This window comes from Hippopotamus amphibius, chromosome 8, assembly GCF_030028045.1.
Source record: "Hippopotamus amphibius kiboko isolate mHipAmp2 chromosome 8, mHipAmp2.hap2, whole genome shotgun sequence".
Classification (NCBI taxonomy): Eukaryota; Metazoa; Chordata; class Mammalia; order Artiodactyla; family Hippopotamidae; genus Hippopotamus; species Hippopotamus amphibius.
In genome coordinates, this window is record NC_080193.1 from 85016117 (window position 1) to 85160295 (window position 144179).

General features: G+C 42.2%; 2 protein-coding genes and 1 pseudogene across 6 annotated transcripts; 2 read left to right on the forward strand and 1 right to left on the reverse strand.

The window, feature by feature from the left end:
* The first annotated feature begins 1951 nt into the window (after nt 1-1951).
* Nucleotides 1952-2980, forward strand: LOC130858088 (RING finger protein 223). Its single transcript, XM_057743876.1, has one exon. The coding sequence runs from the start codon at nt 1952-1954 to the stop codon at nt 2978-2980; it is 1029 nt and encodes a 342-aa protein (XP_057599859.1).
* Nucleotides 2981-23366: 20386 nt separating this feature from the next.
* Nucleotides 23367-117876, forward strand: PAX3 (paired box 3). Of its 5 annotated transcripts, XM_057745265.1 has the most exons (10): nt 23367-23877; nt 25171-25406; nt 26736-26865; nt 28007-28141; nt 86905-87110; nt 96704-96869; nt 97747-97961; nt 115580-115826; nt 116321-116351; nt 116507-117870. In XM_057745265.1, exons 1-10 carry the CDS (start codon nt 23793-23795, stop codon nt 116571-116573), a joined length of 1518 nt encoding a protein of 505 aa, XP_057601248.1. In that variant the 5' UTR covers nt 23367-23792; the 3' UTR covers nt 116574-117870. The 5 variants fall into 5 exon arrangements, with proteins under 5 accessions (XP_057601248.1, XP_057601244.1, XP_057601245.1 ...); XM_057745261.1 differs by having other exon boundaries at nt 116321-117876; XM_057745262.1 differs by having other exon boundaries at nt 26739-26865; nt 116321-117870.
* On the reverse strand, nt 85376-85795 carry LOC130858572 (40S ribosomal protein S23-like; annotated as a pseudogene).
* Nucleotides 117877-144179: the final 26303 nt, after the last annotated feature.

Consider the following 144179-nt stretch of genomic DNA (forward strand, 5'->3'; position numbering starts at 1 on the left):
AACCACTTTAAAATTGTGCCTAAAATGCAGTTCCAGGCTCTTCACAATCAAACTGCTAAAGTGGGGAAAGAGAAGGGAGGACAGGAAGAGAAGGACGGGAACTGAACTCCCTCCAGGATGGCTTGGTTTGTGAAACTTTGTAATAATCCAAGGTCAGACGCGGGCTGTCTTCTGATGTGCCATCACCCTGCCCTCCGCTCATCACAGCCTCCGTCACAAAATGACATACTTAAAAAAAAAGTATCACCGTAAAGCACACTTATAAAATGTGCAAATAGGAAATGGAAAGCTCATGGTTTTTAATGAGCTTCACCTAAGGTCTCGCAAACTTAAGACATCACATTCACTATTCACATAGAGTAAAAAGTACATTTATTTTCAATGTCATAGAAACCTAATAGTTATTTATGACAATTCCTCCTCTGGTCTGTACACTGGTGGTTTATTGGTATCTTTCTTTCCTTCTTTCTCTTCTTTCAGCTTGATTCCCATTCATTCCTCCTTTCCACAAATATCCTCTGGGGTATCTTGCTGTCTTCTGCAGAGAACCCAGAGAAAGTGGGAACATTTCCACCTTATGGGAACCCAGAGAGTCATCCTCTTTCCCTTCCTTGTCTGGGTTGGGGAAGCTCTCTCTTCATAGGGTGAGGACCAACCTGGAGAAACAGGAAAACAGAACTTTCTTGCTAAGAATATCTAAATATCACCCCCCGATAGTCCCCAGACCCACCACTCCTGTACCCTACTGAGTGTTCCTTCAAGAAGTGCTGCTTCTTGCTAACCTGCTCAGATGGGCTTCTCTTGGTTTTAATAAAATCAGGAAAATCCGTTTCGTGCTACACATGGAGTTTCCAGCTCTCTACATCTCTGTGTTAAAAGTTTAAGGGGACCAAGGGGGTGAGCGATGCTAGGGGCTAGATTTAAGCTGAACCTTAACCTTCTGTGAACCTCTTTGACAATAGCATTTTCCCTCTCTGGCTCTGTAACCGCATGCGCACCCACGACGTATTGAGAGCTACCACCATCCCCTACGGTCAGCGTGAGGAAATCGGCAAGATCCGGCTATGAGTCTGTGTCTTCATGCCTCCTTACATCTCAGGAAGCAATATTTCAGGGGGGGAAAATGTGCTGTTCAGCTCCCAAATTTCCTCTAGATGGTGAAAGGAAAATACCATCCCTCGGCTTCCACCCTGAGAAGAACGCTGCAGGGCTGCCTGGGCTTTGCTAATAAAAGCGGAAAGTGTAAATGGCTTGGTGATGACTGGCTTTCGCCCTTGGATGGAGAAATGAGATCACGAATTTCACGAAGGACAAGAACCGCCACTGCCGCCACTGCTTCCCCTCCCTGCGCGGGTCCCGCATTACATCACCGGTGAGCTCCTGGGGGTGAGGGGAGAGGAGGCTTTGCCAGGGACTCAGCCCCAGACCAGGGAGGATAAACGCGGAGTAACAAGAATATAAGAGGAGGGGCGAGGGAGAAGGAAAAAGCAGGACTAGGTTTCCCACTATCATCCTGAATGTGTGTATGGGGGAGGGCGTTGCACGGGCGCCAAGTCCTAAAGCAGCCGCACCCCAAATTCCGTTCCCGCATCGCCACCCCATCCCCCGCACACCCCCCCCCCCTCAACTCCCAAGTCCAAGTCCAACAGAAATCGACATCCAAAGCGGCCAGGGAGGTCGCCTTGAGAGGCCCAAGGGGGACGGCAGAGAGGCTCCCGGGGACTGGGAGGGACCGCGACGCCCGCGCCTCACGCCCGCGCCTCCTTGGGGAAGTAGGGGAAAGGCAGTCGCCGCTGCGCCCCCGCCCGGCCCAGCCAGCGGTGCCTCCCCCGCCAGGCGACAGCAGCCAGAGCGGGGAGGCAGAAGCGCCTCCTCCCTGACCCGAGCCGAGACGGCGGCGCAGGGGGAGGAAGGCGCCTCACCTTGCCCCGGATGAGGGGCGGATCATGCCATGGCAGCGCTGGCGAGCGACGGCGGCGGCGAGCGGAGCCCAACCAATATCCCCGGGAGCTCGACAGGAGCCGGGGGCGCCGCGGCGGGAGCCTGGGACGGCGGGGACGGAGGCGACGCGGGAGCCCGGAGCGCAGCGGCGACAGTCCCCGGTCTCCCTCCGCTCGAGGACTACGAGTGCAAAATCTGCTACAACTACTTCGACGCAGACCGGCGCGCGCCCAAGCTGCTGGCGTGCCTGCACACCTTCTGCCAGGAGTGCCTGAGCCAGCTGCAGCTCCGCGCCGCCGCCGCCGCCGCCGCCGCCGCCACCGCCGCCGCGCCTGAGCGCCCGCTGCGCCCGCCGCCCTGGCACGGCCCGCCCGGCGCCATCGCGTGCCCCGTGTGCCGCCACCGCACGCCACTGCCCGACAGCCGCGTGCACGCCCTGCCCAACAATACCAAGCTCGCCGAGGCCTTCCCGCTGGCCCTACGCGCCGCGCACGACCCGCTACCCCAGGACCGCCTTCCGCCGCTGCCCGCGCGCCGCCCAGCGCCAGCCGCGGCCCCGCCGCCCACCCCGGCCCCGCCGCCGCTGCCGCCGCCCGCGTCCGCCGGGGACGCGGCCCAAGGACCACGCGCCCGCGCCGGCCTGCGCGCCCCGGGCGCCTACGAGAGCTGCCAGAACTGCAAGCGCGCCGCGCTCACCGCCGGCTGCGTGTGCGTCGTCTTTTCCTTCCTCTCCATGGTGGTGCTGCTCTTCACCGGCCTCATCTTCGTCAACCACTACGGCGGCGGCGGCGGCGGAGCCCTCCCGGGAGGCGGGGCACCAGCTGGTGCGGCCCCGGCAGCCGGTTCTCCCTCACCTTCGCCCGTGGGGCCCATCTGCCTGTCGGTGGCCAGCATCCTGGCGCTCTTCTCGGTCATCGTCACTTGGATCGTCTGCTGGCTCAAGTACCGGCCCGAGGGCGCGGCCGCGGGCTCGGCGGGGGGCGGCGGCGGCCCAAGGGCGCGGGCGGCGGCGGGCGGCGCGCGGAGGAGCGAAACGTAGAGGGTCCGCAAGCCTGGCCTCCCTCCCGCACCTTCAGCCCCGCGCAGCCCGAGAGAAGGGAGCCTCTGGCCCAGTGCCCTCGAGCTTCTCTGCCCTCTCCTTGCGGCCCCTGGCCGCGCACTCCCTCACGGCTCGGTCACTGCGGAGCTTCGGTTTTCTTCCTCTCTGGCCTTTCAGGTCCACTCTTCCGTGCTGGGCCAGAGAGGGAAACCGAGGAGGCGGGGATGCTGGTGGGGAGTCCCGTCTCCATGGACTGTGCAAGGTCAACTTCCGCTTCATGCATCACCTTCATCCTTGCCAGAGTGCACAGCCATCCCTCCCTGGAGCCCGAGGGTTTGCAAAAAGAGCAGGAAAGAGGAGTGGGACCCCCGATGCCCCGCCTGGAAGCTGGGTTTCTGGCTGCCGTGACTTGAGAATTTCTTTAAGGGTATGGGTGCGCTCGCGCACGTCTGCAGCAGTTGTGAATGGACCTGAATTGTCTAGAGGAAGAATGAATGAGACGTAAATGTGAGAGAAAGGTTTCCCTGCTTCCTGGAGGTCCTGGAGAGTGAGTGAGCCGGAGCGCTGAGAGTGATGTACAACCCCCGGGGGCACCGCACGAGCGTGTGTGGGGAGGCTGGACAGACCAACTGCCCTCATCTGTGGGCGATTGGGCAGGTGCTCAGCGCGCGTGCGCACTCCATCTGCCGCCCGACTCCTCGGAGCAGAGAGGTGGTGGCGAGCACAGGGCGGTGTATCCTTCTGCTAGCGGCCAGAGTCCAGAAGTCCCATCTCCTGGAAACGTGTGATTGCTTTATTCACGGTGTTGCTACCAGGAAGTCATTTCATCTTCTGTAACTGGACTCAGGGAGCTTAAAGTGCCCGTTCTCCCTTCTCCTTTCAAAACTGACTTACTGTTGCCCCCACCTGGAAGATATTGAAAGCTATTCACGCAGAATAGATAGAAACTGTAGGCTTCCCCTGCCTTTTTTCTTAATTTCATTTTAAAAATAATTTATTTTAGAATATATAAATCCGGGAATTTTGTGCATTAAAATTTCTGGAAAAGTTGTTTGATAAGCAGTAATATTTCTCCTGTACCTCTTAGCCAAATACATTTCAAAATTAGGGGCAGACAATAAAGGCGTGTTGGTAATTGATTCAAGATTTTATACTGTGAAACCACTGACTTTCAATTATCTGATAAAATAGAAAATACTGCCCAAAGACGAAAACTGACAAATCAATGACAGGTCTTTCTTCCTTTGATTACAAATATACTTATCAGAAAAATATTATTTTGAATTTAGCTGTTTGATATTGTTAGAAATCACTGAAACGTTCACATCTGATCACATTAGGTGAAAAAAGTACATATTTATCCGATTTTGTAACTAAAAAGATGAATTGGGAGTGTATGTTGCAGATGGATTAGATGCTTTTTTAAAGAAAAAAATTGTTCCAAATGTATTTTATATGAAAACATTCTTTATTCCATCTTTTGAAATTTGGAATAAGACAAAGTTTTCATGCCTAAACATCACAGAAGCTACTGAGGGTATGCTGTTATTCCTCATGTATTTATGCAAGCTGTCTGCATGATATCCTGACATGATATCCTATTCTATTAACTGAACTTGAATGGAGCATTTGTATCTATCACAGAGTGAAGTAATTTATTGGCCATTGATAAGTGGTATGGCTGCAATTTAGGAATTGCAATATGGTTTTATGTCTGTACTGTCAATAAAAACAAGAAGCATTTATAGAAAAAACCTATTTGCATGAAACTTATTTCATGGTGAAATTGCTCCAAGTTATTTCGGTGGCACTTCTTTTCCTGAAATACACATCCTCATCCAAATTCTAATTTCACATTTTGAATAGGGCTGAGAGAGAAATAACTCACATGTGGGTGTGCACTGCAAGGGCATTTCATGGAATCACTTCCTAGGGTTTAACAGAACTCCTGAAGGCCAGGTGAGATCTGTTGTATTTCAAAGACTTACCCATCCACTACTATAACATTCCCCTAAAACTAAACCATGTTGTCAGATTTCCTTCTCAGTTTCTACAAAATGTTTTCAGGTTCTTAATACTAGGACTCACATTTCAGAGACTGGTTTTAATTTACTTTTACCACCAACAAGTAACTTGTGTTATTTTTATTTCTATATTCATTTTAATCTTTTATCTTTTGTTTACCTCCAGTGCTGAGATTCTGCTAGCATTCACAGCTGTTTAGTTGTACAAGTGCAACTACACATACATGTGTGTAGTTACTAGTATGTACAAGCTAGTAACAGAACTTGGCTTTGTGGATGTGTGTACATGTGGATACACACATGTGTTTGTTATTTCATTCCCTTAAATTGGCAACCTAGAAGTCTGTCTAATGTTACTTGGGGACAAGCTTGCTTCTTATAGTGTTTATTTATGTTCCACAGAGGAAGGTACAACAATGACATAAACTGAATTATTCCTCATAAATGAGAAAAAGTTCTTTGAATTGCCTGAGTCACAACACAAGCCACATTTTGCTTCTTTCATAGGTTACACTTGTAAATCTCTTGTAATAAGAAATTTGAATACTTTAAAATCAAATAGATACAATTAGTAGCTCAGTACTTGAACATGGAGAGATTATTTTTTCTTGGCTAACTTTTTTATTGCTAATTTCTGACTTCTTTATCAGGAATTGAGGGGCAAGATGAGGTGATGGAAAACATTTTTCCAATTTCTAGTGGTTTTCTGGGATTCAGGTGTCCCGCCATTTTGCAGATGTGGTTTCATCATTCCTACATCATGTAGAAAGTCCTGATATACCAGCACCTTAGAGCATGAGTTTAGCAGAAATTGTTGAAATGATCAGTGAGTTGTCTGGAGGGTTCCTGTGACAGTGGAGTACTTTTCCTCCTCGTGGAAATTCTCATTTTCTTGGAAGAACTTGACTCAATCCTGGGCAGGTGTCCAGCTCATGAATATGAACCACCAGTAAAATCACTGCAAAAAGCCAGGCCTGGTCTGGCCTGCACATCTGCACAAGAACTTGTGGTTTCCAGGGCTCAGATTCTGCCTCAGTTCTGAGACTGCTGGTTAGAATTATCATGAGGCTTCCATAGAATCTAAATTTCAAGTGAAAGAAACTCATGCTGTGGGTGATAGATTAAATAGTTGGCTTCTGAATGTAAAAGGATTTGGTGAACAGTGTTCACATCCATGAAGAACATTGGCTTGTGTTCTAAAGACCAGTAACCTCACCCAGCAGATGTGAGTCAATACTGGCTCTCTCCTTTCTTGGAAGGAAGGTGGTAAATCATTTAACCTCTTTGAGCCTCAGGCTCCTCATCTGCAAATGGGGACAAAAAGAGTCAGCCCTGCTTTCCTTTTGGGGTTGACATAAGGATTTGTATATATAAGAGGGTATATGGGTGAAATGCTTTGGAAACAAGCCCTACATGGATCTTTAGTTTTATATTCATTCAAGTTTGCTAGCATCTAATATCACCCAGAGAGTTTTGTCCTGACCACTCTATCCCCAAGGGAATATCTTTTGAAGTTTTACTTCTTAACACTACTCTCTGCAGTGGTCTTATTTATATGTTACATGCTTTATCTCAATCTCCTGCAACCAGAATGTAAAAACAAGGGCAGAAACCTTGTCTGGTCACCCACTCTATCCACAAAGCCTTAGCCAGTTCTCAGTATATGGTAAATGGCAGATAACTAGTCTGTTGACTTGACTTCATGGGAAACCCTGGACTGAAAGTTAAGTGACTTGGCTCCCTTTAATCACACTGCCACTCAATAACCCCTGAGACCCTGGCAGACTTAGGTAAACGATTGCTTTCCCCCAACTTCATAAGGATTTTTGAAAGGTGAAAAAATATACCCCCAAAGCACCTCGAGTTTTGAGAAAAATCAGTTATATTACAGCGAAACTCTAACTGCAGTATAGTCAGTGACAGGAGACACTGGAGAGGCTCAAAGACATTTGGCCTCCATTTCTCATCATTTTCTGCACTGTAAGATTTCAAGGTATGATTCCTTTTGGCTTCCTTCTTTGTAACCATATCTGCGCGTCTCCTCCAAAGCTAGCAGCACCTAGGTAGTGCGGATAAGCTCACAATGCAGTTAAATTTCCCCACAACACTGAGATCAAAATCTATTAAATTTCTCATTATGTGTTACTCCCTGTTTTATTAATTCTTCAATCTTTGCCCCTTTACATAAATTATCCTTCATAGACTTGCTAAATTTATCATCTCCGTAACTGAGTAATCCCCTATTAATCTGTGATCCAACTCATCCTCTTTAATCATTTAATTCCCATTAGCTAATATTTGTATTTTAAATTTCTGTTATGATACCAAGATGATTACGTTCATGCCATGGGCATTGAACTGCATCCCTGTTAAAGGTAAACTGCATACGTCTTCCTTTGAAATAATGTATTTTTACTGTATATGTTATAGCGTAAGTTTGTAGACTATCTAATATTTACTACAGTAAATATTTCTGAAATGAGTATTAGAAATGGCTGCAGCCAGATATTAGTTCCAAGTTAAGTGAATGAAGGAATTGTGAGAGAGATTTTATCTTTTGCTAGCTCTCTTTCCATCGTACATTTAAGGAAAAGCTTTGTCATACATACCGTGAGCAGTGTTTCCATCCATCCATCCATCAAACCTGTGGCTGCCCTTCTCTTACACAAAACTAAAATTTGCCAAAGGCAGGCAAGTTTGTTTCTGTGAAAAATCCACCATCATTCTTAATTATAAAATACACTCAAGGAAGTAAGACCGTTCAATTTCCAAGAATATTCCTAGGAGCTCAGGAAGAATGTGTGCACTTCCTTTAGAAAAAATTGTCTTTGCATGTAAAATTGGATTATCTTTGGTTTAGAAATACCACATCTCCATGGGGTGGAAGAGGGGGTAATGCTGAAGAAAGAAGGTGGAGAAGATGTGCAAAAAAGTTCTCCTAACCTCTAATGTTACAAACACACATTCCAAAATAAACGGGAGGGAAAGTGTTTAATCACTGCAAGGACAGAACACTTTTATTTCAACAGTTATTACTTCAGATATTACCATAGTAATATTTGAGTGGCTTAGCTATCTCTTACCACAATGATCGTCCTCTCCATCACATGGAAATGGTACTTTGATAGGATTTATATGTCTACTGAGTGTGCATTTAAAATAGTTTGTAGTCAAACTTGAGAGGCAGAGAGCAATTGCTCCTGACTTGCAGCTTTGGGGGAAGGATTAACTTCAAGTTGTGAAGTAGATAGTTTGTGCTTGGAAGAAAATTTGGGACTGAACTGTGCAAGGAAAAGACTTGTCCCTAGAGCCAATTTCTTAGTAAATTCACACACAGCAAACTTATTTCCTGATTAGAGCCTTAGCAGAGGTTCCCAGCTCCGGCCGCAGGTTAGAATTACTTGGAACGCTTAAGGAAAGAGAAAAAAAAAAAAAATGCAGAAGCACCCGTCCCGCCCCCAGAGACATTCATTTAATTGGTCTGGGAGTAGGGGTGGGGGTGGGGAGTGGAGGCGCATCAGTATTGTCTAAAAGGCGCCCCAGGTGATTCTACCGAGCAGCAAGATTTGAAAGCCATTATACTTCACAACGTTTTTTATTGAAATACGACGCTCTCCCTAATCTCACTTTAATGAACTAAACGCCGCCAGGTTTCTTAGAAACGGGGAGATTGTGGACGAATGCTTGCATTTTGGAAATGGCCATAATTTGAATAACTTTCTGATTGTTGCTCTGGTCTCTGACCGCTCGTTCGCCCTCTCTCTCTCTGTCTGTCTGTCTGTCTGTCTCTCTCTCTCTCTCTCACACACACACACACACACACACACACACACGAGTCACACTCCTGTTGACTTTGTATTCCCAGGAAAGTTGGGTAAATATTTGCACCCCAATCGGGCGCGCTTGCAATCTTTCCTAACGTGGCGGGAACGACGCCTGCGCCTCCCCACATTACAGGGCTTTTCCGTGGGCTCCCCTCGGACCCTCAAAATAGGTGTGTGCTTTCCAAATCCCGTGAGTCATCAACATTCAGTGACGATGTGGGGATCTGAGGGCGGATTATGTGGATAACCAGGAAAGTCTAGAGGTTAAATCAACAAAACCTCGCCAATTGACAGCTGCGGGTGTCATCGCCCGTGACAGCTGAGGGCGAAGCTGCTGGTCGCCAACAGGCGTGGACGTGCGAGCAGAGCCGGCGCAGAGAGTCGTGTTTTAAAATATTCGCTAGAAGGGTTATTAAATTCTTTCAAAGGACCCTTCCGAGTAGCCCTTCACCGTGCGAATTAATTCCACGCTCTTGGATCCAGGTGTAAAGGGATTTGCGCTGAGACCCGGCGGCCGGCGGGCGGTGGGAGGCGGGGGGTAACCTCGATTTCTCTCGGTTTGCATGCGGACGCCCGAGGTGGCTCGTAACTGAGCGCAGGGACTCTCCGGGGAAAAGCGGGGGCACAGGGACCGCCGGGGGCAGCCACCGCCACAGGTTCCGGGGGAGGTTCCTGGGCGGGTGGGGTGGAATCCGCATCCTGGCGCCGCACCTGCGCAGCCTCCTAGGCTGGAAAGAACTCAAGGCCGCCCGCCTGGTCCCCGCACAACTGGGCCAACCACGAGGACTCAAGCGTGTCCCTTTCGCAGCCCCCGACCCCAATCCCCAGCCCAGTAATTCCCACACTTGCGATCCCGAAGGGTAGGCGCGGGCCGGAGAAATCGAAGGCACAAGGACGCTGTCACCAGCCCATTCGTCGCGCCGGGGGGACCAGCTGGCTCGGTATGTTGTCAACCTAGTCACTAGACATCGTCGCTTAGCTTGTTTGTTTATTTGTTTTGTCTTTGTATGGAAACTGGTCTTCAGTCCTAACCCTCCGGATTTTGTGACGCCCCGATTTCAGGGTCTGAAGGTTTATGATCCGGTGGTGTCGTCGGGCCCCTCCCAGCGCCCGCCTCAAGCTCTCTGTTCGCATCTACTCCCCCTCGCCTCCACCCTTGGCCTTGCCGGCTGGCTTGCGGGATCTTAGTTGCCGGACCAGGGATTGAACCCGGACCCCCCGCAGTGAAAGCGCTGAATCCTAACCACTGGATCACCAGGGAATTTTCCCGCATCTATTCTTAAAAATGGCAGAGAAGCCCCAAATATGTAGGTGAAGAAGAAAGAGACACCGAGTGCGGTGGCTGCGGGGAGCGGAGTCGCTCGTCTGTCGTTCATTTCTCTGATGCTTTTGGCCCCAGTCCGGGTTCTCCGCGAATCCCAGCTCCGCGGGCCTCCGAAAACCCGCTCCCGCCGCTCGCGGTCTTCCCAATTTCCCCCACAACTTTCAAAGATGCAAAAGGTGTCCTGAAAAACCCTCCCATTGTCGGGGGAGGGGGTGGGGTCAGCGGGATGTGGACACGAAAGGATGGGAGCTTGGAAATACCTTAGGCGTCTTAGGGTTTCCTTTTGGAAATTCCTCGCAGTTCCCGGCGGGGGCAGCGCCGGCATCCTACCCCAGACCTTCCACCACCAATAGGCTGTCCGTAGGAAGGCGAGGTTCGCCACCCGGCTAGGCGCCTAGGAGGACTTCAAGACGCCCGGCCCATGACACGTTCCAAATATAGCAATGATCCGCAGGGAGGCAGGAAGATTTGGATTCTTTCTGCCAATATTCATCAGCTGCAGGCCACGTATCGGCCCGAATTAGAGGCGGCTGGATGATGCTGTGTCTAGGTTCTTCTCCGCATGGATATATAGGCTAATAAACTCTAACTAGAAGTAAGAAAAAGGGTTGTTTAAAATAAGCAAAAATTTAAAAGTGGTGTTATATCATTTGGATGCGTTTTAAAAGGAAACAGGATAAATTTCCAAATTATTTTCAATCGAGATAAGATAGATCAGTGCCTCCCAGAGGCATTAAAGGTAACTTTTGTTGAAATTTATTTACAACCAGAACAGGGCAAACAACGAGAGGTAAAGTATTTAACCAGCTCCCAGATCCATCCTTTTGGGGTCTGATGCCAGTGTTAGAAACCTGTGGGGCTTTCTTCCTTTTTTTAAAAATAAATTTATTTATTTTATTTGTTGGCTGCGTTGGGTCTGTTGCTGCACGTGGGCTGTAGTTGCTGGGAGTGGGGGCTACTCTTCATTGAGTTGTGCAGGCTCCTCATTGTAGTGGCTTCTCTTGTTGTGGAGCACAGGCTCTAGGCGTGTGGGCTTCAACAGTTGCGGCACACGGGCTCAATAGTTGTGGCTCACGGGCTCCAGAGCACAGGCTCGATAGTTGTGGTGCACGGGCTTAGCTGCTCCGTGGCATGTGGAATCTTCCCAGAGCAGGGCTCGAACCCGTGTCTCCTGCACTGACAGGTGGATTCTCAACCGCTGCGCCACCTAGGAAGTCCAGAAACCTGTAGGGCTTTCTAATTGGAGAAGCAACACCATATTGTTGGGGATTTAAATCCTAGCTTTGTTGCGTCCTAGCTGTGTGACCTAGAGCAAGTTAAGTAAACTCTCTGGTCCTCATTTTTCTCATTTTAACAAGATACAATCTAGTTGTTTTAAACAGTAAGTAAATTAACTTTGTAAAGAGCTGAGGATAATGCCAGTACCTATGAAGTGCTCAATACACATATGCTATTACTCTTATGTAATATTATATTACTATTATATAATGATAATGTGCCAGTATCATTAAGTGCTGTTGTCACCACACAATTTCCCCCGTTCTCCCAAGGTAGCTTATTCAAGATGGGGAACCCAAGCCTCTAAACCAAGGAGTGCCAGACTTTCTGATCACTCACGCTGCCAACCCCAGGACACGAGGCATGTTCTGAGAAGTCTCCTGGAGAGTGTGGTCGGATTCCTGGGAGGGAGGCTGGCACAGGTGATGGAGAGACGGTTTAGCAGCTTGTAGTGGTGGGGAGAGGAATAGTAGCTTCAGAAAAGCCTGATTTCCTTACCCTGGTACTTTGATAACGGGTACCTTAAAAGGCTTTGTTCCAAGTGTTGAATTTATCTATCCTTTCTCCCATCATCCTGCATTTCTGTAATGTGTGAGCTGGCAAAGTCCAATCTCTATTTCTCGTTGTTTTTAACATAAATGAACTCAAAACCCTTGGGAGCAAACTAAATGACTTATTCTTAAGCACATAAAAAGATCATAACTATTGTATTTTTCTTGCTAATGTCCTTTTCTTCCTCTCAACCCTCTGTATCCTGCTAGCCCCTAATCTACAAGTACCTCCCCCATGACCACATATTCTGGACCGGTGAAATGGGGATTCAGATCCCTTCTCCCAGGGCAAATGTGTCCTCCAAGTTAGAAACAGTCACTCCTGTTGTCTGCAATGAACCCTCCTTGACTAACATCAATTAGGATTCTTTCTAAATTGGAAATATCTCAGTCATAAGGTTTCTTCAGTATTTTGGTATTCTCTCGCCCCCTCCCCTTTTCAGCCTTAAAGCAATCCTCTTTTCTTTCAGGACTATTCATTGTCGTCTCTTTTGTCTGTCTCTGACTTCTCTGCTTTTGGAGTTCAGGAATCTTCTTTGATTTCTCCCTCCCAGAGTGACTTGCCAATCTCTCCACGGAGTTCCCACAGTGGCCCAGGATCTAGCTCCTTCCCTCCTGGGTCATCCTGCCCAGTGAAACCACACAATTTGCTCTTCTGAAACTGAGGATTGCTCACCAATCAGAGGAGGAGAGTGTATGCCTCCTCCCCTACTTGGAAATGTGACCTTTTTCTCAGGGACCTATGGTGATGGTTTCTATTACAGGGATGACTCTTATGATTTCATTGTAACAGGACAGCCTGGGCTTTCTGAGAACCTCCTCAGCCTGCTTTGGAGATAGAAAACACAGGTCTGAGATGCTACAGGGATTCCCTTTCCACATGGGCCTTCTTACCTCTGCTGCAGGTACACACTGTTTCTGTTTTTCTCCCCTGCTAAGTAGCTCCAAAATCTAGTAAGACTGCTTTAACAATAGTTTTCTGACAAGTAAGAACTACTACATTTTGTTGAGCAGTATTTCTGCTACTGTTCTGAGAGAGCCATGGCCTCCTTTCAAGCGCCCACTGCAGGGTTGCATGCTGTTGTCTCTACTTCATCTGCTGGTTCCCTTGATCCCAAGACTTTCACAGGGAAAGGTGTTTTCAAAGCCTTCCTATTAATAATGTGTGAAGCCTGGTGAAGACATTCTCTCCTGAATGGTCCTGCTGGTTTCTTTCCCATTTACCTCACAAAGCCATCAGCTGGGGAATGATGACCGGTTCACTAGGGTCTTGGGCTCCTCTGGAGGAGTCCTTCCTTTCCCCTTTCCCTCAGAGTGGTAGCAGCTGCTGTGAATCACTCAAGAGGGACACGCACACCTGCCCCCACCATGTGGAGCAGGGCATTTCTAGCCTGCCCAACCTTTCTCCTGCCTGCAAGGAATTTTCTCCTGTTTGGGGAATGGGAAAGACAGGTCCAGATGACTGGGGGGCCTGGACACCAGGAAGCTGAGCATTCATTTTCTTTCAAATAAAAAGGCAATTTGCAGACAATCGGCACTGAGAAGAAGATGTCCAACTTGTGCTGAATTTTTGAGTCACAGACGCGGGAAGAGAGGTGACAGGGAAATCTCAATCTCCTGACCCCCAACAGTGACATCTGCCTTACTCCCAGAGGTGGGGTGAGGGATGGCTTCAAGGAAGCCTCCGTCTGTTGGTGGGAAGATTCAGTCCCCCTGTCACCCCTTCAGTGGCCTCAATGAAGTGTCCGCAGAAAGAGGAGAGTGGGAAACATCTGGAGGGACTTCGAACCCCAAGAGGACCCAACAGCTACCTCTTTCCAGACAGAGCACCTTTGCAGGTTTGGCTGCCTGGCCCACCCCAAGTTTGCCAGGATTTCAGGATGCTCTGCCCACTGACAGTAGGAACTCCTCAAGGTGTTGTCCACCTACACGGTTTTTTCACTCTCTCCCCTCACCCTTTTCCTTCTTTCAGCAATCACTCCTTCCTGCCCGCTTCTCTGCAGGGACCTACCTCTGCTGAACCTGCCCAGACTTTCTCTGCTGAAATAGCAATGTCCCCACCCCACCCCACCCCACCCCAAGGTTGCATAATCCCCTCCCCCCAAGTCCTTCCAGCTTCTCCAGAGCTGAGCTGCATCCTTACAATCAATCTCCCGACAAGTTGCATTTATACCCATTTTGGTTATTTTCTGCAGCATTAGCTCTGCCAGGATGAGGACTTTGGTTCATTTTCATCATAAGGGTAGCCCCAGCCCTTGGAATAACACGTAGTAGAAGCTCAATGAGTATGTGTGGAATAAATGCAAAGCTCTGGGACTGGCTCTGGGAACACAGCTAGAAGACAAGTCGACCATTCAGTGGGGGAGGCAGGGGTAGAGAAAGATAATCAAAAACTGCCCCAGGGAAAGTCTTCAAAGGCCAGGCTTGCAAGTGTCTCAGGCCCTGGGGGTGACCAGTGAGTAAAGGAGCCTGAACATTTAATGAAAAATTTTGGAAGGGGGAATGAATGATTGAGGGAGTGTCAGACCGGGAGGAAGCAGCAGGAAAGAGGGCGATGCTCCAAGCGTGGCTAAAGCCTGAAGGATGGTGCTAACCGGCCACTGCTTCCCTCACCTCTGGGCTCCGCCAGCAGGGCCCAAAGCCGGATAGCAAGTCCCGCTTCTCTTCAGGCCATTGGGTCCCCAGGGCGTGCGCCAGGGCTGGGCAGCTCCAGGCACTGGGCTCATAAGAGAAGCTCAGATTGCCCGGTAAGACTTTCCGCCTCCTGGGGAGGCTCCGAAAAGCCTGCCGGCCAAGGACGTGGTAGGATGCAAGGGTGGGCAGTCCAGTCCTTTAGGGCACAGTAGCTGACGGCCCAACCTCCGAGGCCAGGCTTGAGGTTGCAAAATCAGAAGAGGCAATTAGGAGTGCACCCTGCCTATGTTCCTCCGGGGCAGATCCTCACTGCCAGAGTTCAGAGAGTCCAAGAAGAGGGCTTGCACAGCATCCACCTCATCCGCTATGGCCTGGGAAATAATTACCCTGTTAGGTGTGTGACCTGAATTGCTTCGCACCACCTTTTTTTTAATCTGGCAGAATCTCTTTAAGGAGCTCGAATGAAAGAATCTCAGCCCCGATGGTCCAGGTTCAAGACTCAGGAAAGGACAGGACCTGCTAGGATGGCGTTAGAGGGGTGGGGGTGGAATGTGTAGAGCTCAGGCCAAGGGACCAATCCTGGCCCGGTTGAGAGGGGTGGCCTCACAGACCCCCTACCCCAGGACCCTTTCCAGAGTGAGCCTGAGGGCCCCTGCCCTCAGCAGACTGAGTGCTGTGGGGCTGCCAGGAAGGAACCTGCATTTGGCGACCCTCATCTTCAGCCAGCTTTCCCACACGGGACCTGGAGACTTGGAGTTTTCCCGGGTTTCTTTCCCAAGAACTAGAGCCTCCTCCCCAGCCGCCCCCCCCCCCACCCCGCCCCTCTCCTGTGTAACGCAAGAGTCCTCTTGTACCCTCCAGGGCCGGGGAGGAATTGGCCTTCTGGACGGCTTCTGTGTTCCCCGCCCCGCCCTCCAGGGCAGCTCTCAGGGGCGTCCTCGGGGCGACAGGACTGGTTTTTCTGCTCTCCACCCCTGCCGCCTCGCCCCAGGAGTAAATGAGAACCCCCCCCCCCCCCAAGAATGCTGCTCAGCCGGGATGTGGGCTCCGCAGAATCGATTTTTGTCCGCCTCCTCCAGGGAGCGTCCGACGGAAGAGGAGGGTGGGGAGCTGTGTGGGGAGCAGGGGGCCAGAAGAAAAGCGCCAAGGGAGTGTGTGCGAACGAGTCTGCTTGAGTTTCAGTGTGCATAAGCGAGCTAGCGCCCAGATGTGGGAGGGACGTGAGTGCAGGGACATCGGGTTCTGCCGGGGCTCCAGGAACCGTCGTGCGTGCGCGCAACGGCTCGGGGAGAGGCCTGGCATAGCCTCGAGGGCCGCGTCTCCTCTGGCCGCCGCTGCAGCGCCAGCCGGCAAAGGTGGACGTGGTGCAGACAACGCCGGCTTCTCGGCTCCTTCCCCAGCGGCGCTCCGGGAAGGGATTAGGCGCCCCTTGTACTTTCGCTTTGGGCCTGATCGATGCGACCCGCGCACTGAGGGCTGCATAATTAATAAAGATTACGCCCGTTTTGTCGAAACGTCCCTCTTAATTAATGGAGAGGAGGACGCGAAGGGTGATTTATTTGCATTTGGAAAATTCCCTCGGTGGCGTGGGCTTTGCGGGGTGGAGGCGGCCGCTGGGACCCAGGCCACCACAGGACTGAGGCGTTCTCGTTCCGGATCGAAGGATCCCCCATCCTGTTCCCCTTGCCACGCTGGCTCGGGGACCTACTCCTTGGGACTCAATACCCCACTCCCCCGAGTCTGCAGCCACTAGCTCGGGGTGGCCCTCCCTTCCCTCAAAGGACGCTGGGGGACCTGGCGGGCACTCCCCTCTCTCGATCCTCCGGGTAGGCTCCCCGCTGCGCCTCCTTACCGCTCCCCCATCCCGTCCAGAGGGGACTTCCAGGAGCCGGGATCGCTGATCCCTGGGCTCGGCCGGGTCTCCGATCTGTGCCCTCAAGGAGGGGGCTGCGGGAAGGAAAGAAGCCACCTCCGCATCCCTAAGGCCAAAGGCGCGCTGAAAATGCTGGGAATTCACCGCCTGCGTGGGAATGTGCGTGTGCGAACGTCTGTCTGTGTGTGAACGCATCTAGGGATGGATGTTTGTGTGTCTGTTTGGCTATGTATGCCTGTGTGTGGATTTCTATGTGCCTGCGCGTGTGTGAACATGTGTCTGAACGTGCGTGACTATGTATGTCCCCGTGTGGGTCTTCTGTGTCTGTTTCTAAGCATCTTAGCGGTGCGTTTTGCTAAAATACCACCCTCTCTCCCGCCTTACTGTCCACCTGCTACAGCCCGGGGCGGGGGCGGGGGGGCGGGAAGTGCTGCCTCTCTCTTGAGCTTCTCTGCATTAAAACATCCCCGCTTTCGCCGGAAACTTATTTCCTCCGGGTGAGGGGAGCGAGTGCTTCCCACCCAGCCGGGGCTGGGGGCGGGCAGGTGGGGGCCTCCGCGAGTGGCCGCGTGGAGGGCCCAGGCGTGGGAAGCTGCTTCAAAGGTTTCGGTAACGACTCTTCCGCCTTTATTTATGCCCCTATTAATACAATATCCATCATGTAGATATTGATCTTTAGCCTTTAAACTGATACGCTGGGAATCAATTAGCCATGCAGATTACATTTCCTACATATCCAAATGTTAATCTTTCAGACTCTGGGCCAGTGATATATATATTTTTGCAGCCAGATAGTATTAGATTTCGTTTAGAAATGAAAAGAAGAAGAAAGGCTTTCTGAAGCTCATTCCTCTTGGGGCTACTTGTCTTAACTCTTGGCCAGGGACTGGGCCTTGGGGGTCTGGGGGCCGGGATGCCTCTCGCGGGGTTTTCCCGGGGGAAAGAAAGGCCAGGAGGGTGACCTGCACACCGGGCCACCGAGGGGACCCGGGACAGCTTTCTGTGACAGGGTTCTGGGCAGCCGTTAGCGCTGGGTCTGCACTTCTGTCCAAGGTTTGCCCCAGCTCAGACTTCGCCTGGCCGACTCCTTTCCATCACTTTCCGAGTTCGAGATGGTCAGTTTTCATCTTTTCAGAGCTTTCCCTTAGGGTTCTCCTTACTCTAAACTTCTAAACTAAAAGTTTTCTTCCATTCCTCGGCCCCAAACCCAAAGCTAGATTAAAGGTTCATCTCCAGAAAGAGAAACTTTGTTTAGAAGAGGAAATAGGTGTTTTCCTGGGGGAAGGGAGATGGAGAAAAAGTTTAAGACCTAGGAAGGAACTTAGTGCAACTTCTATCTAGAGATTGGAAGGGCTGAGGCAACCTATTTTGGTTGTGGTGACTTTTCTTCTTCCTTCCTTCCTTCTTTTTCTTTCTTTCTTTCTCTCTTTCTGTCTTTCTTTTTCTTTCTTTCTTTCTTTCTTTCTTTCTTTCTTTCTTTCTTTCTTTCTTTCTTTCTTTCTTTCTTTCTTTCTTTCTTTCTCTTTCTCTCTTTCTCTTTCTTTTCTTTCTTTTTCTTTCCTTTCTTTCTCCCTCCTCCTTTCCTCCTCTTCGCCCTTCTCCTTCTCCCTTCTTCCTCATCCCCTCCACTTTTGAAAGGGTGGAGGGGGTCAGGAACAGACGTATCCCAGGGAAAGGGGACCCCTCCTCTCCTCCTTGCCAGGTGAGCTACCACGGGCCGCCCCGAAGGGAGTGGGGGTGCGGGGAGGCAGAGTGAGCGCAACACTCTCTCCAATAATCTCCCTCCGTTCCCGCCCCCGCTCTTCAGGGCTTTAGCCTCTCTCGGAGACCTGGCCTCTTCCAGCGCCCCCACCTGTTGCGTTTTCTCTGCCTAGTTGGCTGCGCAGTCCCCGCTCCCGACCCGCTTTTAAAATCTGGGGATCGCAGGTCCGGGACTCACTCACAGCTCTGCTGCCTTAAGCTCCCGGGACCTCACTGTGGCTCAGCTAGAGACCCTGGGTTTGAACAGCCTCCCAGATCTCTCTTGCTCCTTGTGTCACCTGCCTCCCATTTCTCCCTCTGAAATCCACCTGGGAGAGAAAATTCTTGCGGGGATTGAAGGGATTCAGGCCCAGAGGCCATGGCGGCTCATGGCGCTGGCTCAGGCACTCGGGCGGTGCAGAGTCAGAGAGAGACCTGACCTGATCAAAGAGAAAGGCCTATTAGTCCACCCTCCCTCCACTGCTTCCCCTCGAGGCCCCTCCACTTCTCTCTGGCCCCCCCCCCCCCACCCAGCGGAACACACAGCCAGGGCACTTGGTGTCCAGACGCGCCCCCAGCCACCCCAGGAGTTCCTGGAGTGGTCATTTGCCTTTCTTCTCCAGACGTCAAGGAAACCCAGAAGACCTCCCGCTCCCTCCCAGCCTTCACATCCACGTCCCCAGCTCTGCTCCCACCCCACTTCAGATCCCCCGCCAGCACCTGTGCATTTCCTCTCTTCCTCAAGGCCCAGGTTGCCCCCAATACTAGCTAGTACCCTCTTTCCAAGACCCCTCAATCTCCCCCCCCACCCCAGGATTCCTTTATACGCGGTCCTGAGAGCTCGCATCTCATACACACACCAGCAGAGCAGTTACCGAATTTCTCTTCTAAACTTCAACAACGCCCCCCGCCCCCCCCCCCACTTCCGAGTCTGGCGGAACATTTTGTGAAGGTTAGAGAGTATGTATTCTATTTTTTTTGAGACGCTTCTCCCCGCCCCCATCTTGTCTTCCTTATTTGCATAAAAATAATTTTTGCAGAACCAAATGAACGTCTGTAGAAGACAAGTTGCTGTGAGTCACTCTCCCTCCCTCACTCCTTTCAAAAATATATTTTTAAGTCTCTCTTCTTTCTCTCCCTTCTTCCTTCTTTTCTCATAAACCATATGTTCTTTATTGAGAAGCCGCTCACACGTGATGGGGCCGCTCCCCAGCTACAGGGGCACCGCAGGGACAAAACCACTGCGGCCAGCCCAACCCACATTTCAGTGCGACGCCCAGGTCCCCATCCAGTCCCTAAATCCGACCCCATCCCGACAGATTTTCCAACGGGGGAGAATAGCGGCGCCAAAGCTTTTGACAAACAACTGCGGGGGGCCTGATGACGGTCGCTAAGCCAGGCTCTGCGATGGGCCACGGGTTTAACCCGAGCAATCACCAATCCGGTATCCAGCCAAGAAGCTCGTGGTCAGGATCTGGCATTTCGATTTCCTCCGGGTGAACGCGGGAAAGCCTTTCTTCGAAACTGAGGGTTTCCCGTCGCGTTTGCTTAAACCTCGGACAGCATGCTGAAAGTGAGGCCTGGGGCCCCGCAGGCGGCCAGACGCGTCCCCGCGAGGCTACGCCCTCCAGATAAGGCAAAAAAAGTCTGGCTGGAAGACGCCCCACCCCCTCCAGTTCAAGGACATTATTTTACATCGATCATAATTTCCTCTTAAGACCTGTGTGGGGCTAGAATGAGGTCATCTAGCCTCTCTCAGAGGCCCAAGAAGCCTGTGGTCCATGAAACACTTGTGGCCTGGGGCCCACAAGTGTAGAGGCTGTGTTGACGGGTGTCACTTGGCCCAAGCAGACTCCACTCAACCTGACGGGACTGTGGATTTGAGCATCCAAGCCAGCGGGGAGGGAGAGCCTTCCAGTGAACAGGGCATTCTCCTCCCAGGCTTGGAGGGGCAGCCGCTGTCTGTTTCACCTGAAGTGCCTCTGAAACTGGGGGCAGAGGAAGCAGTCGCAAGTTATTTTCCTTTTTTGGTTGAATTATCCTACTGTTGTGTTCAAGGCTCCAGTTTCATCTTGCACGTGCACAGATAGTACGGGTGGACACCACATTCTTTCACAAAACTGTGCTAGAGACTCTTCTGGCTGCTTTCTGGGTAATTTGTCAGTCTGGGGAAATGATGCTCCCTCCCAAACCTGGGCTCAGGGCTGCGGGGCTTGGGCACCCGCCTTCCAAACCCCACTTCGGGATCGATCCTTTGCCAATGAGTGGAATGGGAACTCGGTGGCCCACAGGGTGGGGGAGGGGGCCTGGTAGAGACTCCTTCTTGCTCCAGGGAGTCAGGGGTGGGGGTAGCTTCGGCTTCCAGAGAGACTTTGGAAAGAAGCTAGGGGAGGCCCAAGCTTCCAAGATAGGGAAGGAGGGGCTGGAGTATAGAATCGGGTGCCTTCTATACAGACCAATCTGGGAAACCAGGAACCACCCCGCCCTCCGGTGACCTGTTGCCCAGGAAGTGCCCGACTCCCCCCAATCCCTCTCCTCTCGGCGCCTAGTCTGGCCTGACTGCCAGTGGGCACCGCAGGTCAGGGAGTCTCACCAACATCGCTGTCCTGGCCCTTCTTCGCGGATACCAACTTAAGGGATTTTGGACTCTGGGGAATTCGGAAATGACCCCGCAGCCCTACCGTCCCAGCTGCCAAGAGCCGGAGGATGCCCTCCGACGCGTCTCTGGGTCTCCAGGGTCCTCTGGCTGCTGCTAGGGTGGGGAAGGGCCGGGTTAATCTTCTGGCTGCTTATAAACCTCAGAGCGCTCTGGGAGGAGAGAGGCCGGGAACGAGGGACTCCTGGGCTGCAGGTCCCCACCCCACCCCCTATGGTCTCCATTTGTACATTTTTATAGCAAGTGGCGGTCGGTTTATGGATGCGCGTACTGGATGGGCACCTATGGGCACTCGAAATCCATTTCAACCGGCGGTACCTTCACTCAAAATTCCTCCCGGCTCTACGATTGCGAGGACGCGAAACCCGGGAGAGCGAGTCTGCGGCATGCGCGGCCGGTTACCGGTCCGCGGGCTCTCGGGAGAGAGAACGCCCCGCGGGAAAGCGCTGAGTCCACGAGGAGGGCTTGGAGACGGAGCCCTCCACTCCAAAACAAATGAGACTCAGCCCTGGACATTCTTTTATCTTTTCTTTTCTTTTTTTTTGGCGCACGGGCTTAGTTACTCCTGGACATTCTTTAAGCTCTCGCTGCCGTGGGTCCCCAGGTTCCTTTTAACTGCGAGTTGAAAATGCATTTGCCCTCTTGAAACACACTTTGGGTACCTCCCTCCCCAACAAGGATCGGTGACCCTAGAAAGTGCCCTGGCTGCTCCACTAAACCATTGGAGACAGAAAATTTGGGAAAAGTCTAGTTTTTGAGAAGTAGCTTAGGAAACAGGACACAGGCTTTGGTGGCCCCCACGTGTGCAAAAAGGAAATGAGAAAGTTTTCCCCTTGACAAATTGAATTGTTTTATGTAAAACCAGGTTTAAAAAGGTTGCAGTCTAAGCAGTGTCCCTCCTGTGTACTATGAATGCATGTCCCCCCTTCGGTGGGTGAGGAGAGGTCCAGACATTTTTGGTGTCTCCAGAGGCCTATCTCCCCTTGCTCAGAGGGCCAATCGAACCTTTTGACTTTGGGCAGAGCCGAAAGCTGCCTGTTTTTCCCATTTGTGAGTGGATTTTTAAATAGCCAACTCGCAGTTGTTTGAGCAGCTATGCTCCCCCTCCCCCCCCATCTTGCCTTCTTAGTTTGCTTTAATTAGGGGGTGGGGAGCTGGGGTTGGGGGCCCGAATTCAGGTAAAAACTGTCAAATGAGTTGAGGGAAAGGGGGATGAGAGAGAGGGTGGAGAACTCCAGTACAGAAAAAATTCAAAAATCGTAAAAGGAAAAGGGGGAACTTGAAGCCCAGAAGTCATTGTTTCCTTTATTTCAAAGGGAAAAACCTGCCCGATTCTCATCCTTTTGATTGATTAAGGCCCTGAATACCTCGCAAGCCCGGAGTGACAGTCCCTGAATAGACTCCAGCGAATAAAGCGTGGTGCAGAGCGCAGGGCTGGCACTCGGGGGTGTAAAGGAGGCGAGTTCGCTGGCACTTACCAAGTTATAAATAAAAGGCTATGCACAATAGCACCTTCTCTAAGGACAGACAGTCTTTACAACACTCCTGGCGTCATATCCTGCTGGGGACACTTCAGCTCCTAGCCAAGACTTTACTCCTTTTATTTTTCCAGCAGTTTAGTCTGAATACCATAATAAATTCCTGAGAACAAACGCTGCAGTCGAGCAAAACTTTTAACATATAGATTCATCTCTGCCGAAGCATTGGGGGAGCCATACCTCCAGATTTAGAGCTGGGGCTTCCTAGAGAGGGTTTTTTAATCAAAAAGTGGAGACCAGTTTTGTTTCTCCTCCCTGCCCCAGCCTTCAACTACCCAGTACTGGGGCCCCCAGCCCCGACCTAGGCTTCTCACTACCCCTGCCCCCAGACTGTTAAGACAAAAGAACTTATCAGCACACCCTGGACTCTCCCTGGGAGGAACCCCATAGGGAAGTCTCTCCTAATAAGCCTAGGCCACAGGCCATGGACCAGAGGAAGGAAGACTAAAGATGTCTGGGGGCTCCAGTGCCTTCTTATTGGAATTGCGCCTCCTTCACTGGCAGTAAGCCAAGAAAAATGGGCAAGAGGGAGAGCCACAGGTAGAAAAACAGAGACATAGAGGGACACAGAGAGATAGAATGAGAGGAAGAGTCAGAGACAGAGAAAGACACACAGAGATACACACAGAGAGATAAGGAGACAGAAATAGAAAGTCAAGGAGAGAGACACACACATAGAGGGACAGACAGACAGACAGACATAAGCGGACTCCTCTCTAGCTTCAGCAGCTGCCATCTCCCTCGGACTGTTCTCCCGGTTTCCGTGGGTCTACTCTTCTCTTCCCGGGGAAGGGACCCTCCTCTCCAGGCCGGCCGAGGCTTGGGCACCGCCAGGGATGGGAAGAGAAAGTGGCCGCTGTCGCCCAATCAGCGCGTGTCTCCGCCACCCGGGACGGTTTCCCTGTCGGCCAATCGCAGCTCAGGGCTCCTGACCAAGCTTTGGGTGAAAGAACTAATAAATGCTCCCGAGCCCGGCTCCCCGCACTCGGTGTCACGACGGGAGGAGACTCAGGCCGGCCGCGCTCCCGCCCCCACCCCCCCCTCCCCGGCTGGTCGCGGCGCTCCGAGCCCCCTCCCCAGCGCTCCCAGCCGCAGGGCCGCTCGCCCAGACTCGCACCAAACTTTCCCGCCCTGGGCTCGGGATCTTGGACTCTGGGGCCTCCCTGCTCGCCCCTTTCCCCGGTTCTACCTCGAGCCTCTCTTTGGACTAGGAGAGATCAGCCCCCCACCTCGTGTCCCCCCTCTTTCTCCAGCGTTTTTGGAGAGGGGCTCGCCACGCTCGGGGGAGTTGCCGAGGGTCACCAGCGCCTCTCTCGTCTTTCTGTTTCGCCTTCACCTGGATATAATTTCCAAGCGGAGCTGCCCCCAGGATGACCACACTGGCCGGAGCTGTGCCCAGGATGATGCGTCCGGGCCCAGGGCAGAACTACCCGCGCAGCGGGTTCCCCCTGGAAGGTAAGAAAGGGCCCCAGAGCGGCCCAGATCCCGGGGCGGGAGGGGGGGGGGCCCGAGGCCGGGCTGCTCCACCCAGCCCGGGGTCTCCACAGGCTCCATCGGCGCGTCCAGGAGCCCGTTCCCGGGGTACCGCCACCGCTGGAGGGAACAGTCGGGAGAGATCCCCATTCGATTTTCTCTGAGCAAACGAAGCGCCCTTCCCTCGGCAATTCCTCGCGAAGCTTGGCCGCCAGGCCTGCTCCTGGGCCGATCCGCTTTCTGCTGTTGTTTTGGAAATGCCGTGGTGGGGAAGGGATCAACCGGCTTCTGAGCACCAGAAAGCAACTTCTCAGCATGTTGTCCACCCGCAATCATCTCAAAACTGTCCCAGCTGCTCCCATATCTGCTAAACTTTTGTTGATTCCCGGAAGGATTTTCTCGCCTGTGCAAAGTTGTGGTGGTGCACGCCGCGCAGAATCGTGCTTGGACATTTTAGTATTAATCGATTCATTAATTAGAGTTCCATTCATCTCCAGAGGCATCTCGAAATTCCACAACCCGTTTGGGGAACTTCCTTTCAGTTAGCCTGAAGGTTCTGGAGTCCCAGGGAGGCAGGAGGAGTAGCAAGCCCGAGACTTTCTAGACAGTTTGCTAGGTTGGGGCGCCCGAGCCGGGATGCTGACCGAGTGGCGCCTGGCCTTGGCCCTCCGTCCAGAGTAGGATGTAATAAATACCCCGAGCACCAGCGGAGGCGAGGGAGCCTGCGAACAGACCCGACTGTCGTCTCTGTTCCGAGGTGTAACAGGTGACACGCGCTGACACCTGCGGCTTGCTTCCGGGACCCTCTTTGACCTTTGGTTGCGGCACTCCTAGCCGAAAACCCGAATGGCTGTCAGCTCTTCAGAGTATCTTAGGAAGAAAGCCGCCCCAATTAAACAAGGTTTAGTGCGAGTTGGAGAAGGCCTGGGTGAACGTCTCTCTGCCAGGAGGCTGTTCCTTGACCAGCCTGAGGGTCTCCCCTCACAAATTGTCCCCTTTTCTGGATCCTAAGGGAAGACACTGAAGGGAGTTATTTTGTCCTGGTTGCTCCCTTCACACAAAATTATGTGCCCCCGAATTGCTTAAAAATTTGAACAAGTGTGGTTGAAATAGGGTCTGGGGCTGGGCTGGGACCCCCAGTGGAGCAGTTTCAGTGTTAAGGTGGTAACATGCCAGTCAGCCAGGAGAGTGAGAAATTAGGTGGGCTCACATGTGGGGCTGCTGTCCGCTCTCCCGTAATGACATTGTTTGTCTCTTTTCACCTTCTGCTCCCAGTGTCCACTCCTCTCGGCCAGGGCCGGGTCAACCAGCTTGGCGGTGTATTTATCAATGGCAGGCCGCTACCCAACCACATCCGTCACAAGATCGTGGAGATGGCCCACCACGGCATCCGGCCCTGCGTCATCTCCCGCCAGCTGCGCGTGTCCCACGGCTGTGTCTCTAAGATCCTGTGCAGGTATCAGGAGACGGGCTCCATCCGTCCTGGCGCCATTGGCGGTAGCAAGCCCAAGGTGAGTGTGCGGGCCCGGCCCTGGAAGCCTCCTGCCAGCGGTGTGCGGAGTTAGGGAAGAGAGGGCAGGAGCCAAGGACTGCCATCTGGGGCTTTCCGAGGAGTTTTTCCAAGTCTGAGAAGGGTGTGTGTGTGTGTGTGTGTGTGTGTGTGTGTGTGTGTGTTGGGGGTGAAGGGAAGGGGCTAGGGTGTTGAGTGAGCTGGTGCTCCTTGATAAACACTAAAGAAAAATTCAGCCTTTTTGCAAAAGGAGATAAAGCATTTGTTTTTTATGTCTCAGAATCCTGGAATCCTCATCAAATTGTTTTAAATAGGCGAACACCCAAAGCTGTGTGTGCCCACCTGTTGCTGGTTTCTTCCCCAAGTGTCTTCCCAGCTCCCTGCACCGCCCTTTCCAAAACCAATCCAAGGAGCCACTTTTGGTTTTCTAATGGTTTCCCTCCCAACTCCCATCCCCAATCACCTCCAGTCCAAATTGTCTTCAGGGAGTCAAAAGCTAGGGTGATTTGTTTTCTTTGTAATGAGCGGATGACTTGTTTTAAAAGGTAATTTGGTGCTATCCTCAAATTATTTTGGTTCTCCCTAAAAAAGGAACGGGAATCACACTGGCTATGGCTGAGTGGGAGGGGATTGCATACCGTCTGCCTTTTCTTCTGGATGTGGGGAAAATCCAGTATAATTTTCTAGTTGCCACAGGGCAAAACCAAAAGGAGGGTTCTGGTAAACTCTAGACTTCCAGACAACCACCTCTCCTCCTGCCAGGCCAGCTCCTTTTGCAAGCTCTCTAAGAATCTCTGGAAACTTTTTATTGGGAAAAAAAGAGCTGGTCTCTCAAATTATTCATGTTTGCTATATTTAAAAAACCTGGAGACTCAGCTTTTGCATTTCATTTTGCATTTCACTTTAGCTAAAATCTTGTGCTCTTTTGGAAAGGCCGACGTTACAGATCCGACTTGATTTTTCTGCTCCTCTTTCAAGCATTCCTTTTTAGTTTCGTTTTCACGTTGATTCAATGTAAGGAGTTGCCTTTCTTTATTTCCACGGAAAAGGAAGTACACCTCTTCCAATATGTCATACCTCTTCTTATTTTATCCCTGCTGTGGGAGCTGATCTGGGGAGGAGAACCCCCAGGCTGCTTTGGGGTGGGATGGTCCTCTCTGTCCCTTTCTAAAGTATACTGCCTCAGAGAGTTGGGGTCCTTTTGCTAACCAGGGGGACCTTCCCGGGGGGATGCAAGTAGGCGCATCCCCGCCAGACCCAGAGGCAGTGAGGCTGCCACATCTGGCCCAGAGGACTGGGTACCAACGCCTGCCTGGCTGTTCTCTTAAAGCAGGTGACAACGCCTGACGTGGAGAAGAAAATTGAGGAGTACAAAAGAGAGAACCCGGGCATGTTCAGCTGGGAAATTCGAGACAAATTACTCAAGGATGCGGTCTGTGATCGAAACACTGTACCCTCAGGTACCAGGCTCATTAACATCTTTCTGGGGGCGTAGGCCTATTGTCGGGCGGGCCATCTGAACAATAATCACCCCAGTGATCGACCTGGGCGATCGGAAGGCGGCCCCTCCCAGAGCTCTGAAATATTTAAGAACTGGAAGTTTTCGGCGTTCTATGGAGGGAGTGATGAGCTGTCCTGGGGTTGAGAGACCGCCGCTGAGGGCTCCCCAAAGAGGAGAGGCAGGGCAGGAAACGGGAGACGGAGGCCACGCGTTTATTAATATTGATGTTTCCTTTTAAAGAGAAACAAATGTTTTGGTAACCCTAACCGAAGGGAGATGGGGCCGCGCCAACCGAGATTTCTCCATGTGCGCCAAGGACGGGAGGCTTCAGCAACGGCCTGGATTTTTTCTCCAGAGTCTCAGGGCCCATCCGGCGCCCCCGGCGGCCAGGGGGAGGCGAAGGGAGAAGAGGGGCGAGCGCAGGGCGAGCACGAGGGCGCGCGGGTTTGTTTTTAATTAAAAGGAAACTCCCTTTTCCCCCCTGCGAGAACGAGACATTTCAGAGCATGGATTTGTTTACCAGCCTGGAATCTGGAAAAAATAAATGGGAGAGAATGCATTTTCTTTTGATTTTTACAATAGGAAACGATTCTGCAGTTGAAATTTAAACCCTTTATGGCTTCAAAAAAAAAAAAAAAGTTGAATTGCAGGGGACGGGTCCGCTCTGGTTCTTCCTCCCTTACCGCGAACCGCGGGGGCGCAATGCCTTCAGGTTGAGGGGGTGCAGCGTGAGGTGGCGGGAGAATTCTCTTAGATTGGAGATCTAGAGACCCGTCTGTGGAGTCAAGGAGGGAAACTGCCTACCAGGGAGAAGGGACAGAGACGGCGGTTCCCGGCCCTAACCTGGAGCTGCGAGCCTTCCAGGCTCCCGTCTCCCAGTTCCTAGAAGCCGATTATGCGATGGGGGGTATGCGTGGGAGGGTGAGGCGGGGTGTAGAAGGACGAGGATGCCCAAAGTCTCAGGGGGAGATAGAAGGAAGCTGTGCAGGGCAGGCCTTCTAGGCCACCCACCCCCTACCCTGACTGGGGGCTAAGAGCGCCGTCTAGCGCGGCCCTTCAAGTCTCAGGCGTCTGCGCCCCTTTCCTCCTCCCGCCCCCAGTGAGTTCCATAAGCCGCATCCTAAGGAGTAAATTCGGGAAAGGCGAAGAGGAGGAGGCCGACCTGGAAAGGAAGGAGGCGGAGGAGAGTGAGAAGAAAGCGAAACACAGCATCGACGGTATCCTGAGCGAACGAGGTAAGCTGCGGCGCGCTGGGCGGCGCCCTGGGCGCCTGCGGCTCCCCGGACTCCGCGCTCTGATGTTGCGGGCCTGAGGGTGGCGCAGCCCCGGCTCGTGTCAAGGTCCCTCCTCGCTCACATCCACTGCACCCGGGTAAGAGCATGCAGGTGAAAGATCAGAGACGCACTTGCAATGAGCCCAAAAATCTTTTCTGTTCTGTTTTTTTCTATTTTATAAATTTTTTCTTCGGCACCACTCGCAGCCCCTCGGAATCTAGAACTGAAAATTGCAGTCTCTTCCCCTCAGGCGTGCGGGACTGGGCGGCTCTGAGCGGTTGTGGGGCGAGGGGGCAGTCCTTGAGCCTCCGGAGGTTAAAGGAACTTTTCCCGCTTTTAGGAAAGGTCCGGGTCTCCTTAGAGTTTCCCAGATGGGGGGGTGGGGGGGGGAGGGAGAGAGGGACCGTAACGGGGACAGGGAGAGAGAGAGACTCAAAATTCTTTAAGGCAGTGGGGTCCCAAGGTTGCATTACATTGATTGCCCTATAAATGTATATGTGTAAATTGGCAATTTTTTCTTTGAAATTGGTTTTCAAATGCGGTAGAGTTTAAGCTCTGCGTGTCTGGGAAGTAAAACAAGCCTAAACTCTGGGTTACAAACCGAGGCGGTCTGGGTTCTTGGGCTCATAGTGCCGGCACCCTTTCTCCGCCCAGGGGTGCGGACTACTGTCTTCTTGTTGGCTGCGACCTGTCAGCCTCAAAAGGACGTCTCCCCTGCAGAGTCATAAGTGCAGCCAGAGGGTTGTGCTCAGACTCTTAAGGTACCCCCACTCCCACAAAAGAAAGTCAGCCCCGTGGGAGTGGAACGCGGAAGGGTTCACGGCAGCGGGAGAGTTTCGGCAGTTTTGCGTCTCCGAACTTTTGGCCTTGGGGTTGGTTTCACCTCTTCCAAAGCGCCAAGGGCCGGGAGCTGCCGGGTGCTCCCGCCCACGTGTGGCCTTCCTTCGTCTGGGGCCGGGACTTCTTTGGGCAGAGTTGATTTTTGAGTTCCCCTAGAAGGGCAGGCGGCTCTCCAGGTGGGCTTGGAGCAGTCACCCACTTCTACCAGCTGGATCTGAGCCCTTAGCCGGTGGCATCCAGGGTAGGACTGTGGGTCAGGAAACTGGTCGCTTCTTTTACCTTCACTGCTCTGCCTCCAGGGCAGAACGCTGGCCCTCCGGAGCGGCAGCATTATACATCAATGCAAACTCTGTACACACCCTGGAAGGGACACAGATTTAAATGTTACAAATCCAAACCACAGATTTCAGGGGTAAACAGTTGCCTAGATGCCCTGGCACACACAGGCAATCAAGAAAAGACCCCCAAACCCACAGCAGATTGGGCAAAGGAGGTACATATACTGTTGCTTCCCTTCTTTTAAAGCAGGGGCCTCACATGGACTCAGTTTAAGCCCTTCCTTTTGGAGGGGTGCGTTTCTGCCCTGGTCTTTGAGAAGACACCCCAGCTTTTATTCCAGGTTTAGATGCAGCATGAAGGTGCTGGCGAGGGAGGAAGGTGAGAAAACAGCCAACCCCAAACCCAAGGGGCTCCTGCAGGCAGTGGGGCAATGAGCCCAGAGGGTAGGAGAGATTTGGGAAGCAGGGTGAAGGGTGGCAAGGCTTTGCTACTTGTTGCTGGAGGCGCCTGCGCGGCGGCTCGGCAGCTCCGTCGCAGCACCGGCAACCGAGGCCCAGGAGACAAAACGCCTCAAATGAGCTGGTCAAACATTTGTACAACTTTTCCAGCTTTTACAAAGAAGGCCTTCTCTACACAATCTACACTTGGAGATGAACTTGGGAGACAAAGGCTGGAGAGTCCATTGAAACTCACACTTTAGCTCGGCCCAGACAAAGCTCCAGCTCGCAGCAGCTTGATGTGAACAAAGGAAGGCAACCTTTTTATAATTCAAGGAGAAAAGAAGAGAAAACAGCCCCACAAAGGGCCGAGAATAGACATTATGGGCTTGCAATGAGGGATGAATTATTCAATGAGCCCCAATAGCTGCTGCGCCAGGAAGTTTTATGGACTCTCCAGCGTGGAAAACGTGGCCATTTCACCTACAAAATGTTTCCAGTCTTTTGGGCTGTCTAGCTGGGCCCGCTGCCATTCAAGAGCAATTGCTACCATTTTTAAAATCAGAGTATTCTCCCCAGCGGGGGCCGAACCGTTGAAAACACACACATACACACACCTCGGAAGCTGAAGTCTTCTTTAATTTGGGGTTGTCAAGAAAGGTGCAACGTCAGTCTCTTCACTGCCTCTAGCTCCCTTTCCAGATGAGCCCCGGAAGGCAAGAGGGGCCCAGAGAAAGGACAGAGTGGAGTGTAGTTTGAAGGGAAGAAGTTTAGAAACCTTAAAAAAAAAAACCAAAAACTCTGTAGTTTGGGCCGCAAAAGTCCGAGGCTGCCCTGCTTGGAAAACCGAATGAATGTTGATAAAGGACTCTCAGCTCCCAGGCGGGGCGGGAGGAGTCTGGCTAAGGAGGGACGTTTGGATGTCCCGACCAGGGCGGCGCGCTCTCTCTCTCTCTGGAGGTTCCAGCTTCCTTTCTGGCCTGCCGGAAGTTGCTGAGACTGGCTTTCCCGGGTATATCTTTCTACTTGTCAGACACTAGGACACAGGGAGAGAGGTACTCTGGAAGAGGTCAGAACGGCCCTGGTTTCTCTCTCCAGGGTCTTGTCCTTTTTTCGAGATGGCCCCTTTCACCTTCCCAGCTTTGCCTTGTACCTCGCCCAATCCAAGAGCAGCGCGGCGGGCCGACCCGGTGAGCTCAGCCCCGTGCGCCCAGGCGCGCAGTAGACGCCGTGCGCCTCTCCTGATCTGTACTTCCAGCTCTTTTGCCAAGGTGGAAAGAGCGGGTAAGGCAGTCAGGAACACGCCCCCACCCCAGCACCCTCCTCACCCCTCCCCGCCCCACACACCCTTCGCCTCCCCAGTCTGCACGGAGAGCCGAGCAGGCTCAGCCGGAGGAACCTAGCCCTGGTCGCTGCAACGGGGGCTGTGGGCACGGCCCGCACTGCGGCCAGTCAATGGGCGCCTCTGTTCATCCCCCGGCGCGGCGGAGCGGGCCCGCGGGCGCCGCCACAATGGGCCGGCCCCCACTGCTGCGCTCTGCGCCAAAGCGCCGCGCCGCCCCCTCCCCTGCGCTCCGGCCGGCTCGAAGCTTAGCTCGCCGGGCTGCAGCCGACTCAATTGCCTCCTTTATGTCCTTCTCACTTTCATCTAGACACAGCCCTCCTCCCCCCCTTCTTCTCCTCTTTTTTTCCCCCTTCCTTGCCTGAGGCTCACATTAGTGAAATTTCTGCAACCTCCCCCCATTTTTTTCTTATTTTAAAGAAAGCCCTTAACACAAAAGCAGTGACTAATCAATAGAAACTGCTCCTTCATCAACTCCTCCTCCTCCTCCTCCTCCAGCAGCTGGGTGACGCTTTTCCTGTTTGTGAGTTTTGGGAAACATTTTTGCTTTGTGCAGTAATGGAATTAGAGGACAGATGAGGACTGTAAATGGACACGCGACTGCAAGACTCTCGCTTAAATATTTAGATGCAAAGTTACAATTACTGACTTGTTGCAGCAGCTTTGAAGTGGCAGCTCGGGAGTGCAGGGGGAGAGAGGCCAGATTGCCAAATTGATGTTTTGATTGGGGCTGGAGATACACTTTCATAAGGACTCTACCCCTTTTAAGAACCACCAGTGAGCGTGGGAGGTTTGCAACAATTTCAAAGATTGAGCCAAGAGACCCCAAGCATAGGTCGGTTACAGCTTACCCTCCTTTCATACCGATTCCTTTCAATTTGACATTTATGAAAAACAGTGCCTTCTTTTTTTTTTTTTTTTTGATTTGAGAAAGTAAAAGTGACAAAAGTTTTGCTGGAGTTTGTAAGCTTATGAGCTTCTCTAAAATTAACAAGGACGACATCCACTTTTCAGTGGGGCATAAGATAAAGCAATCAACGTGCAGAAGTTTCAGAGGTCCTGGAACTATTTCATTTCTAGTGGGACCATGAAAAGAACATTTTATCATTAACCGGAGCAATACTGAAATTAAGGGGAAGGGAAGGCCGTTTTGTGTCCCCCACCCCCACCCCCCCTTAGCAGGGAAGGACATTTTGGCGCGAGGCAAAGGGCGGGGGGCAGGCGGGCTCGGAGGGGGGGGGGAGGAACTTTCCCACAGATTAAAGTCCTGGGCTATAAGGTCTTAAATTTGTGGCATCGGAACCTTAATTAAAGTGGACGGCCCACTCTCCACGTCCATCTTTCAGAATCACGAATTTGACCTCAGTGTCGTCTCTTGTCTTTGGGGGTAAATTTCATGTTTTCTGAAGTCCTTACTGTATTCACCAAGGAAATATCATCCATTTAAAAATGTACTGGAAATATCAGAATTTGAATTAAATTAAAACACCACGCTGCGTTCTTTTCAAGGAGGTAACGGTAACGATTTTCCTGTTGGACCGATTTGAAAGGAAACACCCGAGTTCGGATCGTAGTTTTCTTTTTCGCTGCTTTGTTTGGTTGACTGCTATAGGCTTCCTTTCTAGCCTTATTGAAAATATGCAGATTTTCTAATTAATGCTTGAAATTGTATGTTTATTTTGAAGTTTGATTTGCTTGTTGATAGCACCGGAACGGGGACGTAGGGGCTTCAAGTGCGTAATAATTACTGAAGGGTCATTTAAGAGTCCCCAGGGCTGTGCAGTAAAACCCCCCGGCGCGGTGGGGTGGAACCAGCAAGTTCGCCTAGGTTCAGGGAATGGAATATGCGGAAATTAATCAGGTGAATAGCAGCGTTGCCTTCGAACTCAGGTTCAACATTCATGAGTACATGTATTTTGAGGACAAAAAAAAAAAAAATCCTCCCTAACCACGAGGTTAAATGTTTACATTGTACGTAAATAAATAGCCAATAAATATTAAAAGTCTCAACAACAGCAACAAACAAACGGTGAGAGAGTTTGGCCAGGGCTGGGGCAGAGAAGGTTCAGTTCGGTGGGGTTCTATGACAGGTAACTTATTTATGCGGGTAAATAAAGATTAAAGAACCATTAAGAATGTACATATATAACTAACAAGACAGTAAAAGGCAATTAAGCAGTCAGTTTAATGCCTTATCTCACTGGCTACTCTGGGGTTGTTTTACAACTAGGAATTAAAATCTGAAAAGGAAGTTTTCAGCAGCTCTGGCCAAATATTGATTAAGTAGCTGTTTGTTGATACCATTGTTACGCATTAAAAGGCCGGGATCACGGCCTCTCGGTGGCCATCTTCCATTGTGAGGGATTCTTAACCACTGAGATCAAAGAAGGATCATTTCAACTTATCTGTCTTGGAAAATCCTCCTTTTCCTCTGAAACCTCTAAGGAGGATTGACCGAATTCTCTAAGAAATAGGAACCAAAACCAGTTACATGTCCTAGGTTTGTAGAGAAGAGATTCATGGGGTGTTTTTAATTACCCTATGGTGATTTCTTGTTTAGAACTTAGGCTAAGATGGTGAATTTATCATCAAATAGCTCCTCGTTTGGGGGGAGGTGGAGGGAGGCATGGAAGCTAAGATCCTGCATGTCACTCACTTTCTAAATATGGAAGTTTTACTGAAGTTGCCTGCCAAGCTGGAATGATGTAAAGGCAAGATGTCAAGAGTTTTATGTAAAACTAGGTGGGGAATAATTAAATACACAGAAAACTGGGAGCTAGATTGACTGCATTTCTCTACATATGTTTCCACAATTTTTGTGTTTATGGATGGTTAGATGAGTCCTTGTGTATATTTTTAAACCTCCTACAATGTAGAAGCAGATATGTGTTTCTGTGTATAGTTTGTGCATCGTTAAAGTTTATTTATAAGTCGGTCACTATGAATTATGCTGGCAGTAAACTATCCCCAGTTGCGCACACACACACAAAAGGTTTATTTGTCCTGTGGGTTACACTTTCTAGAGTCATCAGAATTTGAGGTACCAGCACAGCTTCCCAATTCATGTTCAGCACTGCTGTTGACTGCTAGGAAAAATATTTCCCTGAATAATTTTATGAGTTTTTTGGCTGTTGATTTTTCGATGAACTGTTAGGCCTTTTTTTTTTTTCGGTTTAAGAATTCAATATATTTGGATAGATTTTTCTTTTATTATGAGAGCTAAAATTCCTGCAGAGGCTCTTTTGGAAATACCATCTCTGTGCTTAATTTGCAAATTCCAACAAATCACTCTAACTGAGGTTGTGAAATTTATGCCAGATTTGGCTTTGAATATTCAACTGAGCATCATGGATCTGCCTGTGTGGGGGATTTTCTGAATCCCTTTCTCTGACTGTGTTCATTTCACTACTAAATAATTGTGCTTAGGGTTTTATCTTATTTCATTTTATTTTACTCCTTCTTATTCACTCTTGAACAGGATGCATTTTGATATACAGAGTCAGAATCATTAGTGGGCATTTTCTAATATTTTCTATTATAATTTCCCTCCAAATTTATCTATCCATGCTCAAATGTCCTTTGAAATAGTCCCAATCATTGCAGTGTGGGACAACTGCCTGAAATAGATTAAGTTGGAAGTGTGAGTCAACGCAGATCCGTTATTATTACCTTGTCCTGGGTCCAGATGCAGTGCTAGAGAGTTCTTTGGGGGCATTTTTCACATATATGCACAATATATTTCATATTTCATATACATGTGGAGTTAAAGTGACTTTCCCCCCTTGGACATCAGGCTATGTGTTCACATACTGCCAGGGGACAGCAGAGTCATACTCTGAGTGGAGCCTGACCTCAGTACCAAGGCAGAATTACTGACTCAATAACAGGTTTATGTCAATTACATCTCAATAAGGCTGGAAAAAAAAATAAATATTTGATGTTATTGTTAAAAGAAAAAAAAAAAAAAAAGCACTGGCTGCCTTAGCTGGGGAACTGCAGAGACAGTGAAAGGGAATTTCAAAAGTTGCTGTCCTCTTGGAAAATGCACACCAAAGTGGCAACAGAGGACCAACCTCTGCTCTGTTGGGAAAGGTATCTCGCCCCATTCGTGCCAGTCTCAGGCAGAGAGTGGCACAGCTCAGCTTTCAGCTCTACTTTGCAGTGTTGGGCCAAACACCGAGCTCCAACAGTGTTGAACTTTTGCTGGAATCGGGACCTTTCTCCTTTAAGAAAGCTTCCCCTCATGTTATCTGTGATGGGATTATGCTCTCAAATGAACAGAATATATGTACTTCCCAGTTTGTAACTGGAACATGCAGAGTTATCAAAATGCCCATGAGTGTTATAAAACGTTTATTTAAGAGGCATGAGTTAGAAACTTCACCGTTGTCAAAGGCGAGCTATGAAAACCATGGGAAATAGTGATTGAAGGCCCTTGAGCAATAAAAAGCTTTATGAATTCATATCTTCAATGTGTGTTTTTCTTCCTGATAAAAACTAAGAAGAGACTAATAGATAATATCTGCCATGGAAATGGCCGCTTTTATTTAAAGAGGTAATTGTATTTTAGTAAAGGAGAATGGTATAAAATTGAGAATTTGATTTGGTGCACATTTCTCCCATAAAAAAGAAATCCTGAGAAAGTTTTACCTTGCACATCGTGTATGACAAAGTTTGTAACATTTAAATTTTAGCTGCAGGATTTTAAGTTAAAACAAAGCAAAAATAACAAAGAACCCCTTCTCTTTGTGGTAAAGCAACTCGATCAAAGTAAGTAGTCTCAGTTTTTATGTCCTCCTTCTTACTGTGATTGGGAAATGAATCTTCCCAGTAAAATGAATTAGAACTCATGACAGGCAATAGCAAACTAGCTGTGTATTTGTCTCCTTACACCCATTTAGTGATTTGATTCTTATATACTTTTATTTGGCCAGCTTTACTATATCTACAGTAGTATATTAATGTTAACTCTTGATTCGAGGAGCCAATTTCCCACTCATTCTGGATCTGATTTCATTGGATTCTATTTTAAAATAGCTGATCAAAATGCTCTGTGACAAGGATGGGAGACTCTTCTTGGCTGACTAACGTAGGATTGAGGGAAAGCAAATACCACTGATTTTTCAGCATTAAAAATTTCCAGGATCGTATTGAGAATTCAAGCAGTAAAGTTTTAAGGAGGCTTAAATGTAAATTTTTTAAAATTTTATAATCAGATGGTAGGCATATTTCTGGAAACAACTGCAGAATTAAATGTACTTGGCCTTGTGTCGTTAGAGGGAAACAATAAGTGAGTTAGGGCGGAATAGCTAAGTAAGGAAAGTTAATGGCTGTATGCAATGTATCTTGCAACATGGAATTGGTTTTTGTATGCTTTCACAGTCAATGCTTGTATGTTCACGTACAAATGTACGTTTTTAACAGAAAGCCTACATTTGTAGGTTTTTGATTTTTACAGTTAAACAGATAAACTAAAAGTACAGCCACTATACCCCTCATATCTTTTTTATTTTTTATTTTTTTGGCAAACCCTAATATAGGCATTAACTTACCCTGTCAACAGGCACTTAGGCATTGTCTGGGAAAAGGAAAAAAGGAAACCATTTTTGTTTCCTTTATAGGGCCTCTGTTTTTTTTTTTTTTTGAAAAAAGATCTTATTTTTAAACAATTAAAGACTCATAGAGTCTATCTTCAAACACATATTTTAAAATTCTTCCAATTTTCAAATATATTATCATGATTAAGAAAATCTTGGCCCCAGGGTGTATGTGTGTGTATGTGTGTCTCCCAGTTACCGTGGTTGAGCTTAATCTGAACTAAAGAAAATTAATTGGCCCAATTCATTTTATTATAAGAAGAGCAACAGGTTTCTTCTTTCTGAATCTGCACTTGGCTGGTTTCCTGACTGAGGTTCACTTAATACAATTGAGTTTTTCTTGTCTGACTTAAACACACCCCAAAGTCCTTTTTCATGTCTTCACTTGCCTTATAAGAGCAAAGCACCCAAGGTGAAAGTAGTCTGTCCTGCATCACTAATTTTGCTCTAAAATTGAGGCCAAGCACATTTCAGGTGTGACCCCTTAAACTTCAGTTTTGACGTCTGGTAAGATGGGGGCACATCATACCAATTTCCCAGGGTGATACGAGAATAAAATGAGAAGATACAAGTTATGTGCAAGTTACCTCTATCTCATAGGAAAGCTTGAAATCTTGTGGGGAAAAAACCCCTCTGAACATGCAGAAAGTGACTAGTCTACTGGCAGATGGGCTCTGCCCAAGGGCAGATAAAAGCTTAATTCAGGCTTAAGAGCAACAGTGAAGACCAACACACATACATGCACGCACGCACACACGCACTCACACATGCACGCACCACAAAATCCACTTTCACTGAGTTAAAAACATTCAGTTTATAAGAAACTCTTTAATATAATAGACTATTGATTTAATAGATATGAAAAATAATACAATTTGAAAACCATTTGCCGAGGTGTCGAAAGATATTTCTTCATTACTTTTTCTCCCGTTCCGTAAAGTTTACTTTTCTCTCTTAGACTAACTTGGCTGTTTAAAACTCTTCCAAATCAAACCTTGTCCTGTTTATGTATTTGCACAAGGTTTTTTTTCCTCCCCACCCCCGCTGGATTGACAAACAGGTTGCTTTTCGAAAATGGGTTGCACACATACGTTCTTACTCCTGAAATCCTGGTGCAATCCTTCCTTTCGCGGCATTGTGTTTGTGTGATTTCTCATTGCGTCCCTTCTGCAGCCTGCTTCCTTGTTCTTAAGTGTCTTTTCAGCTCCGCACGTGAGATTGTGTGCATTCTTCTTTCTTTCTGCATGATTCTTCTTAATCCCTCTCTTTTAAAATTGGAGTTCAGAAATATTAAGGAAACTTTCCAAAATAGCATTCGTTAAGCTGGAGGAGACACTTCAATGACCTCTCTATTCAGTTTCCCTTTATCCAGCCCCCAAAGCTTGGGACTTCTGTATGATTGGGGTGCAATACGGGGGTAAAAAGAGAGTAGCCTGTCTTGTAAGACTTGCGGGGGACTGGCGAGCTCCTGCCCCCTGGTTCTCCCGCTGGAGCAGCTTGCCAGTGCAGCCACTGGAGAGAAGGAAGGTTGTTTTCTTATCCCCGCATGCACTGGGCTGACCTGTCTCTGGAATAGGTCAGGCTGGGGCACCACCAGTTTACGCAGCTGTCACGGCTTAGGCGTCTCAGCGGGCAGCCCAGCTCCTTGGCCGGTTGGCCCCCAGTGAACTGATAAAAAATTCGCTGGCGAGCCCTGGGCCTTCCTTCTGGACTGTGCTGGCCCCCTGAAGGCTTTAAGAGGCGAGGGGACTCCTGGATTATGGGGGCCAACTCTCAGCCTCAAAAGGGAAGCCTTTTATTCCAAGGATAGCCCTCTTGTCCATCCAAACACTCAAGTGAAAAATACATGCCTTGGCAGATTGTATTTTTAAATATTTATTTTTGACTGGGTAAAACCTACAGTCTGTACATCATTCAAAATATAGAAAAGGGTGTATAGTGTCAAGTTTTCTTACCACTTGGGTGCCTCAGTGCCTTGGCTGTCTTTCTAGGTGCATGAACAAGCAATTATGTTTCTTTCTCTCTTAAAAATATTTTCTGCTCTTTTGTTTGTACAAATGGTAGCCCACTGTAGAAATTGTTCTGCATTTTGCTTTTTTTTTTCCCACCTTAGAATATATCTCTGTAATCACTCCACATCACAGGCGGAGGGTTTCCTCAGCCTGTTTGTATAGTTGCATAGTATTCCATCCTATTGGTAAGTGATGATTTATTTAACAGCATTTAGAGTGTTTCCAATCCAAGAGCACCATTTGGCACATGTGTGAGTTTATCTGTAAAATAATTACTCCGTGGTAGAGACAGAGGGAGCAGCATTTGTGATTTTGATAGCTCTGGTGGAATTTGAGTTCTGTATTGAGAACAAATGGTGAAGGAATGCTTAGTAAACATGGAGTGTGTGCATGTTTGCCTGTGGCCACTTGTACAAAAAAAGAGACACTTCCTTCTACCACAGTACATAGGTAGGAGCATAGGTTTTGAAATTTCTGCTTAGAAAATTCCTCCCATATTCTGGTATTTCTCCAAATGGAACAGTCTCTAAATGCAAGGAAAGCTTTTTGCTTTAACTTCCTGATTCCTCTTTTTATTCTTTTTTTTTTCTTATCTGCTGTTTATTTCACTTTGCCTCCGTCAAAAATAGTACATTTATGTTCAGCATTCTTACTTATTTTTCTTTCTGTGCTGGAAAAATTATGGATAGTTTTTAGAACAATTCAGAGACAACTTAACTTATTCTGATTATTTAGTTACAAAAGAGAAATCGTCTTGCAAGTTTATCAAATTAGGTTTGAACTAGCAAGAGAGCAGATTATGAACAATAAAACATGGCCTTATATTTCTAATTTTTGAGAAGTGCTGGCTTGATTCTCTAGGGGTTTCTTGAGTTTGGTAAAGGCTAGTTTTTAATTTTATGAACTTTTAGGGGGGATTGTATCCATTCCCTTCTAGGCACAAAAGACTTTTTATGTTTTTGCACATACCTTGCCTCCTTCAAATCATTTCAGCCTATTTTCCCTTAAATCTGATGCTCAGGAATTCAGTCATTGATGCTGCTGAGTATCTGAGTTACCTAAGCTGGAAGTTTGAGTCTGCAGAATGAGCCAGAAAGAACTGTGCTGCAACTATATGAGAAAAACAACCCTCTTCAAAGCCCCCTGAAAAAACCGGAGATGTGAACTTCAATAAATATTTTAAAGTCAATATTTCAAGTCATTCCTTCTTAGGACTGGGCCATTTGGAAACAGGAGAACAAGTTAGGGGCTAAGGGTTTATTTTTGAAAATCAAAATCTTGATTCGGTTTTTAAAAATAACAGAAAAACAAAAACAAGTCTTCTTTCTTGACTGTTCCTGCAACCAGCCCCACAGCATGTAGCTCTGTTCAACCAGACACGAGGCAGGAAGGTGCATTTTCCTAATGCTAGAACTTGTATTTGTGCTTTGATAGAAACAGCTAGCTGGGAACCCTGGTTCTCCTTCTGTTTCCCCTCTGACTGGCTCATGGAACTCCAAGGGAGTCAGTTGGGGATGAAAACAGCCCTGGCATTTAGAGCATCTGCAGAGAGCTGAGAAGAATCAAAAGCAGCTTTCTCCCCCCTCTCCTGGCTCTGTGCATAATTTGGATTGAATCAGGCCCATAATTTGTGACATCTGATTACTACCTGCGAAAGTATGCAGCTCTCCACGTAGGAAGGAGGGTCTTGGGAAGGTTAATCCCAACGAGGAAAGCTGTGATTTGTTGGTCAGGTTGCTGTGGTGCTCTCAACAGAAATTGAGACTATATTAAGTAGGTGATTTTCAGGTCCACATCAGCAGAGTAACCGCACTTTAGATTCTCAGCGCATCCTCACATTGGTCTCATCACACAGGTGAAAGAGGCAGCAGGCGGAGGCAGTCTCTGGGGGACTGGCTCAACCTCAGGGAACAGGGGTTCCGGTGGGAGAGCTGCCCCTTCTCTTCTGACGTTTAGATTTGTAACTTTTAAAATAAAAAGAGACCCATGAATGCATCTGGGGAAAGGCTTCAACTTTCCATGGCATGATCCCAAGTGACTGGGATCTCAGTGTCTGAAAAGTTATTGGTTATATTCTGGAAATTTTTAGAACTTATAAAATCCTCTCAGACCATTTCTAAAGGAGGCTGGAAGTTCATGTCAGGAGGCCAAGTGAGTAAATGGAGTCTCCTCACAGTGCATCCGAGGAAACTGCAACATGCCAGGGCAGAAAATGATTTAGGAAGCTATCCAGGGTGGAAACTTTCCAGGTGGTAGATTTGCTTGACTTTTACACAAATGGACACATCCGGGGCTTATATGCACGCAACACACATTTATCAGAGGGCAGTAGAAAGGCAACTTCTATAGTTTCTTACTAGAAGCCAATGTCTGCTTGTGGTCACTGGCCCTGCCAAGCTCTGAATATTCGCTGAATTTTTGTCTGAAAGAAGAAGGCAAATGGAAGACTGGGAATTTAGCATCAGGTCAGAAACTGCAAAGAACCTGGCTTAAGAGTGCAGACGTGAGGGGGGTGCCTGGGTAGAGGAACGTCCCCCCTTTGTACAGGGAATCAGCTCCAGGTGGAAGGCCAGGGCGGAAACTCAAAGCCTGGCTTATTTTGGATTCAGCTTCTGGACTTTTGTCAGTGAACTTTCTGGGCCTTGACTTCTGTCCGTCTTCTTCCTGCCTGTGGAAAGTGTCAGCTGGGGTTTCTCGGGGCATCTTGAGCACAAAGCCAGGTCGGAGCTGGGAAGGACATATCTTCTTTTCATCAGAGGCTCAATAAGTGGGTGTGGAAACAAACAAACCTTGCGTAGGGCAAGGACTCATTCCCTGGCACACCTCTGTGTCATGTGGTTTGTCCTTTTTAGAAGAATTGAAACCAACAGCCACTATACAGGTTTTCACTCCCAGTGGAGTACTGGCACATATCTTGGGCAGATAAGGAGAGGAACGATTTCCTTATTACAAAATACAAATGACACAGAGCACCAAATTTGGTCTGAATCTTTGCTGGCTGGCGAACGTTCATCATTTTATTGAATTACTATAATTTAATGTTATTCGTTTAAAGTAACGATTTTTCCCCTGAAGTGAATCCTTTTTATTTATTTATTTTTAAAATGGAAAGCTCACATTAAATTCTGTAGGAAAGACAATGACTATCTTTCACGTTGATATTTCTGGTACTTGGAAAATCCTTCTGGAAAAACTTTAGGAGACGTTCACTCAGACTGTAGTTGATAGGAAATGATGTTACCAGAACAAGTGTGGGTTTTTTTTTACAGGGATGTTTGATAATCTCCCTGCTGCCAATCTTCCATTTGCAAACACTTTGAAAATGTTTTTCTCACTTTCTTTTCACAAAGGGCCCTATGGCCTGACCTTGGGTGAAAAGAGGGGAGTCAGTCTCAGCTGCTGTTCCCTCTCCTTTCCTGCCTCTCCCACCCTTGTCCTGCTTCTACCTGGCTTACCCTCCCCTTGTGTACCCCAGCTTCACATGCACACACACCACATGGCTTCCACCAAGCTCTACCTCTTTCACATTGACTCAAGCAAACCTAAGGATGTTCGCAGTTTCCAAAAGTCCCCTGGGAGCCAATCGCCTATTCTGGAGGAATGAATCCCCAGTGGTGGAATTCTAGGTACCCACGTAAGGAAGCCTTTTTGGTGGGAGCAAGGGATAGGTTTCTGATGCCCCTCAGATCACACCTCAGCAGATCCCAACTTCACTGTGAATAGGCAAGACTAGTTCTGCTACGAGGAAGCTCTTTGCTGTTGAGCACGGCCTTCCAGGACATGGTACTCCATTGAGCTACCCAGGGGGAGGCAGGGCCAGGTAGGGACCAAGAGCATCCTTCCCTGCAGGTGGATTTTCCACACTTCCTAGATGCCAGGGAAGGGACTTGGCTTGTGCCCTTAGGGTTTCTTGGCAAAAAGCATGGCCAGAAGAAGGGCATACATCATCTGTTCTGGCCTAGAGCCATAGACAGGCAGGGCACTTTGGGGCCCATCTTGCCTCTGAACTCAAAACCTTCCTGAGGAGCAGATATCTGATCTGAATATGCATGCTTCTAGTGGTGCCTGGACCAGTCAGAAGTCAGAAGTGAGGGTCTCCTCTTCAGAAGAAGTAGGGCCCAAGGGGCATCCATGATGTATCCACTCGCTAGGACAGCTTCTGGAAAGTGCTCTGAAGCATTTCCAGGAGTCTTCTGGAAGGCCAGAGGCTCCTGGACTCTCAGTGCTGGGGTCTGGGAGAGCCTCAGAAACGCATTGCTTTGGAGGATGTAAGCCACAAGGGTCCCAGAGGAACAGCTGGCATCTCTTCTACCTGAGATATATGGGGTTCAGAAACGGCCTGCTGTGTCTGTGGACCCTGATGATCTTGGATTCCTGCTGAGCCCCCATAGTTGGCACTTAGACTTGATTGATGTCTTGTAAGTTCTACGCAATAACAGTGGATACAAGCATCTAGAAACAGCCCATATCTCCCCCAGACCCTCTTGAGTGGAGGTTGAAGCAGGAGTTCTGGGTAGGGGTGGGTTTACCATAGAGCTGATGACATTTAGTTCCAAGGCCCCTCATCTGTGTGTGTTCCTTCCAGGGGCTTCCTAAATTATAAAAGCTTCAGATCCCACAAAACTGCCTCTACCCTTGCCCTTGTTCAGTTTAGGGCAGGAAAGGTAGTGTCTAGGAGACATAGGTCCCCTGTGCATGGAGTATGCACCTGGCATAGCCGTGTGTGAGATCAAAATTAAAAAAAAAAAATAATAATACTGATACTCAGTTACCCTCTACTTGTATGAACTTTAGAGTTTCCAGGATGCCTCCTCATTTCTTAGGCCTTATCTCATTTACTTATAGAGCCAAAGTCTGGGTCTGGCAATCCAGAGCTGCTGAGAATCTACCCACGTGGCCCTAATACGACACAGCATCCTTAGTCCTTGCAAGGAGCCCCTTAGAGGGATCATGGAAAAACTCCTCACAAGAAGCTGAGGAACCTCCATCCACTCACTGGATATGGGCAGGTTGGCAAGACCCTAATTCTGTGGAGCCTTGGTCCCCTCAGCTGTAAAGGTTGTATTAGGCAATTTTAGGTGTTTCTTGTAGGTCTCTTAAAGTATCATTGTGACCAGCTTGCTTTCCCTCTCTGGACCTCATTCTCCCTTCCTCGGAAAAATGGAAGCGTTGGCCAGGGGAAGGTGATGGTCTCTCCCAGATCTGGCAGGTTGTGGCAGCTGCGGCCACACCCAGCTCTTGGTAGACTTTGGGAAGCCCCAGGCCACTGTTTGAGGAAACAGTGGGGCCTCCAGGCAGTTGGGGAATTGGGACAAGAATGGAGAGGCCTGTGTCCCCTTGATGTCTTAGAAGGTGAGCAGCTCCTACCTGTCTTCTCTCTGGGGGGAAGGATGCCCTTAGGTGCTGGAATAATGAGGGTGGGGACTTGCTGTGCTGTTGAACAGGTGGACACACTGACTTTTCCCCATCCACACGGGGAAGCGCATGCTTTCTTGTACCTCCTGTCATAGCTGTGGCTTCCAGATGAGGCTGGAAAGGCCTGGGGGTGTTGGTTAGAGCATTTCTCCTTAAGTTAGAGTTGCTTAAGCAGGACGGTAACATTCCTTCTTTCAAATCATCTGGGCCTAGACATTTTCCCCTGTGCCTGGAGAGGGACACATGAGATTTCTGGCTGCTGACGAAGTCAAAGCTGGAAACTGTCTGGTCTTAAGGAGAGAGAGAATCAAACAATGCTGCATTCACTTCATCAGAGTCTACTGTCATATCTTAAACTTAAATTAGCTCCCTCACTAGTAATTCTCAAAAACTCAGTCGAATAAACAAGATTTTTTTCTTTTTTGCCTCTGAGTTATAATACACACATATACACTTACAAATAAAAAAATCATATTTGAATCAATTAAAAATTTCCACACAAAGCAGAGTTTGTGAGAAAACTCATAAAGATTAAAAGGGAGATAACTGCAAATGTGAAAACTTTCATTGTTTTTTCAAGGACTTTGCTGTGAAGCATTTTAGAAACTTGGAGAGAATGTAAATAATATTTTTTGTTATGTTGAAAACAACTCAAAGCAAGATGTCACAGCCTAACAAGGGAAGAGTTTAACAAAATTTTCCCCTTGCTTTTTTACTTTTATTTTTGTGGAGGAAAATTATTTCAGAAGTCAACATCTACTACATATCAAATTTTTAATATATATTCTGAAAATAGACAGTGGTTCAAATGCTGTGGTCCTTAATTACAAAGATCAAATGATAAAATTAACAATGTAAAATGCATTGTGAAAAGTCTTTTTGTTTGGGGAATTTTTAGAGCATATAAAATATCTAATCTAATATTTGCACACGTAATTTTTCTTATGTGTCTGATACCTGTGGCTCAAATTTTGTTGGAGTTTTCTTTATCTTAAACAAATAGATTTTGTAAGCAAATACTGCTACAAATTATCTACCAATCTTTAAAAATAGAAGCAGAACATTATAAAATGAGAACATCAGGAAGAGAAACTATACCCCTCATACATTCAGAATAAGTACTACTGTTTACTATATGAAAGAGTTTGTTTCTATTTTCTTAGTGATTATCCTGTACTCAGATCAAATGTATAGCAATTTTGAACTTTGAATCACAAATTAAAATTTTTATTTGATAAGAGAGAAAGTCACTACTTGACCTATAGATTAAAGAAGAAATCTGATCTCAGCTACCTTTAGTCAACTTTGGAATTTTTATTGAGTAACTCCATACAAATCAAAACAATTCAAATTATTGACTCCTCTTTCCGTATCCATAAGCAAATCTCTGACCTATACTGCCACATGAATTGGGTTCCAACAGGTTTGAAGAAGTCAAATTTGTAAGAGTGATGGCATTCATCTGTTTAATATAGTTTGAATAGCAAGATAACCATATAACTTTTAAAACGGCAGGTATTTATAATGCTTTGCCAAGTTTGGGTGGTGAGCAGTACTCGATATGAGTATTTGATTTCCTTTACTTATTTTTTTTCATGTTTTCTTAGGGAAGTGCTAGTTGAGATTCGAAGAAAAGTTGTTATTCTGTTTAACTATATAAAAACATTAAAACATTTTAGGGAATGCAAAAATACATATGCTTCGGGTTAAAATATTGAGACATCTTGGATATCTTAATAACATTTCCACTATAAAGTAGCAAAAACAGACTTTTCAAAACTTTATACCCGAGGTTACATTTGCTGATTAAAGTAATTTGAACACTTGGGAAGGACACTTCAAATTTCTAATGGTAAGACATTTACTGCTTTCCATGCTACTATTAAAAGAAGTGTTTTTTTATTTATAGGCAGAATACCATTATGATTATTTTGCAATTGTTCAGAGAGACAATTTTTAAAAATCAATGTGAATGCAAATTTATATGAATTAAAGAAAATGAAATCAACAAATGCTAAAACTAAACTGTAGAATGACATTCTGTAAAATAAATATACATTCCACTAAAAGTATGTATATTAATAATACTTAAAACTTTGTTGTGCAATTCAGTTTGGATGTTTGAGATTAAAAATATCCCTTTAGAATTTGGAGAAATTGAAACTGTTGCTATTTGCGAGGAGAGGGACCAGCAGAGCAGAATGTGTTCTAGAGAGTACTTATTACAAACATTCTTCAAACACTAAGGATTCTATATATTTTATTTCATAAGCCCTTTGTGACGTTAATTTCTCACATTAAGATTAAAAAGGTAATTTCCCTAGAAACCAAACCAAACCAAACCCCACCAAACTCCAAATTTACTTGCAGGGCAGTTTACAATTTAGACTTGCTTTTATTCGAATGACGGGAATTTTCTAATAAAGGAAGTGAACTGAGGAACAAATTGAAGAAATTATAGCACCTACTTTGTTACATTGTGGTTGAATTTTTATTCTATTATAATCCCAAGAGCTGTCAAATTACCTAAAGGGAACAATGAGTTTCTCAGCAGGAAAAAAAAAGAAAGAAAGAAAAAAGAAAAAGAAATTACCCAGAGATACTGCAACTTACAAAACATTCATTCCTGGTAGGCTTCGTGCAGCATTAAATACAATTGAATATTAATTCTATCAGACCTAGCTGACTTAAAAGCTAGGATGGATCAGGAGCTAATTTTTGGCATTCCTTCATTTTTCCACTCTTTTGTTCACTTGACACACAGCTTTTATACCCTGGCTTTGCGGGAACCACTGGCGTGATCTCCGAACAATCTGTTGGAGGAGGAAAGGGCTCCTCCAACCAGCAGCCAGAGTTTTAATTAAATACTGTGCATCCTGTCTATCTCAAACAGCTGAAGAAATAGCTGTTGGCATAAAGGTACCAATGAACTTATGTTCTCTGGTGTTAATAGGGCAAGGAACCTTCTTGGTGGCTAAAAAAAAAAAAACCAAAACAACCAAAAAACAAAACCCAACAACTCCAAAATTCCCCCAATCATATGATTATTATTTTTTAAGTTAAGAAGAATCACACTGAAGCAGCAGACCTGTTCTGTGGAGCAAGACTCAGTATCATGTTGAAAGGGACATGCAGGTTGAAGAAATTATTTTGTTTATTAATTCAGGTTACATGTCCTGCCAGGCTGGCTGGAGGAGAAAGGAAAGAGAGGTGTAACTTTTAAGCACACACTGATTTGTTCTTATTACATAACAAAAGTCTATTTTTTTATCATGTTATCATTCAGTTAATAAAAATTAGCTACAATAACAGCATCAACTTAAAAACCCCTCAAAGTCCAGGGGATTTTCTTTCACAATGAACATGAATACTGTTCAGAAATACAAACAGTCAAAGGATAACTTTAGGTCTGAAAGAGAAACCTGGCAAGGGTATTTGAATAAGCCTGGGTCCCTTGACTGTGTCATGGTGAGGGCAGTCAACATGTCATAATTAGGTTTACTGAGGGCCATTCCAACAATCTGCTTCTATTCTTCCTGCCTTATTGTCCACAGCTAGGCAAATAGCCAAGGGACAAAAGGAATCAAGTGCTGACAAAACATGAAAGAGGAAAAAGATTTAGCTGCTTTTATCAAAGAAACTGAGAAGGACTTTGTGTAAATAAAATAAGTGACTGGCCATCCTGCATTTAGGCAATGCCGTTTTCATTAGAATTAATTCTTGACATATTGGAAGAGTTCCAAGGGAAGGATTTCTACTTCTGACAAGTTTAATTTGTAAATTAAAAACAGTTGGTTAAACATGAGCCTCGACCAACAAAACTTAACCAAAGCCATACACGGCAAAGGGCTAAGCAGGTGAAAAAGAGAATTACTTTGAAAACAAAGTCTTCCCCAAAATTATGCAAATTCTTATTACTTCATAACAAATGTTTCCCATTGAAGCCTACAGCAGGATGTCTGCTTGGGGAGGTTTGTTTAGATCACATTTTCTTCCCCTTTAAGCCTCCTTAGTTGACATAACACTTACTCCGTGCTTGGGCACTGTGCTGGTTCTTGGGAGAAGTGGCAGCAAGAACAGAAGACATAGACTGACATTTTTAAAGAAGTCAAGCTCATACCGCTTTTGTAAGTGTACAGATTTTAGAACAGCTTGCTCTGCTTTTTCTTCATGGAAGGTGAGAGATTCTTCCAAGTGTGCTTTTGATTTCTAATGGGGATAAACAGTGGAGGCTACTATGCAGTGTTTCCTAAACGAAATAATCATCAGATCCCAGGTCAATGTTGTCTGCTTGGGGGTTGCATGCAACGCCGGCAGCCTTGTTGGTTATGACTTGGTGACACAGAGAACATGGAAACCTTCAGGAGAGAGATTTAGCTGGCATCTGGACAAGGCTTTCTTTTAAGTGTAGAAAGCCCCTTAATAAAACAGCGACTTGTGAAGTTGCAGTACCTTTCCTGTTGCATTTTTTCAGCTTGCAGATTAAGCTTCAGAGAGGGGTCTTTCACATGGACCTGAATTTCATAAGCTGAAAATGAGAAGGTGGCAAGGAAAGAGAATACTATTGTGAATGATTTGTCCCTCGGGAATACAAATTTTACTTGGGTATCAAGTGCCCCTTAGTTTTATTGACAGATACGTAGGCAATAAGAAACCTATTACTTCAGTGACTATGGCTGTTTAGATTTAAAAACTTCACATTGCTTTACCTGACATAAGATAAATTAGAGGCTTACATTGCTGTATTCCTTGGTACTTGAAATTAAAGTGAACAACATTTTTTTTCTCATCTCAAAGAATCATTTAATTCCATCAGATAGTGGGAATGAATAACACTTGGAGAAGAGTAAAGCCCTAGAGAAATGCAAGATATAATCACTGTCATCAGCATTAGTACCAACACGATTGCCATGTTTGAATGGAGCTTATCAATGGTTGTATTTATACGCCTGTAGCATCCTGGGGAAGCATTGAAATATATGGTCCAAACAATTTTCTTGTGGCTCATTAAGCTGGATCTGCTGCGTCTTGAAGTTTATTCCACTTGTGGATTCTGGTAAAACAAAACAAAACAAAACAAAAACCACAGCACATTGGACTGCTGATCTAGATCTGCACCAGATGTAACTGTGGCTTTATGTAGGGTTTTTTGCTTTAAAAGATTTTGCTTTAGGTCCCAGTTCAATCTCTAGCTAGCTATGTGATGAAGGGAAACTCACTAGCCATTCTGAACTGGATTCCTCTGAAGTAGGGGTGACGATAACAAGCTCCACTATCTCAGAGGATTGTTGTGATGTATTAGTGGCCCTGAACACATTTGAAGTTCTGAGCAAATATAAAGTATTATTTACTTACAATCTGCTCTTTGCTTTTGTATTCAGTGAAACAAGATTTGGTAGTTGATTTGCCTTAATGCTTTCTTAGAGTACAGTTTAACAAGAATTAAGTGGATCTTCCTGTGACCAGTATAAAATACCCTGAAATAATTCTGTATCCAGGACATGTGGGACCTGGTTGCTGGGATAACATTGCTTTACTGCAAAGCAGCACACTGGTGCACCTCTAGTGGAAAAGTGGTATGGGAGAAACTGCTTTTAAGGGCTTGGCTTTGTGCAAAATAAGTCTTTTGATTTCCACATTGTTCCAATGCCTGTTGGCTCATGTCACAAAATTGGAAGGCCCAGCAGGCCAGGAAGGAGTTTCTCTGGAAGGAGCTGGAGATTTATGCAGATTGGCTGCCTCTCTGACATTTATTTGCTGCCCTTTTCTCACTCTATTTTGGCAACTCTGAACCAGATGGACAAGCTCATGGAAAATAAGGCCAGTGAAGAGAAGATGCTTTTGATTTCTTCAAAGATAAGGGAGAACACTATCTTTCTCTCTTTCTTTTAACGTAGCAGTGGCAATTTTTTTGTGCACGAATTCAAAACTGGCAAGTCACTTTTGGAGACTGATTGAAACATTTGAACAAGGACTTTCCTTGTTACGTCATTGAGAGTAACATAAACTCTGTTTACCAAGGCATCCACTGAAGAGAAATGTCCAGGCGATGGTCCAAATGTTATGTCTACCAGAAGCCAGCCATCTACTTTGTAGCTGGGCACCAAGAATGTTGTCTGAGCTTGAGCTAAGATGATAATTCACCAGGACTGAAATCTTTCCTTAATCACCAACCTCTCCAAAAGGAGAAGGATTCAGACGGGAAGCATGGCTTACTGTTTCACTCTGCAATCATTTATGATTTGAGCTGTATTTTACCTCAAGATGACCTCTGGTGCTGTTAGGGTATCATTCTATACTTGCAGCTACGGTATTAAGGGGCCACTGCGAAGACATTGGCCACTAAATGGTGATTTCTCTGGGAGAAATGGAAAATATGGCTTTCTTGCATAAAAATATACACAGACATGTTTTAGTATTTTAGATTCAGACAACATTCTCTGTACTGAAAGAGTCAGTGAAGAATCCATTATTTAAGAATCCAAATGTTCATATCAAAAGTAATTATGTCTTGAGCACTGGGACATTTTTTGTGGAAAGTTTCATTTCTTTCCTGCATTTTCAAGTCATAACATTGTCCCTCTGTGTTACCCACGGTGCACAATTTCAGACTGAAAATACTTTATCTCAGGCATGTTACTGAACCCCGTTCTTGGAATTTCAATGTTGAAATATGGGATTAAAAATGGTGAATGGATTTGCTAATTAGGTGCAGCTTTTCCTTTCTTTTTTTTTTAAAAAAGGGGAGTATGGGAGTATGTGGGTGTGGGGATGTGCAGCTCCCGATTTTCATCTTATTTTTTCTTGTACGTTGTCGCTGTCTGTAGACTTTTTCTTTTATTTGTTTACTCTTGTTTGTTTGAACTAATCACTACTTAAGGAAAAGTCCTCTCCGGATGGCCTCCTCTTCCCGAAGCCTGTAGCCGAGGTGACCGTTCAGGCATAAAAACGTGCTTATCTGCAAATGAATGGTAGCTCTTTGCTTCATTAAAGCCCTTTTCTCTTTTGGCACTCGCATTGTGACCCTTTGATATTAATTCAAAGGGCAATTAAAGAATGCGGCCCATCTTTGAAGTAAGGCATTCAGGGCAAGGGTAGGGATGAACCTGGGCCTCTGATGGACTGTGTGTATTCAACAGGCCTTTTCAAGACAGTTTGAAGTGAGTCAAAGAAAATGGGCAGGAGAAGGTCAAAGAGAGAAAAAGGGCTAAAGAAACAGTCTGTATTTGTTCGGAGTATTAGCCAAGCAAACTGCAAATAGCAACAAAATGAAACAGTTAATAGAGCAGCCAGACAGAGCCATGTCAATCACTTAACTTGAACAGCATTAGGCCTAGGAACCTCTCTCCACTGTGTTACCTAATTATCTTGGGAAAGGCAGTAACTGGAAGTAATGGTATTGTATTTCTTTCTGCTCACTGCCCAGAAAAGGTGATAAATACTCACTGCCCCATAATTATGCAACATATATACATAAAGGAGTAGGAGGGGGTGGGAGGGGGCTGGATGGGGGCGGAGGCCGCACTGAAGTTGCGTTCCTAGTAAAAGGACCAAATATGGCACAAAGATGGCATTTTCAAACATTAGCAAGCTGGAGCATCACTTAACTCATTTCATCTGGAGCTGGCCGAAATATGCATGATTTCTCCTTTAACAACCCTTAAAGTCAAACACGTTTAGCCATCCAAGAAAGTTCTTTTTCAGAAAAAAAAAATTAACCTGCAAAAGCCGTGCTCAAGTAATATGAAGAACTGGGCTAGAGTCCCCGCTGCCTCTGTGGAAACGGAGTGAAGCCGGCACTGGGAGCCTAGCTCTCCCCACTGTGCCTGGCTGTTGACACACCCTTGCAGGGAGGCGGCCAGAAAGTCTTCAACAGCAAGGGGCGCTCCAGACCTTACCTAGATGGGTGAGGGGAGGAGGAAGGACTGGGGGACTGATTGGAGGCAGAATGGGTTTCTGTTCTTGCAGTTAGAACGGATATTTTTGGATTCTATTTTTATTGGTCATTATAAAAAACAAAAGAACTGCATCAGCCACACGCCTCTTTGAACCTGTGAGCAAATTGATTTTAAAGATTTCCAACACCCTCAGGGGTGTATGGGTAAGAGAGAAGGAAACCCCAAGCACCCGTTGGAATGTCTGCAGATAGGTCGAACTTGTCTCTGAATTGCAAAACGTGGCGGCCTTTTAAAGGGGTCCCTGAGGACTCTATTCAGATCCTTTGCAACGTGGGCTGTTGCAGATTGTTGTTTGATGTTGGGTTTGTGCATAATGGGTTTTGTTTGGAGGGACAGTAATAGATCTGAAGGATCTGTTTTGCAGCTTTTGGACATACTGTTCCAGAATGTATCTATTAATATAAAAGTTTCTGCCTTTGTAAAAAGTCCATTATTGAACTAAGTACTCAATTGCTCTGCATTTTAACACACCAGTCTGGCACTTGAAAACATTCTTCTTAAATGAAAACTGATTTGAGGGTCACCCAGGGTGAATTGTATACAAAGCTAGGAAAACAAATTATATGGTGGGTTTTTTGTTTTTTTGTTTTTTGTTTTGGCTGCAGGGCTTGCAGGATCTTCATTCCCCAACTAGGGATTGAACTTGGGACCCTGGCAGTGAGAGTGCTGAGTCCTAACCACTCTGCCAGGGAATTCCCTATATGGTTAATTTCTGAACATATTAATAACTTAAGCTACTTAGGAGAGTCAATGCAAAAATTCTTTCCTGTCCTGTTTAATGCTACACAGGGCAGAACAACATCTGGGGGGCTAGGAGGCATTTCCACTTGGAAGCAAAGTTAAACAGAGAGTAGTAACTGCTTAAGGAACTGGAAGTCAGTGAAATTTACAAATTTCCTTAGGTCCTGGGAGAAAAGTACCACAAAATACCCTAAATAATAATAATAAAAATTTAGTTAAATAGTAATTGTCAACTAAGGGGAAACTCAGGCAATAGAAATAGAATAATCTAGGACATTTTCACCAATAATAACCATGGCAACTTTTCCACTTATGGAAAGAAGACATTCTTTTTTCAGACTAATTTTGAAAAATTGTTCTATTTTAGCTTTAAAATTACAAAGCTCATTTTTATGTCTTTTTCAGGATGACTAAAAATCACAGTGTCTGGAAATATTAGTAAATGTCCGTAATCTTAAATACTGAAAATCCACATAGCTTTCAGATCAAAATCAGCTTGAAGTCGAAAGAAAGACTGCGAGCATTTTTGTTATACTTTGGGTTTTTCCTAATCCTGGGTAATTTGCAAATTTCCACCAACTTTTATCCTTTCTAGCCTCTTTTTTCCCACATGAACTCCAAATTTTTATTGCCAGAAGTGAAGGCTGGGGAACAGTGGAGAGGAAGAACAATTTGGGTTCCCTTTTGTCTCCCGTGTTAACTTTGCCCACCTTCCTGAACTCAGAATCATGTGCAGTCTCTGGGTGAGACTGGTTCTGAAGTCAAGATACATTTTATAATGTGCTCTGCCTATACCCTGCAGAATTTGAATAGAAATGGCTGAATCTAGAGCAGCCTTACAGTTATCTTAGTAGCTCCTCCTCTATTCAGGTTCAATGCCATATCCTTTTATAAGTTTACAATGCAAAGGTCCCCATTCTATCATTCCCCTAAGTTGCTTCCTAGAGGTACACAAAGAATTTCTGCAATCTGTATGAAATTTGAGATCTCATGGTTTAAGTGATTTCCCCAAATCAGAATTTATCTTTGGATCAACAATCAGTCCTTCAAGGGCCAGACAGATAACAACAGAATCCAGGTTTGTTGGACTCCAGAACATGCACTTGTAACTGCCACACTATGTAACTGGCTTGTGGCTTCTAGGAAGGCAAGTGACATTAAGAAAGTATTGAGAAGGGGGTCTGTTTTTAGGAAGTGTGCCTGGCAACTCTGCCTCTGCCTATGGTATGCCTCTGAAGTGGGGCCAATAATAGCATTTGCCTTATAAAATTGTGATACAAATTATATGAGAGAATACACAGGGCTCAAGTGACCCTCCATAAGCATCAGGTATCGCCCTTGTTAATCTTGTTTGTGGGGCGTGGCTCAGAGGAGGATTTCCCAGGAAGGTGACAAAGCCTCATCTTTAGGGCTTTCACACGTGCATGAAGCCCTGGGAGTTTGCTGGGTGCTGCAGAGTGCTCTGGGTGGGGAGAGGAAAACAGGATGTATTTCTGTGTAAGCATTCCTGGTGAATTGCCTTGAGAGAGAAACACAGAACGTACCTCCAGTAACTTACTGTAATTTTTTCCCCATTCTAAACAAATATTCACCCCCGGCTTTTGTAATTATACATGTATATTCTTCTTAAGAAGGTCCCCCCAAACCTGGATCAGCTACTGGCTGCTGCCACACTATTGGGTTGGCCCTGCTTTAAAACCCTTGACTGGTGAGCCAGGTTCTGGCATGAGGTAGGAAATGGTTACTTCACTGATTGGTTAAAGAGTTCGATTCACTCATAGGCATTAACTGAGAATTCTATCTGTTCTCTCAGATTCTATGTGTATGCATTAAAGAAGTCAAAACCAGCATCCTGTTCTGGAATTGTTTGAAATCTTGCTTAATGTTCTAATTCCCAGTATCCTGAGAGAGCTGGAGGAAAAATCTTGCTCCGTGTATTAAGAATCCACAGGAGGCTAACTTAAAACAACTGGGAAAGTATATGACCTGGGGAATTGGAATTCACTTAAGAGCAAGGGCAACAGATCCTGTACGAATAAGGAGAGACCAGTGCTTGTTCAGAAACCAATTCAGACTGTTTTATGAGAAACATACAAAAATCAACACAAACCAACTACACTTTTAAAGTCCAGGAGACCGAGGGAATGGGGACGTTCATCGAGCCATCTCCAGGTTCAGAGATGCTTCCTGGAGGACAAGATCTTAGAGCTGAGCGTTAGAGGGTGACTAGGAGTTGATGAGCACAAGAAGGACTAGAGGAAAGGCATCATAGGCAGAAGGAACAGCATGGGCAAAGGCATGGGGTAATCAAACCCACGGAGTACGTGGGGATTGGCAGGCAGCTGAGGGCAACGAGGGGTCCTATCACCAGATTTGCTCAGTCTTAAAAGGCAAAATAAGCTCCCTCCCCCTTCATCTTTCTTCTGTTAAAAATGAACAAGTGACACTCTATAACACAACTGTATTTTCAAAAGGCTAGCTAGGCTGCTTGCCCCCTGCCCCCAGCTTTACTGAGACACAATTCCCATATAACATGCTGTGAGTTTAAGGTTCATAATGTATTGGTTTGATACACTTGATTATTGCAAAATGATCACCACCAAAGTGTTAGCTAACACCTGCATCACATCACATAATAGATATTCCTTTTTTGTTATGAGAACATGGAAGATCTACTCTCTTAGCAACTTTCAGGTATAAAATACAGTATTATTAACTATAATCACTGTGCTGTACATTAGATCTCCAGAACTTATTCTTCTTGTAAATGGAAATTTGTACCCTTTGACCAAGATCCCCCCCTTTCCCCCACCCTACAGACCCATTTGGGTCTCTGTTTCCATGTGCTTGGTTTTTTTAGATTCCACATATGAGTGAGATCATACAGTATTTGTCTTTCTCTATCTCGCTTATTTCACTTAGCATAATGCTTTCAAGCATCCATCCATGTCAAAATAGATCTCTTTAACATTCGTTATTAAGTAAGTGTTGTCTGAAAAGAAATTGGATTTCATACACTGGAATTCTTTTTTTTTTTTTAACGGAACTAAAATTCTCCCACTATGAGTGACCACTTTGAGGAGCTTTTTTTTTTAATGGGACAAAAAAATTCTTCCACTATGAGTGGCCACTTTGCAGAAGCACTTTGGGGAAGAACAGAGCCTGATGCACAGACATGGGAAGCCCTTGGCAATGTAAAACCTAACTCTAACTCTTCCTTTACGCTTTATTTAAGAAGGGGACCTGAGCATGGAGTTACAAACTCTTACTATTTTTTTCTGGATTTAATTTTTTTTGTATTGAGGTGAAGTTCATACAGACCATTTTAAAGTGAACAGTTCAGTAGCATTTAGTACATTCAGAATGTAATGCAACCACCAGCTCTACCTAGTTCTAAACATCTCATTACCCCCCAAAAGAAACCCTGTACCCAGTAAGCAACCACCAATCTATGTTCTGTCTCTATAGATTTAAACATTCTGGCTATTTCATATAGATAGAATCATACACTATGTGAAATTTTGTGTCTGTCTTCTGTCACTCAGCATAATGTTTTAGAGGTTCATTCGTGTTGTAGCATGTGTCAGAACTTCATTCCTTTTTATGGCTGTATAACACTCCATTGTATGCATATACCACTGTTTGTTTGTCTGCTCATCCACTGGTGACCTTTGGGCTGTTTCCATTTGTTGACTCATGAATAGTGCTGCTATGAACATGCATGTACATATATTTGTTCCTTTTTGAAATTTTAACATGTGTGTAAATTCATGTAATGATCATCGCAGTCAGGATACAGTGTAGTTCCATCACCCCTCAAATCCCTTCATGCTGTCCCTTTGAAGTGACACCATCCTCCCACTCCAGTTCCTGGCAACCACTGATATGGTCTCCACTTTTGTTCTTTTAAAAATATCATATAGATTGAATCATAGTGTATGTAACTCTTTGAGACTGGCTTCTTTTACTCAATATAATTATTCTGAGATTTGTCCAAGCCATTGAGTGTGTCAATATTTCATTCATTTAAATTTTTTTTTATTCCTTTTTAAAAATTGATGTATTTATTTATTTTAATTTTTATTTTATATTGGAGCATAGTTGGTTAACAATGTTGTGTTAGTTTCAGGTATACAGCAAAGTGATTCAGTTATATATATATATACACGTATCTATTCTTTTTCATATTCTTTTCCCATTTAGGTTACTACAGAATATTGAGCAGAGTTCCTTGTGCTATACAGTAGATCCTTGTTGGTCATCTATTTTAAATATAGTAGTGTGTGCATGTTAATCTCAAATTCCCAATCTATTCCTCCCCCCCCCATTCCCCCCTACTAGCTATAAATTCATTCTCTAAGTCTGTGAGTCTGTTTCTGTTTTGTAAATAAGTTCATTTGTATCAATTTTTTTTAGATTCCACATATGAGAGATATCATATGATATTTGTCTTTCTCTGTCTGACTTACTTCACTTAGCATGGTAATCTCCAGGTCCATTCATATTGCTGCAAATGGCATTATTTCTTTCTTTTTAATGGCTGAGTAATATTCCATTGTATACATGTACCACATTTTCTTTATCCATTCGTCTGTCAATGGATATTTATGTTGCTTCCATGTTGTGGCTATTGTAAACAGCACTGCAGTGACATTGGGGTGCGTGTATCCCTTTGAACCATATTGATGAATTCTATTCTATTGAATGGATGTGCTACAGTTTGTCTATTTATTCATCTGTTGAGGAACATTTAGGTTATTTCCAATTTTTGTTCATTATGAATAGAGCTGGCATAGACATTTGTGTAAGAGTTTTGTTCGAACACAAAATTTCATTTCTCTAGAGTAAATGCCTGGAAGTAGGATTGATAGTTCCTATGCTGAATTTATGTTTACCTTTATAAGAAACTGCCAAAGTGTTTTCCACAAAGGCTATCCCATTCTGCCCTCCACCAGCAATGGCTGAGAGTTCTGGTTGCTCTGTATTGGTGCCAGCCTTGATATTGTCAGTATTTTAAATTCTACTTATTCTGAATAGATGTGTAGAGATGTCTAATCATGGTTTAATTCTCATTTCCCTAATGACTAATGATATGGAACATCTTTTCATGTGTTATTTATCACCCATATATCCTCTTGGGTGAAATATCTGTTCAATTGTTTTGCTCATTTTAAAATTACTTATATTGTTTTCTTATTGTTGAATTTTGAGAGATCTTTTTATATTCTGAATTCAACTCCTTTGTCAAATATATCATTTGCAAATATTTGTTCTCAAGCATTAGCTTGTCTTTTTGTTCTTCTAACAGTGTCTTTTGCAGAACAGAAGATTTTGATTTCAGTGAAGTCCAATTTGTCAGTTTTTTATTTTATGGTTGTGCTTTTAACTGTCATGTCTAAGAACTTTGTGCCCAGCCCCAGTCATGATTTTCTGGTATAAAACATAGATTATACATTTAGGTCTGTGATCCGTTTTCAGTTAATTTCTGTGTGTGGTCTTATGTTTAGGGCAAGGTTTATTTAGTTTTGCATATGGATGTCCAAGTGTTCCAACACCATTTGTTGAAAGATTATCCTTTCTCTATTGAATTGCATTTGCATTTTTGTCGAAATCAACTGGTGCTATTTGTGTGGGTCTGTTTCTGAACTCTCTATTCTGTTCCATTGATTTATAAGCCTGTTCCTTTGCCAGTACCACAATGTCTTCATCACTGTAGTTTTGTAGTAATTCTTAAAATCCAGTAATGTGATTCTTCCAAACTCCTTCTTTTTCAAAATTGTTTTTAGCTATTCTAATATTTTTCCACATACATTTTAGAATCAGCTTGCCTATATCTACAAAAATTCCTGCTGGGAACAATTTATTTTTTAAAAAGTGTTTTGTTTTGGTTTTGAGGAATTTTGGAAATCAGAGAGTGGTAATAAAATGCATCTATTTCTATTACATGCAAAATTAATGAAACTATCAAATTGGGGATATCATTCTATTGCAAATTCATCCTTTATGTAAGTACTCAGTTTTAGTGAAATGGTTGGCTATAATTCAGAGAGTTTGAGCAAAGTCATGTCTATACTAGAGACAAACTTTGAATCACCACACATGTGTAACCTGCTTTCTGAATTGGTCACGCAACACTCAAAATCAGTCTCAGAGATCAAGGAAGGCATACGTGAAACATTTAATATATGTTCATGAAGAACAGGTCAGCCTGCCCTTGGCTTGTGTATCATTTATTTAATTTATACAGTTTTAGGCCTTTGGGTCCTTTCAAAACGTTTGCAAATGTGAAGTATTTATAGGGTTTCCCGGTCAATGTTCTATCCCATGAATTAAAAACTAGAACATCAGGAACTCAGGGAGAGAAGTAGAAGGTAGGAAGTTTTGCTTTCTTTTTCTGCTTTGAGGGCAGAAATTCACCTCCTGCTCTGCTTCAGAAGGGGATACTTAGAAAGATGCTGCAAGCCTCTTGGCATCTTTTTCCTCTGAGTCTGGAATTTCATTGCAAAGTTCCAATGAACTTTGACTGCCATGTCCTAATGTTTTACGCAAATTGACATGAATGCCAGGTATTTAGCATGTTTTTCCTACCCATTTTCTAACGTTTAGAATAGAATTAACATTTAACACTTACAAAGTCAATGTGAGCATTATGAAAATGAGCTTAAAATATAATTAAGGATTCAGCAAGTAAAATTTCAAATTTGGCAGAAGTTGCCTGTGAAACTCTTGGTTTTTTGAAGGATGCTGTTAAAATCAGTTACCTTGGACCTCTTGGCAGTTCATTCATGTTGCATACCAGGTCTGCCAGAATAGCTCAGTTTGTCGATCTAAAATTTGGAAACTTTGGGTTAAAATCTGCTTATTTCAAGTTATTCCTTAAAAACTGTATATTGAGATGAATACCCAAGGTTACTGTTTAGCGGTTAAGTAATTTTAGAAATTTTGCATTGAGACTGCACTGCACTGAAAGATGTGGTGCTGAATGTTTGAGGCTACTTGAATTCATTTTAATTATACAAGTCTAGGTGGCTCTAGGTAATTCTTCTGTGGTTACAAGGAGAGCATTATTTTTAAAATTGTGTGTTTCCAGAAATACTTTTTCCTTCCTCAACTAAGACCTTATGGTGTTGGAACATAGCCATATGTAAATGAAAGTTAGTTCTTTGGTTTCTTAGTTAAAGACCAGATAGAAATATAGTTCAGTAAAACTAACACAATTCAGCAAATGATAATTATAATGCTATATTTTTCTGCAGTTCTTTTATATGCAGTTTTTGTTTGCTACTTCATATTGTGATGTGCTGCAGAAAGGCATGGCTTTCCCCAGCTCAGAGATGAAAGTGAGCCTCAGAGAAGTTAAGCGGCTGAAACAAGGCCACTGAACTGGTAGTATGTAGTAGAATCAGCATGAGAACCTCATTCTCCTGAGGCCATTTTACCTTAATTAAAATTATTTTTTTATTTTTAAAATTTTCTGGCCGCTCCTTCTGGCACGTGGGAACCACACTCCCTGCAGTGGAAGCTTGGAGTCTTAATCACTGGAATGCCAGGGAAGTCCCCATTTTACTATTAGATAAAACAAATTGCTACCATATATCTGTGAGAAAAGGGAAAGGATGACTCCAAAGTACTGAATTTTGGATTCTATGGCAAAAGTTATTTTTTGATTTTTTCCATTAAAACAAAGAGAAAAAAGACAAAAATGCTGAATTCTGTAGCACCAGCTCTGGCTTTGAAATATTTCAAAAAACATAGGCATTTGCATTTTTCTTTCTCTAAACACAATCAGTGTTATTTCCCAGTGTAATTTCTCTGTTTGAACTAGTAGTTATAAACCCTTGTATTTGGATGTTCTTAATAGATGTTGATTGGTATAATGCTATGCCTAGTGTTTATATTTGATATATCATAGAGTATTTGCAAAGTGCTTATTTGCTTTGTACAATCTTTTGGTCTTACCTTTTGATCTAGATATAAAACAGGCAGAAGCAATGTGACTCCTGCCTTTAATGTAATGTGATTCCAGGAATTAGGAATTTCCATTTCAGAATGTATCAGGAAGTGGGGAATGGGCTTATTCAACAATGATGTTCTGTTGGATACACTGTGTTGGTTGCTTCTCTGTGTGTCTGCATGTGGGTGTTCACTTAGAAGTAGTAAGAGTTGGCTTTTCCTCTCCCAACAAACCACTCCTGGAAGGTAGATCTCAGCAGCTGTAGATAAGGTAAAATGTAAAATAAATTTGGTTTAGAACAATTTAATATTTAAGATCAATTTTTTTTTTAAAGAAGCCATAGAGGTACAAATCTGCAGGGACAAATTTCTTATTCTAGTTCCCTTGTCGAGACCAGTTGAGGGGCTCACTTCACACAATGCCTCAGGGTTTGAGATTTTTACAGTGTGTATAAAATCAGTGCCATGCAGTCAATCCCAGATTTGACCCAAGAGAATAAGACTCAGAAGAAAAAATCTCAGCATTACCCATAAGAGAACTTTTTTTAAAAAAGAACTAAATTTCAGATTCACACTTTAGATATAGTCAGCACCCAATAAACTCAGATTAAAAAGAATCCTCCATCTGCCCCAAATATTCTCTAACTGCAAACAATACGCAAGGGTTAGGAATCAAGTCCAAAGGTTAAAGGTTCTTGCTGGCAAGTGAAAGAGGGAGGAAAGAGGTATATTGATGCATGTCAGTTTCCAGATTCTGGGGTCAAGCTGTTGTGCCCAAAAGGAACAAGGCATCTTCAGAAAAAGTGTGATTATCAAACAACAGGTCAAAGTTTATCTCTAGGTCAATGAAAAGCGTGGGGGGAGGGTTAATATTCAGGTTCTGAATATAAGCTTTGTATTTAAATGAATCTGTGACAAGGTATTCAATTTTTTAAAAAACTACCCTATTAGGTTTATTAAATATTATTGAATAATGAAATCAGAAAATTGTTCTCACTTATAATTAATATGAAGTCATAATAATAATAAAGCCTCACATACATTATGTAATTTAATCCTCAAAACAATGCTCTGAGGTATATATTATATTAATATATAATATATCTTATATTATATATAATATATTATATTAATATTATATAATTGTATAGTTATATTATTATATTATATACTATTATTATATTAATTATATTATATATTATTATTCCCACTTTGCAGATGAAATAATTGAAGCTTAGACACACAGATGCCTTTTCTAAGGTCATAGTAAGGGGCAGATAAATATACTGCTCTTCCCCTCCCCCACATGGTGTAATATGAATTCGTCCTAATTTGATTTGGCATAATATATAACTGTTCGTGAGAGCACTCCAGAAAATCACGTTGGTTTTAGAATGGAAGGATGTCTCTAGAATATTCCTCTTCCTTGAAGCGATTCGTTTTTTTTTTAAGAACTTTTATTGAGATATAACTGACAATAAACTGCACGTATTTAAAGCGTAAAATTTGGTATTTTTTTTCTTATTAGTAATGTAGAAGTGGTCCTTTTCTTCTTCCCTTTTCCCCAGAAGCGTTTTCAGTCCATACCGTTCCAAAGCCCCTTCTGTCCCCAGCCTGGATGTTGCCCGGCGGCCGTGGTGGTGGTGGTGCGGGGACACCAAGCCGGGACCAGACCGGGACGTGGTTAGCCGGGCGAAGCGGGGAGGCCTCGTGGACACAAAAGCCTCAGGAGGCCCCGACGTGTACGCTGCTCTCCGATGCAAACAGCCTTCTCCTCTTCAGCATCCCTCCTTATTTGTTTTAGGAGAATATTGCAGGAGGGCATTTGGACCAGTGATTGTAGGCATTCTGACCAGCATTCAAAAAGATGAACCGAGACAGTTAGCTAATATGGTGATTTTTTTTTCTGCACAGATAGAAGGATGTTTTTGAAACAATGTCTGGAAAATAGGCAGTTTCCTAGTGCAAGTCGTTGAGAACAGAAGTCTCTATAATTAAGGTGTTTTAAAACCTCCAACAATAATTTAAAAAACTCACGAGCTATGATGGTTTTAGTTTTTCCGAGTTAAAACTGCAGTTATAGCCCGAGGGATAACTGCAGAGGCAGAAAAATAATTCTTCTAGCATATTACTAATGCTTAAAACACAAAAGCCTATTATTATTTCGCTGTTTAGCTGTACAAGTTAAAAGCAAAGGAAAACAATGTACACCTTGAATTACCATGACGTCATAACATCAATAGTCAGGCAACGATTGTAAGGAATTAGTATCTGAAGGCCTAAAAATGCTGAGCCCTTTAGTCAAAATCTTTTGGGTCTTTGTTAAGAAAAGGCACATGGAGACATTCAAGCGAAATGCAGGCGGTTTAAAATGTATATGTACATGGGAGTGCCCCCCCCCCCCCCATTTAGTAGTTTTTCCTCACCAAAAAAGAGCCTGTGGCATGGTGTACCAGTGTGTGCTCATTCTGTGAATATTTTCCAGATTTTACCAGCAGGCTATACAGCATATTATAACTGTTAATAGTTATACTTACTGTCTCCCATTTACCTTATTAAACAAAAACGATCTTACAGTTGCAGGGTCCATTTCCCTGACGCAGGCTGAGCTGCAGTTTAGTGCTGGGTGGCTGCATCTGTACCTTTAGAGGTAGAGTCGGTCTAGGGGGTGGGGTAAAATTTCAAAACGGAGAGAGAACCAACCCATCAAATTCGACGCCTGCTTCCCGAGATGGAGTCAGGTTACGTTCCCTGAAACAAGTTGTGTAGTTGAAGCAAACCTTAAGGATATCGTCTTGGTATTCACTTTCAGATTTTTAGGAAAAGGAAATTTAAAGGATGATTCGTTTAAACATCGCCGTTACGTACAGTATTTAATTTTGTATTCATGAGAAAATGAGACTTCCAGGCTACTAGTAAAGAAAAGTTAATTCCTTGCAGTAGAGAAATCAAAGCGCAGTTTCCCAGTCTCCCGGGCTGAGGGCCTGGAGGAGGTTAGGGGGTCTTTGTGCCTGGGGGATTGTCTCGGTGGGAGTGGAGAGGGAGAGGGAAAGATCAGGAAGTGCCTGCCTCGGTGTGAGCCCGAGGGATCAAGGAGGGACCGCAGGGGGCTCGGAGAGGGAGGGGTGGTATTAGCGGACGTGACGAGGTCCTGCTCGGATCAAGGCATCTTCCAGGCGATGGTGAGCACAGTCCTCGGGGCTGGTCGGAGGGAAAGAGTGGTCTTCTGTGAGCAGAGAAAGCCCTTCGTGGAAACTCTGAAAACGCTTAAGAGCCCTGCCTCCAACCAGTTGCCCCCCCTTCCCCCCCGCCCCCCGCCCAATGTGACTGATTCCTGCACACTCCCGATCCCAGAAGAAAGCAAAGAGTCCAGGGGCTCTGAGGCTTCCTAGGACAGGGTCCAGCACAAGCCATAGGGAAAGAGTTGCTCATTCTCAGGCTAGGATCTCACAACTGCGAGAAAAGAACGCGACCGGGCTTCTCCTTACAGCTCCAGGGTGGACCATTCCTTAAGGGCACTTAAGCGCCCCCTGTAAGATCGCACTCCCTGTCTTAGTTCTCTGCGGAATTCTAGTGCGCTTCTCTTGGGTGCTTTATGTGTATCAGAAATTCCATGCAAAATAGGAATTATTACCCCTGTTTTACACAGGACTTTGCTGGGGTTGGCGGAGGTTAAATAACCTGCTGGCAGCCACAGTGCTGGAAAAATGGCAGATGCAGGATTTGACTCCACAGGCATCTTACTCTGAACTCTAGCCCAGTGGTCCAACTTCACAGAAGCTAAGAGTCATACATAGAGAACCTGAGTTAGTATATATAAAATTCTCAGAACTTTGGCATTTTAAGTGCTAGATAAGTGTTAATACTATTACAATTAATTTCTGGGCTTCTTGCATGAAAGAATATTTTTGGGATCATCTTCAAGTGATTTTGATTTTGTAAATCTGGAGTGGAGCTCAGAAAGCATCATTTTTAACAAGATTGTGATGCAGATGCTGGTAGATGATTTGCATGATATTCCCATCTAGTAGTGGTGCTGACTCTATCACCTCCTGAGGACTCTCCAGCTAGGAGGTCCAAATACTTCTCCTCCCATCTCCTTGAGACCTTGAGCATAATTAGGCAGGGCAGACATTTCCTATCACATAACCTCAAGAGTGGGACTACCTCGCTCATTTTCAGTATTAAAATCAGGTCCCATGACTCATGTTTTTGAAGACCATACATTCCCTCTTTCCCCCATTGCAATCTGTAAACGAGTGTGACTTTTGAACAAGATAAAATCTCTTGTTTTTCTTAATGTTGCAACTTGCCCAACTGACTGAATTGAGAATAGAAAGTTTAATAGTAAATCTTAAGTATGTGAGTTTATGATAAATGCATGTTGATATTAACTGAGATGTTTGACATACACTGTAAAGTGATATGAAAATAATATGAAAATAAGATCTCTGAGTGATTGTCAAGTGGTCTCAGCCAACCACAATACTTTCTTGCATCGTAAATAATCACGGCCTTGATGGAGACATCAGTTTAGGGGCAGATTCTGAGGTGGGTCTCAGAGATGCCTTTGTGACAAAATAATACTCAGAGACTCTGGGAAACCCAGATTTCCAAAGGTCTTTCTGGATATCTAAGGGACCCTGACTTTCAGACCTTCAGAGTAACCACATATGTCTGAAGCATTGGATAATGCTTATGGCAGGAGGAAGCATGTCAGAACAGACAAACATTTCAGTACAACAAAGACAATCTAAATCTAAGGTGAGAAAAGACTGACAAAATGTAAAGTGAAAAAAGACTGTCAGCTACCTACTACCCCGCCTCGCTCCCTGGGGCAATAATACATCCACTGAACACAAAATAGGATAAGTCCAACTATTATTTGGTAAACCATCTAATATATCTGATTGAAAACCTAAAGTGAAACACTCCATTAAAAAAGTCATTTGTGATGGGCATTTCCTGGAGGTTGGATGTCAGATTATTTTTAAATTTGATATTTGCTAAACTGTGAGCTCTGTCCTGTTCACCTTTTTTGCATGTACTGCTTTGCACAGACCTGGACATAGACTGGGCCCTAAAGAAACATTTGGTGAATAAATAAATGAGGAATTAGAGAAAAATTTTATGATGAAGTTATTAAAAACTTTGGTCTCTTTTTTTTTTTTTCCGGGAAAAGAAAATGTATGTCTAAACATATGTATGGTGTAGGTTATGTCCTGTTATCTGGATTCTGATTATATCTTTGACAACTTGTTTTATTGCTGTTTCTGTTGGTGCATCATCTAGGGTTCTTTGTATAAATAAGGTTTGGTTAGCATGAAGTTTTGGATTTTGAATCATACCCTAAAATGTCTTTAGTGTTTGAGAAAGTCAGCATACTAATGTCAAATCAGGATACATATTTTATACTTCAAAACTATAACTTACTTTTTTTTTTTAACATTTCTACAGTTCTCTACATTTTTCAAAGTCCACTCATGCTTCTATAAATCTGTTCCTTACAATCACCTATGGATTTTTATCACCCCTTAACAGATGGTGAATCTGAGGGTGATACAGCTTAGGCAATTGTTTGCCCAACTGAAGGTCTGGGTTGAGAATAGAATCCTGGGAGTAGAATACCAGTTCTTTCTTTTGTGCTGCCTCTAGCTTCCTTGTTTACCAAATAGGTAAATTTGCTGTGCCGGTGGTGGCCACTTAGATAAAAAGGATGTGAGTGGTATATGGGGCATCGTGGCACAGGAGTGGGAGTCAGGTGACAACTATGGTTCTAGCATTTCTCAGGATGTAGCCAGTGGCTTGTATCAGAGGTCACTGAGTTTTTGGCATAGAGATCCAAGACAATCCAAGAGTCTGAAGTCAAAGCGAAGGTCAACATTAAGCTAAGGTAACCATAGCAGCAAGACTTCGGACCACAGGGGAAACTGTTGTCCAATGAAAAGAGTTTCCTGATTCTCTATCTCCTTGTGAACTGAGTAATAACTTTGGTTCTTGGGTGTAATTAATTCGTGAATTAGGTTTGGCACTTGCTCTGTAAAGCTGAGTAACATTACAGGGACCCAGGTCCTCATGGAGAAAATTCCCCCACAGCTCTGGCTTCCTTCATGCCTGGAGATGGGGCAATGTGAGCAGCAGGAGACAGGACAAGGCATCCCTGTACCCACACTCTGGAGGTATTGGGACTTGCATCCGGCTATGAGAAAATGAGAGTTTAGGTTTTCTATTTTGCCTACCCCTGGATGATGATAGTGCTGGTGGGCTCTGGTGGTGACAGGGATTGCGAGAATGAAATTTGGCACAGAATTCATAAAGATGAGCATCTACAAAAGAAAGTAATGGTATTAAAGCTACTTCCACTCCACACTAGTTAAGTAACTCCTTCCATGCCTCAGTTTTTTTTTGCCCATAAAATGGGGAATAGTGTTACTTTGAAGATTAGATGAACAGAGCAAGTAAAAATGTTTGACACAGTCCCTGGTGTGTAGTAAGTACCTATAAGATGTTGGTTATTGTATAGAACAGGTACTACTGTATAGACCTTTTTCTATAAAGGACTGTATAGTAAATATTTTTGGTTTTGTGGACCACTGGTCTCTGTCACAACTACTCAGTTTACCTTTGTAGCATGTGGCCATAAAAATACATAAATGAATAAGCATGGCTATGTTCCAGTAAACTTTATGTATGGACACTAATAGTTCATTTAGTTTTCATGCATCGATGTTTTTCTTCTTTTAATTTTTTTCAACTATTTAAGAATGTAAAAACCATCCTTAGATCACAGGACATGCAAAGACAGGCAGAAGGTCGTGTTTAGCTGACCCCTGCTGTAGACCTCATCTTCAGTTTGGAAGTATTATTTTATCTCCAAGTGCCACATCTATGTTTGTGAAGATTCCCATTATTTAAGTTCCACTGGCAACTTCTGGTTCTGTTGCAAAGCATGTGATGAGGTGTCGACCGTCCTTCCTCATTCATCCGAGATTGGTTATACACACAAAGTGGAACACTTCTAGGAGACATTTGACAAATGGGATAAATGGTCCTTTAAATGCCAATGTGCATTTTCAATTTTGTGGAGTCTTGGCAAAATTTCATCTTTAAGAAATCTTTCTCAAATGATAATGTATTAGAACTACTGAGATCAGTGGGAATTAGTGCTTGATTTACTTGAAAGTATGAAGAAATGCAAAGAAATTTAGTCTCAAATGAGTCATTTGGGGTAAAATTGTGTGAGGTCCTATATCAGATTCAGAATTTAAGAAATCTCAGATGAGAATAAAGCCATATCTTCAGATGCAGTTAAAGGAGAAATGCAAGGTAATATTTTGATAAGTGACATTCTAAGGCACTTGTGTGTAAAACAGCCAATCAATTTAAGCAAAAGCATTATTTTTCTTTGTAACTTTGTAATTGCCCCATTTCTTCCACTTCAATTTCCAGGGTATTATATCTGGCCCAAGTCTGGTGCAAGTCCCTCTTTCTTTCTATAATAATTTTTTCAAGTTTCTGTGGTGCTAGTATTTCCTATGCAAGATATGACAAGATAACATGCGTAGAATTTTTATTTGTGTTTATGATTATTATTCCTTTTTTTTCAAGTTTAAGAGGGTGCTAGTAGTGTCAACTTTTAGATACAGAAAGATGCCAGCTAAAATGTTGAATTGACTCAAGGTTTTCTACAAATTCTCGTAAAAATACCCAAGCTTTTGGGGGGTTACTTCTCAATACTGGAACTATTTCCATTACTATGAAAGTAATGCATTTTCATTTCAGAAAAGATTATTTAAATAATCATTCCCAAGTCCTTTGAATTGCATTCCTCAAGGCTAATGAGTGTAAAGAATGTGCACACGGAAGAACCACACTCATGGTGGTGATTTCATGAGGTTCTCACCAGCCTTATGAGATCCCTATCCAGGACATGCCCCAGGTTCCCAAGATGTTTCTTTAAGGTTTGAAAGCAAAGCAATGTGGCTTTCCGTACTTATCATGAGGTGCTCTGCACAGTCCATGACTGTATGACTCTGTTATTATATTTATATTAGAATGGGCTTTACTCACAGGCTGAGGAAGTGGCTGCCCCTAAAGGTTGATTTTACCGAAATTGAGGAAGAAACCCCATGTCCCCATGAAAGACTCTAGGAAGTTTATAATCACTAGTATTGGTTGACTTCACTGTCCCTGCTATATGGGGGGTAAACTGCACTTCATTGCTGCTGTTTAGGGATGTTTACACTATGTTCAGGGCAAGACGTATGGATGTACAATAGAAATAGGGTGTCCTTCTTTTGTGCACTGCAATTAGGGACTCTGGTGTTACCAGAGGTTCACGAGCAAAAGTGGATGTACAGTGAAGCTGACTTCAGAGCCCTTATTGGCAAGGACTCCTTCCAGATCCTTGCAGAGGGCCCCCAAAACATGTCACGTGGCCATGTGATTTGGTAAAATATGCAAAGTCAGCTCGTTTTGTGGGTCGTTTTTTTAAAGAACTCTGTCCCGCCAAATTGTAAAAGCTGCAGACCCCACAAAACATGGACGTGCTTCTGGCTCTGTATTTGCAGGCTGGGACTTAAACTTTTTTGGAAAGGAAGAAGAAAAACACCTTCGTTGGTAGGTATGTAGGATTCTGGGACTTAAGAGTAAATTTTCCCTAAGACTGAAGAAGACATCGTAAAAGGAAAGATTTTTCTCTGGGAAAGGGGCATGAAACTGAGAGGAATGACATTGTTGGTGTCTTCCTGTATTAAAAAAAAAATCAGGATTTTGAGAAAAAGAGGGGCAAGTATCTTAAGTTGATCAGAAAAGAACCCCATACACTCGTATTTTTATTTTCTGTAGAAAGTGAAAGGCTTAATATAGTGCCTCTTTAATTTAATATTGGCTAATAAAGTTTGGTGCTGTGTTACCTACTACAATAATAATAATAAAAATAATGATATGGTGGTAATGGTGAAGATAAGAACACGTATGTTACATGAATGTTACAGTTTACAAAACTCTTTCATATACTTTCTACCATTGGTAACCATTGAAACCAAGAGTTTCTTTATTTATGGCCTTTGGATGCCTCCAAAATTACCTGGAATCTTGTGAAAGATTGCGATAGCATGGTCTCCATGCTCCTCTGAATTATTCTTTCCTTATTTTGTGATAAAGCTGCGACACTATCAGTCAGTTTCTCTTCTTTTGTGAATTCTTCACCATCAGGGCAGTCAAAATAACCATTGAACTTTGACACACAAAGCTATTTTTCTTCAAATGGCCTCTAATTTTTCTCTTGCAAAACTACTCAACTGGCAAGCAAAGAACCAAGTTCCCTCAAAACCTGCTCTTAGTAAGGTGGTGTTTGCATTCATTAGATTTGTCTGTATACACTTACTAGTTGCTTTGCTGATCTCTGACTGTTTGACCCTTTAAATGAAAAAGCACCACTGGGACACACAACTAAATTTATACACATTCAAGGAAATGGTCAGTAAGAGAAATGTGTGGTTGCAAAAGAGTTGGCCTGAAGGTTTAGTCAATAGTTCAAGTAAGAAGGAAAAGTGCTGATGGAATGGAAAAGGTGAAGTGCTCTTGCAGTACAGAGAAAGGAGGAGTATTTAGGATTTGGGGGTTCAGGGAAGGTTTTGTGCAACTGGGTTTTGAGACCTGACATTGTGTAAAGATGGGCAGAAAGAGCATTCCAGGTAGAACAGACAGTGAGTTAAGGTGGTAAAGTCAAGATATGACCAATCCTTGGTCCATTTTGGTAAGCACATGGGATTCTGGGAATTAGGTTTGTTTTAGTCCAATGAAAACTTTAAACTTCACTCAGTGAACTCTGCAGATATTCATGTACATGTTCAGCTTCATGTTAATTAATAGTTTTCTACATTTTGAAGCTGATTTACTCAGGAATATATTAATCATTATTTCTTGTAAAAATTGGGTACTAGTGCTTGGTATTTGCATATACATGTTACTTGAGCAAAGAAATTTGTGAATGATACTAAGAAACAGATAATCTAGAAATAAGTTTTGTGCATTTTTAAAGTGAAGACTGGTGATTATCTTTGTAATTCTGACACCTTATTGGCTTGCTGAGACTTTGGGCAAGTCCTTTTAAACACTCTGAGTATCAACTTCATCTGAAAAACAAAAATAATGATGTCCAACTCAACAGAATTGTTATAAAGATACACTGAGGGTAAAGAACTTTGATAATCAGAAAAAAAACAGCATCATGTAATGGTTAAATGGATAAATGTACCAATGGTTGAGATGCTAGACATTAATTTTTTTCCCCTTGAGCCCAATTTAAGCCCAAAGTACTTCATCTCATTTCATTAATTTTTGGATTCAGTGGTCTGGGAGAGGTTTTCTAGCTGCCGTAGTTGATTGGAAAATAGAAGTCACTTCACCCACAGATCCACAGCAAATTATGAGTTGATAGTGTAATACAGAGAAAAGAACCAGAATTTAGAATTTGAAGGCCTAGGTTTGAGATTTAACTCTGTCACTAACAAGCCAAGTGATGACAGAGGTATCATTTCATCCACTTGAAACTCAGTTTTTTTTAATCTGTAAGGTAAATAGTGATGATTTTTAAAGTGATTTCCAGCTTATAAAATTCTGTGCTAGGCAGCACATTTAATACAAAACATGAACCTCTCTAGCAAATAGTGGAAAAAATATTTTAAACAATATTCCTAATTTCTCCCCTGCAATTTACATTGTTAGTTACCTGGAAGGTTGTCTTCCTGTTTACGTTAGTTTTCTTCTGTTGGTTTTCTTCTCTAGCCAGTCTCTCTTTATGCCCAATGTATGCTCAGACATTCATGCACTGATCCTGCTTGGGCTTCTTCTACCAGGAAGAAGAAAGATTTTAAGGGCCCCCTCTTACTTAGTTGCATCGTGGTTAGAAATAGGGATGAGGATTTGGGAGAAATGGTCAGTAAGGATGGCCACCTCTGATGCCCCAGGCCTTTGACAAGCTTTCTTAAAACTGTGGCTTATTTACTGAGAGAGTGGAGAAGGAGATGTATGACAGTGGCTTCAGTGCTTGTTTGAATGAATTCTATAACTGCTTTATGTGAATGTAATGTGAATACATGTCATTTATCTTGGTCCTCATGTACAGAGATGGGCAAATGCTTTTATTTGTACATTCGAATGTATTTGCAAGTGTAGATGAGCAAATTGGGAGCACCCTACATAATCTCAGAACTCAAGTGAAATTTTCACATATCAACAATACTACCAGCCAAGCCATTGTGTTATTATTACTACAACAACAAAGACAAATTCATTTGAATACTTGCTGGAGGAGAGAATTTTATTTACTTTTTAATTGTGTAGCTAATCAAGAGAGAATTTCTGTTTAAAACTTGTATTTCATTAGTAATATACACGGAACAAAAGAATGGAAAGGAACACTGTAAAGGAGTTTGGCCAATCTATTTCTCTCTCATGATCCATCTATCCATCCACCCATCTATTCATACAATCTAATCCCTAATTTTAGACACTGCTCAAATTTTATTTTATAATATAATGTACTTTTATAATGTAAAGTAAAAAATCTGCAACAAATTAAGAAATGTATTTTGTCCAAGAAACTCTTCTTAGGAATAAACTTATAATTGGGTGATGAAGAGTAATGCTTCAGTTTGAACTAAATTGGCAACATAGTTGCAATGTTGGCATTATCCTGACATATTGATGGGATGATTTCCAGTTAAAATTACTGGCTGGTGTGGGTGGGAAAGGTGAGTAGGACTATCTTTGGTCTGCATCCAGGAGGGTCCTTAATTTATTCAAAGCTGCCAAAGACCAGGACACATTTTCAGACCCTTACCCTCTGCCCTCCCCAGTCCATCAGAGCAGGCATTCCTAACTCAACAAGACTTGTCATCAGAGTCTTTTCGAGAAAGCGTGCCTGGGGTCAACCCACTAACTCTAAAATCACTTACTGTGTTGTTACTCTTCTTTGCGAGGAAGGAAAGTTAACCTTCTTCTGTTCTTTCTTCTTCTCTCTGCCGCTCTCTTACTCTCTCTTATCTAGCACTTCCTTATTTATTTCTTCTAGCTCTGCAAGATAGTTCCCGGAAAGGTAATGTGGAGAGGAAAGGCAATTGCCCAACAATTCACATAGAAGCCTGCTTTTGAAGGAGTTCTTGATGTTTTTTTTTTTCTGGAGTTGGGTACCTGACCTATTCACATTGGCCGTAGACACTAGTCAAAATGAGAAGATAGTGAATTGTTCAAAACTATACTTCATTTTGCCTATACAGATTCATATCAGTAGAGAAAACTGAAGATGAGAATTTGCCTCCAAGCAACATACTCAAAATTCCTCCCCATGGAAACCAAAATGAATGTTGGCCTAAAGGAGAGGCCAAGTATACTTAATTTCTTTTAGGCTGTTTGCCTAATTTTTGTTAAGCTCAGCCTTCTTGTTGAAGCCCTGAGGCATTTGGGAGCACAGAATTTATTTCCTTTCATAGCTACCTTAATCATTGATCCTACAGCACAAACACGTGGCCTGGGCCAGGAAGAATAGAGTACCCTGGGCTACACTTTAGATTTTTTTTTTTAATTAATTAATTTATTTATTGGCTGCATTGTGTCTTTGTTGCTGGACACAGGCTTTCTCTAGTTGTGGCGAGTGGGGACTACTCTTCGTTGTGGTGTGCGGGCTTCTCATTGCGGTGGCTTCTCTTGTTGTGGAGCATGGGCTTTAGGTGCGTGGGCTTCAGTAATTGTGGCACGAGGTCTCAATAGTTGTGGCTCACGGGCTGTAGAGCACAGGCTCAGTAGTTGTGGTGCACAGGCTTAGTTGCTCTGTGGGTATGTGGGATCTTCCCGGAGCAAGAATTGAACTGGTGTCCCCTGCATTGGCAGGCAGATTCTTAACCACTGCACCACCAGGGAAGCCCTACACTTTAGACTTTTAAGGGAATTGGAAATGGAACAACAGCTGAATATCCTTTTTAAGTGGATATGTATATACTGGCTGATCATGGGCAGGATCTTCAGAAGAGGAGGCAGATGCATGACCGGATGATGCTCTTATTTCACAAATTCAAGAAATTCTACATACATCTTCAAAGTTTTGGTGATCGGTTTTCTCTCTCACTCCTAGAACTCAGAGAGCATTTTTATCTTGCTATTTTTTTTAAATGTCTGGTGGGGTTGGATAATATGAAGGTGAAGGGATGAAGAGGGCTACTTTTTCAGAGGATATATTGTACATCAGGAGCTGTTCTGTGCTTTACAAACTCTTCTTTCCTTAAAACCAGTCTTTAAAGCATATGTTTTAAGCCACATTTTACTAATGAAAGAACTGAATCAGTAGGTTAAGCAGCTTGCCCCAAATCAGAGAGGAAGTGGCCAGGTGGGCATTTGAAGTAGGTTGGCTTCTCTCTAGAGCTGGAAGTCTCCTATCATGGCTTACTGCTTTCTTGGCCCAAACCTTTGGTATCATCTTTTCTGAATTCAATGGTGACCGTTGCTTAGACGCAAAGAGAAGAAAACAAAATTTCAAAAAGCAGCCATCCCTATCTAACTAAGGACTGTGATGAATCATTCACATTATCTGCTTTGTCATCTCAACTGATTTGCCAGTTCTTCCTGGGGCCCTCTGGTGGGATGTGACACTGATCTGGAAGCCAGCCTTTCCAGCCTGAGCATCATACCTTTGCAAGATGAAGGACAGACGTCCCACTCTCTTCCTCATTACCCCATTCCTCCCAGCCTCTAGCAAAGTACTGCTTGCACAGTAGGTCTCCCACGAGTGATTTCTGATGATGACCTTGATGTTGCTACTGATGCGTTTGCCAGCTAGAATTAAGCTCAGCCTTCTCTTTTGCCTCCAGGAAAAGTTTTCTCTTACATTTATGTTCAGTTATTACCTCTCTCTATCTTCCAACAAGCAATAATTGACCCAGATAAGATTTGGATTTTCAAAACAAGCTTCCTGTGCTGCCTCTTTTCTTCCTTATGGAACCCAATAGAAAATGAAAAGCAAAGAAACAATCTTGAAATGCCATACGGGAGGTGTCAGTTAAAGCGTTTATGTGTTAATTTGATCTCTATATTAAAGATCACAAGCTCACAGAATCTATGGCTCTGTTATTTAGTAAATAAATGTATCTAGGTTTTTCAGCCTTGAGAGACCACTTAATTTTTCTGTTGCTGCAGGGCATGGCTGGATTAGCTTCCGTATATACCGATACTTTACTTTGATTCAGTGGAAAGAGCACTGGAGTGGGAGTTAGGTGGCTTGAGTTTTAGGTTCTGAGTTTTAAGCTCCATGCATTATTTATATTTGCATCCCTGGTGCCGAGAACAGTATCAGGCAAATGGTAGGTACTCAGTAAATGTTCACTGAAAGATGTGTGATTTGGGGCAACCCTACTTGCTCTCTCTGAGCTTCAACTGCTAAATGAAGGGATTGGCCAAAAGTTTCTTCTGATGATTCTGAAATTCTGTAAATGTTTTGCCTTGGTATTTCAGGTCTCTGTTATTTATCTTCTTACCTCCTTTAGTAAGTTTCTGGCACAAAAAGTGTAGTATTTAACTTCCTTCTTAAATCTGCCTTTCTGCTTTTTTCCAAACATCTCCAGTCATGCTAATCCTGACAAAGTTTAGTTGTTTAGGCTCTGTGTGTCTTTGGGTTGTCTTGTCTTCATAAGGGTGGCAAAAGCATTCTTTTGTTTTCTACTCTGTGAAAGGCTCTCAGTGTAACTTGTCACCTCTTTTACATATTCAGCCTCAGTTTATTTGTTGACTTTTAAATGACCGATGTACACAATAGCAAAAATATTCGATTGTGGAAAATAAAACCAGGGTGGTTCTTTGTCTTTGTCAATTGTGTCTTATTTGAAGCTCTGTAAACATAGCTAAGGTTTGGGTTTCATCGCCAGAATTCTTTCTTAGAATTCTGTACAAAACATAATTTCACATACACCAACCACCATGGAAAATATCACTCACCTTTTAGGGTCATGTTTTCACAATGGATTTATAGGGTTGACTGTGACCAGGAAGAAAAAATGTGACGATACTGGCTAGTATTTTTTTCAACTTACATCAATGGTGAACCAACCTACTCTTCAAATAACAATGCTAATAAGAGCGTATATTTGATCTTATAGTTGGGTAGCCTCTCATAGTTCTCATGGATCAGGTAGGTCACATAACTCTTGAGACCTCGTTTTTTCTCATCCGTAAGATAGGGATGACAATACTCCAATAGGGTTTTGGTAACGATGGAAGAAAATGCACGTAAAGAACACTGGAAGCAGAGGTGGGCTATAGTATAAGCTGTCAGTAAATCAGTGAATAGCAGCTTTTCTTATATCATTATTACTATTATTGAGGTGATTTTGCCCAGAATGTTGAAGGAACGATCACAAGAAGGGCTTTGAGAGATCCCTGTTCTGCCTCTAGTTAACCAGTTTACACAGAAGTGATCTCAGAATTAAGTTGTTCTACATGCAGTGGATAAGCCACACTTGGACCAAAAAATGTGGTTTTAATTCAGATGCAGTAACAAAAATATAAGCTAAATCTCCTCATAAAGTGGGTGTTTTGCAACATGGTTTTTCTTTCCCTATGTGAGAAATAGTTTTCCAAAGGAGGAAAGGAAGGTGAGTATGTTTGGGAAAGTAAAGTGGCTAGACACAATTATTTGTTAAACTGATATCATTGGTGATTAAGCGACCCAGAATGAGAGCATTTCTAATAGTCTGCGATTCTGAATAAATAAGGTATAAATGGAAGAAAGATGTATAATTACTATATGGAACATGATCTTATGTTCTGTTCCATTGGATTTATTATTATTTTTCATTCATAACGTCTTAGAAATGCATATTTAATCCCGAGAGATTAAAAATGCCTATTGTTCTTTCAGATTGTTTGCCTGTGTCCTAACTCAATTCCATTGAATATCTATGAGTTGCCACATTTTTAGTAAGTAATAACTGTGTCAAGCTGTGCTGACAAAATATCCCAGCATAACTGTTAATAAGCATTGTCATTTTAAGCATGAAACAGTTTAGCTAATGATTTATCTCTTCCAATGCAGCGCTTGGGGCAGCTGTATGATTTGTCTCTTTAGCAAGTCAAGTAATTTCTTTAACAAAATGTTAAGCACAGATGGGCCATAAGCTGTCAGTTAACTATTATTGTGTCTGCATCTGCTTGCTTTCAATGCACTGTTTTATGTATTCAGTCAGTTACTTAGCTGCAGCTCCGTGAAAAGCTGAACCTACTCTGATTGGCAAATAAAATGTTCATTTGTCTCTTCTTCCTATTGTTTTGTTTTGGAAACACATGTCAGCAGCTCAATTACCCAGTTCATTAACAGCTCCCAAAGGACATGATGGCCAGCCCGAGATAAGAGGGCAATTGTGGCACATATGGTCAGTAATGGCCTCTCTCTTGGCAATTGTAAATAAAAGTCACTTGGCCCTTTTCCTTTCACAAGAACTACTGTTTTCCTGTTCCCCTCCAGTGTGCAAATTACCTTTCTTTGCTCCCTGCAATCCAATCTCAGTAAACCAAAACCTAGCCCACTGCTTTTAGAGACAGAGACTTTAGCATAGAGAGCTCTGGCTCTTAATTTTAATTATGACTGACTTTTAAGCTCTTGAGGGAGGAAAGTTCTTATTAGGGGAGACTATTCTTAGAAAGCTGTTAGCTGATTAATTAGTTAACTAATCAGTTTTCTTAATTGAATAGCAACACATTTTCTTGGGGCTTTCCTCTCTTTTTCTCTTTGAAATACTCTGGTGGCGGTTACCACGGAGTTTAGGAAGCCATTGACAACAAAAATGTGTTGAGTAGAAATCATTTGCAGGGGTCGGGTAGGGAAGTGTGACTTCATCTTTGCTTGATGAGAGAGATTCATTTCGTTAAAGGAATTCTTGTTACACACACTTAAATCTCAAAATAAAGGGTTTAAGAAGCCGCTGGGTTAATTTGGGTCACTGTCAGGGTCCCTGAAAGTAGTTACGATTCCTTCCTCATTTTATGCCTTTGGAAGGAGGTGCTGAAACAGTAGTTTGGTTGGGACTGTGTGGCTTCCTTAAGCAAAATGTTGCTTGTGTCAGGGAAAAAGAAATGGCACAAACATGTTTCTATTTAAACCTATCAACCAATACAGCTACTAAAAATAACCACTAGCAGGGCTGCAATGAATGAAGGAGAAATAAGCCTTTCTTTCTAGCTGTGTTGTGACAAAGGAGGCCTTTTAAGTGGCTAATGGTCAGGTAGTGGCTCTTAGGAGAGAACTCCACCGAGTCCGCGTCCTCAGTGTACTGTGGATAGAAATCCAGCGGACACCTGAAATTCAGTGTTATTGGAGCCTCAGGATCCAGGGGTCTTTGGGGCCATGCAGCTCAATGCCTCCGAGGCAGCTCGGCTTGTCAGCCCTTATCTTAAATAAACATCCAGTGGTCCATGTTGTGCATTTCAAGTCACCCCTGGGCCCTGGAGCACACGCGGCCCTCCAGGACTGCCCCCGCGGCCGGCCATATTCATAACCAATCTGTACTCTCCTCCCAGGGCGGCAGGGACTCGGGGAGTTGTTGAGTGTCAGGGTTTATTTGCGCTATTTTGATTAGCACCAACCTGGCAGGAGCTTATTTTCCTTCTAATGACCCCGTGCTGTGAGAAGGCGGCTTCCGAGGGGAGGGTTTGGGTCAGAGGGGAGGGGACTGGCATAACGTTTCTGCAGCCCCCCAAATGGGGGGACTGCTGGGCGGGAACAAGAGTAGGTGAATGGCTGGAGGGTCTTAATGAGATTTAGAGTTCTTAAAAGAACCTTTCTGAGAGAGAGCCCGGAATATCCTTGCCATACACTGTCCTGCTGTTTTGTTTTTTGTTTTTGTTTTCGCACTTGCTAAAGGTTTCTGGGCTGGCACATTTTGGGGAGAAGTTGTAGAGGCAATAAAAGCAAAACAAGACCCCTAACCCCGCCCCCCTCAAGAAGGCACTGATCAGGTTATAAACCATCTCTCCTAGTTTATAAACGAACACAGTCACAATTACTCAAATCCTAGTTCTGAGTTAGGAATTCTGGAAAGTTCAATAGACAGCTTGAGAGTTTGTTAGGTCACACACGCTTTCTAGATCCACCTTAGGATTTTGTTGTAAATCTTTGGTTTGTTCCTTTCAGCAGGGTCTCTCTCTTTTTTTCTTCTCTCAACGTATATACAATTTAAAAACATTAAAAAAAATAATGTCGCCGATGACTTCTTAGCTTGTGAATTAATGTGGAAGAGAAGCTTCCAGGTGCTGAAGTCTCTCAACTGGCTTGGATTAACCCCTACTGTGCATCCATTTCAACCTCCCCCTCCTCCCTCCTCTGAAAAAAAAAAAAACACCCAACCTCCCCTTTCTCATCCACTCCGGCTTTCTTTGTGTCGGCTGCTCCCTGCCAGGCAGGTGTCAGAGCCCTGAATGAGGGTAAACGCTCCGTTGATGGATTCCACAGATGGAGCGTGGAAATCGGTAGAATAGGCCTCGGCCACAGGCCATTTCTCGGGATCCAACAAAAGCCTCCAAATAAGTCAACAAAAATCCCAAAGATCACAAAGGGAAAATGTCATTTGTCATTTACTCTCAGTCTGTGAGGGAATATCAGACTCTTCTTGGCTTTCACCCGAGTAAACACGAGAGAGGTCATTCACATCTCTCTCATGTAAAAGGGCTACTGCAGATCAGAAAACAGTTAGTTGTCCTATTGTCCCCTTCGTGTTGAATGGTAAAACTCACAAACACAGGAGACATTCTACAATTAGCCAAGTAAGTGCATCCAACTTCAAGTTGACCCGTTAAAGACCTCATGGGATATACTTCTGAAATACCCTTACGCTGTCAGACACAGGGTGAAAACCACCTCGTGGGACTCTCAGAAATGATTTATATTTTTATCGTGTTCTTTCATTGGTGAAACAGTGTTGAATACTGACACTGACAGGTTTAACTCAGAAAGGTTAGTACAGATGGGAAGACAATCTGATTTGGTCTGAGGCTGTCTTAGAATAAATGACCGATGACTAAGGAAGTTCAGCCTCCAAACATGCAGAAAGAGATTCCTCCCCATCAACCCCCTTCCCACCCCCCCTCCTCCCGGTGTCTGTAAATCGCATTGTGTTCTATCTGGGGCAAACATAGAGTTTATATGGTTGTCATGTTTTGATTCTTTAATTATTCGAATGAAAGGTCTTGCTGAGAAGAAAGACAGTGTGCCAAATTCATGCTTGTGAATTATTTTATTTCTCCATTTTTTGCCTGTCTCCCATCTCTGAATTACACTGGTCTGGAAACCAATAATTATAGCATTTCACGTGACTAAATCTCTATAAAATCAAGGTAAGGTCTCATGTATAATAGCGTTAACTAGGATGAAATATTTCCTGAGGCTACAAAAGAGGTCACAAGGGGTTAACGGACAAAGACATACTCTAATTCTGTAATTCCTTCTTTAATTAAACTTCATGGTTGGTCCGCTGGTGGTAATACTGCTGCCTTCTCCCCCCAGTTGGATTTGTTTCCGAAGGAAGAATTTGTAATCCTGTGGGGTATGATTGCTGCCTATGCTTGATTTTTTTTTTTTTTTTTAACACTGAAAATGTCCGTTTTCCCTAGGTTGATTTTGGGAGTTACTGTGAGACCATTGGAATAACTAAAAATTTGGCTCCTAAGACCTAGAATTAGCTTGACGTAGGAAATGAATACGTGAATTTTACAACTTCTTTTAAAATTAAGAATAAAGCACAGAGTTGAAACACTCAGGCACCTGGTGAGAGGTGACATTTTCCCTGTGATCACGCTGAGGTTTCTGCTGAATAACTTGTGAATATCCCAAAAGATTTCAAGTTTTTATTCCTGTGCTTTTGTCTAAAAAGAATTTCAGGTTCCTTTACAGCTCTTGATATCCTTTCACAAAGGTGCCTTTAATATCAAAAAAGAAGACTTTAATAAAGACATAAACTGAGTGATCAGTTCAACTGCTTGTGAACAACAGTATTTTCCAGACTGACCCTGGATCTTAGGACCAAGTGTCTGTGATGACTGTTAGTGGAGACTGCACATGGTCAGACTGACTATTTTAATTTCTTAAGTTCATTCAGTATCTTGGAAAATTGATTCATTTCTTAATGCTTTATTGCTAAACAGCTATACTTTGAATATATAAGAGTTCAACAAATATTTGTTGAATTAAATTTCAGTTGGAAGATTGGTTTGGTGTATGGTATTGATTAAACTGTTGTATTTCCGTCAATTTCATTTGATTCTAAGAAACTTTGAAAATTTGAGACAAATGAGAACAGTAGTGGCAATCAGCTAGATGATTTACATTGGAGTTCCTGTTTTGGTGTGTTTCTGGTGTGTGTGTGTGTATGTGTGTGAGATACAGGAACTCAACGCCTATTTAAGACACTCCAGGCTACATGAGAGAGAGTTCTCTGAAGTCCCATAAACCTGGGTCAAGTCCTAGTTTCCCAGCTCCATGACCTGAATAACCTCTCTGAGACTTTCCTTTTTCTGTACAATGGGATGTGTATTTACTTCACAGGGCTTTTGTGTAGTTACAGAAGGAAAGGAGAGAAATTCTCAACCCCTTGGTAAGGTTTGCTCCAGGTTCATTGGTGACACTGAGTTAAACTAATGTATGTAAGTCAGAGAATGGATTGTGAAGGGGTTTTGGTAATAGAGTCACAACTTTCAAAGTCTGATAAGAATATGGATTGGGATAAAATCTGAGAATTTTGTTTTGTTTTGTTTTGTTATTTTATTGAGAGCAATTTAAGGTTCAGTGCAAAACTGAGGGGAAAGTACAGAGATTTCCCATATACACCCTGTCCCACATATTTATAGCCTCCCCCGTTATCAACAGCCCCCACCAGCGTGGTACATTTGTTACAACTGCTGAGCCTACATTGACACATCATAATCACCTGAAATCCATAGTTTATATTACCATTCACTCTTGGTATTGTACATTCCATGGATTTGATGAATGTATTATGATATGTCCATCATTAGGGTATCATACAGAGTGTTTAGACTGCTCTAAAAATCCTCTGTGCTCTGCCTATTTATCCCTAAATCTGAGAATTTTTATGCAATTAAAACAATAAATTTTATGCAATCTCCACTTAAGAGACTATGTATTATGTATTGATATGGATTTTCTTATGAGAACTATTCTGGAATTTCAAATTGGGGGACAGTATCTCTAATGAGTAATAAAGCAAACTTTGTGAAGGCAGGTGTAGAATATGATTGAGCAACTTAAATGTATGAACTATTAAGGCCAGACGGTAAAAAAAGACTGAAAAAATTATATTTAATCTAGTTGCTATATCCTGGCAATTTATTAACATTTAGATAACGATCTTGCTAATGCTGCTTGTAATTTACACGTCATAGTTTAAATATTCTACACAGAAAAAAAAATAATTTCTTTCTGTCAAGCTGTCTGAAAAAAAGCCTTGTTTTTACTTAGCTGTAATATTTAGCAAGATTAGATACTTGTATCTAGTATCTACTTTGTTGCAGTATCTTGAGTAAATATGTAAAATAGAAGTTCAATGGAATGATTTAATTTGTGCTATTAAAATGGTATTTAAGCTTTAGGCTTGTTTTTGATGCTTTGTGAAGATAGGGATGGGATAGGGAGGGAGGGAGGGAGGCTCAAGAGGGAGGGGATATGGGGATATATGTATACATATGGCTGATTCACTTTATTGCACAATAAATAGTGTAAAGCAATTATACTCCAATAAAGATACAAAAAAAAAAAAACCTGAACGATTTAAATTTAGGGCATTTTTGTGAACCATGTTCTGTGTAAATAATACATTTTAATTCTATTGAGGGATATGAGAAATGGTAGTGTTTCCATCTTTAGAAAGAGCTAGTATTTCCTAGCTGGTAGATTAATCTAGGGTTGCTGACTGAACATTTTTTAAAGCCCACATCCTTTTGGAGTTTACAGATGGAGAAAAGTTAGAATTAACTTGTAAGATTGTGGCTTCATAGTGTCAAAAATGATCAGTTGGTTCAGATACTATTCCAGCAGAAGAATCAGGCAGGTCACTTCCTCAGTGCCTTTGGAATGATGCTATTTGGAGCTTTTCCAGTTGGATGGAACCTTTGGACTGCTTTTGAATAAACAGTCTAGAAATAAAAGTAGTAATTTGCTAGCTTGTTAAAGAAAATTATTTTTGGTGGTAAAGGCTGTCCTATTGAACTCTCAGAAATTCTGAGTCTTTTTTATCACTGTCTGTTGGTGGTTCATCTATTTTTTTAAAATCACAATCCTCTTTTAAAAAATTGATAATTATTCCTCAGAAAAATTCAGGCATGCAAATACTTCCAACAACTTCCCAGTAATTTTTAAGGATTCACAACCCCCACACCCAAAGCTCATCTAAATGGACGTTGGGTGACTTATAAGAGCAGAATATCCACTTTAAAGATGTAAAATGGTGGCAGAGAAGTGAATTTTAGTTCAAAACTTATTTTTCTCCTGTACTTCTATTCATTCAGCATGTATTTATTGAGCACCTATTATGTTCCAGCAGTAATTCTAGCAATGAACGAGGCAAAGGAAGGGTCTTGAGCTAATAGAGCTTATATTCTGGGGGTTGTTAATTGTTAAGGTGAAACAGTGGTCTTGATTCTCAGAGTTAACTCTGGCTGGTACTTGTACATCTAAGCAGTCCTTTTTTCTCCAGAAACCAGCAATGATTTTGATTAATTGACTTGACAGCGCATGGCACATCATATTTACTTGAGAGGATTTAATAGCCCCAGAGACTCCCAAAAGAAACATGAAAATTTCCACATCCTCTTATCCTAATGGGATCATAGTAAAAGAAAGTGCAAGCAAAGATTTCAGGTTCTCACAGGCAGAGGAGAGGTTTTGGACAGTTCCTAAATGCTGTTGAGTTTTTCACCTGAATTCACATTAGACAGAAAAGTCAGGGCAATAGAAACTGGAAGCATGGAAGGAAAGCATTTTATAAAAATTTATTTTCTTCTTAGGGGAATGAGTAATTTGTTTCTCGGAGAGTATATTATTTATAATTGAAAAAAATACAGGTGTGAGCAATTTGGGGGGTAAATTGTGGCAGAAAATATTTTATATACTTGAGAGTTTTGAGGGGGAAGTGAATAATTAATCTGGAATATTCGATAGAGATGGTTCTCAAAGTGTCTGTCCGGGATCAGTAAAATCAGTGTCAATCACCAGGGAATATGTTAGAAACGCGAATTCTCAGAGCCCACCCCAGACTCATGGAATCAGAAGAGGGGGTAGCCATCTGGGTTCTAACAAGTTTTTCCAGTGATTCGGATGCTCCAGAGGTTTGAGAACCACTGCCCTACAATTATGCGCAAATTACTGTTCTTTTGGTTTACATTTATTTATGTATACACATGCAAGTTGTATTGGCTGCTTTTGAAGTTTATAATGCAATGAATGACATTATTTCTTAGCATGTTAATACCCTTGTAAAATATTCCCGTACTTAAAGTCTATTTCTTTCTTTCAGTTAATACTAAAATTTCCTAAAATAAGATTTATATTAAATTAGACCATTTAATATTAGATAACAAATTGAAAAACCAAGCGTAATGGCTAACATACAGTACAGCACTATATAATTCCCTTTTGCTTTTATGTATTAGGATTGGTTTTCTTTAATTTGTCATATATGTTATTAATTCACTCAATTTCACAGTATTTGAATGTGAATAAAGTGTAAATGTAATAAAATATTAGAAAACGTAAAATTATATTTGGGGGTTATTTTGGATGTGCACTTTTTGGGGCAGCTTATAATTTATACTGAAGTAAAATGAAATTTTAAATTTCTGTAGGGCAGAATTAAGTTTAAGCTCAAGAGAAAAGAGAATTAGTAGTAGAGGAGATACTGCATTTTAACAATGCTTCTAGCGCACCCTGTGTTTCCCCAGGTCCTACCTGAGGGTGCAAATGAGTTACCTTGACATTGACATTAGTAATCTACAATTTTCTGGCTTTCTTTCCTCATTCACTGACAGCACACCTCGGCCCCATCCCCAGAGGATCCCCAGTTATTTGGGGAGTTTTCTGAGAGCATTTGGATTGTTCAGGAGCAAGACTGCTCTCAGAGTCTATGGCCTGAGAGCCTTCCAACAACCTCGGCCACTGCCCTGAGGTCCAGGCCTCTGGGAGAGGGTTGCTGTCCTACCAAGAGCCCTGGCTGGTGCATCCGCAAGCTGAAGAACCTGCTATCAGCTGACAGGTGCTCTGTTACTGTCACAACTCACAGACACTGCATTATATCATGAATGGGAATTTCTGCTTAATTTCCCAGCTCCTCCCCTGTTTCTTAGGCACCTGCGTACTAAGTTTGGAAGGACTCTTTCCCCAATGCATGCTCGTACAGTCAAATTCAAGCTTTGGTGGGGAGGGGGTTTCAGCAAGGCTGGCTTCAGGGACATGTGACCCATGCAGTCGCTCAGGGCCCTATGTGCAGAAGGGCCCTGTACTTAGTTTTTTTGGTTTTGTTTTTTTTGGCATATGAAAATTTATTATTATCATGCTTTCATCATCAAAACTTATGATCCTGGGCTTCCCTTCTTGCCTTTGTATAAGGCCAAAAAAGAGACATTGGCTACTTTGCCAACCTTAAAGTGGACTCCAGGAATGTCACCTTTGCGACCAAATCCAGCAACCAGAACGTCATCATTTTCCTCAATAAAATTCAAACAACCATCATTGGGTACAAAGGCTGTGATTTTTTTGCCATTCTTGATTAGCTGAACCCTGACCTGCTCCCTGATGGCAGAATCTGGCTGTTTGACTTCAACCCCTACTTTTTTAAGCCGAATTCTCTTGGCATGACAAGCACCTCCAAAAGAGCTGACCTTCAGGGCTGTGCCCAAATGGGCTTTCGTGAGCTGTTTATCATCCCACTGCTGGTCTCGTTGGCGGCTACGGAGCTTCCTGGCGGTTCAAAGACCGCGACACTTGCCCATCCTGCCGGCGTCACGGGCCTGAGTAAAAGATGTGCTTAGTTTTATGCTCTGTTGTTGCCATCTTGAAATTCATGATGGGTTTTGAACACGGGGTCCTGCATTTTCATTCTGCCCTGTGTTCCTCAAATTAGGCAGCAGTCCTGAGCAGAGACCCAGACTCTGAACTTCTGTTTAGAAACAGTTTACTAGTCTATGCCTGCTTCTTCCTGAGTCTGTTCTTGAGATTTGCATTAACAATATCTAAACTCTCCTTAAAGCATCTCCTAATATTTGGTGATAAGATAGTAAATTTAGGGGCTTCCTAGGTGGCGCAGTGGTTAAGAATCCGCCTGCCAATGCAGAGTTCATGGGTTCGATCCCAGCTCCAGGAAGATCCCACATGCCGCGGAGCAACTAAGCCCGTGTGCCAAAAAAAAAAAAAAAAAAAAGATAGTAAATTTAACATGGCATTTCTTATAGGAGAAGTACAGTCTACAAATTTATAGGAATCCTGCTATAGGTGACTATTGCCTTTTTAGATACGAAGTCAGTTTTGGAATATTTATTTTAAAAAGTTACCTTTTAACAAATTTTCTCTTGGTCTAAAAGCTGGTGAAAATTTATTAGGAACCAAATTAAATATGATTCATGTATTAGATAAGAACGGAGTACCCATTAAATGCTAAGGACAAGGGCCAGAAAAATGGAGTAAGGCCTGTCCCTGCTTTCTAAGAGCTCATGATGGGCTTAGAATGACAGATACAGAGAGAAAATTATTTTTTGCCTGGGGGCCTTGGAGATGGGGTAGGGGGAAGAGATTAAATACCATTTAATAATGTAATACTGCAAGGAGGGGCTTTGTGTCTGTGGGAGGACATTGGGAATGTACTTTAGACTAGGATTTGAATCATTAAAGCTTGGTCAGATTTGTTTTTGTTTTGTTTGTTTGTTTGTTTTTCTTTCATATTTTGGCTGTCCCAAGTTGCTTTTGGGATCTCAGTTCCCTGACCAGGGATTGAACACAGGCCGTGGCGGTGACAGCACTGAATCCTAACCACTAGCCACCAGGGAACTCCCCAGACTTGTTTTTCGATTCACATTTGATCCCTTTTTTCCTCCTGTGCTTTTAGCCTCCGCACCGCAATCAGATGAAGGCTCTGACATCGACTCTGAACCAGATTTACCGCTCAAGAGGAAACAGCGCAGGAGCAGAACCACCTTCACAGCAGAGCAGCTTGAAGAACTGGAACGGGCTTTTGAGAGAACTCACTATCCTGATATTTACACCAGGGAGGAACTGGCCCAGAGGGCAAAGCTCACTGAGGCCCGAGTACAGGTACGGACATCCAAACATCCCCATCCTGCTTAAACCCAGATGGGAAACAAGAGTGTCTTCTCCTTTAAAGCATATTTCAAACCGAGAAAGTAAATATATTAGGAGTGGCCCTTCTTTGTGAATGGTAGCCTCTCACATTATAAAGTTCTTCCTTTCTCATTTCTTTCCTTTATATTTTGCCTTGTCATGATAACAACATCATGACTTCTTTTTTCTTTTTATTTGCACTTGCTCGGTGCAACAACCTCCTGCCGTCGCCCCCTCCCTCGGCCCTGCCCCCTCCCCTGAGGTGTGTCTGTGGTATACAGCAACATTTTACTTTGCTAACCAGTCAGAAAATTTCCTTTTTCCTCTTCATAGGTTGGTAAGTCCAGTTAAATTTATTGATGTGATGGCTACATTTGGCTTCTTTTCTGTCACATTATTTGATACAAGTATTTTATATGTATAAATTTAAAACTGTGATCTATTTAATTGGCTTTCTTTGTATTCTTCATTTATTTGTATTTATGAAAATGTACATTCTTGTTTTAGACTTTGGTTGTCATTATGAGGAGAATGCAATTATATCAGACATAACACAGAGAAGAATGTCAGTTCACATTATTCATTCATCAGTTGAGGAATCCTTGTTACGTTTGAGGCACTGTATAGACTTGGGGGTGGTATGTAGATAATAGCAAAATTTTGAGCGGTTACTCTGCACCAGGCACTGTTCTAAATGCTTTATATGAATTAACTCATTTACTTATCATTAAAACCCTAGGTTGGTACTACTAATACCCCCAGTTTATAGATGAAGAAACTGAGACTCAGACTATTTAAGTAACTACCCGACGTCATGTAGCTAGTAAGTGATCGAGGTAATTGGATTCCATACACTTCCTCTCTGTAGCCTTTCAATTATGAAGATGTGCAAAGCTGTATAATGTAAAATCCCTTCCTTTAAGTCTAGAAGCATGTCAAGTAACTATATTATTTTAAGAACATTTTAAATTATCTTTTCAACTCGGAAGTGTTCTGAATCCTCTAGAATGGCTACTTTGGTGTAATATGTTTCTATTGAGTGATAGAATAATGTTTCATTATGAATAATGAACTTTCTCCTCAAGGTGGTAAAGCACTGTTGGAAAGATTACAAATGCCTCAGGGTATCCAGGAACTCCTTACTGTCCCAGGAGTGATGTTACCTTATCCGGAAATGTCATGTTGTTCCCAGATACTTGACTTTCATAGTCAGAGTGAGGCTGGGGACTCAGCAGCGAACTAGGCGGCTGATGTGGTCTCCAGATCGATCGACACTTTCCCATAAACATCTAACTCCCTCTCCTCTCATAGACTATTTTGGAATAGCCTCTTGTAGCCTGCAGAGCGAAGTCAGAGGGATGGTTTTATTCAACTTGACTTTCTATCTGATCATCACAGTGCTAGGAAAGTCAAGGAACACTGAGATGAATTATGACAGGTTTGTCAAGGAACTCATGTTTAACAGGGTCATAAAGCAAAGACGTAATTTAGAAACAAAGCCGATGTAAGTTCATCAGAGTGAGATGAGGTGCAGTGGGAGTTGAGAAGAGGAAAGGGTGAGATCTTGTTGGAGTACACAAGAGGGGCTCATGAAGAAAAGAGGGTTCAGTTGGCCTTTTGAATCTAGAGAGTTATTCATGGGACAGGGAGGGTGGGAGAGTATTTTAGTAAATACAGAATAATAAGCAAAAGCAGCTGGAAACACGTAAGTTACATGTCAGATGACCTTTCATTTTCATTCTAGTCATGTTGAGAAACAGAGAATAGTTCAGTTTGGTTAAGGGTAGGGAGTGTTAGGGTGGCAGGAAGGAATGTGATTGGAAATCTATTTGCTCTCTTTGTGTTCTTAGTGTTTATATTTTTGGTCCTAATGAAAATGTGCATTCTTAACTCTGGTTACCATTATGGGGAGAATGTGATTATATCAGATATAACACACAGAAGTGTGTTCATTCATGGTATTCACTCACTATTTCAGGAATCCTTGCTGTGTACCAGGCACTCTGTGGACGTTAGGGTGGTATGTAGATATTAGCAAAATTTCGAGTGGTTACATGCATTCTGTGGTAGAGCTTGGGTTTCAGGTGAGCAGGCTACACTTGATGTGATGGACAGTGGAGGCTGTAGGCATGAAATAGGTCAGCGGCAGTGGGAACAGAAAGGTGGAGAGTTGCCGTGAAAGGTGGGATGCAGGCAACTGATTGTGTGAGCTGGAGGTGGGTCCAAGGGCGAGGGTAGGGAAGAGTCACAGATACACAAGGTTTTTTTCTTTTAATTAATTAATTTATTTATTTTATTGGCCATGTTGGGTCTTTTTTTGCTGTGCGCGGACTTTCTTTAGTTGCAGTGAGTGGGGGCTACTCTTCGTTGTGGTGCGCGGGCTCCTCGTTGCTGTGGCTTCTCTTGTTGTGGAGCACGGGCTCTAGGCACATGGGCTTCAGTAGTTGTGGCACATGGGCTCAGTAGTTGTGGCTCACAGGCTCTAAAGCGCAGGCTCAATAATTGTGGCACACGGGCTTCGTTGCTCCGTGGCATGTGGGATCTTCCAGGAGCAGGGATCGAACCCGTGTCCCCTGCATTGGCAGGTGGATTCTTAACCACTGCGCCACCTAGGAAGTCCTGCACAAGGGTTTATAGCACAAAAGTTTTACAGTTGGAGCTATTCAATCCCTCTACCTATTACATTGGGATATAGTGCTCCTTCCCAGAAGTGACCACCACTAACCACAAATCATGATGATGTGTATATATAAATATATTATTTTATAGTAATGTACACAGTGTATTGTATATGTGTAAAATAATGCTACAAATATTATATGTATCAAATCTATTTGCCTTTATTATAGTTCTTTGATCCCCTGGTTTAAATGTGAAGTGAGGTCCTTTCACTCTTTCATCCTTTTAGCAAACCTTTATCAAGGGCCCACTATATTCCAGGATCTGGTCCCTATCCTCCCTGGCTGGCCAATCCCACATACTGGGTCTGTCCTTAAGATAGACTGGAGATCAGTTCTGAACTCAGAGTAAAAAACAAAAACAACAAACAAACAAACAAAAACATTGGATGTAAAGGAATCAAGCAAACAGAGTGATGGAAAACTGAAAAGAGTGTCCTGTGTTGTTCAACCTTGTTCGTTGTTGCTTTTGCCAAAGACAAGGATGGGAGGACAGAATTAATCTCCACCTAGTGCACCTTGTACAGTGCCCGGCACCTGCATCTGGCTCAGTGAATGTCAAAGGAGAATAAGAATGGCCCATTAACTTCCAGAGGACATGGGATCAAACCAATAAAGAGTGGTTCATATTTTTCTATACAGCGACCTCTCCAAAGCGGGGCCCTCATTAACCTAACAGCTGTCCTAATGTGGCTTTAACCCGGTGACTCTTTACATTCCTTATGGCTTCATTAGTTCCCTTGAGACACATCATGTCTTGCACCACAGCTATGATCTACAGCCTAACAAATTCCCTACAACACCCGGCATATGGATCTTTTACTTAACCCAGCAGGAAAAAGAAGGGAGTAGTTAATCACTGATTAAAATGCCAGAACAAAATCCTTTAGTTTTCCGAAGGATCTGGGAAAGCAGTAGCAAAGTCAACTCAGTTTGAGTGATAGCCAGAGAGTGTGAGTTAGTTTAATTTGGGGCACCTGGGAAAATCCAACACCAAAACAAAAAAAACAAAAAAAACCCCCTGCAAAACCCCAAACATGTCTACATTCCTTTCTTTTTTTCCCCCTGAGGAAAAAAATCTAAACTCTTCTGGATAAAGATGAGACTAAAGCTTTAATAACTTAGATAAAATTTGTTTGGATAGTAGCTATGTTATATTTATCAGAGCCAAATCTGAGTACACAAGCTAAGAATTATTGTACAGCAAAGACTAATTTTTACCTAATTCACCTCCTGGGTAGCTGTTATTATGCAAACAATGGCAAGCATTACAGTTTTGTAAGGAAGAATGACTTACAAACATTTATGATGTGTAAAAGGTTTAGTAACTATTGCATCTAAGAACAATGAAGCAGGTGAGTATCATTGTCTCTTACCACCCAGGTAATGGAAGACAGGAAAGGAAGCTGCTGGTAGAAAAGTATTTAACCAGAAGTCAGAAGATGTGGGTTTTGGTCTCAGCTTTGCCAGAAGTGTTTTGTTGAGCAAGTCATTTAGTTTTGCTGGCATCCTGCTGGGCTTTAGGGTTTTTCTTTTTTAATTTTAAAATACGGAGTTTAGATCAGATGATCTTAGTCTGGGTCCATGAATGACCAGGATGACCACAGATGGACTTCAGGAGATCTGGGAAACTTGAGATTTGTACACAAATGTTGTGCCTTTGCCTGTGTGTGTGTATACACACAAGTGTTAACTAGGGAGAGGGCCCCTGGCTCTCACCATATTCCCCAAAATCACCCCCACCCCGCTTCCTTCCTCCCTCCCTACCTTCCTCCCTTTTTTTCTTGCAGCTGCACCGCACAGCTTATGGGATTTTAGTTCCCTGACCAGGATTGAACTCAGGCCCTCAGAAGTGAGGGCATGGGAGTCCTAACCACTGGACTGCCAGAGAATTCCACACCCCGCCCCCCTTTCTTTCCTTTAATTAAAAACCCCTAGGATGCATGATCTCTCAGGACCCTTCTAGCATCAGTAATTTGGGATTCTCAGGGAAGCCCAATGGTGGTTTAAAGCCATCTAACAGATCTGTATAGTTCAGAAGTTAAGATAGGTATGGAATATTTGGTCCTGAACTCTATAACGAAGCAAAAATGTGGTGGTCCTACAATTCTCTGCAGGAGTTTGCTCTTGGGATGTATAAAGATGCAGTTAAGTGTGCTTTCATCTGTGGTGTAATCCTCTGACATTCACAGGGGCATGGCATTTCTCCTCATCAGCCTTGCCCATCCTGTCCCCAACCTGCTCTCTATGCAGTGGTCCAGGCTGGGTAGCAGCAATGGTGGGGGTGGGGGGGTGGGGGGGTGTGATATGGGAGAGAGGGAGTGGAGTGAGTGAGAAGGCGCAGAGAACAAGCAGCTTGCCTTGAATTTATCTACCTGGAAAGGTCTGTAATTGGCACTTTAGTATCAGCTCTAGTATTTAATGAAACATTTCATAATCTTGTGAATTCTCTTTCTAAGGATTAACCATTACATCCTCTTTCTATTTTTAAAAATGGCATTTAAATTAACCCATCTGGAATAATGTAGGTTAGATTGCCTTTGAGGACCACACCAAAAATGTAAACCAGTAATTTATTGATGGGCCAAATTAGGCTTACACCATGGGGCAATTAGCACTAATCCATGAAACTTGGAAGCAATTTGGACCTAAGTCTCCATTCAAGCGAAACTGGCTTTCAATTATTTGAGGTGTTATTTGGGCACTTTCCTGTTTGCTCAGGGGCACAAAAGGCTTTGGCTGTAGACCAGAGAGCTTAGAAAACAAAGCAAGGCTCTCATTCTTGGACTTCTCAATGTGACATTTTTATTTGATAACTAACATTTACTGAACACTATCGCTTAGGTATACTTTTACAAGCTTTGATTGTATTGTCTCATTTGATTATATTGTCTCATTTAGTCACGTGAAGGAGTTTTTTATTTCTCCCATTTAGCAGATGAGAAAACAGAGACCACAGATATTAAACAAATTGTTCAGGGTCGCAGAGGTAGTGAGGGGTGGGGGAAGCTGGGATCCAACTATTGCCTAGTCTGCATTGCTCCCATGTGAATGAAACGTATTACTGTATTTTTTTAAATACTGGTTTTTTTTAACATCTTTTATTGTTGAGAACACATTGGTTACTTATTTTACTCATGAAGAGAAAAATTTATAAAAACTTATTCTTTTGTTATTCATTGTCTTTTTCCCTAGTTATCGTTATATTTTAAATTTTGCTTCAAAAAAAAATCATTGGATATTATATTACTCCAGAATGGATCTAAATATAATTTCCAGTACTTCCCTGGTGGCGCAGTGATTAAGAATCTACCTGCCAATGCAGGGAACATGGGTTCTATCCCTGGTCTGGGAAGATCCCACGTGCTGCAGAGCAACTAAGCCCGCGTGCCACAACTACTGAGCCTATGTGCCACAACTACTGAAGCCCATGTGCCTAGAGCCTGTGCTCTGCAACAAGAGGGAGAAGACACCGCAATGAGAAGCCTGTGCACCGCAACGAAGAGTAGCTCTGCTCGCTGCAACTAGGGAAAGCTCTCACACAGCAACGAAGACCCCACATAGCCAAAAAATAAATAAAAATAAATACATTTTAAAAAAGAAATAATTAGGCTATAGAAAGTACTTGAATAAAATTTTTTTAAAAATATCATTTTCAAAAGGATGAATATGACTTTGTGGAAGGGCTCTGAAAAGAGACATAGCAATAGGGAAAGATCCAAGGAGTAGATGAGAATGAACCAGGTTGCAGTTCATCAAATGAAATACAAACTTGCTGCGAGGGAAGGATCTGATGTAGTGTGATAATAGATAGGCAATTATAGCAATTAACTGTGCCTGATAGTAGTTATCCGGCAATGTATGCCTCCTGCCCCACTTTCTTACCACGCTAAGTGAGATAGATGTAGAAGGCCAGGTAATGCTGCAGGGGGAGAGTGACATCGCATAGAATGACATTTAACAGGTAGATAGCTGACTTTGTAAAACTTGTTCTTTCTGCCCTACTGGCTAAGGAATTGGTGGAACACCCATGTTCTCCTGTAGCACATCAAAGGCCAGTTTGTCTCTGTTGCTATTGCTACTCTTTTCAAAACAAAGTTTCTTGTGATAGTAACAACTGAGTCATAAATGCCTTCCACCCATTTTAGATGAATTTATTCAGTGTTGTGCACTTACACATGTCAGTTAGTAGATTATTCCTTGATTGTTTGTTAGGAATTAAAGAGACAATATTGGAAGAGTTGGGTAGGACTTCTGAGTGCCAAGGGACTGTCTTTCAGTCAAAGATGGGGGAATAACAGTATCCGAGGATCACCGTACTTAACCAGTTTGGGTACTTACAACGAAGGTGATTTCAAGGGCACTTTTTTTTTTTTTCTGTTAAAAATAGATGTTTACGAGCTTCAAAGCATAAAGAAGGTAAGGGCCACTTCCCAGTTGGCAACTTCAGTATATTTTTTCTTTAGTGCTTCTTTTGGCAGTTTCAGCTGCTTCTAGGAGATGCAGAGGCTGGCAGAGGCAAGATGATAGAAAAATCTGGTTAAATGGCCAGAGACAGGCAGCTCAGTCCTCAGTAAGCCCTGATTCTCCCAGGAATAGCCCTCTGGATTTATTTAGCCTAACTTTAAACAACATTTAAATTCCTTTCTTTGGGAAACCCTTGAACCTCCTGTTGAAGGTTTGCTTTTCAGTCAAGATCTGCTTCCCAACTATTTCTCTTCGTCTTTTATTATAGTTATAATATATATTGTACTGTAAATGTAAGAACTTTTAAATCCAACTCCTGGTGGGTTTATTCCATGTCATCAATACTTACTTGTATTATTTTGGAAAAATGAAAACAAACCCCAAATCCTTACACCCCTAGCCTTTTGGATTTAGTCTTTTGAAGGGATCTGTAGAAAGTATGGTGTTTCTTCTAATGTACTATCTGAACAAAGACATTTTTGATTTAAAAAAAGGGGTTATAGAGGAGTTAGCATGAATGTAAATCAAAAGTAGGTTGAGATTGATGGAGGAACCAGGCAGAGCCCACCCACTGGATAAATCAAATTTGGTTTACTTATCTAAAGGTTACAGCAGGAAGTTGGCACAGAGAGATTGGCAGCATGCTCTGACAGTGTCAGAAGTGCAAGCTTCTGAGTTCTTCATAAGAGATCTCACCAATGGATTTGACAGCAGTAAGTCTGGATGAGTGGAGTCACAGCAGACCTTTTGGAAATTCAACTCTCCTCCCAGTCTAGTACATAAAGCTGGAGATGCACTGCACATGGGTTGGTCTAGATAAGTGTGTGGGCGGGGTGGGAAAAACCCTTCACCTGAGCCAAGTGTGCCTCATTAATCTGGAGGTTTTATGCTATAAAATATGACCACAGTGTGTGGTATAGTGCAGTGCACTCAGGCATAAATACAACCCAAATTTCTTACCCCCAGCCTCCTCAGGCTATCCAGCTTGTTCCAAGCACTTCCCTGAAAACAGTTTTCTTACCCTGATGACTCTGGGAGTCATGGTAACAGACGCTTAGACTTGCAGTGAGAAAACACAATTGATACAGACCTGAAGTTGAGTGCTGTTCATGGTTCTATTATCCCAGGTGGCAATTTATTAAGTTAAGTGAAACTCTAATTCAATTATGCAGCAACATGGGAAAATATTGACTTCCTTTCTTTTCCTGTTTGGAAACTTAAGGAATATTAAATGTTAGTGCTCTGAGGAAGTTCAGACAGCTTTCCTTACCAGTGTCTCACATCATGGCTAGAGATGACCAAATTCTTTTTCAGACGAATGCTTGGATGACTAGGAAAAGTTTAACCAGATGCCTTGGCAAAGTATTTGTTAAACTGAGGGCTTTCTTATTTCGGAAGGGGAACATCCCTCTCTCTGCTCTTTTAAAAATTTTGTGACTTAAAATTTACAATTAAGTTGTATAATTGTTAACTTTGTTCTATAAGGAAATCAAGACTCATCTTTTCTTAGACATGCTGGTCTCTTGTAATATCTCTTCCATCTGGAGTGACCCCTTTTCGAAATCATGTCCAAGCTTTAAAATGAGTTGAAACTTCATCTCCACTCTAAACTTCTGATTTCTCTGCATTTTCAAACTTGGAGTTTCTACCTCTTGTGAGCAATTATTTTGGTGACCTTGATGACTCTGTGACTTCCTAGAGGACCAAACAGTAAGCTACTTGAGCACAGGGATCCTGTCTTACCCACCCCTTTTTCCCTCTGATTAAAAGCTAGGTGCTTACAGCTGCTGTTGAAAGAAAGAAATAAACCCATTATGTAAAAGATCTGCATAGATAAAATGCTTTCGTTTCTTGAAATACTTACCTCTCTGGCATCTATTTCCACTAAGATCAGTACAATTTCTCACACTGTGGAAGGGAAGGTAAAATAGTGCCATTTATCCTTCTTGTCAATTTATATGACTCTCCAGGAATGGTGCACATAATGTCCATTGAAAGGCAGACACATTGATAAGACTGTAAAATACAAGGGTTAGTGCAATAGGCAGGACCAAGTTAGGACATGTGTCATGTGGGGGCCAGACTCCTGGATTCTCCCCAGAATGCTGTAGTACATGAAGGTGGGTGGATGCTGATGGTGATGCCCGCTGCTCCCATCCCTGCCTAGCCATCCCCCTCCACGGTCACCCCCAGGGTCGTGGGGGCTCTGAAGGACCATGGAAAGCCCTTGAAGTCCCTCTACTGACCCCTGACATCTAACTCTCCTTTCTCCCCTGACAATACAACCCAGAAGGTGGAGGGCTCTTGTGTCTATTTGCCCTTTCAGAAAGGGGCCTTTAATCTGTTTTAGCATGAAAAATTCATTAAGACTGTACTATTATTTCATCAGTGAAATCCTCAAATTTTAAATTAAATCCATAGGTCTGGTTTAGCAACCGCCGTGCAAGATGGAGGAAGCAGGCTGGGGCCAACCAACTGATGGCTTTCAACCATCTCATTCCGGGGGGATTCCCTCCCACGGCCATGCCGACTCTGCCAACGTACCAGCTGTCGGAGACCTCTTACCAGCCCACAGCTATTCCACAAGGTATGGAGGAAGGGAGTCAAGGGGTTAAAATGTAACCCCCAATCTTGTTCCCTGCTGCTTACGTTATGCAGTGAAATCTTCTGCGGTGTCCTTGTGGCTGTTTGTATGTTCATTACATTACATCAGGTTGTCCTGAAAGTATTGATACCTGTCACGTTTCAGAAACATAGTTTGTTCTATGACATGTCTGAATCTCTCTAGATAAACAGTGTTGTAATATAATACTGTTTCAGCATTTTAAAACAAAACAAAACAATTAAATAAAACAAAGCAACCTCCCTAAATAAGCATGCAATTTGCTTTTTGTTTGTTAAAACATCTCTACATTTGTACTCCAGTCTGCAATTAACTGGCTCCTAACTGCAGTAGGAAGACAGGGAAGGGAAGCTTTGATAAAGTCCTCCTATGTTAGTGCATAGAGGTGAATGGGATAAATAATAAGGCTAAATTATTTTGGATTATGAAAGACAGCATTGCAGGCATTTGAAACTATACTAGCACACTGATGTTTATGTGCTTTGGAAGTATATTTGATAAGAAACTTGAGACTTGCAATTCTTACATTGGTTAATCCTTATGTTAATAGTACTCACTACCAAAATAGGTTTGTTCTCACTGTTAATGTGATTTCTGAATTTCTGTTTTGGGTGAGTGTGCCTTGAAAGTATATGAATAAAGTACTTGAACATACTTGCAGAGATGTGGCTGTATTTGTGATGAGTGGCTCTATACCTGCGTGTCAAAGAGCACAGATTGAAATTTACATGTGGTTGACCAGGAGGTACTGCTGATGACTCGGTAACTGTGAACTTTTGTACTGAACTTTCTCTGCTAGCCTCCAAAGGAGATTTATGGCTGATAACCTTCTTCCTTGCAGCCGTGTCGGATCCCAGCAGCACGGTCCACAGACCTCAGCCGCTTCCTCCGAGCACTGTACACCAAAGCACTATTCCTTCCAACCCGGACAGCAGCTCTGCCTACTGCCTCCCCAGCACCAGGCATGGATTTTCCAGCTATACAGACAGCTTTGTGCCTCCATCCGGGCCCTCCAACCCCATGAACCCCGCCATTGGCAATGGCCTTTCACCTCAGGTCAGTCCCGTGTTTCCAGACAGACGATTTGCTGTATACCAGAACCAAATAGTCAATTCCCCGAGGCAGTCATATAATGAATTGCCAAATTTAAACCATAATGTATTCTTTATACAAGCCACATGATTTCAGTTTTCTCGTTTCCTTTCTCTCCACCCTTCCTATGGGCTGTATCAAAAGTTGTAGCTTAGACTTAAAATCCAAGTGACTTTTAATGCAATCACGGAGATTTTATGTTTATACTTAGTTGTCAAGGCGTTCATCTTCTCCACTCCTCGTTCTGGGTTTTGGGTAAGAAGCTCACACGCGTTTTTTTTTTAATGGTATTTGGTCGGCTGATAGGGTTGTGAGCAAGAACACTTAATAAGAAAACACCAAAGCTTTTATATAACATTCAGAGAGGAGGCTAACAAGTTGTGTGGAGAGAGACCCAGCTGATGACTACAGAACTCTGGGATAAATGAGTTATAAATGCACAAATTAGGAGAATTACTGCTCTTTGGGAATATATAGATATTTGACTGTTGTAATTGTTTTTCTAATTTGCATTGGACTATGAGCTTTTCTTGAGAGATTATATTAATAAATTGCCTTGATAATTGCATGTCAGAGGGTTGGTTAAATTTCCTACATGTGGCATCTGTCTGAGGTTGACATTATTAGTAGTTGTTTAAATACAGATCACTTGATTTTATTAGAGAGCACTTGGCCCAGGTGGCCAGGAAAAGCCGTCCGCTAAATTTGGAGAAATGTCATGAAGGGGTTGCAATCTATAATTGCAATCGAGAATCTCTTCAGGGCTGAGAGTGAGAGTTTTAACAGCTTTATCTTTTCTTAACCCCCTTTTTCCTCTTGGTGGTTAGAAAAACAGAGAGACGCTCAGAATGACACAAATGAAAAGTGAAAAGACAATTATACTCAATTACACACTAATCACCGACTATCACCGCTGCCTCAGCACCAAGAGGGCATTCTAATAGGCAGAAAATGAGATTTTAATGGCACAAAGGGTGGCCAAAATGACGACTCATATATCTTTGCCTTCTTCGTTTTCTTCAACTTGTGGTTTGCGTCTTGGGAGTGGAGTTCCTGGGCTCTGCACAAGGGTGATAACTCTGAGCAGCTGAAAAGTTCAAAGCCGTTGGAGTTGAAAAGAATGAATAGCAAAGGCAATGAAATAAACATTTCTGCCTAAAGGCAAAAGTTCTTAAATCCTTTTTTGTAACAGTAAATGTAATTAAGTTTCATAGATTCCTATAGCACATCCTGGGATAAAAAATAAGAGGTAGCTTTAAACCTCAGCTGAAAAATAACAACATGAAAACAATGGATGTGCTTCCTACAGGACTTTAATACATTTAATTTCCAAGTGCTGGCATTTGTGAATGTGATTTTGCATGAAAGTCATGGACTTACATTAATAGATTCATCTTTAAATGCCTGGACTTATAGCATAGAAGCTTCTTCCACAGTTTAGAAGTAACTTCAGAAGTAGTTATCTCTGCAGTTTTAAATATAAGTAGCTTTAGGCCATAGAAAAGCTTTTTATGAACATGATTTGGTTGAAAGTTTGCATAAAAGTAAACTTCAACTTGAACCACTTCTGTCAGGTGAGACCTAGGATTCTCTTGGCATTTCATAGTGTTCGAACATAACAAAAATGACACGAGTCTGTATTCTCTAAGTGAAGCTGCTAGTTTCTTGTATTATACATGTCTGCTCTTGTATGTTATAATAAATGTGTTATACTGTGTTACATAAGTGGAGGTACTAGCACTTGACCTTGAAACTGTTAATCCTTGATTTCAAGAAACCTGGGTGTGATTCCAGAGTCGGCGGTAGGGTGGGAATCATTCCAACATCAAGCAATGGAAAATTCCACAGGCAACTTCTCCTGTATTTCTTTACTGTGCTCTTACACATGTTAACTCCTTACTTATTAAATTGCAAATATTCAGGATATTTTGCATATACATTTCCTCTTCAAACCACCACAAGGAACTCATATTGTCTTAGTTCTTGCAGCATCACCCGTGAGTTAGAAAAGAAATGAATAATGTGAAGTTTCTCCTATTTCCTTAGGCAACGGTGGAGAAAAAAAGGCTGAGTGAATCAATATCTTGCCAGACATATTTACAAAAAGGTGGAATAGGAACATTAGGAGAACTGGGAATTAGAACTCAGATTTCTATAGCCTTTGAGATTTACCATTTCTCAGAAATGCCTCTATTTAAGCAAGGTGGGCGAGGTGTGCACTACCTTGTTTTTGATTGGCTTTATTAAAAATACTGTAAAGAAACTGAAGGAAAGAGTCCACATCTAACAGCTGGTTTACCTGCCGACTAAAGAAGAGGGTAAAGAAAGGGTGGTGATGGCTTAATCTTTTTGCTTGTTATAGTAGAGAAGTGCTTATGAATATATTGGATCATATAGTATTAAAAATGGAACTAATGCTGCGACTGCCATTTCTCCTCTTCTCCCGTGACTCTTCCTACTTCCTCTGTCTCTACCTGGATGTCTAATATGCTGACAAATCAGCTGAGGCTCAGAGAGCGTGTGGCTACAGCACTGACAGTGAGAGAACTGGGACTAGACAGAGGATTCCCGGCTCCTCGTCTTGTTGAATCTTATTCATGATAGCACCCAGTTGGGTGAACAGGAGACAGGTTTCATAAAAAATAGAGGCAGGGGTCTTATTCATATTTTAAAATCATTTTATAGAAACCAGTTTTCTAAACTTTTGGATTTGGGTTAACACTCTTTTTGCTAATACACTCTTTACATGCTTTTTTGCTTTATACGTTTTTCTTATCAAGCTTTTAACTTTCCCCAATAATTAAAAAGTACTTAATGGTTATTGTAGAAACTGGAAAAAAATTTTCAAAAGGTATATCTAGAGTAGGAAAAAAATTCCCTGGGGCAGCCACTGTTAATCTTTTTTTTTTTTTTAAGCTCTTTATTGGAGTATAATTGTTTTACACTGTTGTGCCGGTTTCTGCTGTACGACCAAGTGAATCAGCTGTATTCATACAGACATCCCCGTGTCCCCTCTCTCCCAAGACTCCCCACCCTCCCTATCCCACGCCTCTAAATCATCGCCAATTATTGAGTTGATCTCCCTGCCACTGTTAATCTTTTTGCAAATTGCCTTTCAGCTCTTTTTTGGTCTCATGCATTAAAAAAGAAAGAAAAAGTGATATATATATATATATATATATAAAATAGAGATAGTATGTATGTACTATGTTATAAAATATGTAACTTTGCATCTTACCTATCCTCTGCCTTTGTACTTCATCACAGGTGTCTACCTACCTATTAATTTAAGTTGAATTGAAGTTAAAGCTTTCTGAGTCTTTATGATCAATTCATTGTTAATCACTTTAGTGGACACTATTTTATTTGTGCATTTTATTTGATGTTTTTCCTCGTGTCATTGAAATTGATGTATCGTTTGCCATTTGGACTTGAAAATCATGAGTTGGGTTGTGTGTGAACTGTTGTAATATTGGCTTTCTAGTTTCTTGTCAAAGAATTAATAGACACCATTATGATAAGCAAATTGTTTCTCTGTTTGTATGTGGGATTTAGTTGATTTTCCTTTGGAGTCTCTAACACAGTTGCTCCCTTGAGCAAAGATTCTTTTAAAGCTTGGAATCAGGGACTGCCCTGGTGATCCAGTGGTCCAGTGGGTGAGACTCCATGCTTCCACTGCAGGGGACATGGGTTCAATCCCTGGTGGGGGAACTAAGATCCCTCATACCATGAGGCCTTTAAAAAAAAAAAAAAAAGCTTGGAATCAGAGCCATTAGTCAAATAGTATTTCTTAGATTCCTTCTTGCTTTTCTCAGAGAAATTCTCAGCCTCGGGAGGGCTGGGTATGAAGCAGTGACTCAGGAAAAGGTTACACTGTCCAAAGTGGTCCGATTAGAGTAGCAATAGACTGACATGCATCTGTGACATTCTAAATCTCATAATTCTGCTGAAAACTTTTAGAAACTTTGGTCGTATCCTTCCTCAAGTTGCTAAAAGTATCTGTGCGTTACTGAATCGTTGGCAAGTATATCTTGTTCCGAGGGAATCCATGACTGCATCTGGGGAATATTCCCATTTTACTTATGCAAAAGCTGAGGCCAGTGCAACACAGTTAGAGTCCCTGGCAGAGTTAAAAGCCAAGTCTATCTCTCTTCCAGTTGTTACTAGTTCTTTAATAAACCAAATTACACATTTCACTTGCTGAAGAAGCATAATGGCGAAGAAAGTTTTCCATGGGGTCCAGCACTGACATTCAACTTGATTTTCCTGCAGGAATGGTCGAAACCCTTCAGAGATGGAGGGCTCGGCTTCACACTCCTTCTAAAGCTGGATTTGTCAAGGAACTTGAGATTCTCAGTGATGGGTGGGTTGGGAATAGGCTAATTCCCTTGAAATTTTCTACTATCTCTGAATCTCTAGGATCATTTGAACTATATAACCCTTTTAGGAGATGAGGCTTTTATAGCGAATGCCAAAACACCATCCGAGAAGAAAACCTTTCAACTCCCTCTACCCTGCAGTAGTGCCCTCTTTTGAAAAGTTGTGTTTTCTTGATGTGGGGACACCACAGAAAGAACACAGGGAAATAGAGACCATGTATTTCCCCTCCAAACCCAGCTGGTATGTTCCCAGCACCTTTCTGCATGTGCAGGAGAGAAAAAGGAATGCTGACTTGGAGTACGGAGTGCCAAGGAAATACTACCATATGCTCGAGACGTGAGACTAATTAACATTTGGCCCGTGTTCTTCTAATTAACTTTCCTTTGCAAGAAACATTACCCTCACTGCTCCCCCACCTCCAAAACACACATAGCCAACCCCCGAAAACAAGGCCAATTAAATGAACAAACTTTTATCATTTCAACCCCCCCCCCCCCACACACACACACACTACTCCTACAAACTCCACAGTTTTTGGTGACAGCTCCTAATGATTTCTTGAGTGAAATACAGTATCAGTGGGTTACATGGTTTCTAGGAAGCCTTTTTTTCCATTGTTATGTAGTTTACAAAAATGGGCCAACTTGGCTGCATTTAGGGTTCGTCAACCATTGCAAATGATTCTTCAAATGTTTTGGGTTTGGTAAAACCTAAAACACATTTTGCCAAGCACTTTTCCTCCTTAATTTTTCAAACTGTGTATTTTAGGGAAAATTTGATCCATATGGTTTTGATTCATTTACTCTTATATCATTGACTTTTTTTTTTCCTACGGAGCCATTTGATATCCAAGAAGCTTTCTGAGCCTTTCCTACGTTCATTTTAAGCATTTTCCTCCTTAAAAAGGGGAAGTCGTCTTTGCAACCTCAGAGGCTATAAATTTTGAGGACGCTCTCAATTCAGCACTACTTAAAAATACATTTGGTATAAATCTGGATTATTATGAAAACACTTTATGTTTAGAACAGATGGGCAGATTTTCATTTCTGGTTTATGAGTGAAACCAATGATAAAATAAGAAAATAGGCTTAAGTTACAAAAAAAGTTTTGTTTTAGACCACATTGAACTGTTATTAATAAATCCCCACAGTAAGATCTATGCTCAGAGGCCTCATTTCAAATTTTGTCCAGGTCTTGGGTAAGATGTAATTGAATAACCAGTACACCTGTCCTATTTCATGGATAATCTACTGAGGAAAGAAAAAATTCTCGTAAAGATTTGTGTACCAGGCTTAAACATGCTTGAATGTTTGCTCACCATTCAGCACCTCAGGAACAAAGAGTAGGTCTGCAGATCTCATCAAGTTTATCGACCATTCATCTGTTAGGTCTGGTTGAATCATCACAGCTTTGTGGGGATGAGATACTGTCTCTGAAACAGACCCAAGAAAGAGCAGATAGATCTTTATACTAACGAGATTGTGGTTAATGGCAGAAGACTTCAGGATCAACTTTTGTTCTTATTCACATTTTACAAAAGAAAATCTTTAACTCCACCACCCATCCAGTTGCTTTTAAAGAATAATATTAAAATTGAGATTATTAGTGTGTAATGTATGTAAATTGCATATTTGGTGTCAGCTACGCTTATTAGGCAGTTTCTCCATTTCATGCATATATGTATTAGACTGTCGTGATTCCATTTCAAATCAGATTTCAATTGCTTAGCACAGTTTCTTTTGACAAACATTTGTTAATCCTGAAACTTATTAGAGAGAAGCATTTACGTGCTAATATGTGTATACAGAATTCAAGACTGCTTTTGATTTTGCTTGTCATTTCTTGGACCACAGTGTTTGCAATTCTCTCAAATTCCTTAGCTGCAAGGCAAGATGAAGGATCTTTGTCCATCGAAGGTGCAGGGTTTACTACAGATCAATTTGTTATGTGAATGGGGTATAGTCACTAAGAGTGGTTGTGATGGGTACTTTTCTGTTTCATTTAGAGAGAATATCCTTTTCACTGTAGTATGGCAATTCCTTGACCTTCTTTTGTTCGGTTGATACATGTAAAAGCAGTAAGATTTACCCTCGTGGCAGGGCCAGCTCCTGTTTCAGGAGAGCTATTTTTCTGGACATTTTGGGCACACATCCAGAAGCTACTTGATGCCAGGCCATTTGTTTAGTCCATTTCACACGCAGGTTGCAGATCCTGTGCCCCCAACCTACCTTTATCATCATGAAGAAACAGACAAGCAGGTGGCCTGCCATGAACTCATTTCCCAACAGAGACACTTCCTTCCTTTACAATTTCCAGAAATTCATCTGTGGAAGAAAAAGGAGTGCTTTTGATTAACGAGATTGGTTGGGTGTCAAACAAAGCTTGGACAGAGAGACGTTCCGTACAAAAGTGGCAGCTTCTCTGAAGCTTGAGCCTCTGTTTCATTTCTAAAGCAATTCATGAGCTCAAAACCAGGGCTGCAGAAGCTTTCCATGTTTATGAAGGCTCAAGGATGTTTATGATCATAAATAAACCCATTTCAGCTGCACCAGAATAACCATTGGCCATTTGCATATTTCCCTTCTGCCATATTAGGTTTTTAAGATGTTCTGCCGGTGGTGAAAACATTGTTGCTAATCCATTTGCTGATCAGTGCAGGCTTTAATTGACCTGGTGCCATTGGTTTTTCTCCAGAAGGCTGTGGTTGCTACCCTTAAAGAATATGAGGATCTCCCTGGTTCATGTCAGCTCTAGCTACAGCCTCTTGAATTATAGATTTGGAGAATTGTGAGAGAAACAAGTACTTGACCAAAATCTCCTTTTAAAGAAAGGGAGGGAGCAGCCGCCGCCAGTGATCGAATCTTACATCATGTCACTGAAATGAGCCACAAGAAAACCTTTCTTGCTGAATTAATTTTTTTGGTGTCTGCTGAATTGATTTAAATAGAAATTCCATCAGCTACTTTCTCCTGTACCTTAGACAAATCAAATGTAACAACCCCATGGTTTTTAGGCCCATTTGAATTCCTTTAGCCATTGAGGAGAAAAAAACTGAGTATAATTGCTTGGTCTATAACTAAGCTACTAGAATAAAAAGTTTTTCTTTGTAGTCAGTAAAACATAGGAAAGCCGTGCTGGATTCTAATGTGAGGCCAATAGTCTGAATCAACCCTTTATATATGGTCAGAATGCAATGTATAGCTTTTAATTTATTACTGCATTTGCAAAATGGCAATATCTACAGAAATCTGAATACTTGCATATTTATTCAATTAGAGGCTGAATGTGTGCTTTGTACGGCACACACAGAAGCCTGGATTCAGTCATTAGTACACAACTATTTTTTTTTTTAAAGAATCTGTCTCTGCAAAACAGTCTGGGTTTCATCAGAGGTGTATATTTTCCAATGTGTAGTATAATATTTAAAAATTACTCTTGACATTTAGCTGGAGTTCAGTGAACTAGAGTTTCTGAGATTAGCGATTGCATTGTCTCCACTGATCAATGGAAAAGATGGTAAATTGGGAGACCCTTTGATACAGTGCATTTTGTAGAATCAAATCGTTGTGTTTCTACCTTGCAGAAATATTTCTGAGCTGTGAGATGACTGGGTAGGCAGTGCTCAGCACTGAGCTAATGAAGGATGCAGGCATTATTTAAAGAATTAACAATCCTCCCCCCACCCACCTGCCATGCAATACTGATGACTCATTTTAGGAAGCGTGCGTTAAAAAATCTAATTAAACAATTGCAGATTTAAAAAACCCTCTATATCACTTCTCGGCCTTTTGGCTAAGATCAAGTGTAAAAACCCTCTAAAGAGCTGACCCGCTATATATACAATTCCAAGGGAAAATTTCTAGTTCAATGTCAACACTTCTATGATGCTTCTGGGCAGAATTTCTTGTTTTAGTCTCTGTTGATCCCATGTTAATGTGTTTATACTTTGTTGAACCCCTTACCACACTGTATTGTAACATATCCATCCCCCTTTGGACCATGAGCTTCTGGAGGCATGATACTAGGTCATAATCATCTTTGAACACCCAGAAACCAAACAGTGTCTCATAATAAAGACTTGCTTCCCAACATGGGCTCTCTGGAATAGTGGTTTGGGAAAAAAGGATTTTGAATCAACAATTTGGTAAATATTTCAAATTATATCCCTTTATCTTTCAGAGTCCCAGTGCACATTAGCTTACTAAAGGCTCTGACGAGTCTTGCAGTACAGAAACATATTTGTTTAACTCAGCATTCTCTAATTTAACAATAGGTCCCTTTTGTTGAGTATTAGACTATCAAGTTTTGAGGAACATTTCCTAGCAAGTGCTGAATGAAAAAAATCGGTAGAGACCCAACTCATGATTTGTCCATTTCTAGAACTGTTCTTTAAATTTTTTTCACTAGTGGGTGTTTCTTCTATTTAATGTCTGATGTTATCTTCTGCTTCAATACATTGTCACCCTCTGTATGGGAGCTTAGCAGGAAAAAGAATAATTTTAAAGAAGCTATAAACTGCTTAATAATGTTTAGATAGGCAGAAAAAGGGAGTAAAAACAGAGAATTCCTGTTCAGTGAATTGACGGCCATGTGGGTGTAACTCACTGATCTAAGCAGGAGCCGCAGAGTCAAGATCACTAGATTCCAATACTAAACAGCCACTCCCTAGCTATGTGTCTTCAGGCAAGTTGCTTAATTTAAACTATCTCAGCATCTGTTTCATCTTCTTGTTAAACTTGGAAGATATTGAAAAAGAATCACCCTCTAGAGCTACACTGAGAAACATAGTACTTAAAAGAATTAAATGCATTTTGATATAGTGATAATACTATTTGTTGTAACAGAGCTTTCATTACTGTTTACTGAAAAATATCACGCGGGCCTCTGACAAAAAAGCATACTTTTGTTTGTCCCTGATGAAGAAGGCAAATGTGGAAGTTGAATACCAATGAAGAAAAAGCAGTTTCTTGGTAAATTAGAGTATTTTCAGTTATTCGACTGAGACATTTTAAAGACATAAGGACGCGTATTGGTGTCCACTCACAATGCAGTCATTGTAATGCACCTGGGATATGATACTCCCCAGAAGTGCAATGTACAAAAATTGGTTTTGTTTGAGTAATTCATATCACAATAGCATGAGAACTCACTACAATGAAAACAGGAGGCAACCATCCTTCATTCTATGGGGCTAAGAGTAGGGAGGGGACAGCATTGTCCTATTCTTTCTTATTCTTATTCTTGTTTTGATTTATTGAAATATAATATCGACATGAACTCATTTAAAAAAAAATCTACAGTCCAGCGTCTATGATACCAGATACCTCAAAGGCAGGAGAATCTCATAAATGCTATACTTCTTTCTCACCAGCAAAAGAGAAAGGTAGCTAAAACAACAGGTGCAATAGAAAGGTTTTAGAAAGTAAGGGGCAATCTAGTAATTTTGAGTTTGATTGGGGAGTATTCTTTTTATCACAAAATTACAAAGACTGTATTTTGTCAAGATCTGTAGGAGCAGATTTAATTTCTGTAGGTCAAAGAACTATGTACATGGCCTCACTGTGAGTCCTGGATGTTGCCAACTACTTCAAGTTGCCTGGGAATAGAAGACATAGCCGCTGCCCAATTTGTCATCAAGGACACAAGTAAGTTTTCAGGTGGAAAAGCATCACAACATCTTTATTGGCCCAGTGTCCCTGGAATCGGGAAGGTGGGGGAATTAAAATTTAGCTTACTGGAATAGTAGCTTCTGGTTCTTAACACACTGTGTTCTCAAATGTTGTCCCATCTGTGAAGACTTGTTACAAGTTTCCATGCATCTTAAATGAAAGCTTGTTCTGCCTTAACACAAAACCTGTGAAACAGGCCAGAAAACACTTCCTGAAGGGTAAGTTCATTCTCAGACTTTGGCAAGGCTGTGCTCTGCTTTCCTGTGGTTAATAGAAATAATTTTTCTGACATCTACTTGTTAAATCAGTATCACTTGATCTTTACAGTTGGCTCTTTTCTCTGTCCTGAGGACATATCTTCTTTCACATGAAGACAAGGGTAGCAAAGTTTCTCTTCTGTAATCTTCAGGCGTTTTGTAGATGGTGTCTTATGACATGGACTTTGAGTAGCCACAGAAATATTTGGAAGAAAGAAGAAATTTCATTGTTGAGCCGGGCAACTTTTTGCTCCCTTAGTAGCCTGCAATGTCTGCCCTTTACATTGTTGGAGTATTGGGTGGAAGGGGAAGCTTTTGGGGAATGAAGATACAGTATAGCCCAACACCCCTCTGCTTCAGAGGGGCTGTGTCAAGGCCCTTCTTTCTAAAAGGTAATGTGGACACCTAGGCTATTGTAAGATTCTTCATGAATCTCAGACAGAACTGGGCAGTTAAGATTTAGCAAGGTATGCATTTACCAATGGTTATTAGGGTGAATCAGCCTTGCATTTCCTTGAATGCAGGCTTAGCTTATGGGCAATTACAGATAATGTTTTAAACACCATCTCATTGAAGTACTGTGGGATGCCGGAGCATGGAGCTTTTCTCTTTCTATATATGGAATCCTAGATCGCAGAAGGTCAAATAATATTTAGCAAACGTGTCCAGAAGTAGTCATGAAATTAAACCAAGATATATGCTTGATTTTCCACAGTCATGTTTTTAGACAGGTTTTTGAAATGGTGATAGGTTTGAGTGCTTACTCTTTAGAGGGCTACTGTTGTTTCCTGAAATGAGAGGAGTTAACAGCAGGTAATGTCATTCCTCCCAGAAAGAGTTGGAGACTCTCTGTGTTAAGTGATGAATGAGGGTATCTGACCCACATCTGTTTTACATTGGAATGGAACATTGCCCTGACATCGTTAGGCGCATTCGTCAAGATTCCCTGGACAGAGCTTCTGTAAATTACATGCTGCAAATGTGTCAGGGTCAGATAAGAGGATATCATTAACTCCCCCAAGTTTACTCAGGGCTCTGTCAGTCCATCTTAATATGCTAACAGCCAACAATTTTCCTTGAGCCGTTTTGCTATATTTTTCATTCATAGAAGAAAAAATATGTATGCTACGCCCTTCCCCCCAATATCACACATGTTCTTTTCTCATAAATCATATTAATTGTAGACATGGTCACAAAGCATATTAAATGCAGGCATGCGTAAATGAATTAAAACATATGAGAATTTTATAACAGCCCATGGCGGGTCTAACATAGTCAAATACCAACTGTATTAACTAACCCTACTTTTTCATTTAGGTGAAATGAGCTTTTTCTTAATGGGCTTTATTTTATTGATAATAGATGGACTAGATATGATTGTTCATCGTTGTCTAGAAGTAAACTCTATATGTATGTGTATATGTATATATGCCTCTTGCAAGCTATTTCTATGCTAATTTTTTTACCTAGATTTATATTTTAGTCATCAGTCACTAAAGAATATTGCTATCCATTTGATAGCTTAGATCTATTGAGAAATAGGTATTCAAAAGAACTAATAAAGTTAAAGTCATTCTGTAACTGGTCACAGAGCTGGAGATTAAAGCACATATAATACTTAGAGTTTAACTGAGACAGTACTTACTGTGCTCTTTGCAAATAAAACTTGGAGATATATGCACCATATGAACCACACTTGTCTGAGACTCATACTTTTTCATCATGTGTGAAACATAGCTACTTAAAATGTTAGCTAAGGATTAAAATAAAAAATAAGTATGTATTTACATGCACTGGTTTTCTATCTGGTTAGGTAAAGGTCAGCCCTGCCCTTCCTATAACTCTGGGTGGGTGAGAAGGTCACCATCCTTACCTTAAGTGAAACTTCTGCCTTCAGGCAACTTCCCTCTTACAGCTTTCAAACAGACAGGGCCAAAAAATCTAATTATTTAGATGCTAATCAACTGCAGGATAATTCCTAAGGCATTTGAATCTGAAGACAACATTTTCAGGAAAATCTCCGCTGTTCAAGTTTAGGGTTAGTTACAGCCTCAAAGATACAGTCGCTGATATTTAACGTAACTCCAGTAACACCCATATTGGAAAAAAACACTTGCATAAACATTTGAATTTTTTGTTTGGTTCTGGAAATAAATTATATCCAAATTTTAAAAGTTTATAATCATTCGACTTTTGAGAAAAGTGTAGAGGCTATAAAAAACCCTTTATATCATACAAAGCTATAATTCACAATGGTTTTCTAAAATGCAACTAGATGTGTACTATTAAATGTTAAATCAGAGAGCATCCAATTACTTAAAAACAAAAAGGAAAATAAAGACATAAACCAGGATTCCTGCTAAGGAAAAAAAGAAGTGCCTAAATGTACACCATAATTAGATTTCTGATAACCTCTGAGCACTTTCAACTGATGGCAAAATCATAACACAAGCCAAGACAGATATTTTCCAGACATATTGTTTTAAATGTAAATTTTAACTTGGCTCACAGTTTTTTATTTTAATATTTAATCTTACAATAGGAAAATTAATTCAAGAGAAATATGGCATGAAGCAATTCTGAAGACTTAGTTTTTCCTGAACCATATAAACTTCCAATCAAGATATAAACAACCTATTTGGAATTCTGAAACTTGAGAAAGAGCTTAAAGAGATCTTCAACAAAGTCTCTAATAATGGGGATGATTGAGGAACCATCAGAAGTCTCAGTTCACAATTCTAAGGCTTGAATTTGTTTTTGTTTTAAGGTTGTCCACAAAACAATTTAGAAACGGTGTCTGGGAAATGTTTTTGGTGGTAACAATTTACCAATATATTTAATAGATTTTTTTTTCAGATGCCTCACCTAAGAGTTGTACTCAACTAAAAGTAAAAAAAAAAAAAAAAAAAAAAAAAAAAATCCTCCTCCCACCTCCCTTCCCAAGCCGACAGAACAGAGATCTTTACAAAAGGAAAACTTTTCCTGTTCATCGCAGTTCCTGGACTTCTCTGACATTTAATAAGAATGTGACTGGTGTTCAGTAGGCAGAACTGAGTAGCCCTGAGTTTATTTCTTTTCCTTTGAAATTGTTTGTGAAAACCAGGCAATTGTGTTTCTCCTACCTCAAATTAAAAAATAAAATACAATCAGGCAAAAATGCCAGCCCTGTACTAGAAATAGCTTACTAATGACTTATGTGGAAAAAAAAACCCTCACTTTGCAACCAATGAAGAATTTAATTTAAGCTTTGAATTACAAATTGCTGTAGGAAAAGCATGTATGAAAGAGACCGTGAAAATATTCTAAAAAGAAAATATGACTGGAAGACATTCCATGACCATATTGGGGGAATTCTAAGAAGTCGGTTTACCAACTTTGTGGAGCAAAGAGAAATTTCTATAGCTTCCCTTGAACCACATGAAATAGCAAAATTGCTTTTAAAGAAATGTACATAAAAGTGTAATGGGACCCTTCCATAGAGATTTGAGGTTTTAAATTATGTTAGGGGAAAGTAATGCATTTTGTATTGATATGGTTATTTTTCTTTTCCAGCAGAGATTTCCTTTCTAATTTTTAAATGTTATTGAAATTATGTATATTTCTCAAGTTTTCTCAGTGTGAAACATTGAAATAAATTGCATTAGTTATCACTATTCATTAATTTCCATTTCAGAGCAAATGTAGGGAAGTATTAGTGCCTCTTTCCCCATCCATATACAATTCTAGAGAAAGAAATCATGATTACAATGTGTGACCATCTCAGTGCAAAGAAAATCTCGTGGGAGACTGTCTCTTGGGCTCTATCAGGGAAGTCAGAGACCCAAGCAAGATAACGAGTGTCTGGTCCCCTTTATTTCCTCATATAAACCTCCTCAAGTATTGGGCTGCTGAGCTAAGGGGAATTGTTAAAGCAGGACCTGTCACTAGCTTCTGGCATGCGACAGTCATAATAGTGACAGGAAGATCCAGAGAGCATCCCTCTTCTTAAGTTCACACAGCAGCCATCCCTCCTGATGGGACCATGAGCCGGGATGTCTTCAGGACACTGTGCCCTGGCACCTTTAAGGACCTGTCTTTCTCTTGCCCCAGAATATGGCCTTGGCAGATAGCGCTGTATCTTCTCCATCCTCCCATAGATATATTTCAAGGTCTTCCTGTTCTAAGGTATTTTCTAATTCAGCAACTGTCAAAAGTTGCTGCATGAACATCATAAGCTGAATTTTGCTTATAGGAAGGACTCATTTCTTCTCTTTTAGGATCTTCATGTTTTCTCCCCCATGGACAAAGTTATTGCTGCTTTCAAAGTTATGCAAACAGGAAATATATGGCAGAGGATTAAAAACAGTTTATCACAAAAATGTACATATAGCTCATGGGAGAGTGTGCATGTTTTGAATAAAATTCTGCTCTTAACTCTTCGACTGTAACTGTGTAGAGAGTATTCCATTTGTTCTTTAAAGTGATATACCATTAATGGAATTTCAAGTAAGTATCTTCATGTAGGACACTATTAAAAATATATTTTCTTTTTATCCAGCACCGCTGGATATTTTTCTTTGAATTGATATAGTTACAAAGTCGCTTTTTCTAAGTGCATTAAAAAAAAAACTTAGCACAGATTATTTATACAGTAAAATATTTGTGCCCTGTGTCATAATCCCCCTTTCATTAAAAACATCACATTTTTAATATTTTTATTTTCCTTATCCATTCTTGCCCATTAGACAGTACACAGAGAGGTACTCCCGATTTGAAAGGAGTGTGTTTGGCACTGAACAACCTCTATTTTGAAGACTCTTTTCTTCTAATAGACATTAGTATTTTGGGCGGAAAGAAAATATTTAAAAATTAGTATGTCAATTGACATTTATGCATTTTCCAAATATATACTGTAAAATCATCTACATGAACTCAAAGAAAGGCAAAAAAAGAAAAAAAAAACGTATAGGTGGAAGAACATTCAGGAAATAAATACATTTGGGGCTATGTTCAGGTTTTTTAAATGAGAAAATGAAGTAATAAACATACTGTAAACAGCAGTGTATGAAAGCCCCATGTTCCAGTGACTTTTCATCCTCCTGGAACTGCAAAAATTGGGGAAAATAAAAATATCTACTAGTGAGGGCTACATATGATAATCCGTGTGAAGTACGTTTATTGTTTTAGAACTCACTTTAGGTAACATTGTGAAAAATAAGCAGCAAAGCAAAAAGCAACACACTTTAGTGGGAATCCTATTGATTCTTACTTCTCTTTGTGACTCTCACTTTCCCCTAATTTCTGATAAAACAAAACTATGCTCTGAAACATACAATTATTATGTTTTGGGAATGCAAGTAATTTTTAGAGATATCGAAAAATCTCCAACTCAAGAAAATTGAGATCCCTTGGGATGTCTTTAAAAATTTAGGTAAGACTCTGCTGCTGTCCCTGCACTGGCCCCTCCTTCCCATCTGTTCACACACACAAGAACTCAGGCGCAAGGGAGACAAGGAAATGGAGAACAGAAACTTGGGGAAGGTGAGGAGAATCACGGCTTATTAAAATGGAGGAAGAAAGGGAATCCATAGAAGGTGGTGAACAGATTCTCTTTGTTTTCTCTCCTTTCTTTCCTTCTCTCTCTCTTTCTTTCTTTCTTTCTTTCTTTCTTTCTTTCTTTCTTTCTTTCTTTCTTTCTTTTTCTTTCTTTCTTTCTTTCTCTTCCTTCCTTCCTTTCCTTTTTTTTTTCTTTTTTTGTCTTTTGGGGCTACTTGAAGATGGATCAGTTTAAAGCTTTATTTCAAGAAGATTTTGTTTAGCTATGAGGATTATGCAGACCCTCCCCAAAGGGGATTGTGGCCTCACTGGCTTTGGAATCTAATTTAGGAAGCTTTCTGGTACCCCTCCATCCAGGATTCTGTGGCCTGAATTACCTTGGTGGATAACACAAGGCGTACAACCAGGGTTGAGTTTCATTGCTGCCCTCTCATCTTGCTCTTATTTGCACACTTTAATCTCCGTATGCTTCAAACTTCCTAAATACAACAGGGCTAGGATGGAAATACTGTGCAGTGGTGGGTCCCTGCATTGAAATACTCTGTAAGCAGGTCATCTTTTCTGGAAGCTCTTCACCCTGCAGTTGATTTCCTCTGCGATTGCTTTTTGAGCCCTGCCACTGACTTGTATGAAGTTGAGAAAAATCACTTCCTCTCTTGGGTGGCAGTTTTCCAGCTGCAAAATTAATTATCCACTTACTTCCATCACAAGGTGTCGTAAGGGTCAGCGAGCCTGAGTTTGTGAAACTCATCACCGTGCTAATCGGAAAGTTGTTCTGTTATCACAGTTTTGTTTTTTTTTAAAGTTCGCTTGCTCTCCAGGGTTATTTAAATAACCGAGAAGACTTTTTATAACATGTTTGCATTTCAGGCTCCTTTTTTTTTTTTTTTAACACTTCTTATGAAAATGTTAGCTTAAAGAAGAAATGAAAGGATTAGGTGATGGAGGTAGTTATTTGGAGAATCGTTTACCATTCATCATTCATTCGTTCATTCAGTGCCTGATATGTGCCCAGCACTCTGTTAGGTGCTGAGAATATAAAAATCAGTAGGTTACTCCCCTCAGAGCTCTCTCAATTCAAAGTAGGTGACCAAGTACTAATTGCACAGTAAGAGGGATAAGGAAATGCAAGGAAATGTCAGGGAGGGAGTAGTTATTCTAATTAGTGAAGGCTGGCCAAGATGAGGAGAGTTTTCTTGAGAGAGAATGCTATGAAAAAAGACGTAGAGGTCTCAAAATACACAAAAAGAATTTGACTTGGATTCATTTAACTTTAAAAAAATGATAAGCAAATCCCTGTTTAAAATGACATGTGAAACTCCCAGTTGTAATATATGGTTAAGCATCATTCAATATGAACAGATATAATTTTTCCCTCCTTCCATCTTCTGTCCCTGTGTCCCTCCTTCTTTGAATTTCCAGTCTGATTTTATCACCAGAGGTATGGTGTCCTCTCTCTCTCACCCTTTCTCCTTCCTTCTTTTTCTTTTCCCTTCCTCCCCCACCCTCCTACCCTTTTCCCCCTCTCCTTCTTTCTGAAACTGCAGTCAGATGTTATCACTGGGCGTGATGTAATAGGTCTGCCGCTTGGAATGGAGGTCACGGTCTTAGGTACAGCTCTTTAACAGTATATTTCCGAAGAAATAAAACTTGGCCTTTTCTAGTTATCCTTTCAGCTACAGGCTAGGGGTGTGGTGCTCCCTGCGTTCTCACTTCTTCTCAATCTGCCTGTTTGTTTTAGGTAATGGGACTCCTGACTAACCACGGCGGGGTACCCCATCAGCCCCAGACCGACTATGCGCTCTCGCCTCTCACTGGGGGCTTGGAACCTACCACCACGGTGTCGGCCAGCTGCAGTCAGAGACTAGACCATATGAAGAGCTTGGACAGTCTGCCAACCTCTCAGTCTTATTGTCCACCCACCTATAGTACCACGGGCTACAGTATGGACCCTGTGACAGGCTACCAATATGGGCAGTATGGACAAAGTAAGCCTTGGACTTTCTAGGGAGCAATTACTCCTGGAAAGGTGGAACACTTTAACTCTTCCTTGAGAAAGGGGAGCTGCTAGCATGATTAAGGCTTCCATCCCGGTATCAATTTTGTGGCAAAGCCAGCTGGTTGTTCCAGCAAGGGCTTCCTTGTATAATTATTTTCTTAACCGATGTCAACAACATCTTGCGGTTATTAATTGCTAAGACGTGAAAGCTGATTGCCACTAGGTAAAACACAAGAGTTGGCCAAAATGAAATAACCCCTGGCATTAGAAACACATGTTCTTAATGAGGTCAGCTCAAGGATCATACGGGGTATAATCCCAAGGACACAGAGTTCTGTCAAACTTGTCTCAGGAATAAAAATATTAGTCTCGATCCTTTGATACCCCGGTATTAAATATGACATTGTCAGCCTGTAGCTGATTTTGCCCCTTGCTGTGAATTGTCCCAGCCTGACCTGAAAAGCCGCGTGTGTTTCCTTACAGGTGCCTTTCATTATCTCAAGCCAGATATCGCATAAGTGAACTGTCCACTTGGAGCTTAAGCTGGCCCTGTTTCCGGTCTCCGCAGCCTGGACATGAAGAATCTTCTCAGAAAAAAAAAAATCACCCTCTTGGGGGTCAGTCTCGACAGGAGGCAGAGGAGAATGATTGATTTTCTTTCTCCAGTAGTTGGTTTCAAATTCTTTTGAACGTGTTGGACAAAAGCAGTGGAGAAAAGGAAGATCCGGAACAATAAAAGACAAATGCAACATTTTAAGGCAATGATTTAACGTGGCTACATATCAAATATCCAAACTCTCTAGTGCTGATGATCAAGGAGATAAAACATTCCATTTGTGTGTGTGTGTGTGTGTGTGTGTGTGTGTGTGTGTATGTGATTTATTTTGACTGGTTTGGGCAAGCAGAATGTTCTGAAAATATAGTCAGAGGATAAAGTATAACAAGTCTGATGTCCATTGCTGACACTTCTACAACCTTAAAACTGCTCACCCCATGAAGCAGGAACGGAGGAATCCTTGACTTTTACACACTGGAAATGGATATAAAAATGAATGCCACCATTTTTAGGAAGTTAGACTAGATGTAAAGGACCTCCCAAATAAATTATTTGTTACCTTATCCTCATCTGTAATTCAGTTGTCAATGCACATCCTGGATAGACGCGTCTTGCTAACAGGAAATGGGGGGAACTGGACGAAAAGCTTACTTTCTTTCTCAGTGTGGGGGAGGTGTGTGACATTTGCCCAATTTATTTTCATTTGGAAGCCAACCTGCGGTGGGCGGGGGGGGGGGGCGGGGGCAGGGGGCTTGGTGGAGAAGTGATGTGCATTCCCACAGCTGCTTATCAGTGTGCAATACTGTGTACCTCACGGATGCTTTGGCAGTGGCCAGGGCCATAGAAACAGAATCAGAACTATATTTTTGCAGGTGCTTTATTTTCTCAGCCCATGATTCATTGTGGTAGAATGCAGTGATGTTTGCCATTTGCTGGACAACCAACACCCGGCTTGCTCCTTCTGATTAGAGATCATGTTCAAGAATAATGCTTTTAAAATGACTACGTTTACATTCTCCTCTTTTCTATGAAAGGCAGGGCAACAACAGAAATGTCCACGTGGCTGTCATGTGCTTTTAAATTATACACTAATATCAGATACTGAAAGATGATAGGAACTGAGGTTTACATACGTTTGTGTGGTGACATTTTAGAATGTCAATAAATTTGTGTTTTGAGATGTTAAGAGGAACAGGAAGGTGGAAGGCAGTGTTATTTATTTCTTTCTATTCTTGGGACCATGAGCGAGGTAGGCACAGATACATTCCTTTTAGAGTTAAGAACTATGACGTAGTGAGTTAGTGAGACTAGACATAGTACTGAGTTTAGTTCCTACGTTGGTCTTAGGGGGTGATGGATCAAGAGAAGAGCTATCTTCGTGTTGCAGCCTCAACCAACAACGATGCGTTGTAAAAAATGTCTTTCCTGTAAAAAGTGCAGTAAATATTTACTATTTATAATGAATAAACAGTTATGAAAACTTGCCCAACACTGCTTTTTTGGGGGAACTGGTGAACGCAGTATTAATAAAAACTTGGAAATGGGGAAACAACAAAGCATATACTTCACTTCTAATCTAATACCTTTCATTTTATTTATTTTTTAAATATTAAATTTCTTTTATTTCTTTACCTGGAAATAATTCTACATCAAATATCAGTATATAATTTATCAATATCACAAAGTTATTCTGGATAAGAGGGAAAGACAATTTCAGAATTCAGCCATCAATTATCAGGATGTTCAAAGACCAAATCAACCTCATGTTCACCTTGTCCATCTGCATAACTCATTAATATTAATATAAACAAGTTTACCTCACTACTAAATATATATATATTTAATTAGTTTTTATTGGCCTCTTAGATTAGACTGTCACATGGGTGAATAAGGTTACACAACCCACACTCGTGTTCTCGTGAAGAAGCTGGGTTGAACATACTTTTAAGGATTGAAGTTTGTGTTTTCATAGATGTGAAATCTAGAAAAGCCCCTCAAGGCCACCTTCCTCTCTCCCTGGTTCACTCAGAGCTATCAGCTCCCTTCATTGCCACTTGGAAGCGTGTTTTCCCTCAGAGTATTTAATTCATATCCACCGAGGTTTTTATTGAAAGCTCTCATATTTTGTTATTTATTTTGTTTTAGAAGCTTTCTTTACACTCCATGAAAAAGCATTACTGCCTGTTTTATTCATTCTTCTTCCGTCCCTCCCTTCCTCCTTTTCTTCCATCTTCCCTCCTCCCTTCTCTCTTCTTTTCCCTCCCCTGTTCCTTCAACACTTATTTAAACACAAGACGGTCTAAATGTGCCAGGCACGGTGCTTGGCCCTGGGGTCACAAGCAGTGATTATAACCTAGTGGGTAAGACAGAGAAGCAAATACATGGCTACAGTAAAGCATGACAACACTTTATCGGGGAAATGATCATCATACTCTTTGAAGCTCTTACCTGTATTAACTTGCTTATTCCTCCCAACATCTTACACGAGGCAGGTGATGTCATTAGCATCCTTCTTTTACGTGAGATCACCCAATGGCAGAGCTGGGATTTGAACCCAGGCAGTCCGATTTCAGAGTTTATGAGCTTCAACCCATACTCTCTGCTTCCCAAGGCCAGGCTGGTATGAGAGAACCTTATACTCAGAAAGATCTAAAGGAGTGCCGTCTACTCTTGTAGCAACTAGCCACGTATGGCTATTTAAACAAGTAATCGAAAGTAAATAAAATTAAAAAGTCAGACCCCAGTTGCACTAGTCACATCCCCTCTAGCCACATGTGGCCAGAGCTGCCATATCGGGCAGTGATGAAACATTCCCGTCATCCTCGAAAGTTCTATTGTTCAGCGCTGATCTAAAGCACCTGAGCTCATCTTTTAAAAACCCCAAGGACTCGAAGTGCAGTAGATAAAAATGTCTAAATTCTTTAAATGCCTTAAAGTCTTTTTAGCGATACACTCATCCCTCTTGTCAAATATGTTGCCCCTTTTTTGACAATTGTCTATTCCAAAAAAAAAAAGAGGGGAATGTGGGAAGACATTCTGGAACCTTTTTGAAACATTGAAAATGTTGAAGTATGTGGGCCGAGCGATGGGATTCAGAATGTCCTGCTTGAGCAGTGGAGGAGCTGAGGGTGCAGGGCATGGAGACTAATATCACCCTGTTTGGTCCTGAGGGATGGCTGGTTAGCCAAAGACGGGTAAGATTCCTCAGAGGAGGAACAACCTAAGACAGGCACAGCCGCAGAGGGGCCAACAGGGGTGATGCATAGAGCCTTCCTAATATCACCGTGTTTGGCCCTGGAGGATGACTGGTTAGCCAAAGACGGGTAAGATTCCTCAAGGGAGGAACAACCTAAGACAGGCACAGTCACAGAGGGGCCAACACGGGTGGGGCACAGACCCTTAATCCTTCTGAGAGAGGTCTCCTTCCCCCAGGGCTGCTTTGCTCTCCACACCCAGCTCAAATCAGGACCCAGGAGGCAAACAAAGATCATTGCCCCCAGTCATGTGAGGCCTTTGATTGTTTATGGGATTAACCTGGGAGTGTCAGACCCTTAGACTATGCCGAGAACTCAATAAAAGCAACGTGGGATTAATCAGCAGGGCTCTTGATCCGAGAGGTCTTGAGCCCCCCGGTCCCACTTTTCTCTTCAGTCTGTGTCTGTGTCTTCTTCAAGCTTGCGGCACCCGTCACTCGCCTTGAGTCGCCGAGCTGGTCTCGGCAAGTGGCGCCCAACGTGGGGCACGAAAGTCTTGAGTGACGAAGGCTCACGGAAAGTGAAATTGATGAAAGTAAAGAATTGGGAAGTGCCGTGAAGCCCCCAAGAGGAGAGTAAGAGGCCTCTGAAAAAATCCTGCCAGTAAGTAAATCTCTTGGGTAGTCTGTGTTCGGGGTAAAATATGGGAAATAAAAGTTTAGATTAATATCGACCAGATGTATGCCTGTTACGGCAGCTCCTAAGGGCAGGTGGAGTAAAAAGCAAGTGAAGGTCTTGTAAAAAGCAAGTGAAGGTCGATTGTTAGAAATTCTGTAAATAATTGAGAGAATATTGTATGTGGTTTCCTTCTTTAGGCTAACACTGGGTTTATGTACTTAGGGATAAGGTTGGGAACGAACTTAAAAAACTGCATTCTAAAGGGACTCCCGTACCAGGTTGTTTGGTCAAATGTGGTCTCTGATTAAGTCAATATTAGAGCCTCTATTAGCGCCTCTATGGGCTCCTGAAGGCTCAAATGATAGCTTTGATGAAGAAGCCCGTACATCAGAGGACCGATGGGCATATGCGGTGCCAAACAAAACTGAAAAACAAAAGGGAATACAAAATGCTGAGGGATTAAGACCCTCGGCTCCCTCACTTGTGGAGGAGGGCGAACTTCCTATACTGCCCCCTCCTCCACCCTCTTTAATGCCGCATGGGGGAGCTTATGCCTTTCCTGTGTCTATAGGACACTCAGTTTTATCACCCTTACAGAAGGGCATTTTACAGGCTAGACAAGAGGGAGATCTGGAGGCTATGCAAATGGCATTTCCAGTGACTATTCATGAAAGGGTGGCACCTGGAGTGGATCCTAATAATCCCAATGGAATTTATGAGGCAGTACATGAGCCGATACCCTTCAAAATATTGAAAGAATTAAAACAATCAGTACAAAATTATGGAGTAAATTCTCCATTCACCATAGGTATCACACAGGGAGTAGCCGAAGGCTCTCGTTTGATTCCAGCTGATTGGGCAACGTTGGCTCGTGCAGTACTAGCCCCGGGAGAATTTTTACAATTCAAAACCTGGTGGTGTGATCATGCTGAAACTATGGCAAACCACAATCGAGCAAGGCAGATTCCTATCTCCTTGGATCAATTGATAGGTAGTGGAAATTGGGGCAGAGTTCAAGACCAGATTCTGATGGAAGATCAGGCCATAGAACACATGAGACGTTGTTGTTTAAGAGCCTGGGAGAAAATAGAAGCTAAAGGGCAAGCTCCTGTCTCTTTTCAAAAGATCATGCAGGGGGCAAAAGAGCCCTATACTGAATTTATTGCCAGATTACAGGAGACTATCAAGCGGCAGATCACTAATGCTGAGGCTGCTGATACTATTTTGCAATTATTGGCCTTTGAAAATGCGAATACAGATTGTAAGAAGGCCATTGGACCTATGAAAGGAAAGGGAACATTAAATGATTATATTAGAGTGTGTCAGGGAGTGGGAACTGAGAGCTTTAAAGCAACAATGATGGCACAAGCTATGGCTGGACTGAAAATAAATAACCAATTTCCAGGGAAATGCTTTAACTGTGGTAAACAAGGACATACAAAGAAAGAATGTAGGAAGAGAGTGGATAGAAGGGCTGTTAATTTTCAAGATAATGTAATCAAAGGGCAAAAACAGCCTGGACTTTGTCCAAGATGTGGAAAAGGACTTCACTGGTCAAGCCAGTGTAAATCTAACTTCCATAAGGATGGAACCCCCTTGTCGGGAAACTAACAACGGGGCTCACTCCTAGCCCCGCAACCAAAGGGAGCCTATCAGATCTAGAAACAGACAGAAATGGCCCAATACTCCGCAGTGCCATGGAATTATCACCAGCCACAGCAGGCAGCGCAGCCTTAGACCTTCCTTGTGCAGAATCTGTTATTATACTGCCTGGAGAAACTCCAACATTGGTCAGGACAGGAATTACTGGACCTTTGCCAAAAGAAACCGTTGGCTTAATACTAGGAAGGTCTGGTTTAACATCAAAAGGAATTAGAATTCATACTGGAGTGATTGATAATGACTATACTGGAGAAATTAAAGTGATGATATCAACTTCGGTTCCATGGAAAGCCCATCCAGGTGATAGAATAGCACAGTTGCTTATTCTGCCATATTATAAGATTGGCAATAGTACAAAAGTAAGGAGAACGAAAGGCTTTGGAAGCACAGGAGAGGCTGGAGTTTTCCTCTCTGAAAAAATTTTAGAAACACGCCCAACATGCTCAGTAACTATAAATGGAAAAGCTTTTAGAGGATTAATAGACACAGGTGCTGATGTTTCAATTATAAGCAGTAATCATTGGCCTTCTCGCTGGCCTACTTGTCCTGCAGACATTACAGTGGTAGGTTTAGGTAGAGCTCATGGCTTGCAGCAAAGTGCTAAAATATTGCCTTGTATTGGCCCAGATGGGCAGCCAGCCCACTTACAACCCTATATAGCAGACCTTCCCATTAATTTATGGGGAAGGGATTTATTGCAACAATGGAAGGCTGAAATCCACATTCCAACGATAGATACTTATAGTATGCAAAGTCAAGAAATGCTAATAAATCAAGGATATCAGCCAGGGTTAGGTTTTGGTAAATATCATCAAGGGAAACTATTTCCCATTCCAGCTGAAGGTAATGCAAATAGAGAAGGTCTTGGATATCAGTCTTTTCACTAGTGGCCACTGTTCGCAAAAGCTTACTGCTTCCCCCAGCACCAATCCCATTGACCTGGAAAACTGATACACCTGTATGGGTTGAGCAGTGGCCTTTAACCATAGAAAAGTTAGAAGCCCTAACAGAATTAGTGACTGAACAGTTAGAAAAAGGGCATATTGAAGAATCTTTTAGCCCATGGAACTCTCCAGTATTTCCAATAAAGAAAAAAACTGGTAAATGGCGTTTATTAACAGATCTCAGAGCAGTCAATGCAGTTATACAACCAATGGGGGCCTTACAACCAGGCCTCCCATCACCTAATATGATCCCTGCTAATTGGCCTTTAATAGTTATTGATCTGAAAGACTGCTTTTTCACCATTCCATTACATCCCAAAGATAAAGAAAAATTTGCTTTTTCTGTGCCTGCACTAAATAATAAAGAACCTCGAAAAAGGTTTCAATGGAAGGTGTTACCTCAAGGCATGTTGAATAGCCCTACTATTTGCCAGAATTTTGTTGCTAAAGCCCTTGAACCAGTACGACTAGAATTTCCTAATTGTTATCTTATCCATTACATGGATGATATCTTGTGTGCTGCTCCTAATCAAGATTTACTTACTTCTGTGTATATTAGCATGCAGCTTTGCCTTGATAGAGCAGGACTTAAAATAGCTCCAGAAAAGGTACAAATGCATAGCCCATATCAATATTTGGGCACAATAGTTGATAGAACAACTATTAGACCACAAAAGGTGAAACTGAGGTCAGATCAAATCCAAACTCTTAATGATTTGCAAAAACTCCTAGGAGATATTAATTGGCTTCGCCCATGCATAGGGATCCCCACCTATGCATTGTCTAACCTATTTGCTTTGTTAAAAGGAGATTCAAAATTAAATAGTCCAAGAACTTTAACATCAGCTGCTTTAGAGGAACTAAAACTTGTAGAAAATAAAATTCATTCCTCTCAATTACAGAGAGTAACTGTTAATCAGCCATTGCAATTAATTATATTACCTTCTCCTCATTCACCTACGGGGATATTAATGCAAAATGAAGGAATTGTGGAATGGTTGTTTTTAGCAAATACTGTGGTAAAATCCTTGTCACCTTATTTAGAATTATTAACTCAGTTGGTTCTGAAGGGAAGAACTCAAAGTAAGCATTTAATTGGAACTGACCCTTCACATATAATTATTAATTTAACTACTAAAGAAATTCAGGCTTGTTTCCAAAATTGTGTAAGTTGGCAGATTGCCTTTGCTGATTATATTGGAAAAATTGATAATCACTATCCGAAAAATCCCATTTTGCTGTTTCTTAAGAGAACTCAATGGATTCTACCTCGGATAACAAAATCTGATCCTATACCAGATGCTTCTATAATTTTTACTGATGGCTCTAGTAAGGGCCGAACGGGATATACGGGATTTAAAACACGACAAATCCCTGTCCCTCACTTTTCAGCTCAGCAAGCAGAATTATATGCAGTTATCTGTGTTTTGCAAGACATACCTCAGGCCGTTAATATTTTATCTGATTCTGCCTATGTGGTTCAAGCCACTAATATGATAGAAACTGCTACTACCAAGCAGTCTATTCCACAGCCTCTTTATGATCTTTTTCTATTACTTCAACGAGTTGTCCATTCTAGAAACGCTCCTTTTTATATTACCCATATTCGGGCCCATACTACTTTGCCTGGGCCTCTGGCAACAGGTAACAAAGCTGCTGATAGACTTGTTGCACCCGTATTGGATGAAGCTCAACATTTCCACCAATTAACTCATGTAAATGCTAAAGGCTTAAAAATGAAGTTTGATATTACATGGAATCAAGCCAAAGATATATTAAGAACGTGTCCATCATGCCAAATTATTAATAATCCTCAGCAATCTGAACCTGGTGTAAACCCACGGGGCTTGCGCCCTAATTCTTTATGGCAAATGGATGTTACATCTCATCCTTTGGTAAGCTCTCCTATATGCATGTAACCATTGATACATTTTCTCAATTTATATGGGCTACTGCCCAGTCTGGTGAAACTGCAAAGCATGTGCAAAAGCATTTATATGCATGCTTCGCAGTCATGGGGTTGCCACAAGCCATTAAAACAGATAATGGCCCTGCTTATATTAGTAAAGCATTTCAACAATTTCTTGATATATGGTCTATATCACATTCTACAGGACTTCCTTACAACCCCCAGGGACAAGCAATAGTTGAAAGAGCAAACCAACTACTTAAAAACATGCTCCAAAAACAAAAAGGGGGAATCACCCAAGGGCAACAAACAATTTTAAATAAAGCCTTATTTACTATTAATTTTTTGAATGTATCTGCACAGGCTACAGATACAGCAGCTGAGAGGCATTTTCAAGCCTCGTCTAAGAATGTGACTCATTTTAATGATGCACAGCCGCTGATATGGTGGCAGGACCCATTGACTAATATCTGGTCATCAGGAAGGTTAATCACATGGGGAAGAGGGTTTGCTTGTGTGTCACCAGGACAAGGCCTGGAACCTGTGTGGATTCCATCTTGGAGAATTAAGCCATATCATGAGCGTTCCAAAGAAACGCCATCTTGAATGGGATATAGAATCTCCGGAGATAAACTTCGTACATTTGTTTTTTGTTGTCTTTTAATTATCCTATGTTTAAGTTCTCAGGTGCACAGGAGGAACGCTCCAAGGATTGACAGAAAAATAACTCGAATAGGCTTATCTTCTCCTACAGGCTTATCTTCTCCTACGAAAACAAAAAGGGGGAGATGTGGGAAGACATTCTGGAACCTTTTTGAAACATTGAAAATGTTGAAGTATGTGGGCCGAGCGATGGGATTCAGAATGTCCTGCTTGAGCAGTGGAGGAGCTGAGGGTGCAGGGCATGGAGACTAATATCACCCTGTTTGGTCCTGAGGGATGGCTGGTTAGCCAAAGACGGGTAAGATTCCTCAGAGGAGGAACAACCTAAGACAGGCACAGCCGCAGAGGGGCCAACAGGGGTGATGCATAGAGCCTTCCTAATATCACCGTGTTGGCCCCTCTGTGACTGTGCCTGTCTTAGGTTGTTCCTCCCTTGAGGAATCTTACCCGTCTTTGGCTAACCAGTCATCCTCCAGGGCTGCTTTGCTCTCCACACCCAGCTCAAATCAGGACCCAGGAGGCAAACAAAGATCATTGCCCCCAGTCATGTGAGGCCTTTGATTGTTTATGGGATTAACCTGGGAGTGTCAGACCCTTAGACTATGCCGAGAACTCAATAAAAGCAACGTGGGATTAATCAGCAGGGCTCTTGATCCGAGAGGTCTTGAGCCCCCCGGTCCCACTTTTCTCTTCAGTCTGTGTCTGTGTCTTCTTCAAGCTTGCGGCACCCGTCACTCGCCTCGAGTCGCCGAGCTGGTCTCGGCAGGGGAAAGGATGGTAGTTTTTACTGAATGCTTACTCTTGTTTTCTAGCTTAACCTTCACAAAATCCTATGATTTTGTGGACATTATTAGCCCCAACTTACAGATAAGCAGACTGAGGTCCAGAATTGTTCATTAATTTGGGCAAGGTCTCACGCCTTCAGAAGTAGCAAAAGCAGGGTTTGACTTCTGCTCAGCCTGGTGGTGGAACTCATTATTACTTTACCTCTACAAATCTTGCTGTGGTACTCATTTCATTATGTCAACCTATCCTCGTGGCAAACTCAAGTTGAAAACAAGCATTTAAAAGAAAAATCACTCACTCCCAACACACAAGAGAAATGCTACCAGGATGTGGGATTATACTTAATAGAAACTGATCTTACATGTCACTTCCCCTCCCCTTCTGATCTCAGAACTTGCCATGTGTGGCTCATCTCTTTTTGATATACTTCTTTAAGCCCTTCTCTTATTTCTACACGTCTCTGAGATTTGTTGCTTTGCTCATATTTCTTACGTTGAAAGTCTCTACAGATCATTTTTTTCCTTGACTTTTTTTTTTTTGTATCTAATCCATCTTCAGGGGAATGGGGATGTGACTTCCCCAATCCTAACCCTAGTCGGTGTCGCTCCTCTTACCCCCGAGAACAGGCAGCCCTCAGGACTTTGAACTCTGGGCATTCAACTGAGTTCTGTGGGAAAACATTCAGAAGTCTTTCTGAAGCCTTGAAAATGTTACAGAAAATATGGCTAAAAGTAATTACAGTATGTGGGCCGAGCAACTGGGTGCAGGATGTCCTGCTTGAGCAGAGGAGGAGCTAAGGGTGCGGGCTTAGGAAAACCGGGTCCGTGCGAGTCAGAAAACTGCATGTGCACGCGGGGCACAGCCGTCAGGGGCAGGTGCTGGACGTAGAGGCCATGGGGGCATAGGCTACCGAGGAGGCAGAGGACTGACCCTCTCTGGGGGCGCTGCCCCTCCCTCACTTGCACACCTCACATCACCCTGCTTGGCCCCGGAGGATGGCTGCTTAGCCAGAGACGGGTAAGATCCCTCAGGGAAGGAACAACCTAAGACAGGCACAGTCGCAGAGGGGCCAACAGAGGTGGGGCGCAGACCCTCACCCCTTCTAAGGGAGGTCTCCTGCCCCCATGGCTGCTTTGCTTCCCACGCCCAGCTCAGATCGGGACCCAGGAGGCCAACAGAGACCTGGCCAATAGCAGCTGCCCTCTCACCACAGCAAGGATCTGTGCAAGCGCATGCACTGATGGTTCTTCTGCTGTTCTTGCAAAAGACCACTGCCCCCAATCATGTGAGGCCCTTTGTACAAAAAGATATACAAAAAGAAATTTGGTTACTTCAAAGAAAAGCTTGATTGTGGGACGGAACTGGGAGTGTGAGAACCTTATGCTATCTTGCTTCTTGAATGCTGAGAGCTCAATAAAAGCAATGTGAGATGAATCAGTGGGGCTCTTGATCCTAGAGGTCTTGAGTTCCCTGGTCCCATCTTTCTCTTAAATCTGTGTCTGTGTTTCATTAAGCTTGCAGCACCCGTCATTCGCCCCGAGTTGCCAAGCTAGTCTCGGCAGAGTTCAAACCTGATTGTGTGTGAAGGGCTTCCCTTTTGTTCGTGTAGTTATAAAATTTAATTTGAAAATTTGAAGTGTAAAAATTGAAAATTAGAGCTTAAAATTATTAAATAGTGGATGTATGAATGTCAGTTGCTGAGTCGTCCCTTGACAGCAATTAGAAATAGATGTATTTTACATCTATGATGGAAACGAGCATATTGCTTTCGGCTTTTAATTAGCCCAATTTGGAAATGCGTTTTCACACACCCTTGGATGTTTGGGGAACATCCTATGTTAGAAGGGAACTTCAATAGTGTTGGCATATAGCACCAGTGTAAAGGACCAGGTCACTGGCTCATGGTTGTGAGTTTGGAAACATACTTAGATGGGTGAGGGATGGATTAATTAATGCCCTTTGTGTGGACATGCCATGGAAGAATCACTCCTCAAACTACACAATTGTCACATGGAACCAGAACCGAGATCTCTATAGAAGGAAATTTATTTGGGGGATGAAGACTCTGGTCTCAACCATTCTTGTAAATAACTTTTTGGTGTTTAATCATTTATGAGTAAGGAGAGCTGGTGTCAAACATCAAGGAGCAGAACAGGACTTCCTTGGTAGTGCAGTGCTTAAGAACCTGCCTGCCAATGCAGGGGACATGGGTTCAAACCCTGGTCCAGGAAGATCCCACGTGCCATGGGGTAATTAAGCTTGTGCGCCACAGCTACTGAGCCCGCACACCTAAAGCCTGTGCTCTGCAACAAGAGAAGCCACTGCAATGAGAAGCCTGTGCACCACAATGAAGGGTAGCCCCCACTTGCTGCAACTAAAGAAAGCCCACGCCCAGCAATGAAGACCCATTGCAGCCAATAACCAAACAAACAAGCAAACAAACAAACAAAAAAGGAGAACAAGTGACAAGAGGCAGTATTTATGCAGAGATACAGAGACCAGTCTCAGCCCTGGACAAGCACTTGTGGATCTAGAATCAGTGTTAGAAGAAATATAAGAGGATAGGAATAAAGAACTTGATTTAGGGTTCTTGCCAAATGCCAGAGATAGAAGCTAGTTCTGTGTTTTTCATAGACTCTTTGGTATTGCTGACCGTTGTAACCCAAGTACCTAGTGCCATGTGTGATCCAAAATGGGTACTCAGTGCCTGCCTGTTGAATAAATGAATAAATAAATGAATGAAGAGCAACTCAAATTGTCCTAACATGATCTTCTGAAGAAGGATCTCAACCTCGAGGGTGTATGAATTATAGTAGAAGGGGAATGAGTAAGATGAAGCATGTATTTGGAAGGACTGGCTTTATCCAGGAAAAAGAGCAGCTTTTAAAACATTTTCTACTTAAATAAAGGAAGTAAGGAAGAACACAGACATATTGGCAGGTGGATGAGGAGGCCGCGACGTTGCAGGAGTTCCCCTCTGCTGCCTCTGTTTTCTCTGAAGCTGAGCGCAGCACGGGGAGACAAACTTTTTTTTTTAATTAAAAAAAATATTTAATTACTTGGTGGCGCCAGGTGTTAGTTGCAGCAGGTGGGCTCCTTAATTGCAGCATGCATGTGGGATCTAATTCCCTGACCAATCGAACCCGGGCCCCTGCATTGGGAGCTGGGAGTTTAACCACTGCGTCATCAGAGAAGTCTGTGGGAGGAGACAAGCTTTTAAAGTGGCCTCAGTGGAGCAGTGAGGGATTTGTCTCGGGACACAGAGAGGATGTGGAGCAGCCTTGAGCACCCAGGAAAGGGCAGGATGACTTTCTAGCTGTGCTACATGGCTCAGGCATAGGGACTGAGGGGACTGGAGATTGGATTGATGCTTTTGGGGGAATTTGCAGCATCGCCAGCTAGAAGTGAGTGGTGGAAATGCCATTGGAGGGGATGGAAAGGGCTGAGTCTTTCAGGGCCTTGAAAGCCATTGTAAGTTTCCTCCTAAGTACCTGTGAGGCTGCTAGATTAGGGTTTTAAAGCAGGGAGAAACACAACCTGACATACGTTGTTGGAAAGATCATTTTGGAGAGCTGCTTTTTGGTGCTGGGGACAAAAACAGAGATAGGATCCACTGCACATCAGAGAAGAAATGACCTCATCTCTGCCTAGGGATTCCAGAAATATGTTGAAAATGGACCCCAAGCTCCTGGACTTGACAGGGTTACAAACCGTAGGAGACATTCTTCTGAGACAACCCTCCTCCCACATTGTTGCATTGTCACATCCTTAAGAATGACATCGTCCTCTGAAAGTAGTCTTCTGAAGGCAGTGTAGCCAAGTGCTATAGATTTTAAACACTCTAGACCTAGGTTTTAAATTCTCCATGGGCAATTAAAAAATTTGTACTACCTGATAAGTTGTCTAATTTCTCTAAACTAATTTAAATACTGTAAAGAAAGAAAAATTGTGATGGTTTCTTTACTGGACTCTACTGAGAGTTAAATATTATCTTGCATATGCCTGGCTGATGGTGGGCAATCAATAAATGTTAGCTATTAATATTGTTTAATCTCATTGGTTACAATATGCAGATTATAAAATGCACTCCCGGGCTTTTAAACTTGCACATTAACCTAACCAAGTTACTAAAATAATGGAGGAATTATTTTTAATGACCATGAGTGGAGAAGTCACAAAGTAGCTCTTTTATGTGAATACAATTTATTGAGCAGATGTATTCATAGTTTCTTTTTTTCTTTGCCATATATGGTCATAGTTTTTAAATGATTCTCTCTGACCATGGAGAGTTTCCAAAATAATGGGACTGAAGTCACAAACAAAATAATAAGCTGACCTCTGTTCCGAAAAATCCTTACTGATGATGGCTTATTTATCAGCGCAAATTTTATCATGGAAACAGGTATGTTTCTAAGGTGCAAAGGAAGTACAGTGAGGGTCAGTCTGAGGCAAGGATCTCCAATGCCCCATCGCCTGTGCCGACACACAGAGGAGTGTCTTACTGCGAGACTCATTCCTAGCAGTGTATGACGGCACTAGGGGAGAAGTTACTGCGGGTATCAGGAACTTCTTGGAGAGGGGCATTTCTAGTTCTTTTTGTTTTGGATTTTATAGGAATGTATATGGCAAGGGGAGAAAGTGTGAGTAGATTTTTGCGGGCACCCATTTGGGTGCTTTTAACCTCATGGTCCAGGGCAGGAGGTGGCCTACCTTTTGACTACCCAAATGGTGATTCCCATCTGTCTTCTTCGCTGAAAGATCCCCAACTTCATTCAGTTGTGTTGCAGTCATGTACTCTGGTCAGTTGAACCCAGTGAAATCCAGGGCATAGATGGGGTGGGAAGGAAGAATTGTGTTCCAGCCATACCACTGACACACTCTCGAAGATGAGTGTGAGGCAAATGCTCAATATTTTGTTAGCAATTAGAAAGGGAACTGGGAGCCACTGAGATGTGAATTCTAACCCTTTTATTCATTTATCGGGTAAACACTTTTTGAAAATCTTCTGCCAGCCAGGAATTGTTTTAGTGTCTTTGATGTTTTGTCCAACAAATAGACTTGGATCCTGACTTCTGAAGCTCATGTAGGGAAGACAGATATACATGTGTAAAGAAGCAAATGTATAATTAGAAATCGTGCTGAGTGCTGGGTGGGAAAAGAATAAGATGCAAAGAGAGATTAATGGGACCTACTTAGACTGAGTCTTTAGGGAAGTCCTGGAAGGGAATGAGAAAAAAAAGATTGAGTCATGGAAAGTGAATACAGACGTTTTCTAAGCTGAAGGAATTTGAGAAAGAGCTTTGCTTGTTTGAGTTACTGAAATTAGGTCTTTGAATCTCCTGTGCAGAGTGGGGACTAGGGCATAAGATGAGGCTGGCCCTGGCTGGGTCATGCTCAGCCTCCTGGAGCTTGGATTTAGTTCTGTATGCAATGGGAAGTGACTGAGGACTTTCAAGTAGAGGAGGGAAATTATCTAATTTCCATCCTCCACGGAGGATGTATTGGAGCGAGGCAGGACGGGAAATGCTGGGAGGTAGGGTGATGAGACTTGACCTGCACGTGTTGTCCTGGAGAGAGTATGACTGTGGGTCACTCAGATGTGGATTTGGATCCTGATTCAATCTCCGATGATTATTTACTTACGCCCTCCAGGCAGTAGCTTTTCTGAGCTGCCATTTTCAAAATTAAGTGAGTAATAGTTCATAGGATGGTGAGATCAACTGAGTTCATTTTACGTGTTTTAATACAGGTTTGGTGCATCTTGTGAACTTCCAAGAAATGTTAATTTTCTTTCGCTCTCCACTGGGAGTAGATGAAGGACCTGATACTCTACTTCTTAATGAAGATGTGTGTGTGGCATAGAGGCCAATGGGTTGGTGAAAGTAAAACAAAGAAAAGATGTTAATCCTTGCCTTATGGGGTCTTTATGGGGGTAGCAATGTCTGTTAGTATTTACTTCACAACATTAAAAATTCTGTTTTCATTGTAAAAATACTAAAGCCTCATTAAAAAAAATTAGAAACCATAGAAAAGTAGAAAGATTAAGAAATAATTATCTAAAGAGACACAACCCAAACATAACCACTGGTAATATGTTGGTTTTCTTAGCCTCTTTGCACCAAGGATAACACAGCAGAAAATGCCTACTTGTTAGGGGTGTTGAAAGAAAGATGAGGTATTTGTGAAAAGTTTTTAAAAATTTGGACAAAAGATACTACATAAATATAATGCACCGTTGTTTCATTGTTGCTTTCAAAATAAGTGTAAAGATTTAAATATTGGCGTCCTCTTTTGGACTGATCAGTGTTTCAGAGCCTCAAGCATTGCCCTAATAATAGGGAAAAGGAGACATCTTGAGGGAGATAACTTTGGTATCTCATAAATTATTATCCTAGCAGCTAAATGGATTTTATGCCTTGTAAATAATTTATTTCATTTAAGAAAAAGTGTTCATTATGGCAACCTGAGGACATGATGCCCTATTGCTGCAGAGATGAATTGGAATTAATTCCTTTTTCTAATGATAAGCAGTTAAATTGTGTTTCTGACAGCTGGTAACTGGAAGATTTTCATGCACAAAAAAGGAATTGGCTGAGTTACTACACACAGACAGCATTGTATAAAACCCCATTGTCTAAGTGACCAATATCACACCACAGGAAATCAGCACTTGGGCGTAAATGTCTTCCAGTCTTTGGAAATACAGTGTATATTATCCAGTTACTCAGTCTGTGTCATGAAATATGAAAATAGTTCAGGAAAGACACATCCCACTTGACCTTTGCAGAATGATTTAATAAAGTTAGCTTGATACAAAAATATGAAAGAGTAATTGCTGATAAAAGCAGAATTGTGGCTTCCTTCTTTCAGATCCTCCTTTCTTTGGAAACACTTCACAGGCTTTATTAACTCTTTAATGTTTTTATAATTGGTGGCATTTGTCCCTGAGGCCATGTTACCAGCCCCGGAGTTGGGTTCCATTAGAGCAGAGATTCCGCATCTCCTAGGTTTTCATCCCCTTTCAGCACTCATCTTGATATCTTTGTCTATATAATTAGGCAAAGATGTTTTCAATTGTTTTTACGTGTGTACACATTTCACCCCTTTTACTGCTATCTTGATTGATGTTTTATGGGATACATTTTCAATTGTTGGCCTCCTCCACTTAGAGAGGTGCCAACGTTGGCTTCTGCATCCACTTAGGACTCTATCGGTTCCATCTGCAGGTGTAACTGAATATGGTCCTTCACTTTCCCAGTGAAAGCTGGACTTCCTGGGTTTTCTAACTGAGGGCTCTATCACCCCATCCTTTTATTCACTGTTATTTATTTTACGGTATTATTCTGGTTTGAAATGAAATATAAAGAAAATATGCAAGTTTAAAAAAAAAGCTTCCTTATGGTTTTAGAACTATCATCACAATGGCAACCATCAGCTGAAGTGATTTCTTCCCAGAGCCTCTCCGACCTCTCAAACTAGTCACCTGGTCCTTCCTAATAACATTATGCAGTTTATTTTCATCAGAGGGCACGTCATTACCTGATATTTTCTTGCTCACTTGTTTGTGTTAATTGTGACAGTAGGGATCTTGTCTGTCCTACTTAATGGTACTTCTCCTGTGCCTGTAATGGCCTGGGACATGTTCGGTCCTCAATAAATATTTGCCTAATTTAATGAATGAACTGACTTACATTTTAAAACACATCTTTTTTTTTTTCTCTTAAACATCTAAAAATACGAAAAAGTTCTGATATAATTACTAGGCTTATGTTTTTCTTTACATCAGCATTTCTTTTTGATGTCATGTCAGCCAGGATAAGCTGAGTGACGCTGCCATAACAAACAGCCTCCAACCTTAGTGGCTTAAGACAATGAAGATTTATTTCTGACTTTCTCTACATGTCCAATGAGTTCTGCTCATTGTGGTCACTCAGGAATCCTGGCTGATGGAGGTTTTATCTTTGCACATGCTTTCAGCAAGGCTGCGACAGGAGAAGGGAATAGATGAGTTGACCATTGGCTCTTAAAACTTTTGCCCAGATGAGACGCATTTTATGTCTGTTCTCATTTTATGGACCAAAGCAAGCCACACAGCCTAATCTCAAAAAAGGTGGAGGAAATGCATTCCCATCTTGTGCTTAGGAAGAGATCTGGAATTATTCTAACTAGAGCTCTTGTGATGACTATGTGGATTAACAGCACACTTAGTAAATGATGAAAAGTTATTCTGTTTCTTACCCTAGACTCCCAATCCCCCTCTCCAGCCTCTCCACTATTAACAGGCTCTGGCACATCATGCTTAAAGTTTTCTCTTCATATGAAAATATATATGATGTGTTTATGGATGTATGCATGCATCCCTGTTTTGGTACTCAAATAAGAATATTCAATAAACACTCTTCTATTTTTCTTGGTTGTTGGATTGTTTTATTTTTACAAAATATATATTTAAAAACTTTTCTCTATATATCATATAGTTCTCCTGCATTAGTGGTCACTGCTGTATGTACCATGCTTAACCACTTTCTTTTTGATGGTGGGGTGTTTGCAATCTCTTCCTTTGACAACAATGCTAACAGTATACTTCAATGAAGCTGCTGTGGTGCAGTGTAGTAAGATCGAGCCTGGCTTGGCTTCAGAAAGATCTGGTTTGCAATCCCAAATCCCACTGATTAGCTGAAGAGGCAACTCATCAAGCCTCATAAGTCTTGGTTTTCTCAGCTATGAAATGGAGCTATTAACACATCCCGTATAGCGCTGTCATGAGAAATAAATGGGATAGTTTTCTTGTTAAGTTAATGGCCTTTCAATAAAAGTTTGTGGGTGTTTCAAGCCATTGAACTTGAATTTAAGGGATTATTCATACCAAATCTTACTATAATAGTAGGTAGCAGTAAGCACTCAAATGTATAGATGTCATGGAAGTTCTCTCATTCTTTTTTTTTCTATTCTACTGTATAAAATCTGAATTTTTAAGAAAGGAAACTGGGATTTATTAATTTCATGATCTTAAATTTCCAAGACACAGAAGTACGAATAGAGGCTTGGACACTGACACACAAAATGACACCATCATCAAGATCCTTGAGTACACAAAAAAATAACCATGGAAAGGATGCCCTTGACTGGGCCCTCCAGTCCTTTTAATATTATGTATCTCATATAAGTTATAAACTACTACAAATAAAGAGAACAAGACAGAAAAAGGCCAGTGAGGGAAGGTCTAACATTAGGTTATGTCCTTGGGATTTTCTCTATTGACTTTCTACATCCTAACTGAAAATATGTACAATGTTAACTGTCCTACTATGGTAAGTCATTACCTACTGGAAAGTTAAATGAGATGCTGGTGAGCAAAAGATAAAATATTGTTTGCTGATACAAGCATGCATTACATTTTTCTTACAAACTGTCTCTCTTACACTGCTCATCACAATAGCTACAGTTTTTTGCCAAGTGTACCTGTGGTGTCCTTTGATCTATCCTATCCTATCCTATCCTATCCTATCCTATCCTATCCTATCCTATCCTATCCATGTGGTTTGATTCAGCTCTATTTTGTTTTATTCTGTCCTGTCCTATTCTATTAATTTCATTTTATTCCATTTCATGAAAATAATTCTGGTCCTGATCCCTACATTAATTTCATGGCCAAGATTCACAATTTGAAAAATCCTGCCCTCAAAGTCTTCCTTTTGTTTTGTTTTGCTTTACTAGCTAGCCACCTAGATTATAATGCCACCCAAATTTATATATTCACCAGAGTGACACACTTCACTTCTGCTCATGTTTCATCAGCCAAAACAAACCACATGGTCCTTCTCACTTCAACTTAACATATCCTAAGTAGAACTCTTCATTCCCCTTCTGTTACAATCTGATTCTATCATACTTCTTCTCATCTAAGTAAACTGCATCACTATTCACCCCCAAATTGGAAGTCATTTTGACTCTTTCTTTCATGCTGCACATCCAAATTACCAGCACACTGTAATAGCTTTAAAAATATATCTCAAATCCAATCACCTCTTAATATTTCTGTTGCTAACAATTTAATGTAGTCATTACTCTCTCTCAATACCGAGACCACTACCACAGAACTCTCCAAATGTGATCTTTGTTGCCACTCTTACCACCCCACCCAAGTCTGTTTTCTGTGCAGCAGCAAAAGTGATTATTGTAAATGTAGGTCAAATCTTCTAGTGATGTTTTCTCACACCTGGAATAAAATTCAATCAGTGTTTTTCAACTGTGGTTTGTGATCTGTCTGTCTCTGTGGGTGTACTTGTATGCAACCATGTGCTGGTTTGTGATGCAAATGTATTTTTCTTACTTTGAGTTGCAGCAAAATAAATTATAAATCCTATTTTCTAATCTGGCTCCTGGATCCCTTTACAGCCTCTTTTGTTCTAATCCTCTTGTTTATTCAGCCCTGACCACACTGGCTTCCTTGCTGTTTCTCAGCACTCCAAGCACCCATTACCTCAGGACCTTTGCACTTGATGTTTATTTGTGCTGAAACATTGATCATCCAGAGATTCTGCAACTTCAGTTCCCTTTACCTGCTTAGAAACCCTCTCCCCATTATCTTTGTCACTTTCAGAGGCCTACAAGTTGGCTCAAAAAATTAGATTCTAGGACAAAGGATCCAAAAAAATAGATAGGGTGGCAAAACTCATGTTATTTTTTTCTCCTTATAATCCTTTATTAGTATATGTATATAAAATTCTATACTTTTTATAGCCAAACTAGGAAGAGGCATATATATAAAAATTTAAGAATCTGCATATCTCCCTCCAACTCCCCAAATTAACAATATTTCTCCACTTACTCCTTATGCTTATATAAATACATAAACCTATACTTGCACACATGGAGTTGTTTTTGTTTTGCTTCTTGCACATTATTGTGCTTTATTTTTTTGGGTCACTACATGATACTGCAGAGGGTGGATCTGTCTTAACATATTACACCGTTTTCTGATGGAAGGACCAACATTCAGATTTTTTTCTGCTAGTAAATATACTGGGGTAAATTTCTCTATATATCTCTGTCTCTACATCAATCTCTACCTCTACTTCTGTCTCTACCTCTATCATCTCTATCTCTATCATCTCTGTCTCTATCTCTCCCTATCCCTATCCCATCCCTATCCCTATCCCTATCCCAATCCCCATCCCTATCCCTATCCCTATCCCAATCCCTATCCCTATCCCTATCCGTATCTCTTTCCACATTGGCACTTGTGTTTCTGTAAAGTGGATTCCCAGAAATGGGATGCTGTGGTAAGCTACTTCATTTTCAGTCAGCTTCCCAGCCCTTCAGGAACCTAGCACTCTTCTGGCCTCAGCTTGGTCATGGCTCCAACCCCCAACCGTCCCACCAAAGTGCACTCAAGATGGCGACCGCGGGAGGTAAAGTAGCTATTGTGGCTCCTGACCTAAGTTGTTTGTTTATAGTGACCCCACCTCAGAAGCAGACAGTCTGTTCTTTTTGACCACTGACAAAGGGGGCAATTATTATAAAATTCATGTGCTTTTCTGGATTTTATTCTGTACTACCTGCCTTTAAGAGGACTTTGAATAAAACTAAACACATCGGGGAGTTAGGAAAGATTTTACACAGTTCATAAAAGAGGAGGGGAAAATGCTGCTGCTAAATGATATTCAAAGTCGCATTTAATTGTGTTGCTGGTAATATACACCCCTGAATGTTTAAGAAAATATATTAAATATGTCGTTAGAGTACCTAAATGCAGTAAACAACTCTTTATATAATTTCACAGTTTAGAATTTAAATCTGCATTTTTATTAGAATTCATTTGGCATTAGCATAAAAGAACAGGTTTTTGATATTTTCTCTTCATCCTAGCTTCTTTTTCATGATTTACTAGTTTTCTGCTTTATCCTTTAGAGCTTCTAAGTTATTTATTTTTTGCATTTTCCAGGCAATTAATATCTCACAATTAAAAGAATTTGTGGTTAAAAAAATCTTTAGTTTTAGGTTAACTGAAGTAAAGGCAACAACAACAACCAAAAAAGCCAAAGCCAAAGGAAATATGTGAACCAGAAAAACATAATTTAAAAAGTGCTATAAATTCACTAGGACTAAAATAAACTAAATAGTCTGACACATACATTCAATGATAAAGTAAATACTATATTGTAAGATGTTCAAATTAATTTTATCAAGTTGACTAATATATACTTTCTATATTTTAAAGTGAATTTGAATAATTAATTTCTGATATCAAAATGACATAATAAAAAAGCCAAAAGGTAATAACATACAAAGACCATCATTAAATGACTCTACATGGCAGTGTTGGCTACCTGGTTTCACAACACCAGAGATCTCAGCTCAGAACCTAGGGCACTGATCAAATAAAACTCAAGAAATAAAGGGGATTTCATGACTTCATTATTGTTGACTATGTTCCCTTAGCCTGAGGTTTTGAGTGTGTGTGTGTGTGTTTTTTTCAATGAGAAAATGAAGAATTTGATTCTAGAAGGCAGTGGGGGTGTTGCACAAACATGCAACTACAGTGCTATCGCTTCTATTCTGATCTTGCTCAAGTTCATCAGGGAAAATTAACCTTGGCAGCTTATTCAGTGACTAAATCCTGATATTTTTCTGGCTTAATTCATAACATAACTGTAAGCTATTGCTCCATGTTTATATTTCCCATCCATTTCTCACATTTCCAAAGCATGCTGATATGTGATCTGGGCAGTTTAGCTACCATAATTGGCATTTTTCTTGGGCCAAAAGGAAACAAATTCCTTATCCTCCATACTTTTTTAATTTTTGAAAAACAACAAGTAACATGGTTAATCCTCTTTTTGATCTTTTTTCCTTTTGAATTTTCCTCATATTCTTTCTCTCTTTTAATCTTTTACTCTCTTTTTAATCTTCCGATTTTGCTCCACCCCTTTTATTTGACTTCTCATTATGTATTCCTTTAAAAGAATTGGTCCAGTCTATGGAAATGGGTCTTTAGAGGCTGTTCAAAGAGCCATTATCCACAGTTAGAGGCCCTACTATTTCTCTAAAGAATTTCATTGCAGCACTTGCCAAGATGTCCCAACAGACTATCTTTCACAGTATTAATAGCACATAAATCTTGTGGACAAAATGATGCTGAATGAAATTATTTTTTGTGGCGAAAAATTAAAATACATTAGATTTTTCACCTTCTGCATATATGTGTAAGACAAAAGGTTATCCTAACAACTCAGAAAAATCGGTAATTGATTTAACAAGCCACTTAGCTTTTTCAGTCAGGAGCATCCACATACATCTTTAATTTTTGTTAGACTACTTTGGTGACAATGATGGTAGCAGAAGGGCAGTTTAGTTTTAGATGTAAGCACTGTTGAATTAATCTTTACTTTCTTACACAATTTTGAAACTCACACAGCAGTGATATTGTACATGGATAAGGTATACTTTTAACAGTAACCAATAGTTTGGAAAGAAAAGAATGAAAATGTGGGAAGTTACAAATAAAAATATATAGGCCTTCTAGCTAACTTGAAAGACTTATTTAAAATGAGTTGCCTATTGCTCTTATAAGTCACATTTTCAAAACACACTCATAAGATGTTTGGCTGCTGGTCTAATATTACACCTTTCTCTTTCATCTTTCTTTTTACTACAAACCCTTAATGACAAATGCAGGCAGGCCAGTGATACTGATATACCACAAGCTTAGCATGTGAATTAGTCATCAGACAATCGGTTCAGGGGTCAGGCTTAGAGAAACAGTGCAAAGTTTGCAAAATGCAGGTCGGCAGAGGTGCTCTCCACTTCAAAGGGGGCGTGCTTGGCCACGAGAATTCGGATCCCAGGAAGAAACAGCTGGGATTGTCGTTTGTCCAGAGATGGAAGGTTTGTGTGTGTTTAAGCATGTTTGTAGCTGAGATTGGGTTTCACTACTTTGTAAAGCAACAATTTACTTTAGGTCGCTGTGCTGGTAAAACACAATAGGAAGTTAATGTCCACAGAAGCCCAGGTCACTGATATCAAGCACAGGGACTTAATCTAGGACAAACCACACCAAAAAGACATCTAAAATGTCCCCAAGCAGTTGCCTCGTTCAGGGCAGTTAAGGATTTAATTTTCTGAGAAATTCATGAATGCATTTCCTTTTCTTGGGAGTGAAGGTAGAACATGATTTTGTTTGTAGAGGAACTGAAGTGAAAATATTAAGTTTTGAGTCTATTCTGAAGATTTTAGAATTTGCTTTTTCTATCTCTTATTTTGTTCAAGGGCAAATGTATAAAATAAAAAATATTATTTAGATTTTTATTTGAAAAAACTATATAGAAAACAAATATGTCCTTTTCCACTTCAATTTATTTTTCTTGGGAGAAAAAAAGGGAAGTCAAGTCTGCATGTTACCCTAATGGTAAAACTTGTTTTAATTAAAGTTGCATTGAATATTTACATTTGTATTCAGTCTGTAAGCGCATCTTAGTTTCAGTTTTAAAAATGAGATTTTTTTTTTCAGCGTACTTAGGGTTTTAGGGCAAATCATCCAGTCAAGTAGCCAGAATTCAGCAAGCAGGGAAGCTGCGACCTTCAAAAGAGTAAAAGTACAGGATACCAGTTTGATCTCAAGCTGACATTACCATTTTTCATTTTTGAGAAAAGCTACAGCGTGAATCAAGAGAACTGGATTCTTGCATCTCTCAGTGTTATCCAACTACTGGAAAGAAAACTGGAACGTGAAGTAAAAAATGCTATGGAAGAGAAAAAAACCCTAAAATCCAAACCATATGACAATGCCTATTTCTTCATTTTCTTTGTCATGTTATTTTACTCTTTCCTGGCATTAACTGTCTTTTTGGGTTATAGTTGCTCCAAAAAAGCCATTTCAAAGAAAGATCTTTACCAAGAGTTCAATGAGAGGGAGCACTGAAACAAGAATGTGACCCGTCCATGGCGGAGAAATATTACTTTGAAGACGAAAGTCTTCTTTGAACACTGAAACAAGGATACTGTGCTAAATACTTGTAGAAGGCTCCTATCGCAGGGGGGATGTAGACACCTCATTCAGCTAATTCCAGCCTGATAAGCCAAATTATTTCCTAAGTGCAGAGAAAAGACCGACTTTCTAAAACACTGATTTATTTGCAAAAGAATTTTCAAGAAGCAGCATAACTTATAATGGCTTTCTCTCTTTTTATAAGTCAGTATTAACATGCTGCTAATTCATCGTGGAGCATCAGTGATGGAATGTTTTGGATTGTGTTCTTTTAAGTTATGGGCAGAAAAAGAAGAAAAAAACCGTTTGAATCAAGTATGGTGAATAGTTTGAAGGAATTTGTCACTTATGATATTATCTGGCTATAAAGACCGTGGGTTTCTTCTTTCATTGGGAATTAACTCTGAGAGTACATGCAGTATAGCAGAACGTGTTTTACCCTTCTTTATGAACTAATACCACTGAATATGGGAATATATCAATGCCCTCTTTGCCCCCCGCCCCCTACCACCCCGTTGAGTTCATATGCAATGGGAAAATTATTAGCACAACATCTGCAGAACATAATTACCCTGCTGTTTTATATCCTTTTACTGGAAAGCTAAGAGTTGAAAGCTGACATTTTTCCTTTCTATGACTTGAAAACATGCATAAATCTTATAACATGAGTGTTTCTCTGATTTTCATTGGTGCCCATTAATGGTCATTTATTTCCACAGCCTATTCCCATGAATGTAAAAAAAGCATATTTTTAATACTGATTAAGTTACTGCAAAAGCACAGTACATTGAGTATGTATTTATTTTGATGTATCAGATTATCTAACTCTTTTTGTTAATAATTTCTTTGACATTGCACTCGTAGATTGATTTAGAAACCCTTTGTGTTTGTTTTGAACATCAGAAATTTCAGTGGCACTCTTCAAAGGCTTTTAAGAATAATAACAACATCATCTATATTAACAACATTATATTGCAACCATTGTAAGTCAATAAGGATGGTTCCCAACTGTCTGCAAAAGATCACAATGATTGTGTTGTGACCAACTTTCACCACTGTAGTATAAATTCATTAACGGAATGTCTACTCTGTGATAGATGTGTCTAGGAGCCGGGGATGTAGAGAGGTGCAAAACAAAGTGCTTACCTTCGTGAAGATTACCTTCTAGGAGAGGAGACAGACAATAAATAAATGCGAGGTCAAGTTATAATGGTAAGGAGAAAAATAAAGCAAGATAAGAGATTAGGGTTGGGGGTGCACTTTTAGGTAGGGGGTTAGACCCAGTGTGTCTGGGCAGGTGATATTTGAGGAGACTTGAATGACAGGAAAGAATTAGTTATGTGGTGATCTGGGGGAAAAAGATTCTAGGCAAAGGGTCAGAAAATGTGATGGCAATGTGAAGGGGAAGCGCTGGTGTGTTAGAGGATAAATTCAGCTGGGAAAAAGTGGAAGGGGAGAGAGGAGAGGACATGCGTCTAATCTGGAAAGGTCCAGATCATGGGAGGCCTTGCTGGTCACAGTAGGAACATTGAATTCTGTTCTAAACATGAAGGGAAGACACTGGAGAATTTTAATTATTGTTTTTAAAAGATTGCAATGGCTGTTGTGTGAATAGACTCTAGGGAGCAAGAGTGGAGACAGGAAGTTACTGAAATGGTCCACAAGAGACATGAAAGTATCTTGGGCCCATGGCTGCCCATATGGCTGTGCAGGTTGTGTACAAGCTAGAATTATCAAACATAGCTCTGCTCCATCGCTCCTCTGTGGATTAGTTCTGTTCATGATCAAAATTCAGTTTTGTTTACTCTTATTGCGAATATCAGCCATACACAATTAAGATTTGAAATCATCCACATTAATAAGTATCATTTCAGATCATGAAATTGTCATTTATTCTTTTAGTGCAATAAACTATAATGGACTGTATCTTTGGCATATTATAATTTAAATATTCACTTTTCAGATGGGATAAACAGATTTAGGGGAGAAAAATAAAATAGATGGATAAAACTAAGATAGGGAGTGATGGATAAATAGCCAAATACTAGTTTAGGAGAAAAATTCCCAATACGTTTATTAAATCATTGCTATTGCCGTAAAAAAAAAAACCCCAAAAGTTCAGCTAGTGATGTGTGGAGGAGTGGTTATACTTTGAAATAGCAGCATGCAGATTTTATTAGCACAAATCAAATTCTTGGAAAAAGTGATAATGAAAGCTAACTTTTATCAAATGCTCCCTTGTGCCAGGCATTTTTGGTAAGCATGTCACTTGCTTTATTTAATTTAAATTAACTTAATTATCACAACAATTCCAGGAGGCAGATACTATCATCTCCAATTGTAAAAAATGTGTCCAGTGTCATAATACTATATTTAAAAAACCTTAAAGATTCCACCAAAAACTGTTAGAAATAATAAATGAATTCAGTAAGTTTGCAGGATACAAAACTAATAAACAAAAATCCATGGCATTTCTCTACACTAATAACAAACTATCAGAAAGAGAAATGAAAAAAAAATTCCATTTACAATTGCGTAAAAAATACACAGAAATAAATTTAATAAAGGAGGCAAAAGACCTGTACACTGAAAACTATAAGACATGGATAACAGAAATTGAAGATGACACAAATAAAAGGAAAGATACATAGTGCTCCTGGATTGGAAGAATTAATTTTCTTAAAATGCCCATGCTACCTAAAGCAATCTGCTGATTAAATGCAAATACCAATGGCATTTTTCACTGAACTAGAATAAATAATCCTAAAACTTATATGGCACAACAAAAGACCCCAAATAGACAAAGCAATCTTGAGAAAGAAGAACAAAGCAGGATGTATCATGCTCCTTGATACAAACAATACTACAAATCTATAGTAGTCAAAACAGTATGGTACTTATACAAAAACAGACACATAACTCAATGGAACAGAACAAAGAGCCTAGAAATAAACCCATGCT

Bases quoted from the DNA above. Each gene is read 5' to 3' on its own strand.
- LOC130858088 (XM_057743876.1), top strand. From the start codon at position 1,952: ATGGCAGCGCTGGCGAGCGACGGCGGCGGCGAGCGGAGCCCAACCAAT.
- PAX3 (XM_057745265.1), top strand. From the start codon at position 23,793: ATGACCACACTGGCCGGAGCTGTGCCCAGGATGATGCGTCCGGGCCCA. The intron at 25,407-26,735 runs GTGAGTGTGCGG...GTTCTCTTAAAG, and splicing joins TTGGCGGTAGCAAGCCCAAG to CAGGTGACAACGCCTGACGT. The intron at 97,962-115,579 runs GTCAGTCCCGTG...TGTTTGTTTTAG, and splicing joins GCAATGGCCTTTCACCTCAG to GTAATGGGACTCCTGACTAA.